Here is a 144,179-nt window from a genome sequence, read left to right on the forward strand (position 1 = left end):
TTGACCTTAATTTCGAAATTCCAAACTTAGATTTTCATATTTTCAATCATATCATATCATTTTGTGTCTGATTTATTCTCATTTAAATTTCAAAACTTGTATTTTACAAAATATCTTTCTGAAAAACCCTGACTTCAAGGCCATGGTCTTGCTATCAGGGTCATTTTAGTCATTTTGACCCCAAATTTGAATTTTTAAAACTAATTTTCATATTTCCAATTCAATTTCATCATTTATGTTTATATCAGGGAAGTATGAACTGGGTTTATATTTAGATAATATCCGATAATTTTCTAATATTTTTGGATAAATCCAAATAAACCTACATTTATGTGCTAACATATTTTCTAGTTTTGCATGATTGTTCAAGTGGAAGACTTAGCTTTTCATTTATTTTTCTTTTATTCAATTCAAATGTAATATCAAATGTAATATTTGGAATAAGATTTACATTTTCTGCTTAGAATAGGATTGCATTGCATATAGTTTAATTCTGCAAATTTCAATATCTGATGTATGCCAATTCATGCATTTTTCATAAATCCACCATGGTTGACACGAATGGCACGTGCACAAGCTCTTAAGGAGTTGACAAACTTGGCAAAATTTGTATTCATGGCCATAGTCAGAATACGAATGAGACCCAGATTTGTGATCTTTGTATTAGCCACATTCAGCCTACACTCTTAGGCTAACTTCAAAATGCACTGCATTTCTCAAAAATACAAAAAGATTTTCTCAATCCTTCAAAACAATGTCTTTCAAATCCACATTCATTTCATTCAATTTGCAAATTCCAATTCCAATTCCAATTCCAATTCAGAGAAATCGATTTTCGCAAAATTTTCTAAGTCTTACTCAGAAATTGATTTTCTCAAAATTCTGAGCTTTCAAGTGATATTTCAAGTCCAAATCACGATTTTCCAAGATATATCCTCAATTTCAAAGTCTGAATTCAAAGAAATCAAGTTTTTCCCAAAGTTACTTGAAATTTCTTAGAAATCGATTTTCACAAAATACTTATATTTCTTCGAAAATCAATTTTATTTTCTTCATAAACTCTCTCCCAATCATGATTCACGATTTTCAAAGTGTTATGTTTTCCAAGAACTTTCCAAGTATTTCAAATCTCAGAAGCATACATCATGTTTTCAATCTGCATTTTCTGAAAATTCATAGCACATGTCTGATTCTTTGTGCATTTAGGAAATAGAACACGATTTAGACAAGTTGAACAAAGATAAGCATACTTTTGATCCTTGGTTCAATTACCCCTAGTAAAGATGCCGGGAACAGTTGAATCATGTACCGACAGGCGAGTCCTATTCTACAGAATTTTCCCGCATTTTAAAAATAGAGGCGAGTTATTTTTAAAATCTTTTTCAAAGGTCAGTTTGACTTGCAAAAGTAAAATTTTGCAATGATAACAGGTTTGGCGAGCGAGATGGGACCTATCTTCGCCTGATCAATTGTGTGCTTGACTTAGTTCAAATTATCAAAATCGTGTTTTATGGAATGTCAACTTTTATTTGCTGATATCATGTGAACCTAGGAGCCTAGACTCGAACCTAGCTCACATGGATTGCATGTAGACTAGGCATGGTTTGGTAGGACTATATTGAGGAGAATTATTCATGCTCACATAGACTTAGGTCTGAAATACAACACTTTTCAATCTAGGATTTGTATGAAAACAATGTTTGCTTCTTCAAAATTTCCAAAATCCCTATCTCTCTAGGACTTAGAGCCCTCTGTTTGCTTGCATGTGCTCATGTTTTCAAAAACCACCCCACCTACTTTTACCCGGTCTTCACATTGCTAGGCTTTCTTCCAGAACCATAGTTCAGGACAAAGCCTCACAACTGAGCCACTTATTTGGGCTAACGCCTCTTGCCACGTACCAAGGGCCATAGTCCAAAGTATATCGGCAGGCACTCAAGGATATTGTAAAACATTAACCTAGAACTAGAGAAATTGATCTTATGCCACGTACATCGGGCTTTGGCTCGGGTATATTGGCATAGCATGATTGGACACAGATGATCTGAGCCTAGAGTCAGGATTAAGGTCCTACAAGCTCTTCCAAAACTGATGCATTTAGAGTCAGCTTCTTAGGGAATGTTGTATGTGCATAATTGTTTGTGCAGGATGTGATGTGTTCATTTTCATCTTATTTTATCATATTTTTCCAAAATATTGGGCGATTTTCCAAAACACCTCATTTTTCAATTTATGAAACCCTTCTTTGTATTTTCTCAAAACCCTGGATGATTTTTCCAAATTATCCACTTTTTCTTCAAAACTTGAGGTGATTTTCTATTCTTTTGTTCTTTTAGATCTCGAATTTCCAGCTTCATCTTATCTTGCCTGCAATTTTTCAAAATTCCTGTATTTTCCCAAGTCTAATTCTAAATTTTCCCCGTTTTCCAGTCTGATGGCATCCAGTCAGCTTGATTATGTCTTTCCTGAGGGTCATATCTCCTACGAGGTGCAGCAAGGTCTTCCCGAGCATCGAGTCCTTAGCACCGGATCCTTCATTTCCTAGTGGTATTATTCATGGATCAAAAATTTCTCTTATACGTTTTCGAACCATTTGAGCGATTGTGGGTTAGAACTGGCATCCGTAGTGGAAAAGTTGTCAGTCAACGACAATTTGATCTATGCCCTGGCAGAGCAGTGGAACCCGCACACTTGTACTTTCTGGTTCCCATGGGGAGAGATGACCCTATTGATAGATGAGTTTTCAGAGATTATGAAATTGCCTGAGCCAGCCGGTCAACCTGGAGATCCATTGGAGCAACAGTTCTTTATCAATGTCAAGGGTCTGGATCCCAAAGATGCTTTAGCTCGCATGACAAGACAAAAATCTTGGCCACTGATTGAACCAGATGGAAATGAATATGTAGATTTGCTTGAGATCTACCGACAATATGGGGCATTCGCAGAAGTCAGCTCGTTATTCAGAACAACTAGAGAGAGAATTCAACATGCGATGGTTTTATGCACTGTGGGACTGGCTTTCTTCTGAGATAGACAGAATTATATGGATATCAGGATAGTTCAACTCTTGCGAAGGTGGGGAAGTTGACAGACCAACCGCCTCTCCATAGCCATGGTTGCACTCACTTTTCTGTACCGAGGGTTGAATCGCTTCACACTCAGAGAATCAATTCTAGTTGAAGGGTGCACTTATGTCTTGTAGTCCTAGTTCCTCCGACATGTGTCAACCAGAGCTAGCTCATTTAGATACAATGGCGAAAAGCTTCTTTCAGTTGCACAATACCGGTTCTTAAACGATAATCTTCAGGAAGAAGAGGTCATGTGGGACTACTTTGATCGTCAGGAGTCACCTACCAGATATACTTATGCATACGACAAGCGGTTCAGGCTACTTGGCTTATTCTTTTGCGCTTACTACCATCCAGAGCGTTGTGTCAGACAATTTTCTCAGAGGCAGAAACGTGTAGAAGCTCATCTACTTTTAGGGATCATGCCAGAGTTCAATCTTGCATCAGCACAATGGTCCAGAGCATACCATTTCACCAGATATGGCTGAGATTCCTTTGTCAATCTTACTCTTTTTCTGGGTCCTCGGGTATCCAATGATTATCAGGAGTGGTGGAAAATTGTTTGTCCTCCTCCTCTCTATCAAGTTTATTATTAAATTATGTTTTCTTCAATAAAATTCCTTCCATTTCCATTCTATCATGGTTTGACGACCTCGCCTAGGTAACAAGATGCATTTCCAGTTGTTTATTTTGCAAAGAATAGCAGCGCAATTATCGTGACTCCAGCGACGACTCAGTTCCTAGTAATGGGACATCTTCCAAATTGTCTACTAGATCTCCAGCAAATATTTCCTATTCAAAACCATTTTCAGCAGCTAACCCTCAGTTTTGCTCTGCTGAGAGCACTTGCATCCTTACATGGTTCAGACAAGGTCCGACAGAAAAACCACACCAGTTCAGCATATCAGTTACTCTTCAGCCTCAGAGCAAGAAATGGCCTCTCCACGATCTGCCAGAAATGGAAGTCAGCGGGACAATGATGATATTGATCCTCAGATGTATGCTTTATTTCAAAAAATGATGAAGAAAATGCTGACTGAAGAAACAAAGACCAGTTTAGGAAAGATTTATAATAAGAAGAAGGGTAGGGGCCAAACAATAAAGAAGAATATAAAGATCACTAAAAGGCAGAGTCGTCACGAAAAAACATCTGATGAGGCAAAATCGATGGGTGATACTGACGAGGAATATAAATCCAGCAGACATTTAGAAAGTCGACTCAAGGACAGGGTTAGCTTACATGTCCAAGAATCAATCTGTCAATGATCCTACTCAACCACAACTCAGAGACGTGGTTAAGATGGTCAAGGACCTCCAAGCTCGCGACAAGGGCAAAAAGGTCTTTACAAGTGAAGTTTTTTATGACGGACTGGATGGGGATGACAGTCTCGACAACCTACCTAAAAAATTTATCAAGTTTGATAGTTCAGGTGATCCGAAAACGCATCTCACTCTTTTCTTCGCAGAGTGTTCCAAGTTTAGGAAAAACAATCGAGCTTTATTCCTCTGTTTCCCTCGCAATCTAGAGGGAATTGCAGTGAAATGATATTCAAAGCACATTAATCCCATAGAGCTGAAGGAGTTTGACAAAGTGGTCAACATGTTTGTTGAGCGCTTCTTATTCACCTCTGCAGTCTGAAGCAGAAGGAAAATGAGAAAGCCAGGGATTTTATTCACAAGTGGAGATCCGCTTGTAACAAGATGCAAGATCCAATATCAGAAGGACACACACTATCCTTGATCCTGAGTAACTTTGCACAACCCCTAAGGGGATTGATTTCCACCTCTCCATCAAAAACTTTCATTGAGCTGATAGAACGAGCCAAATGGCTCAAACTGAGTATAGAAAATGGATCTTACGAGGGTTTCACGTTCACCAAGAACAACAGTTAGCAGGAATCAAAGAAGAAAACCCAGTTCACCTACTCTACCGACAACAACAAAAATCAACATAAGGGGAATGTGAAAGATCACAGTTATGGGTCAAGAGGATCAAACCCTAATAAAAATGACCAGAAAGACAAGTCGATTCCTCAGTATGGCAAACAACCACAGCAGACTCTCGAGCAAGGGTCGAAACTTTAAGAAAAAACAAAGCGTGAAGGGTGGAGTTATAATCGCAAGTTTACTCCCTTGGATCAGTCTCTTGAAACAGTACTAGAGTAAATGCTCACTAGTGACATGATCAAACTCATGAGGATAGCCGATCCACTAGTGGTCATGGGGAAAATGAAATAAAGATTCTGCAAGTTCCACCGAACATTGGTACATGACACTGAGAATTGTTTCATTCTCAAAAACATCATACAAGACTATACTGATAAAAATCTGCTGGTAGAAGGTGTCGAAGATGAGAAAATAGGAATATTAAATCAGCCATTCCTTCAGCATTCAACCGTAATGATATTTGATCATTCATTTTAGCCACAAGATCACATCCAGCCATGTCCCAGTAGTGATATTGATATTCAACATCAGGTATTAGTATTACATAAAGCCCGGTCCAATACTCAGAAGATGAACCTCGTTTCAGCTTTCAGCAAGCTGAAAGTCTCAAAGGAGCTTGCTGGGATATCTCCTGAGGTGGCCAAAAGAATGCCATGGTTCCCCAAAAGCTTTAATAAATCAGTGTCTAAAAAGGGCAAAGCATCAGAGGAGAAGGTCTATACAGTGCAAAGACTGATTACAGCCCTCTCAAATATCTCGATCCTTTAATTGGTGCATGCTTCTCCCAAGCATCAGCAAGTCCTGGACGATTTACTGCAAAAAATCAAGGTTAAGCCAGGCACCACCCCTAAAGACATGGCCCAGATTGTTAATCAGGCCATGACCAATGCTCCCATAACATTCTCCAATGAAGATCTACCCAAGCTCCATGCATTTCATAACAATTCTCTATACATTATGGTTTGAACTAAGGGGATGGTTGTACCCCATGTGCTCGTAGATGGAGGCAATAGCCTTAACATTTGCCCCGAAATGACTACTAAGGCTTTGGGTATAAAAGAAGAATAATACGCACTAGATCCAATCACCATTTACAGATTTGATAATCATGGGCAGACAACAAAGGGCACGATTTTCCTGGAAATATTTATCAACTACTTTGTTCACACAGTGCTTTTCCACGTTGTCAATGTGTCACCGACGTATAATCTTCTATTGGAGCGAACGTGGATTCACAACGCCAATGCAGTGCCATCCACCCTACACCAGTGCATTAAGTGGTCTAAGGGCATCATGATTACTACTGTCCTGGGAGAAGACCCAAAAGAAAGGCTGCCTCAGCCTATGATTTTCGGCTGACCTATACTGCTGATATTCCTAGCATCAGAGAGAGTGAAGAAGTTATTCTCAGTGAAACCCTTGAGATGTTGAAGCTAGGGACAACACCAGAGACGAAGCATACCGCAACAATGGTCTGATGGCAAGGACCATATTTCTTTAAAATCAGAGGTCATCTTGATTATAGCACTTTCAGAGATCATCCTTTATTCCAAAAATTCATAAAAGTCAAGAAAGAATTTGATCTTCTACTGAAACATGGCTATCAACCTTTCAAAGGCTTAGGGAAGAATGGAGGTGGTCGGCTAGAGCCAGTAATCCCTAATCATCATCCGTATAGAGCAAAGTTGGGATTCATAGGCAACATATCTCATAAGAATACTGTCTTCATCAAGGGGACCCATTAAGAGCAGTTGTTAGCATTCTTTTTCCACTTCAGTTCTTTGATTTATGCATTTTGTAGGGACAATGTCATGTTTCCTTTCATTATATTTATGTCATCATTTCAATTTTCAATAAAGTTATCATTTTTTCTTATCCATTGGGATACCATCCTTCCTTTCCTCCTCTACAATTTGTCTTCGAAATTCATTGTCATTTATCCTTTCTGTTTCATGCGATTTGTTTCATGATAAGCCAACTTTTTCTAAAAATGTTGTTCCTTTTCAAAATTTCAGAATGTCTTCCCGATCAATAAGGAGACTAGTCGTCAATTCATCAATCGTGTCAAAGTCTGCGAAGATCTATCAAGTTAAGGCAAGAACTAGGAACAGTAAAGTCACAAAGCAGTCATAAGAAGCTGTAGAATTTGATTCTTCTCTTCAAGAATTGCTAGAGTTCGCAGCGATTCAGAAATAAGATGAGCCATCGACCCTAGTTCAGGACCCAATTGAAGACATCAATATTGGTTCAGAGGGTAGTCCGAAGGTTCTTAAAATCGGCATTGGCCTGAGCGCAAATGAGAAGGAAAAGCTCATTGATTTTCTCAAACAATACCAAAAAGTGTTCACATGGACTTACGAGGATATGCCCGCTTTAGATCCTAAATTGGTGGAACATCGCCTCATTCTGAAACCTGATGCAAAACCAGTTAAGCAGAAGTTGAGAAATATGGACCCTCGAATCGAGCAGCAGGTCAAGGAAGGACTTGAGGATTTGCTTAAAGCATGATTCATTCGAGCAATAGATTATCCAGATTGGTTGGCAAATATCGTAGCAGTTCCTAAGAAGAATGGCAAAGTTTGAATCTGTATCGACTTTTGTGATCTCAACAAAGCTACTCCAAAGGATGACTATCCGCTCCCAAACATCGACCTTCTGATCGATAGTACAGCGGGTCATGCCATGTTTTCCTTTATGGATGGATATTCCAGATATAATCAAATCAAATTGGCCGCTCGTGACCAATCCAAAACATCCTTCACCACGCCATGGGGTACTTTCTGTTATACGGTTGTCATTTGGACTTAAGAATGCTGGAGCAACCTATCAGCACGTGATGGCTGCCATCTTCCATGATCAGACGCACAAGACCATGGATGAATACGTTGATGATATCCTGGTCAAATCCAAGGAAGAAGAAGATCATATTGATGCTCTTAATCAAGTCTTCAAGCGACTCGTTCTTTACAAACTAAGACTCAACCCTTAGAAATGTGTTTTCGAAGTTAACTCAGGCAAATTGTTGGGCTTCTTGGTCAACAAGAAGGGGATAGAAGTGGATCCTGCTAAGGCAAAGACCATCATTGACATGCCACCCCCGACTGCTCTCAAAGAATTGCGTAGCCTTCAGGGATGTATGCAATCAATTCAGCGATTCATATCCAATCCTGCCATGAGTTATGAGCCTTTCAATCATTTACTCAGAAAAGGAGTGCAGTTTGAATGGGGGCCAGAATGTTAGCAATCATTCGAGCATATCAAAAAGTATCTTCTCAACCCTCTTGTCTTAAAACCACCAGAATTAGAGAAACCCCTTTTGCTATATGTTTTTGTTAATCAAGTCGCTTGCGGCGGATTCTTAGCGCAATATGAAGAAGTCAGTCTGATAGAACATGCCATTTATTATGTGAGTAAGACTTTTATTGACTACGAGAAGAAGTATTCTCAGATAGAAAAGACATGCCTAGCACTGGTTTGGATGTGTCAGAAGTTGAGACATTACTTGTTAGCATCAGAAGCCAAGATTCTTTCAAAACTCAATCCTCTCAAGTACATTATCGAGCAATTGTTTCTCAGTGGACGGATCACCAACTGGCAAGTTCTTTTAATGCAGTATGACTTGGAATATGTTTTTCAGCAGTCAATTAAAGGACAGGCTATCACCAACTAGTTAGTCGATTTTTCTTTGACAAAAGACGTAAAGACAAAGGATGATTTCCTTGATGAGCGCATCCATAATATTCAGCAATCTCTAGTTTGGAGTTTATTCTTTGACGGTTCCAAGAACATGGCCGACATAGGAATCAGAATCCTATTGATCACACTAGAGAAGGAGATGATCACTTTCTCTCTCAAACTTGATTTTCAGTGCACTCATAATATGGCCGAGTATGAAGCTTTAATACAAGATTTGAGAACGTTGCAAGACTTCAATCTTTAGAGAGTGTACGCTTTCGGCGATTCATTGCTCATCGTCAACCAAGTCAAAGCCGAACGGCAGGTAAAAGACCAGAAGTTGCTTCCTTATCAAAAGATTGTTCTAGCCCTCATCAAAAATTTCGATAAATTTTAACTTTTTCATATCAAAAGAGAGTTTAATCAAATAGCTTACAGTTTGGCCAACCTAGGCTCCATTATGTCTTTCAAAGACAAAGAATCCTGTCGTTCTTTTGAAATTGGCAAACTTGACCAACTTGCCTTCATTCCAGTAATGCAAGTCAATCAGGCAGAATAGAAGAAGAAGCATTGGTATCAAGATATCAGAAATTTCATTGAAACTGGTAAGACTCCATCAGAATTGTCGAAGAAAGAATAGAAAGCAATTGAATGCATGTCTGCTCATTATTTTATTCTCGCCAATGTTCTTTATCGTCGTGAGTTCAGTTCTGAGTATTCTAGGTGCCTAGACAAAGAAGAAGCCAAGGAAGTCATTCGAGAAGTGCATGAGGCATTTGTGGTGGCCACATCGGTTACCAAACTCTTGTTAAGCAGATCATTCAGGCAGGATATTATTAGAAGACCATGCAGAAAGACTGTTATCGTTTTGTGAAGAAATGTGTACAATGCCATATGCATGCACCTTCTATTCATGCGCCAACAATATATTTATAATCTGTCGTTTCTCCATGGCTATTCTCTATGTGGGCCTTTGACATCATAGGTCCCATCACCCCTTCTGCTTCAAATGGCCACAAATATTTTCTTGCCGCAACAGAATAGTTTACTAAATGGGTGGAAGCTGACACTCTACGCACGGTAGAAGGCTGACATGTGGTCTCATTTATTCACAGGAATATTCTTTGTCGTTTCGATATACCGCATGACATTGTTTCAGATAATGGTACTCATTTTAAGAATGAGAGAATGAAGACCTTTTGTTTGAAATTTAGAATTCATCATCAATTTTCAGCTCTATACTATCCCCAAGAGAATGGTCAGGTGGAAGCTACAAACAAAATTTTGATTCGCATCTTGGAAAGAACTGTTGAAACAGGACGTGATTGGCACAAGAAAATTCATGATGCACTCTGAGCATATCGAACCACCGTTCGAACTCCAACCAATGCAACTCCTTCAGAACTTGTTTACGGAACAAAGGTGGTATTGCTTCTTCATGTTCAGAAACCTGCCCTTAAATTCACATCCTTGCTAGAGTTACCACTCGATCAATATCAATAATAGAGATTGGTATAACTGGATTTACTCAATGAGAAAAGGCTCAAAGCAGCAGAGCATGCTCAATCTTATCGTCAAAGGATAGCGAGACAATATGCCAAGTCATTCATCGAAAGAAGATTCTGAGTTAATGATTTGGTCCTCAGATCAACGACTCATCTTAAGCACCGCCCACGTGGCAAATGGTCACCAAACTGGGAAGGGCCCTACGTGGTCAAAGAAGCGTTGCCACATAATTCATATCGTCTGATTAATGCAAACGGGGTAGAATTACCCGTTCCTATCAATGCCCGACACTTAAAGAAATTCTACACTTAGAAAACTTTTATGCTACCTTTTGTATCATTCGATAAATTTCCTTTAACAATGATGAATTAATCTTTTTTCCAAATGTTGTACTCCCAGACTACACTGGGGCATTTTTGTTATAAAACTTATCTTTTATTCAAAATACCTTGTATGCAAGCAGGCTCAAACAAAATCTTTCATCATCCATTTCTTTGCATCCATCTGCGTTCCTTTGCATACATTTACATGTGTTTGCATTCACTCGCATCCATTTTACATTTGTATCAAATTTCATTCGGGATAAAGGACAAAATCCTGAACTCCAGATAAACTGTTTGAATCCTCATGAGGGTGAAGACTGAGAATGTCCCATCACAGTTAAAGGGTAATCTTTTAAAACCCAGTGCTAGTACTGGTAATCTTTTAAAACCCAGTGTTCGTACTGGTAATCTTCTAAAACCCATTGCTTGTACTGGTAATCTTCTAAAATCCAGTGCTTGTACTGGTAATCTTTTAAAACCCGATGCTCGTACTGGTAATCTTTTAAAACCTGGTGCTCGTACTGGTAATCTTTTAAAAACCCAGTGCTCATACTGGCAATCTTTCAAAATCCAGTTTTGTACTGGTAATCTTTTAAAATCCAGTGCTCGTACTGGTAATCTTTTAAAAATTCAGTTCTCGTACTGGTAATCTTTTAAAATCCAGTGCTCGTACTAGTGATCTCTTGAAATCCAGTGCTCGTACTGGTACTTTGTCAAAATTTAGTCTTCATACTAGTCGCCATCCAAACACTAGACTCGCATTGGGGTTCAGACTCAATGTTAGTCTTCAAATCTGCGAACCAAACAATCTTTGTAGACCCTTGGGTCACTGTAAACACCCCATTTTTTTTTTTAAATTTTTATAAATATTCCCCTTTTTGCCCCTAACCCCCATTTTCTGAGAAAATTGAGCCAATCTCCATCAAAATTCTATTTATTTTCCAAATTTACGGGAATCAAATCCATTTTCTATGTCTGACTTAAATTCGGATCCAGATTCAAACCCATTTTCTAAAGAAACTTCCAAAAATAATCCTAAATTCTCAGAAAATCTTTTCTTTTGTAAATGTCTTTGATTTTTACAAAAATATTTTAAAATTCCCTTAGTTCTATAGTTTTTATCTCAAAAACACAAAACATACAGAAAATACAAAAAAAGAATAAAAAAAATATAGAAAATAAAATAAAAAAAATAGCTTCTAAAACCACCCTTTTTGAAAAAGAACTTATAGAGGAGCCCCTTTTGAAAATTTCAAAAAACATAGAAAGTCGTTGTTTTAAATTTTTTTCTGAATAAGAAGGACCCTATCGAAAGAGAGCCTAACAACCTCCTATTATAAAACAGGAGGCACAGGGTCTCTTCCGATCACCCATCTTCACCCCCATTGCCTCTATCATCCCATCGCCATCTCAGCGCATTACCTTCTCCTCCTTCTTTCTTCTTGGCCTTCCTCTGATCTTCTTCCCCATTGACCAAAGGGAATCAATCCTGCCGGAGGAACTCCAAATAACCCGGTAAGTAATTATCACCTTCTCTTTTATTTTGATTCTTTGTAAGAATTTTGTTTTATCGCATTCCTCTATCTATAGTTTTGTTCCCCTTCATTTCCTCTTCACCATAAAGCCTCAAAGGCATGATCGACCTGCATATAGCAGGATCGATCCACCTGTAGGCTACAACAATGGAATTTCATATTCCAACATGTTTCCTCTTTTAATCCCTTCAGTTTGGTTCTTCATTTCGTTTTATATATTGCATTGGATATAACTAACACCATGTCTCTCTTTTTCTATGTATATGTTCATGTATTATCTTTGATTGCCTCTTCTTATTACAATTTTTTGGTTGATGTCTGATGACCATTTTGTATCTTAATTTCTCTTCTATTTTGGTTTTCTATTTTTCACTTTTGATTTCTGAATCCCTATTTTGTTCACCCATTATAAGTCGAGTCTTAATTCCCTGGGTTCATGTTGATCTCCCAACTGCATCCATTGTGGCCAATTGATTAAGCACCAGATCTGCGAGCTTTCTAGTTTCAGGTTGGTGCCAATGATTCACTTCCGTCCCTGGCATATTTCATATTATGCATCTAGTAGTGTTTCTTTTTTCTTTTTACTTCATTTCTCGCGTTTATTCTGGTTTCCAAGTTACAGTGAACTCCCTGTTCTATTTTACGCATCAACACCACTTGTATGACGTTAGTAGTTTTACAGCATCATGTTAATCTCTACTAAAACCCTGTGATGTGTTTCATCCATGTGTTTTCAGGGGCATCTAGTTTTTAGCATTGTATGTGATCCAACATTCTATTCACCTTAGAATATAATTGGGATCCTTTTTTCTTTTTTTTTTCTTTTTTTTTTGTTGTTGGATTTCATCTCCGGAAGCATTTCCACTTTTGATAATGCCATTTGTGCGTGGTATGAGCATTTATCATTTAATGTCTACATTAATTTGATCCATCATATCTTTTTTGCACTGGGACCCTTGCTAATCTGACTGCCATTATTTTACTTGATGTGTTTTACTATGTTGTAATTATGGAAATATGCTAAGCTCCCTTTATTTTGTTATCAATACTTAATGGGTAACAAAAATTTCGTTAGGCTGGCACTTCGATGCTCTGTTCGAATGTTGGATGCATGGTTGATTTGTCTACCATATCCCTATCAGACGCATTTTTGCAGGAAAGATCTCTCTACCTTCAACTATTCTGATACAAACAGAATGAAGATCGGCTCCGGGCAAAATGCCTCAAGGGAAATGTCTTTTGTTGAAAACCAATCTAATAGGTCATGGGATCTGAGGGATTCCACCCTGGAAATTCCACCATGGATATTTTTTCCCACCTCTGTATCCCATCAAGACCCGCTTGGTGATATTGTTCGGATCCATCATTTCACTTTGCAGAATTCCAGGCTACTGACTATGCGAAAACCATTAAGTCCTTGTTGCATGTGAACATCCGTATGTCATTCACTCCTGTTATACATATATAAATTCTTCATACCCCATCACAATGCATTCATAAGATTTTTACTTGAGCCTTCGAACACATTCTGCAAGTTATTATGGCAGTTGTCGAGTATGTGGATGATTTGGTTGGAGCCATGATTGGTTGTCCCCATTTCTTGAGAACATCAATGAAAGATCACAAAGATACTTTCAAAATGAAGTGGTTAGATGTGGATTCCCAAGAGAGGTGATGTAGGTAGTAAAATTAGAAGGCATGGGAGAAGAAACTGAAAAGCACTGAAAGCGTATCGTCGCACAACAGCTTGCTGAGCAGAGATCAACTTGAATCTTTATTATTAACTGACAATCATCTGGAATATCGCCTTGCATTTGCCAAGATCAATTCACAGGTTATTGAATGTCTAACTTGCGGAAACTGATATCTAATGACTGTTTTGCATCTTTGATCATTGGACGCCTAACATCGGCATCCAGCAAATGATATTATCCCTTGCATCTGACTTGAATAACTTATTGGAATTTGATCCCATTTATTGCATCACTTAGTTGTAGCATATCTAGCTTGTGGTATTAATATGCTTGGCATCTCCCCCCCTGTTGCACCACACTGTATTTCCATCATACTACAATTCATCACATTGCTACAGCTACCACCGACAACCACATGTTAAATGCATTATGTTGCCTCTTCACTACATTTTCATACCTGTTATAATTACATTAACTTTATATTCAACTCTTCCCTGCTAAATTCACTATTCACATACCAATACACCACCTTCAACACGTTGTCACCATGTCACAATAAACATATTGCTTCCCCACCTATAAGCACTCACCTGCACTTAACATTGCTGCCACATCTGAGATCACCCACTGATCATACTTCACACCTGTCACCTCTTACACCCATTCAACATACACATCATCCATCCTCCACACAACATTCTCATTCACTGTCACCGCTTCACAACACTGCCAACACTCTCACAATAGCCGAAACACTTTCATTTGCCTATAGCTAACAACATCTCTCATCAATATTTATGCCTTTCACCCAATTACCATTTATTGTAGTCACTCTCTTCATTATCATTCATATTCAGCACTTTCATCTGCTGTTTTCATTTTACTGCATTTTACTTCATTATCATTCATATTCACCTGCTTTCATATTCACTCAATTAACCATTTACAAGTGTCATGCATGCATTTTTAGTTTATATGCAACACATAGGTGTTGATTACCTATGCATCTCTTATCAACTCATGCAAAATTCTCAAATGTTACCTATGCATTTTCCCATTAACTCATGTGTTGCATTTAGGCATTATAGGTGCATTTTCCCATTAGTTCATGTATTACACCCCATATATATTTTCTGATTTGGCATAAGAATAATGATTTGTATACACATCCTCCAGTGGAATAAGTATAGACATACGCATCTGCATTTTGATATGATCTCCTTCATTTACCTTATGCTAACTTGAAATTTTGCAGGAATTAGGCAGAAAAGGCTATTTCCTTATTAATTTAGGAATTTGAGTTTCAATTCCATTCAAAGCTTGTAATAGCTAGATATCAATAAGAATATTTTCTTTCTAGCTTAGATTAGAATGTATGAGCATGCATATCTTCTAGAATTACTTGTTTCATGTTATTTTTCTCTTTTACTTTAAAATTTCACGAATGAGAACACGAATGACACATGCACCATTCCAATAAAAGGTGATTAAATCCTAAGTTGACAAATTGCATCAATGGCCATAGTCAAGGTGTGGACAAAACTTACGGTTTTCATCTTTTATGGAATAATATTGGATCCACACTGGATCTTTTTCAAAAATCATCATATTTTTCTAAATATTTCCTTCTTTTATCTGAGTTTAACTTAAAATTAACTCAAAATATATATCAATGGCCATAGTCAGGGTATATTGAGAGTTAATTTCATTTTAAACTCTGTAAAGGCACCAAAGATGTGTTTTATTCTTTATTTGAATCTAAATACGATTATTATATAATACATTTTATGACCATAGTTAGAAATGTATTATATCTTCAATCTTATTTCAATTCATTTAAAGAATAAAATATGCTTTTCAAAACTCAATACAGATTCTTTTTAATTCATTTCATCATTTAGGATAATATTACATCATATTTTTTTTAAATTATTTTCAAGTTCTCTTCAAAATCCAAGTGATTTTGAAAATGCTTCTTCACATATCTTCTTTACCTCTCAAATCAATCTTCAATTCTTATCTATAAATTCAAATTCATCTTTTTATCCTCAATTCCATCTTATTTCAAATTTAAAACTCCAATTTCAAGGTCCAATTCGACTTTGAAATTTCAAATTCATTTCTAGATTCAAAAATTCAAATTTCAATTCAAATCATATTTCAAAGTTCAATTCAACTTTGAAATTCCTAGACTCATTTCCTGATTTCAAAAACCAAGTTCTATTCTCCTATTCTTCACTTTAAATTCTCAAAATCTCCAAGTTCTTTTGAAATCTTCTGAGTTTTTAATCTTCAAATCACTTTGAAATTAAGGATCAAAATTCTAAGATTAGTGCAAAAATCCAAATCCATCTTCAAAATCCCATTTGGATTTTCAAAATCCAATCCCACCTTGGATTCTAGATTTAGAATCCAATTTTCATTTAGGATTCTAGACTTCAGATCGAATTCCATTTAGGATTCCAGATTTCATATTCAACTCCATCTTGGATTTCAGACTTCGGATCCAATTTCATTTAGGATTCCAGATTTTGAATTCAACTCCATCTTGGATTCCAAAATTCAGATCTAATTCCATTTAGGATTCCAGATTTCGGATTCAACTTCGTCTTGGATTCCAGACTTCAAATCCAATTCCATTTCCAATTCCTATTTTCAAAACCATTTTTGAAACTATTTCTGAAAGTCTAAATCCAAATTCAATTTCTGCTTCAGGTTCTAAAATTAAGAATTTCTTTTTCAAAATCGATTCATTCAAATTCAAAGTCCAATTTTGACTTTGAAATTTTATTTCTCTCAAAATTCTATCTCAAATTCCAAAAACCTCCTTCTCCCCTTATTTCTTCAAATCAAAATCCATTTTCCAAACTTTGATTATTCCAAGACTTGGAATTTCAAGTCTCTTCTTCTAGATCTATTTCACATTCCAAGTTATATTTAAAAATCTAACTTTTTCAGACCAATTTCAAACCTTTGAATCATTTCTTCATTCCATTATCAAATTTATTTCAGAATCACTTGGAAAATCTCAAAATTTCTAAAATATTTTCTCAAAAGCATACATCTTTGCATTTACACTGCACAAACATGATTCTTTGTGCATTTAGACTTAGAATAAATTCTTAGATTATATTTTAGCAAAGCAAAAAGGCATAAATTTGATCCTTGGTTTGATTATCCCTGGTAAAGGTGCCAGGAATGGTCGAACCTCATACCGACGAGCAAATTCTGTCTCTCCATTTTCCCATGAATTTTCAAAACGGAGGTGAGTAATTTTAAAACATTTTCAAAATTTAAGTCAAGTGAGACCTTTGCAAAAGAGTTCCTTTATTTTCTTTCTTTCTCTCTTTTTCCCTTTAAAAGGAAAAAGATTAGGAAAGAGGAAAAAAAATTTGCAATGATCACTGAAGTGGCGACCAAGATGGGACTCGTCTTCGTCCGGTCAATTTTTTGCCTTTTGCTTTGCTTTGATATTATCTAAGTTTTTATTCTACAAATGTCAGTTTCATTTCCATGTAAACCTTAGGAGTCTAGATTTTGTCCTAGCCGACATAATGCATATAGGATTTAAGTATGGTTTGGTAGGACCATATTGAGGAGATTATTCCATGCTCACTTAGACTTAGGTCTGAAATACAACTCTCCTCAATTCTAGGGATTGAATGCAAACAATGTATGCAAGTGTATGCTTCTCTTCATTTAAATTCTATCTCTTTAGGACTTTGCATTAGAGCCATCTGGTTTTATTGTATGTTGAACATGTTTTCAAAAAACATCCCTACCTATATTGTCCTGGACTTCACGTTGCTGAACTGTCTCACTAAACCATAGTTCAGGAGAGAGCCTCACAACTGGACCACTTATTTGGGTTAACACCCCCCTACCACATACTTAAGGGTCATAGTCCAAAGTATATCGGTAGGTGCTCACGGATGTTGGGAAGCCATTACCTTAGAACCAGAGAATTATTTTTATGCCACGTACTTCGAGCTTCGACTTTAGTATTTCAGCACATCTTGATTGGAATCAGATGATCTGAAAGATAGAGTTAGGATTAAGGTCCTACACGCCATTTCAAATATTGCATTCAGAGTCAGCCTTTAGAGAGTGTTGTGTGTGTAAGACCCATAAATTTTTCTGAGGAATTCAATATTTGCATGATTTTGAGGTGTATACTTTAGTATGTTTATGAGGTTGTAGCACGCATAATTAGATATTATGTGAATTATGCTTTGAATTTCGGTTCATAATGAGCGAGATCCAAAAACATGTAAGTACAATATATGAGATAGAAGAGCACAATTCGGGATGAATTGAGTCTTGAAATTTTCAAGGTAGATTCATAATATATATGTATAGTTTGTCCCCGAATTTGGGTCCTATACGACGAAAAAACCTCGTCAATGCATGTGAATTACTGAAATTGCATATAAATAGTACGTGAGTCGTAACGAGAGCATTTCTCGCAAACGATGGAAAATGTTTCAAAGGAGCTTTGAACATTGCATGTCAATTAAGAGTTTGAAAATGAAAATAAAGTCAATTTTTATTTTAAAGCATTAAATGAGCATTTTATGTAATATTTAAATAATCGTTTTGGGTCTAGATCAACCAGAGGTGACCCAGACCCATATGGGGCCCCTCTAGTGGACGTTTGAGACCATGAGAACCAGCTGGTCAATGGTTGACCAGCTGGGCGGTGGCAGTATAGTAAGACTTTTTAAACTTTTTGAATCTAAGTCGTGGGTTGGCCAAGTGGGCGGCAGCCCATGGCATTTTTGCAAGATTTCTAGTGCAGCCAAAAGGGTGCACATGCATTGGTTGTAAGGGGCGGCAGCCTTGGGGCTCCCCCTATAATTTTGCATTAACTCTAATGGCTTTTACAAAACCTGCTGGATGGCATTTTTGAAAACCTTTCTAAAAGATTTGAAAAGAGGAATTCTGTTGGTGGAGTGGGCGGCTATGGGAGGGCATGAAGCCATTCTAGCCCTCCATCCTCTCTAAACAAATCATAGCCCTACGTTTTTAAAACCCTACCTACATAAACCTTCAAGAAAGAAAGAGAAAGGCATTTGGTGATTTTCCTTGGAGTCTCTCTCTCTCTCATTCCTCTCTTCTTCTCCAAAATCGTGTAAGTAGGTGTGTGGGTGCTAAGCACCATTTTTTTTTCGTGGAAGCTCCTAAGCTTCTCGCCCGGAGCTTCCTCTACATCGGTTGAAAGCCTTCGAGTGTGAGTTTCCTTTTCACATGCCTATGTTGTGGGTTTCGGTTGAGCAAGCTTCCATGTCTTTTTGCATTTTTTTTGAGCTTACCATTCCATTTTCTTATGTGCATGTAACCGTGTGGTGGCATGAAGCCACTTTCTTCGTTTCCTTGCCTTGCATGTTGATTTACTTTGTTCTCTCCCCCCCCTTCTTTTTGTATGATTTGTGGTAGCCTCGGTTCTGCCCTGCTATGGCAGTGAATCCAGGCTGCCATGGTGTAGTTTGGTTGACAAGGAGGCCATTGACTAGCCCTACGCCCAACAACCTTACCCAGTCGACCAGTCCTTTCTGGGTTTGGGTGTTGTTGGCCTGGGCTAACTGAGGCCGAGCCAAGATGGTCCAACACCATTTCTTCCTTCTCCTTTTGGTTCGGTCTGGTTAGAGATGTCTGGACCCCTTTCAGTTCGGTTGGGGCCAATCCAGATTTCTGGATGTGCCTAGTAAGGGGTGGCTCCAGGCCGACCACCCTCGGGTCAGCCTGGGCGCCCTCCTCCTTCCCTCTTTGGTTTGGCGTGACCCATGGCCGAACCCCCAACTCGGGTGGCTGTGGGTCTGGTTTCCTTTGGCTTGACACGGTATGGACTGAATCTGGTCCAGACCTGTCAGAGGCCTTTGGCCAAACCAGGTCCGGTTAAGGGCACTTCGCCCTCTCGCCAGCTAAGGCTGGCGCTCTTTGGGCCTGCTGCAACCACGTTGCATTAGATGGGTCTGCACCCCTCCCTTCAATGTTGGATGAGTCCAACTTGGGTCTAGACACTGGTCCAGACCGTGCTCAGATCTGAGCAAGCCCAGCGTGGGTCTGGACCAGTCAGTCCAGACCTGGGCTATTCCCTGGTGACCGCGACCCACTCCCGTGGTCTTCCCCTGGACCGAACCCACTTGGTCCAGGTGGTTCGGCCCTGCAACAAGCCGATAGCTGGCTCTTTGCAGTGTAGTCTGTTGAACCTTCGCGGTTCAGCAGTGCTGCCCAAACTGGGCCCTGCTGTGTGTTGCGTGAGATGCCCCATGGCACCGTGTGGCTAGTGAGCTGACGGGTCAGATCTGGCCAGACCCACGTTCAGCCCACTAGGTTTTCCCCCCTCTAGTAGGAACTCCCTTTTTGAGTTCTTTAGCATCGTTGGCAGGCCTACAGGCTGCAGCTTCTTGGACTACACGTGGATTAGGGAACATATTCTAACTGCCCCGATAAATTCTATAGTTATCAACTTGTTACATCATGGACAATGATAGCCATTTCCAATGCAAGTGTATATATATATATAAATGGAGCATAACAAGTATATGCGCATAGTAGGGGTGGCACACACTCGCATATACTCTCCACTTTTGCAAGAGAACGGTAGAAGATCATTGCATGTCATGTTGTCAAATCGTAACACCTTGCACGAACTGATGCAAATATAGAGTTAATCTTATCGCACTTCGCTTGCACCTTCGCACGCCATAATTTACATATCAAAGCATATTGTCATGTGCTTAAGTATCGAAATGTACGACGAAGCAACTAATCGCACACGTATTGTTGCACATTCTGGCGCGAGAGCAAGCATACGAATGAATGCTTTCCATTGGTACATCATGCCTCTAACTTAGAAGAATGAAACAAAATATTTAAGCGTCTCAGCATTTAATGAGTTTTTCCCCTTGCATATAATGAATGAATGATTTCAAACTTGTTCATTTTGGACACGCGATTCACTTTGACACACACTCAATGCGTCCCGTTTGTACAAGGGGACTAGAGGCACTTGGTATGGTTACGATGTTCTTATGAGACGTGGGGTATGGATGGAACTCCTTGGCGAGCTTTGTGTGGGCGATGGCCTTGCCTCGTGAGTCAAGCTCACTTATGTTAGAGATATATGGTATATATGTTGTCTACACATCTCGTAGAAATGCCTTTCCCTGGGCTAAATGTTTCTAACTGTATTAGTGTGATGCTCATTGTTTTGTATCGTCACATTGCTAGTCCTCGTACTTGTTGCACGATGCACATATATGCTTACTTACACCTATGCTTGGATTGCATATTCCTGACTGCTCCATTATGCTAGTCGTAGTTCTGCTTAATTGTCTCATCGCAATGCATGTAACCTTATATTGCTTGCGTGTATAATTCTTTTAATCACTTTTACTTATGAATCCTAAAAGCATGCTATTATTTGTTATTTGTTCAACTTTAATTCGCTTACTTGCTTACGTTATACCGTGACAATCATGGTGAATGGATGATAATGTTATGTGTTGCATGTTAGCTTTGCTTTCGATTTTCACAACTGGTATATTGTGAATGGTTTTGTCTCACCAGCTCACAAGAGTACTGACCCTGTTTTATGGGGCTATAGGTGTTTGCTTCTAGGTGTGCGATGGAACTCGATGTGCGGCGGAGGACTGAACCCACACTTCTAGATAGTCGAAGATCTTGGCAGTGTTTTTGTAAAGGGAATTGTTGTACTATTTGTAAAATATGGTAAATAAAAGATGTTTCATATCCTTGTTGTTCACCCTATGATCCGCCCTGAGCTTTCCACTTGTTTTTCCTTTCTGGTTTTTTTGCTTCGCATAATGTATTTCAAAAAAAAAAGAATCTTACCCTGAAAATCTAAAGGCATTTCCAAGTCAGAAATTCTGGGGCATCACAGTTTTGGTATCAGAGCAGTGTTTTAGAAGTGTGGTTCAAGTCTCAGCACGCATCGACCATCGCACTGTAAGTATGCTTAATTTAGTAGAATTGGGTTTTTGTTGCTTTATTGCTTTTTCATACATGTTTAGATAAATTTGTATGATATTACGGTTGTCGTCCGATGCGAGACACGATTTTATGTTTAAAGCCTTATATGTTTTGGCTCAAGGTACCGAATGTCAGAACCAAGGGGTTTGTTTACGCTTGTGGATATAGTTTTCCAAGCTAGTTCGAGTCAACTCCTGCGAGAGCTGAAATTCATGACTGTGACCTAGGGAACTAGTTGCGTAGTTCGCCTTTCTCGTTCCACATTGTGTTGGTGGAGACGATTGCAGAATTATAGCGACGATCGAAACTTTTATCCTAATCGTGTTAAAGACGGTGTGGTTTGGATGAGAATCATCGTGTGAGGCTCTAAGTGAGTGTTTTCCCTCTTTTCCAACTTGTTGGAATTGTTCGTGACCCTGTCTTTGATGAAGGGTATCTTTTCGGATATGACCTTTTTGGACAGAAGGCTAAAGCCTTGTCTGTGTCAGTTGAGCCTCTGTGTATCCCGTTGGAGGATGTTGTAGATCCCCGTTGTTCTTAGTGATGAGAACACATACGATGTTTTGCCCTTAGCAAGTTGCTTTTGTGTTGCCGGTGATGACATTTGACTCCTGAGAGGGTCGTATTTGGGGATAGCATAACACCAATCTTCTGGGGGTTGTTGCTCTTGAGAGAGCGTTGTAGGAACTCTTGTTTACCAACCACAGTCAAGAGGATTGTGGTGAGTTGGCTCAAGTGGTGATTCCTGGTAGTGCCAATTACGCCTTTAGAGTGGTGATTCTCTAACGATGCCGCTAGGGTGGTGATTCCCTAACGATGCCGCTAGGGTGGTGATTCCCTAACGATGCTACTGAAGTGGTGATTCTTCAGTAATGCTGTTAGAATGGTGATTCTCTAACGATGCCGCTAGGGTGGTGATTTTCTAACGATGCCATTAGGGTGGTGATGCTCTAATGATGCTACTGGAGTGATGATTCTTCAGTAATGTCGTTGGAGTGGTGACTCTTCAGCGATGCCATTAGAGTGGTGATTCTCTAATGAAGGTCATTGGAGTGGTGATTCTCCAGTGACATCGCTGGAGTGGTGACTCTTCAGTGATGCCGTTAGAGTGGTGATTCTCTAACGATGCCGCTAGGGTGGTGATTCCCTAACGATGCCATTGGAATGGTGATTTCCTAATGATGCTACTGAAGTGGTGATTCTTCAGTAATGCCGTTAGAGTGGTGATTCTCTAACGATGTCGTCAGGGTGGTGATTCTCTGATGATGCCATTAGAGTGGTGATGCTCTAATGATGCTGCTGGAGTGGTGATTCTCTAGTAATGCCGTTAGGGTGGTGATTCTCTGATGATGCCATTAGGGTGGTGATGATCTAATGATGCTGTTGGGGTGGTAATTCTCCAGTAATGTCGTCAGGGTGGTGATTCTCTGACGATGCCATTAGGGTGGTGATTCCTTAATGATGTTGTTGAAGTGGCGACTCTTCAATAATGCCGCTAGGGTGGTGATTCCCTAACGATGTTATGAGTAATGATTCTCTTTGTTTTGTTGTGTTAGAGTGGTGATTCTCTAACGTTAGTCGTCTAGAATGGTGACTTTCTAGCAATAGCGGCCTTGTATGGTGTCGCTTGAGGTTGTTCAAGGAACGTGTTTATATATCTGTTACGACAATGAAGCCATACATGATACTTTAAGTACAAGGTTTTGATGATGAGCAAGTGGAATCAACTGTATTTCAGCTAAGGCTATGAAGAAATTGAAGAATTCAGTGAAGAATCCTTGAAGACTAGTGTGCAAATGTTTAATTCATTAAAAGTCTTAGATTCTTGTAAGAGCCTTACTTAGAGTGCATATTTAGGTTGCATTTCACCTTAAAAGTCTTTAGAAAAACTTTTCTAAAAGAAACTCTTTTGAAAATCGTTTTAGAAAACTCTTTTCTTAAATTTTCATGTTTATTAGTCGACCAATAGACTTATCAGTCGACTAATCCTTTCGCGCCATATTTTCTAAAAAGTCATTTTTGTCAAATTAGTCGACCGAAGGTTTTATCAGTCGACTGGACAAAATGTATGTTTTCTGGAAAATTAGCAGCAGTCGACTAATGGTTTTATCAGTCGACTGAACAGAACATGTGTTTTCTGAAAATTTAGCAGCAGTCGACTAATGCTTTTTATCAGTCGACCGAACAAAATGTTTGTTTTTCAGAAGTTTTTAGCAGCAGTCGACTAAAAGGTTTTTCAGTCTACTGATGATATTATCAGTCGACTAACTTTTCTCAAGTCGACTAAGTTTCAAAAGTTCAGATTTTCAAACGGCTCGATTAACAGATCAGTCGATCGACGATAACTGTCAGTCTACTAATAACTAACTATTAGTCGACTAACTGATGTTTCAGTCGACTAATTTTGCCGTTTTCCTGAAACTTCAAAAAGGCGTGTCTTTTCATTTTTCAAACGTTTTGATCGTTCGAAATGGACCGTTTTGACACCCTTTCATACTCTCAACGTATGGAATCTTTTAACTATAAATATGAGTGCATTTTACACTCAAGAACAACAATTCAATCGATTTGAATCTTGCTTTTCACTCTTATTCAGTCAAGTATTGATTTTCTCACTCACGTGATATTTTCACTTCAGTTTTTCACTCAAATCACTTTGAGAGATAGTGAATTCGTGAGTAGAGTGTTTCAACAACCTCAAAAGCCAATTGCATCTCATTTGCATTCAAAAGGAAGGCTCATAGGTTGTATTGTAAGTTGTTATTTCTTTTGTGTAAAAAGAAGGACTCCTTGGTGTAAAGGAGTTGTTTGCTTTCAGTGGGATTGTTACTGAAAGTGGGACTGGTTATGGTCTGTGTGATCTTGTAGTTTACAAGGTTGATAGTGGAAAATCTCAAGCGGGTTTTGCTTGGGGACTGGATGTAGGTCGGATTTGACCGAACCAGGATAAAATCTTGTGTTCTTTGTGTGTTTGCTTTGAGATTTGCAAAATCCTTCAATATTCCGCAGAAAGTTTTAAAAGCACTATTCACCCCCCCTCTAGTGCTCGTTGTCTCGATCCTAGTGCACTTTCATTTGGTATCAGAGCGAGGTTTGCTATTACTTTGATTTGACCATCATCTAGCATGGCAACTACAACATCTCAGCACAAAGAAGGAAGCTCCTCCGTTCATCCTCCTCTCTTCGACGGAACAAACTATGGATACTGGAAAGTAAGAATGACAATATTCCTGCAATCCATGGATCTCGATATCTGGAGAGTTGTTTCAGAAAAGTACCAAACTCCATCAACTGATTTCAGCCGATGGACCGATGATGAAAAGAAGACTGCTTTACTTAATGCCAAGGCAATGAATGCCTTATATTGTGGCGTTGACAAGGTAGAGTTCAATCGCATCTCTCAATGCTCTACAGCTAATGAAATCTGGCATACTCTTCTCGTAACACATGAAGGTACGTCAAAGGTAAAGGAATCTAAAATTGCTTCTTTAGTTCATAAATTTGAATTGTTCAAAATGAAGCAAAATGAATCTATATCGGACATGGTAACTAGAATGACCGATATAACTAACACTTTGAAATCTTTTGGAAAAGAATATTCACAAGTGGATTTAGTCAGAAAGATTCTAAGGTGTTTAACTCCTGAATGGGAAAGAAAAACCACTGCTATTGAAGAAGCAAATGATCTCAATACTCTCACTCTTGAAGACTTAGTTGGTAACCTAATGGCATATGAGGTCCAACTTCAAGACAGACAAGAAGAAAAGCCTAAAAAGAAGTCTCTTGCTTTTAAGGCTACTTCTGACTCAGAAGATTGTGAAGAAGATAAAGATGAAGATGAAGATGAAGATATTTCCCTCATCACAAGGCAATTCAGAAGATTCATCAAAAATGGAAGATTTCAAAGAAAGGCAAAGAAAGCAGATTCTTCCATTCCCAATGAAGTAAAGTGCTTTAACTGCAAAAAAGCAGGACATATCAAGAAAGATTGTCCTCTTCTCAAATTCAAGCCCAAGGACCAATTCAAGAAAAAAAAGGCATTTCAAGCATGTTGGGATGATAGTGACTCCTCTTCCGATGAAGAATCAAATGAAGAAGTCGCCAACATGTGTTTTGTAGCACAAGAAGATTCGGTAAGTCAATTTGACTATGATGAGTTATTTGAAGCATTTAATGATTTATATGCTAAATTTAAGAGTCTTAGTTCTAAAAATAAAGAGTTAAAAACTGAAAATTTAACTCTTGACTCTCAAAATAAAGTGTTACTTTAAGAAATAGAAGATCTCAAGAAGGAAAATTCTTGCCAAGCACTTGAGATAAAAGAAATTGGAGTTAGAACCAATCTCTTACAAAATAAAATATTTAGTCTTAAAGAAAAGTCAAATGATCTTCTTTCTATAGTGACCAAATTCACAAATGGTCAAAAGAATCTAGAAAAACTTCTTGGTTCTCAAAGATGCTCGGTTAATAAAACCGGATTGGGATATAGCTTCTTTGATATTCAAAATAGACCAAACTATGTGGTGAAAAATCAAAGACATTATTCTCAACCTTTTGTTCATAAAACTAAATTTTCTAGTTCTAATAGAAATGCATCTAGAAATGATTATTCTAGAAATGTTTATTCTAAATTCTTTTATAGAAAGAATATTTATTATCAAAGGAAACCAAAATCCAAATGGATATGGGTTCCTAAGACTAACTCTCATGGACCCGAAAATAGAAAGGGGTCAAATGCTCTGTTTTCTGATTTTGTTGTAGGTACACAACATAAGGAGCAAATGGATATTGGACAGTGGCTGTTCCAAACATATGACTGGAAGGCCGGAGTTATTTTCCACCCTCCAAAATAAGGATGGAGGAACCGTCACTTTTGGTGACAATAACAAGGGAAAAGTGATAGGTATTGGTAATATTGGTAATCCAAAATTTCCCTTGATAGAAAATATTCTTTTAGTAGATGGTTTAATGCATAATTTAATATCTATTAGTCAATTATGTGATAAAGGTTTTCATGTTTCTTTTGAAAATGATTTATGCTTAATTTCTGATTTTCAATCTAAAAAGATCATTTTTAAAGGTAAAAGAAGAAACAATGTGTATGAACTATATCTAGATGAATTACCCTCTTTTAATGAAAAATGTTTTATTGTTTCAAATGAAATTCAATGGTTATGGCATAAGAGACTTGGACATGTTAACTTTAAAATTATTTCAAAATTGTCCAAGAATGATCTTGTAAGAGGCCTACCTAGAATACCATATAAAAAGGATCACTTATGTGATGCTTGTCAAAGGGGTAAACAAATCAAGAGTTCTTTTAAAGCTAAAGATATAGTTTCAACAAAACGTCCTCTTGAACTTTTACATTTAGATCTATTTGGACCATCTAGAATTCAAAGTTTGAATGGTAGCAAGTATGCTTTTGTTATAGTAGATGATTATTCTCGGTTTACATGGGTGATTTTTCTAAAAAGCAAAAATGATGCTTTTTCAGAATTTTCTAAACTTTGTAGAAGAATTACAAATGAAAAATCTACATCTATTATTAAAATTCGTAGTGATCATGGTGGTGAATTTGAAAATGAATCTTTTCTAAAGTTTTGTGATTTACATGGTATCTCTCACAACTTTGCTTTTCCTAGAGCGGCTCCACAAAATGGAGTTGTTGAAAGAAAGAATAGAACTTTGCAAGAATGTGCTAGAACCATGCTTCAAGATAAAAATTTACCAAAATATTTTTGGGCTGAAGCAATTAATACAGCATGTTATGTCTTAAATCGTGTTCTTATTCGACCAATTTTACATAAAACATGTTTTGAATTGTATTATGATCGTATACAAAAGATCTCATATTTCAAAATTTTTGGTAGTAAATGTTTCTTGTTAAATACCAAAGATAATCTTGATAAGTTTGATTCAAAATCAGATGAATCAATATTTCTTGGATATTCTTCTAGAAGTAAAGCATATCGTATTTTCAATAAAAGAACATCTTGTAACGAAGAATCTCTGCATGTTGCATTTGATGAGAATTGTGAGCAGGTTATACCTCTAAGCGAAGAAGAAGAAGCAATACTTCAAGAAGAACCCTTGATAGAGAGTACTTCTCAAGAAAATATTCCTCTTCAACCGGTTTGGAAAGAAGTTCCTAATCATCCACATGAACAAGTTATTGGTGAAATAAAGAGTGGTGTCCAAACTAGAAGGCAGTTAGAAAAATATATTGAAAATGTTACTTTCATATCTAAATTAGAACCAAAGAATATCAATGAGGCATGTGATGATGAATTTTGGCTTTTAGCCATGTCTGAAGAACTTAACCAATTTACTAGGAATGATGTTTGGGATTTTTATCATCGCAAATTTTTTTAACTTTTGCAAATCAAACTGACCTTTGAAATAGTTTTTGAAAATAACTCGCCTCCGTTTTTAAAATGCGAGGAAATTCCGTAGAATGGGACTCGCCTGTCGGTACGAGATTCAACCGTTCCTGCCACCTTTAACAGGGGTAATTGAACCAAGGATCAATCTTATGCTCTACTCTATTCAACTTGTCTAAATCATATTCTAATTTCTAAATGCACATAGAATCAGGCATGTGCTATGAATTTTCAGAAAAATGCACATTTGAAAACATGATATTTGCTTTGAATGATTGAAATATTTAGAAAATGTAAATCTTGGAAATGATATCACATGGAAAATCGTGAATTAGGACTTGAAAGATATTTCTGAGAGAAATAAAATCGATTTTGAGGAATCCTTGACATTTGGTGAAAATCGATTCTGAGAGACTTGGTTTCTCTGAATTCAAACTTTGAAATTGAAATTCTAACTTAGAAAATTTGAATTTGGAACTTGGAAAATACTTGAAATATTCTTTGAAATTCAATGCTTTTGGGAAAATCGATTTTGCTATAAGACTTAGGAGATTTTGAGGAATTCAATTTCCTTGACTTGGATTTTGAATTGGAGTTGACAAATGCATGAAATGAATGAATATGGATTTGAGGAATTGAGAAATACTTTTTGTATTTTTGAGAAATGCAGTGCATTTTGAAGTTAGCCTAAGAGTGTAGGCTGAATGTGGCTAATGTGAAGATCATAAATCTAAGTATCATTCATATTCTGACTATGGCCATAAATACAAATTCCACCAAGTTTATAAACTTCATAGAAGCTAGTGTATGTGCCATTCGTGTAGACCATAGTGAGTTTGAATATGCATGAATCATCATCCATCACACATTAACATTATTTAAAATAAATAAATAAACTATATGCAATGCAACCTAAGCTAAGCAGGAAATGCAAATTCTTATTCCAAAGTTTAATTACAAATTACATCACTATTAAAATTTAAATACATGAAAAATAAAGTCTTCAATGTACCTGCAAAACTAGAAAACTTGGTTAATGAAAATATGTTGGCTTTTCTAGATTTATCCAGCAATATCAGGAAATTGTTGGATTTTGCTAGATATAAGCCTTTTCCTTGATTCCCTTAAATCAAAATGATAAAGTATGAAATAAAATTGAATAAATATGAAAATGGAATTTGAAATTTCGAAATTGGGGTCAAAATGACCAAAATACCCCTAATAACAAGACTATGGCCTTGAAATTAGGGTTTTTAGAAAGATATTTTGATAAAATGCAAGTTTTGAAATTTGAATGTAATAAACTAAGCTAAATATGATGTGACATGCTTAAATATGTGAAAATTAGGGTTAGAGATTTCGAGTTTTAGGTCAAATGACCAAATTGCCCCTGATAGCAAGACTATGGCCTTGAAATCAGGGTTTTTAGAAATAGATTTTGGTAAAAACTTAGGTTTTATGCACTAAATGAAATCAAATGAGCACAAAATTAAACCTAAGGCATACTAATATGATTATGAACATGATTAAACCCTAAAAATATATGCTTATGCAAGAAAATCCAATAATATCACAAATTTTGTGATTTTTGCAGTGTTTTTGGATCTTTCAGGAACCCGGTTTTGCAATTTGCTTAATTCAGCCATCAAATGGATTCCAAAATCCATAAAAATTGGTACCTGCACTTGTTATAACCCTAATGTCGAATTGGAATTATAAAAATAATTTTTTGACATTAAGTTAATCCGAAAATTGCATTAAACCCTAAAATATGCTATTTTTGACCTAATTCACCAACCAGTTTCAATCCAAGACCTGAATCAGGGGTCAAATCTCCATGGAAATTTATGAAATTTTACAGAGACTAACTAGAAATAAAAATAGAGATTTCCCAATTTACAGATCGGAAAAATCATCTCCGGTTAGGGAGAAACCCTTCCGGCAATCTGAGCTAAAATATATCACTCTTAACAGGGATTAAAACAGCTATTCCAGATTGAAAATACAGACATAAATAGCAATTCTAAACAAAAATCTCTGAAATTTTAGTGGTGAACAGTAGACATAAAAATAAGAATACTCACTTTTTACAGATCTAAAATCGGATCTGTGGTTTGGGATTTATGACTAACACAAGTCTGATTAGGGTTTTGGTAAACCCTAACGAGTTTTAAATTTAAAAACAGATTCTCTGAAAAAGGAAAAATACTAAACAGTGATCAAAAAATCTGAAAATTTCACAGAAGACAGATCTACTCAATGTGAATCCATATCACTTTACATATCTAAAATCGGATATAAGATGAGATAAATATCATCACAGCAAGTTACCTTCTTGATTTTAACCACGATTTTAAAGCTTTAAAAACCTGATTTGATGTCTGATTTTTTTGACAAGGTTCCCGAGATCCAAAACCTCTGATTTTTCTACAGTAACTCAATAACTCATGCATGCATCACATATAAAAAAATCAGAAATAAAAAATGAGAACTTCAATCCGAAATAACATTATCTTTACTGTTCTAAACCTAAAACACACAGAAATTTAAGAAACTTGACAAACCATGCATTAACTAATGTAAATAAATACAATAAACCATAAAACAGTAAATAAAACTTATTTTTATGCTATAGAACGTAAAAAAAACATGAATAAACCATGAAAATAAATTAAAAACAGGGAATCAATGGCTGGAATTTGATATCACCTTTAAAACATAGATTTAACCCATTAAAAAGGGTAAATCATATATTTTATTGGTTAATAATGCAAAGAATCATATTAAAATCAATTCTAATGGATTAAAATCTCTGTAAATCATCCAAAACAGGGTTATATCACCTTCTTGGATCGTTCTTGCTGATTCGTGATGGTTCTTGAGGTCAAATCCATGGTTGATCTTCCATAAGGAGGGGTGTCCAAGCCTAAATCTAGGTTTAAAGCATTAAAAAGCATTAAATAAAATAAGAAAAGTGAAGAAGTTCATACCTTGGAGTTGCAGCAATGGAGGAAGGGCTGGAGAGGAGAGAGAAGCTCCAAGAATCCAATAAGAGAGAGATTGGAAAATTGACCCCCTATGGCCTTCTATTTATAAAAAAATTTTAGGTTAAAAATCAAATGTTTTAAAAAAATTGGACTCTTCTAAGGGGGGGCGATTTTTGGGTGGAAAGACCTAACTACCCCTAGCCTAAATTATCTAAACTAATGCCTAATTAACCCCTAGACTTTCCTAAAAAATCCCCAAATGTAATGCCACTTGGCATTTTCTACATTTGGCTTTTTTAAAACACCTTTAAAAACCTTTAAAAACACTAGTTTTAAAAACTAACTTTCAAAATGAGTTTTTCAAAATGGTTTTGACTCTTCTAAACCTCTAACACTAATCAAGACATCAACTAACCCTAGTCTAGCCCTGACTTACTCGAATATGGCGCCACCCCGAGTGGGCCCTACTTGAGTTTTTCAAAAAGCGATTTTAAAACTTGAAATTGAAGGAGTTTTCAAAAGATTTTCAAAAGTAAACTTAAAATTAGGATTTTTGAAATGACATAAGGTCCTAACTGAGTTAGAATTCCTATGGATATGGTGCCAACTGAGTGGGCCCACATCGAATTTTGAACATTTTTGAAATAAACACTGAAAATGGCTTTGAAAAGGGGTTAAAATCAGTATTTGAAATTCAAGATCTTTGAAAATAGGGTCTCAAGCGAACTGGAACTCCGGGTTAGAGTCCTGAACTCTTAGGACTCTGAGATTTTAGATTTTAAAAGCCAAATGAAAGAATTTTCAAAAGATTTTATCAAGAAATGATGAAATAAGTCAGAAAACACAGTCAGGGTTAGACTCCCAACTCGACCGAACTCTAAAATAGAGTCCTGAACTAACTGGACTCTGTGAAATGACCTAAATTTCGAAAACAAACAAAAAAGATTGAGAATGGAAGTAAAACAGACTTAAAAACCAAACTTCTGACCGGATTAGGACTCTGAGACAGAGTCCTGATCGGACTGAAACTTTCAAAAATTTGAGAAATTTGATGAATAGAGGCATTCAGAAGCGACACCATCTAAATGGGTCTCATCTGTGAATTGAAATCGATTAAAGTTTGAATTTGAAAGGAATCCAGATTGTTTTCTGAGAAAATATTTCGAAATACAAAGTCCTGGGGTTGGAAAATGACAGAGTATTGAATAAAAACCCAGGTTTTGAAATTGATTTTGAAATAAAGCTTTAAAATTCAAATCTGGATTGAATGTTTTGAAATAGGAGTGCTGGATCTCGAAAATGAGATGCAATGTCATACAATGCTATGCAGAATGCGTGCAATGACATGCAATGATCTGTGATGACTTATGAAATGGACAAACACTAGATGAAGGTAAAAATTTGGTGTGTTTACAGATGCCCTCTTTGCTGCTAAGCCGGTTGAAAGCCGAGCTTAGTGGCAAAGAAAACATACCAAATTTGGACTATAAAAATGCCCCAGTTAGATGAATCTGACTGGGTATGAAAGAATTAGTTCAAGGATGATGATAGATATGAAATGAAGAATAAGGAGAAAATTTTACTTCGAAAAGAAGTGAGATTCAGGTTTTGCCCTTAACCTGAATGGAACAGGAAATACCTCGTATGGAACGAGGCTCAGACTTAACCCTTAACCTGAAAGGGGACGATACCTCGTGGAAAAACGAGGCTCAGGCTTAACCCTTAACCTGAAAGGGGACGATACCTCGTGGAAAAACGAGGCTCAGGCTTAACCCTTAACCTGAAAGGGGACGATACCTCGTGGAAAAACGAGGCTCAGGCTTAACCCTTAACCTGAAAGGGGACGATACCTCATGGAAAAACGAGGCTCAGGCTTAACCCTTAACCTGAAAGGGGACGATATACAGAATCCTCAAATGAAGAAACCATGATGGGACCTTCGAATTCTGCACAATAAATCCGAGAGGGGTTTGCAAAAGGAAGAAAGGGGGTTCCCTAAAGCTTGAAAAGGGATTGATCTTGGACGTCTCATTGCTAAGACTGAATGGCTTTTAAGACAGATGACCTTTTGCGGAAAATTCAGGTTTAACCCTTAACCTGAACGGGAAATGTCTATGGTGGGACAGTGGGGAGCACAGGGAAGTGTGCGAATCTGAGAGCCCAGGCACTCAGATCAAAACAAGAAGGGAAGGATCTTGGAAAACTCCCATCATCCGATCCTAAAAGGGATAACAACAACGCCTGGATACATCAAAATAAACATCAAGTTCTCACTTCATGTCCGGATAACTTAAAAAGATTGCCAATAAGACAAAAAAATTGTAGTTAATTCAAGAATGATAAGCACATATATATATGAAAAATATTCTCTCTTTTCTACCTGAAGTATTACCTCCGACTGGGCTTAACTCCGTAGAATCAAGATTCGAATTCAAATTACTTGCAATTGACTTTCCTTCAAAGAGGCTATCAATTTCATTGATATGGACGGAAAAGAATGTATTCTTGATATTGCGAGAGCTATTAGCGAAAGGATATTGATAAAAGAATTTCACAAAATTAAAGAAGATTCTTGATAGATTCGGCAGTCTGATATCCTGGGATTCTTTTCTCATGATGATCTTTCTGCACTCTTTTTTTGACAGAATTGGAGCTCTCTTGGATTTTTCGGGAATTACATCATCCTTCATTTTGGAGATGTCCTAGCTTTTTCTCTCTTTATTTTTTTGGAAGGGTACGTCACAAACTCCTTCATCTCAGAGATGTTCCGATCCTTCTTTTCTCTCAGGGATTATATTGATGGTTATTGGCTCATTGGTTAGGAATCTCTTGATGATAACAAAAATTAAATACCTTTTAGGGATTGTCGGGAGGTCCATCACACTCGCCTTCATCTCGACGGTGATCTGGACTTTCCCTGGAAGGATCCGTCACAAATTCCGTCATCTTGGAGATGATCCAAATCTTCTTTGGCCCCGGGGGTCGACTCGTCTAATTCGCCTTCATCTTGACGACAGTTGAGAGATCCCTTTTGCAAATATTTAATTGCACCTTAGGTGATTGAGAGGACATGGAGATTGAGTGGATTTTTCTGTATCACCCAGGATATTTCGACTGTTTTATTTTCAAGAATGGTCTTTAAAAATGTGCCATTGACTGCGATCAATATCAATCACTTCTGTCTTTGCAACAACATTGAATTTTCTTTGCTGGCCATATCGCGGATTTATTCTTCATCCTTTTGGTTGGCCAATAGAAAGATTTTGAATTTTGAATCCTTTTTCGCAAAAGCTTTGTCCCTTCGGAAGTAATACTGAAGATATTCTGAGGTACAATTTTATGCGATAAAGATTTTGAAATCAACAACTATTTTTTTTTTTATGGCAAATTGGCAAAATATTCTTGGAATCCTTGGTGAAGGAAATCATTTGAGATCTATATGACACATCCGTGGCTAGATTCTCCTCTCCTTTCCCCAAAGGAGAGACTCAGGCTTGACCCTTACCTGAACGGGTAACAAAAGATACTCCTCTCTTCCCTGAAGAGGAGGTGTTTGCAAAACGAACTTTCGAAGAGAAATAGAGTTTTCGTCAAAACTCCCTATTTCTAGGCTTCTCTTATGGAAAGGGGGCCGCTAACAGAGATTGAAAGGATATCATAGAGGAACGAGTCCATCACACTCTCCCTGGAAAAAGGGGCCTCGACGACGGGGGTGGTCTAACAAAAGACATTTAGGGTTACAAGGAGGACGAGCTTCCGTCGAAACTCTCCCTAGAAAAAGGGTTCCTTGTGTGACAATAAAGATTATTTTGCAAACTGTTCGTGAATCACGAGTCCCTTCACACTCTCCCTAGAAAAAGGGGTTCAACGAACGAACAATAAAGACATGCGAAAAGAAACGAGCTCCCTTGAACTCTCCCTGGAAAAAGGGTCCCTCGCAAGAGAGATACTTGGCGATTGATTTTGATAGCTTTTGATAACTCAAAGAACTGCTTGATAACACGAATGACTAGAGGTCTTGACAAAATCGGCAACCCGAATGTCAGATTAACAGAATGGAACGACCCAAGAGTCTGATACAGATTGTTTGGTTCGCAGGTCTAAAGATTGAGCCTGAATCTCAATGTGAGAGTTATGTTGCGACCAGTATGAAGACCGAACTTTTGCAAAGTACCAATAAGAGCATTGTATTTTAAAAGATTACCAGTACGAGCACTGGATTTTTAAAGGATACCAGTACGAGCACTGGACTTTAAAAGGCTACCAGTACGAGCACTGGATTTTAAAAAGTTATCAGTACGAGCACTGAATTTTAAAAGACTACCAGTATGAGCACTGGATTTTTAAAGGATACCAGTACGAGCACTGGACTTTAAAAGGTTACCAGTACGAGCACTGGATTTTAAAAGGTTATCAGTACGAGCACTGGGTTTTTAAAAGATTACCAGTACGAGCACTGGGTTTTTTTAAAAGATTACCAGTACGAGCACTGGGTTTTAAAGATTACCAGTACGAGCATTGGGTTTTAAAGATTACCAGTACGAGCACTGGGTTTTGAAGATTACCAGTACGAGCACTGGGTTTTAAAGATTACCAGTACGAGCACTGGGTTTTAAAGATTACCAGTACGAGCACTGGGTTTTGAAGATTACCAGTACGAGCACTGGGTTTTAAAGATTACCAGTACGAGCACTGGGTTTTTAAAAGATTACCAGTACGAGCACTGGGTTTTTAAAAGATTACTAGTACGAGCACTGGGTTTTAAAGATTACCAGTACGAGCACTGGGTTTTGAAGATTACCAGTACGAGCACTGGGTTTTAAAGATTACCAGTACGAGCACTGGGTTTTGAAGGGTCATCAATTGGCGATGACTTGGACGACTTGCCGGGGTCTCAGGATTTATCCCTTATCCTGAATGGGAAATCCAATGCAAATTGATGCAGATGAATGCGTGCAAATGCAAATGGATGCAACTGAGTGCACATGGGTGCAAAATGAGAGATTTATTAGATCCTGCCTGCACACAAATTGTTTTGGATAAAAGGCAACTTTACCAAGAATGCCCCAGTATATTCTGGGGAAGAGGGGTATTTTGACCAAAAAATAATTGATCATTTATTAAGGAGAATTTTTGAAGAATACAAAAGATAGAATAGAGATTTTCTAGGTATAGAATTTCTTCAGATGTCGAGCATTAATGGGGTCGGATAGTTCTACCCCGTCTACATTAATCAGACGATATGAATTACGGGGCAACGCTTCTTTCACCACGTAGGGACCTTCCCAGTTTGGTGACCATTTGCCACATGGACGATGCTTGAGATGAGTCGTTGATCTAAGGACCAAGTCATTAACTTGGAATCTTCTTTCGATGACTGACTTGGCATATTGCCTTGCTATCCTCTGACGATAAGACTGAGCGTGTTCTGCTGCTTTGAGTCTTTTTTCATCGAGTAAATCTAACTGTACCAATCTCTGTTGCTGATACTGATCGAGTGGTAGCTCTAAAAGAGATGCGAACTTAAGGGCGGGTTTCTGAACATGAAGAGGTAACACCACCTCAGTCCCATAAACAAGTTCTGAAGGAGTCGCATTGGTTGGGGTTTGAATGGTAGTTCGATATGCCCAAAGTGCATCATGAATTTTCTCGTGCCAATCACGACCTGTCTCAACGGTTCTTTCCAAGATGCGGATCAAACTTTTGTTGGTTGCTTCTGCCTGACCATTTCCTTGTGGATAATAAGGAGCTGAAAAATGATGATGAATTCTGAATTTTGAACAAAAGATCTTCATTCTCTCATTCTTGAAATGAGTACCATTATCTGACACGATGTCGTGCGGTATACCGAAACGACAAAGAATGTTCTTATGAATGAACAAGACTACATGTCGACCCTCCACCGTACGCAGAGTGACGGTTTCAACCCATTTGGTGAAATACTCTGTTGCGGCAAGGAAATATTTATGACCATTAGAAGCTGAAGGAGAGATGGGTCCTACGACGTCGAAGGCCCACATAGAAAATGGCCATGGAGACACGACTGATTGCAAGTACGTGGCTGGCGCATGAATGGAAGGTGCGTGTATCTGACACTGAACGCACTTCTTCACAAAACAATAGCAGTCTTGCTGCATGGTTCTCCAATAGTATCCTGCCCGAATGATTTGTTTAACAAGGGTTTGGTAGCCGACATGACCACCGCAAATGCCTTCATGCGCTTCTTGTATGATTTCTTTAGCTTCTTCTTCGTCTAAGCACCTGGAATACTCAGAACTGAACCCACGACGATAAAGAACATTGGCAAGGATAAAATAGCGGGCGGACATATGCTGAATTGCTTTTTGCTCCTTCTTTGATAGTTCTGGTGGAAGCTCACCAGTTTCAATAAAGTTTTTGATATCTTGATACCAAGGCTTCTTTTTCTGTTCCGCCTGGTTGACTTGCATTACCGGAACAAAGGCAGGTTGGTCAAGTCTACCGATTTCAAAGGAGCGACAGGATTCTCCATTTCTGAAAGACATAATGGAGCCCAGGCTGGCCAAACCATCAGCTATTTGATTAAACTCTCTTTTGATATAGAAAAGCTGAAATTCATCGAAATTGCTGATAAGGGATAAAACGATCTTTTGGTAAGGGAGCAACTTCTGATCTTTTACCTGCCATTCAGCTTTGACTTGGCTGACGACGAGCAATGAATCGCCGAAAGCGTGTACCCTCTGAACATTGAAGTCTTGCAAAATTCTCATACCTTGTATTAAAGCTTCATACTCGGCCATATTATGGGTACACTGAAAATCCAATTTCAGAGAAAAGGGGATCATCTCTTTCTCTGGTGTGATCAGCAAGATTCCGACTCCTATGCCGGCCATGTTCTTGGATCCGTCGAAAAACAGATTCCAAACTGGGGATTGTTGAACATTACAGATCCGCTCATCGGGAAAGCTATCCTCGATTCTAACATCTTCTGCTAAAGGAAAATCTGCCAATTGGTCTGCAATTGCTTGACCTTTGATAGATTGCTGAGAAACATACCCCAGATCATACTGTATTAATAGGACTTGTCACTTAGCAATCCGTCCACTAAGAAATGGTTGTTCGAGAATATACTTGAGAGGATTAAGTTTTGAGAGAATCTTGACTTCTGATGCTAACAAGTAATGTCTCAGCTTCTGACACATCCATACCAGTGCTAGGCATGTCTTCTCTATTTGAGAATATTTCTTCTCGTAGTCAATGAAAGTCTTGCTTACATAGTAAATGGCATGTTCAACCAAACTGCCTTCTTCATATTGTGCCAAGAATCCGCCACAAGCGGCTTGGTTAACTGAAACGTATAGCAAGAGAGGCTTTCCCAATTCTGGTGGCTTTAGAACGGGCGGATTAAGAAGATATTTCTTGATACGCTCAAACGATTGCTGACACTCTGGTCCCCATTCAAATTTCACTCCTTTTCTGAGTAGATGATTGAAAGGTTCACATCTCATGGCAAGGTTGGATATGAATCTCCGAATTGATTACATACGTCCCTGAAGACTACGCAATTCCTTAAGAGTAGTTGGAGGTGGCATGTCAATGATGGCCTTTGCTTTGGCGGGATCCATTTCTATCCCCTTTTTGCTGACCAAGAAGCCTAGCAATTTGCCTGATTCAACTTCGAAGACACACTTCTGAGGGTTGAGTCTTAGCTTATAAAGAATAAGCCGCTTGAAGACTTGACTTAAGGCATCGATATGGTCTCCTTCCTCCTTGGATTTGACCAAGATGTCATCAACGTATGCATCCATGGTCTTGTGCATCTGATCATGGAAAATGGCGGCCATTGCACGCTGATAGGTTGCCCCAGCATTTTTGAGCCCAAACGGCATGACCGTATAACAAAAAGTGCCCCATGGCGTAGTGAAGGATGTTTTGGATTGGTCACGAGCGGCTAACTTGATCTGATTATATCCGGAGTATCCGTCCATGAAGGAAAACATGGCATGCCCAGCCGTGCTATCAACTAGGAGGTAAATATTTGGGAGGGGATAGTCATCCTTCGGAGTAGCTTTATTGAGATCGCGAAAGTCGATACAAATTCGCACTTTGCCATTTTTCTTGGGAACTGCAACGATATTCGCCAACCAGTCCGGATAATCTATTGCTCGAATGAATCCTGCTTTAAGCAAGTCCTCAAGTCCTTCCTTGACCTGTTGCTCAATTCGAGGATCCATTTTCCTTAACTTCTGTTTAATAGGTTTCGCATCAGGCTTCAGAACGAGTCGATGTTCCACCAATTTAGGATCTAAACCGGGCATATCTTCATAAGTCCATGCGAATACTTCTTGGTGCTGCTTGAGAAAGTCAATGAGCCTTTCCTTCTCATATGTACTTAGGCTGGTGCCGATCTTGAGAATTTTCGGACTATCTTCTGAACCAATATTGATGTCCTCAGTCGGATCCTGGACTAGGGTCGATGGTTCATCTTGTTTCTGAATCGCTGCAAATTCTGGCAACTCTGGAAGCGACGAATCGAATTCTGCCATTTCTTCTGACTGCTTTGTGACCTTACTGTCCCCTGCTCTTGCTCAGACCCGATATATCTTTGCCGGTTTCGATAGGATTGAAGGATTAATGACTAACCTTTTTATCGGTTGAGAAGACATTCTGAAATTTCGAAAAGGAATAGCTTTTAGAGAAAGCTCCTTTACTATGACATAAATTGCATGGGAATAAAAAAGATAAGAACAAATGAATTTTGAAGACAAATTGCAGAGGAATAAGAGAAAGATGACATCCAGATAGACGAGAAACTTGATAACTTTATTGAAGACTTGAAATGAAATAAGGACATTTAAAATGAACTGAAATGGGACATTGTCCCTACAAACTGCAAAAATCAAATGAATGAAATAGAAAAGACAGATGGTAGAAAATTTTTAATGGATCCCTTTAATGAAGACAGTATTTTTGTGGGATCTTTTGCCCATGAATCCTAGTCCTGCCCTAAGCGGATGATGATCAGGGATCACTGGCTCTAGCCGGCCATCTCCGTTCTTGCCCAATCCTTTGAAAGGCTGATAACCATGCTTCAGTAACAGGTCAAATCCTTTCTTGGTCCTAACAAACTGCGGGAAAAGAGGATGGTCCTTGAAAGTACTATAATCGAGACGACCCCCAATCTTAAAGAAATGTGGTCCTTGCCATTGGACCATCACTGCTGTGTGATTTGTCTCTGATGTTGCTCCTAACTTTAGCATTTCAAGGCTTTCACTGAGAACAATTTCTTCACTTTCCCTAATGCTAGGGATATCAGCAGTATAAGTTGGCCTAGGGATCATAGGCTGAGGTAGCCTCTCTTCAGGATCTTCCTCCAAAATAGTAGTTATCATGCCACCTTTAGACCACTTGATGCACTGATGCAGAGTGGATGGCACAGCGTTGGCATTATGAATCCATGTTCTTCCCAGTAGAAGATTATACGTTGGTGGCACGTTGACGACATGGAAAAGCACTGTATGAACAGAGTAGTTGATAAATATTTCCAAGAAGATCTTTCCCTTTGCTGTCTGTCCATGATTATCAAACCCATAAATGGTGATCGGATCCGGTGTATACTCTTCTTCTTTTATACCCAGAGCCTTGGCAGTCATTTCAGGACAAATGTTGAGGCTACTGCCTCCATCTACAAGCACGTGGGGTACAGTCATTCCCCGGGTTCGCACCACAATGTACAAGGCATTGTTATGAAATGCGTGAGGTTTTGGCAGATCCTCATCTGAGAAGGTTATGGGAGCATTGGTCATGGCCTGATTAACGATCTGAGCCATGTCTTCAGGTGTGGTGTCTGGCTTGACTTTGATCTTTCGCAGTAAATCATCCAGAACTTGCTGATGCTTAGGAGAGGCATGTGCCAACTCAAGGATAGGGATATTAGAGAGGGCAATGATTGGTCTTTGCACCGTGTCGACCTTTTCTTCTGGTTTTCTCCTTTTTTCCGAAGTAGATTTGACAAGGTTCTTGGGTAACCATGGCATTCTTTTGGCTACCTCTGGAGATATTCTAGCGGGTTCTCTCGAAACTTTCAGCTTACTGAATGCTGAAACGAGGTCCATCTTTTGAGAACTGGACTGAGCCTTATGCAATACTAATACCTGATGCTGCACATTGATATCACTGCTAGGGCATGGTCGGATATGATCTTGTGGCTGAAAGGGATGATCAGATATCATTGCTGTTGAGTGCTGCAAGAAAGGCTGTTTTAGAATCTCCATTTTCTCATCTTCAGCCCCTTCTACTAACAGATTTTTGTCAACATAATCTTGTATGATGTTTTTGAGAACGAAACAGTTCCTGGTATCATGTCCCACAGTTCGGTGGAACTTGCAGAATCTGTCCTTCATTTTTCCCATAACCACTGGCGGGTCAGCTACCCTTGGAAGCTTAATCATATCACTGCCGAGCATATATTATAATACTGTCTCGAGGGACTGGTCTAGAGGAGTAAACTTGCGGTTATAACTCCATCCTTCCCGCTTCGGCTTTTCTTGTGGTCTTGATCTTTGTTCGAGGGTTTGTTGTGGCTGCTTATCATATTGAATAATCGACTTGCCTTTCTGATCACTTTTGTTGGGATTTGACCCTCCTGAAGCATAACTATGATTTTTTCCATTTCCTTTGTTCTGATTCTTACTGTTATTGGCAGAGTAGGTAAAATGGGCTTTCTTCTTTGATTCTTGTTGACTGTTATTCTTTGTAAACATAAAACCTTCATAAGACCCGTTCTCCATACTCAACTCGAGCCATTCGGCTCGTTCTGTTAGTTCTATGAAGCTCTTCGATGGAGATGTAGAAATTAGTCCCCTCAGGGGTTGCGAGAAGTTGCTCAGGATCAAAGATAGTGCGTGTCTTTCTGCTATTGGCTCACACATCTTATTGCAAGCGGATCTCCATCTATGAATAAAATCCCTGGCCTTCTCGTTTTCCTTCTGCCTCAGACTGCAGAGATGACTGAGAGTCGGGAGTGCTTCAGCGTTGAATAGAAAGCACTCAATAAATAAATTGACCACTTTGTCGAATTCTTTCAGTTCTATCGGATTAATGTGCTCTGAGTACCACTTTGCTGCGACACCTTCCAAACTGCGAGGGAAGCAGAGAAATAAGGCACGATTGTTCCTCTTGAACCTGGAACATTCTGCGAAGAATAGAGCAAGATGTGCTTTTGGGTCACCCGAACCATCAAACTTGATAAATTTCTTGGGGAGATTATCAAGATCATCATCCCCATCCAGTCCATCATAGAAGTCTTCACTTGTAAAGACTCTTTTACCCTTGTCACGCGCTTGAAGATCTTTAACCATCTTCACCACATCTTTCAGTTGTGACTGCGTAGGGTCGTCAACAGACTGATTCTTGGATTTGTAGGCCGATCCCTGCCCCTGAGTCGACCTTTTGAATTCATACTTATTTTCACATTCCTTGTCAGCATCGTCAGCTGATTCTGACTCATCAGACATTTCCTCGTGACGACTCTGCTTTTTGCTGATCTTCACATTCTTGGTTGCATGACCCTTTTCTTTCTGTTTGGTCTGAATTTGCTCAGTACTGGCCTCAGCTTGCTCTGCCAGCATCTTGGTCATCATCTTTTTGAACATGGCGTACATTTGGGGATCGATGCCATCATCCGCCTGCTGACCCTGACTCTGGATTGATCGAGGTGAGTCCATCTCTTCTTCTGAAGCTACTGAGTACGCGACGCCTTCAACTGATGCGGCTTTCTTTCTGGATCTTGTATCAACCATCGGGTATCGCAAATGTTCTCTTGGATATTACTGATGCTCTCTGCAGAGCAGAACTGATGGTTAGGCTTCTGAAGGAAATTTGGTTTGGAGGAAAATATTTGTTGAGAATTTTGGTAGACAATTGAAATAATATCCCATTACTAGGGATTGAGTCGTCGCTGGGATTACGACAATTGCGTTGCTATTCTTTGCAAGATAAACAACTGAAAATATGCCTTGTTACCTAGGCGATGTCGTCAAACCAATGTAAAATAAAGGAATTTTTATTGAGAGGAAGAATATGATTTTATCAATAATACACTTGACAGAGGGGAGGGGGACAAACAATTTTCCACCACTCTAGATAATCAGAAGATACACGAGGACCAGAAAAAATAGTAAGACTGACAAAGGAATCCCAGCCATGTCTGGCAGAATGGTATGCTCCGGACCACTGATCTGATGTGAGATCGAATTCTGGCAGAACCCCGGCTAGTGGACGAATCTCTACGCACTTCTGCCTCTGAGAGAATTGCCTGACACACCGCTCTGGATGATAATATGCGCAGAAGAACGAGCCCAGTAGCCTGAATCGCTTGCCATAAGCATAAGTGTATCTGGGAGGTGATTTCTGACGATCAAAGTAATCCCATACGACCTCTTCCTCCTGAAGGTTGTCGATCAAGAACCGGTATCGTGCAACTGGAAGGAGCTTCTCACCATTGTATCTGAAGGAACTGGCTCAGACTGGCACATGCCGGAGGAACCAAGACTGCAAGGCATAGGTGCACCCTTCGACTAGAATCGATTCTCCGAGTGCGAAACGAGTCAACCCTCGGTATAGAAAAGCGAGTGCGGCCATGGCTATTGAGAGGTGGCTGGTCTGTCGACTTCCCCATCTCCTCATAAGCTGAACTATTCTGATATCCATGTAATTCCGTTCATCGGAAAAGAAAGCTAATGCCACCGTGCACAGAACCATCGCATGCTGAATTCTCTCTCGAGCTGTCCTAGACAGCGAACTGACTTCCACAAATATCCCATACTGTCTGTAGATTTCGAGCAAGTCCACATATTCATTTTCCATCTTCTTCAATCAGAGGCCAAGACTTGCGTCCCGTCATGCGAGCTAAAGCATCCTTAGGGTCCAGACCCTTAACATTAATCAGAAACTGTTTCTCCAATGGATCTCCAGGCTGACCGGCTGGCTCGGGCAATCCCATAATCTCTGAAAATTCATCCATCAGCACTGTCATCTCGCCCCACGAGAACCAGAAGGTAGAAGTGCTCGGATTCCACCGCTCTGCTAGTGCATGAATCAAGTTGCCATTGACTGTCTGCTTTCCCACTGCGGACGCCAGTTCCAATCCACACTCGTCCAGATGGTCCAGAAACATACAAGAAAAGTTCTTGAACCATGAATAATACCACCGGGGAAAGAAGGATCCGGTGCTGAGGACTCGATGTTCGGGAAGACTTTGTCGCACCTCGTAGGAGATGTGACCCTCAGGAAAGACTGAATCAAGCTGACTGGATGCCATCGGACTGGAAGACATGAAAATTGGAATAAGACTTGAGAAAAATACAGGAATTTTGAGAAAAATGCAGGCAGGATAAAAATAAAGCAGGAAATTCGAGATCCAGAAGACAGGAAAGATGGGAAATCACCTGGAGTTTTGAAGAAAATGGAGGAATTTTATGAAAATCGTCCAAGGTTTAATGAAATATAAGGAAGTACTTTATAAAATGAAGTGTTTTGAAAATCGTCCAGGATTTAAAACATAGACAGTACATGGACATGGACTGGGGAATTTTGAAAAATCGTCCAGTATTTTTAGAAAATATGACTATAACATATTCAATCACATTCTGCACAAACAAGTATGCACATACAGCATTCCCTAAAAGCTGACTCTAGATGCACAAATTTTGAAATGGCTGTGGGACCTTAATCCTAACTCTAAGGTTCAGATCATCTGTGTCCAATCCAGTTATGCCTATATACTCAAGCCAAGGCTCGATGTACGTGGCATAAAATCAATTTCTCCGGTTCTAGGTTCAAGTTTTCCAACATCCTTGAGCACCTGCTGATATACGTTGGACTATGGCCCTTAGTACGTGGCAGGGGGGTTTTCACCCAAATAAGTGGCCCAGTTGTGAGGCTCTGTCCCGAACTATGGTTCTAGAAGAGAGCCCAGCAACGTGAAGACCGGGACAATATAGGTGGGGTGATTTTTGAAAAACATGAGCACATGCAATCAAACAGAAGGCTCTAAGTCCTAAAGAGATAGAATTTTGAAATATTTGAAGAAGCAAACATTGTTTTCATACAATTCCTAAATTGAGGAGTGTTGTATTAGACCTAAGTCTATGTGAGCATGAATAATTCTCCTCAATATGGTCCTACCAAACCATACCTAGTCTATATGCATTCCATGTCAGCTGGGTTCAAGTCGAGGCTCCTAGATTCACATGATATCATAAAGCAAAGCTGACATTCCATGGAAATCGATTTTGACAATTCGAACTAAGTAGAGCATTAGATTGATCAGGCAAAGACAGGTCCCATCACAGTCGCCAAACCTGTTATCATCGCAAAATTTTTTAACTTTTGCAAATCAAACTGACCTTTGAAATAGTTTTTGAAAATAACTCGCCTCCGTTTTTAAAATGCGGGAAAATTCCGTAGAATGAGACTCGCCTGTCGGTACGAGATTCAACCGTTCCTGCCACCTTTAACAGGGGTAATTGAACCAAGGATCAATCTTATGCTCTACTCTATTCAACTTGTCTAAATCATATTCTAATTTCTAAATGCACATAGAATCAGGCATGTGCTATGAATTTTCAGAAAAATGCACATTTGAAAACATGATATTTGCTTTGAATGATTGAAATATTTAGAAAATGTAAATCTTGAAAATGATATCACATGAAAAATCGTGAATTAGGACTTGAAAGATATTTCTGAAAGAAATAAAATCGATTTTGAGGAATCCTTGACATTTGGTGAAAATCGATTCTGAGAGACTTGGTTTCTCTGAATTCAAACTTTGAAATTGAAATTCTAACTTAGAAAATTTGAATTTGGAACTTGGGAAATACTTGAAATATTCTTTGAAATTCAATGCTTTTGGGAAAATCGATTTTGCTATAAGACTTAGGAGATTTTGAGGAATTCAATTTCCTTGACTTGGATTTTGAATTGGAGTTGACAAATGCATGAAATGAATGAATATGGATTTGAGGAATTGAGAAATACTTTTTGTATTTTTGAGAAATGCAGTGCATTTTGAAGTTAGCCTAAGAGTGTAGGCTGAATGTGGCTAATGTGAAGATCATAAATCTAAGTATCATTCATATTCTGACTATGGCCATAAATACAAATTCCACCAAGTTTATAAACTTCATAGAAGCTAGTGTATGTGCCATTCGTGTAGACCATAGTGAGTTTGAATATGCATGAATCATCATCCATCACACATTAACATTATTTAAAAAAAATAAATAAACTATATGCAATGCAACCTAAGCTAAGCAGGAAATGTAAATTCTTATTCCAAAGTTTAATTACAAATTACATCACTATTGAAATTTAAATACATGAAAAATAAAGTCTTCAATGTACCTGCAAAACTAGAAAACTTGGTTAATGAAAATATGTTGGCTTTTCTAGATTTATCCAGCAATATCAGGAAATTGTTGGATTTTGCTAGATATAAGCCTTTTCCTTGATTCCCTTAAATCAAAATGATAAAGTATGAAATAAAATTGAATAAATATGAAAATGGAATTTGAAATTTCGAAATTGGGGTCAAAATGACCAAAATACCCCTAATAATAAGACTATGGCCTTGAAATTAGGGTTTTTAGAAAGATATTTTGATAAAATGCAAGTTTTGAAATTTGAATGTAATAAACTAAGCTAAATATGATGTGACATGCTTAAATATGTGAAAATTAGGGTTAGAGATTTCGAGTTTTAGGTCAAATGACCAAATTGCCCCTGATAGCAAGACTATGGCCTTGAAATCAGGGTTTTTAGAAATAGATTTTGGTAAAAACTTAGGTTTTATGCACTAAATGAAATCAAATGAGCACAAAATTAAACCTAAAGCATCCTAATATGATTATGAACATGATTAAACCCTAAAAATATATGCTTATGCAAGAAAATCCAATAATATCACAAATTTTGTGATTTTTGCAGTGTTTTTGGATCTTTCAGGAACCCGGTTTTGCAATTTGCTTAATTCAGCCATCAAATGGATTCCAAAATCCATAAAAATTGGTACCTGCACTTGTTATAACCCTAATGTAGAATTGGAATTATAAAAATAATTTTTTGACATTAAGTTAATCCGAAAATTGCATTAAACCCTAAAATATGCTATTTTTGACCTAATTCACCAACCAGTTCCAATCCAAGACCTGAATCAGGGGTCAAATCTCCATGGAAATTTATGAAATTTTACAGAGACTAACTATAAAAAAAAACAAAGATTTCCCAATTTACATATCGGAAAAATCATCTCCAGTTAGGGAGAAACTTTTCCGACAATCTGAGCTAAAATATATCACTCTTAACAGGGATTAAAACAGCTATTCCAGATTGAAAATACAGGCATAAATAGAAATCCTAAACAAAAATCTCTGAAATTTTAGTGGTGAACAGTAGACAGAAAAATAACAATACTCACTTTTTACAGATCTAAAATAGGATCTGTGGTTTGGGATTTATGACTAACACAAGTCTGATTAGGGTTTTGGTAAACCCTAACGAGTTTTAAATTTAAAAATAGATTCTCTGAAAGAGGAAAAATACTAAACAGTGATCAAAAAATCTGAAAATTTCACAGAAGACAGATCTACTCAATGTGAATCCATATCACTTTACATATCTAAAATCGGATATAAGATGAGATAAATATCATCACAGCAAGTTACCTTCTTGATTTTAACCACGATTTTAAAGCTTTAAAAACCCGATTTGATGTCTGATTTTTTTGACAGAGTTCCCGAGATTCAAAACCTCTGATTTTTCTACAGTAACTCAATAACTCATGCATGCATCACATATAAAAAAATCAGAAATAAACAATGAGAAATTCAATCCAAAATAACATTATCTTTACTGTTCTAAACCTAAAACACACAGAAATTTAAGAAACTTGACAAACTATGCATTAACTAATGTAAATAAAAACAATAAACCATAAAACAGTAAATAAAACTTAATTTTATGCTATATAACGTAAAAAAAACATGAATAAACCATGAAAATAAATTAAAAACAGGGAATCAATGGCTGGAATTTGATATCACCTTTAAAACATAGATTTAACCCATTAAAAAGGGTAAATCATATATTTTATTGGTTAATAATGCAAAGAATCATATTAAAATCAATTCTAATGGATTAAAATCTCTGTAAATCATCCAAAACAGGGTTATATCACCTTCTTGGATCGTTCTTGCTGATTCGTGATGGTTCTTGAGGTCAAATCCATGGTTGATCTTCCATAAGGAGGGGTGTCCAAGCCTAAATCTAGGTTTAAAGCATTAAAAAGCATTAAATAAAATAAGAAAAGTGAAGAAGTTCATACCTTGGAGTTGCAGCAATGGAGGAAGGGCTGGAGAGGAGAGAGAAGCTCCAAGAATCCAATAAGAGAGAGATTGGAAAATCGACCCCCTATGGCCTTCTATTTATAAAAAAATTTTAGGTTAAAAATCAAATGTTTTAAAAAAATTGGACTCTTCTAAGGGGGGGCGATTTTTGGGTGGAAAGACCTAACTACCCCTAGCCTAAATTATCTAAACTAATGCCTAATTAACCCCTAGACTTTCCTAAAAAATCCCCAAATGTAATGCCACTTGGCATTTTCTACATTTGGCTTTTTTAAAACACCTTTAAAAACCTTTAAAAACACTAGTTTTAAAAACTAACTTTCAAAATGAGTTTTTCAAAATGGTTTTGACTCTTCTAAACCTCTAACACTAATCAAGACATCAACTAACCCTAGTCTAGCCCTGACTTACTCGAATATGGCGCCACCCCGAGTGGGCCCTACTTGAGTTTTTCAAAAAGCGATTTTAAAACTTGAAATTGAAGGAGTTTTCAAAAGATTTTCAAAAGTAAACTTAAAATTAGGATTTTTGAAATGACATAAGGTCCTAACTAAGTTAGAATTCCTCTGGATATGGTGCCAACTGAGTGGGCCCACATCGAATTTTGAACATTTTTGAAATAAACACTGAAAATGGCTTTGAAAAGGGGTTAAAATCAGTATTTGAAATTCAAGATCTTTGAAAATAGGGTCTCAAGCGAACTGGAACTCCGGGTTAGAGTCCTGAACTCTTAGGACTCTGAGATTTTAGATTTTAAAAGCCAAATGAAAGAATTTTCAAAAGATTTTATCAAGAAATGATGAAATAAGTCAGAAAACACAGTCAGGGTTAGACTCCCAACTCGACCGAACTCTAAAATAGAGTCCTGAACTAACTGGACTCTGTGAAATGACCTAAATTTCGAAAACAAACAAAAAAGATTGAGAATGGAAGTAAAACAGACTTAAAAACCAAACTTCTGACCGGATTAGGACTCTGAGACAGAGTCCTGATCGGACTGAAACTTTCAAAAATTTGAGAAATTTGATGAATAGAGGCATTCAGAAGCGACACCATCTAAATGGGTCTCATCTGTGAATTGAAATCGATTAAAGTTTGAATTTGAAAGGAATCCAGATTGTTTTCTGAGAAAATATTTCGAAATACAAAGTCCTGGGGTTGGAAAATGACAGAGTATTGAATAAAAACCCAGGTTTTGAAATTGATTTTGAAATAAAGCTTTAAAATTCAAATCTGGATTGAATGTTTTGAAATAGGAGTGCTGGATCTCGAAAATGAGATGCAATGTCATACAATGCTATGCAGAATGTGTGCAATGACATGCAATGATCTGTGATGACTTATGAAATGGACAAACACTAGATGAAGGTAAAAATTTGGTGTGTTTACAGATGCCCTCTTTGCTGCTAAGCCGGTTGAAAGCCGAGCTTAGTGGCAAAGAAAACATACCAAATTTGGACTATAAAAATGCCCCAGTTAGATGAATCTGACTGGGTATGAAAGAATTAGTTCAAGGATGATGATAGATATGAAATGAAGAATAAGGAGAAAATTTTACTTCTAAAAGAAGTGAGATTCAGGTTTTGCCCTTAACCTGAATGGGACAGGAAATACCTCGTATGGAACGAGGCTCAGACTTAACCCTTAACCTGAAAGGGGACGATACCTCGTGGAAAAACGAGGCTCACACTTAACCCTTAACCTGAAAGGGGACGATACCTCGTGGAAAAACGAGGCTCAGGCTTAACCCTTAACCTGAAAGGGGACGATACCTCGTGGAAAAACGAGGCTCAGGCTTAACCCTTAACCTGAAAGGGGACGATACCTCATGGAAAAACGAGGCTCAGGCTTAACCCTTAACCTGAAAGGGGACGATATACGGAATCCTCAAATGAAGAAACCATGATGGGACCTTCGAATTCTGCACAATAAATCCGAGAGGGGTTTGCAAAAGGAAGAAAGGGGGTTCCCTAAAGCTTGAAAAGGGATTGATCTTGGACGTCTCATTGCTAAGACTGAATGGCTTTTAAGACAGATGACCTTTTGCGGAAAATTCAGGTTTAACCCTTAACCTGAACGGGAAATGTCTATGGTGGGACAGTGGGGAGCACAGGGAAGTGTGCGAATCTGAGAGCCCAGGCACTCAGATCAAAACAAGAAGGGAAGGATCTTGGAAAACTCCCATCATCCGATCCTAAAAGGGATAACAACAACGCCTGGATACATCCAAATCAAGAAGGAATCCTATGAGTACAAGTACTTCTCTTGATAAAGATGAAAATGGTAAAAGTGTAGATACTAAGCTCTACAGAGGTATGATCGGATCTCTATTATACTTAACTGCTAGTCGACCTGATATTATGTTTAGTGTTTGTATGTGTGCAAGATTTCAAGCTAATCCAAAGGAATCTCATTTAACTGCAGTAAAACAAATTCTTCGTTATTTGAAAGATACTTCAGATTTCGGTTTGTTTTACCCAAAATCATCATATAGTGATGCAGATTTTGCAGGAAGTAAATCTGATCGCAAGAGTACTAGTGGAACTTGTCATTTCTTGGGAAATTCCTTAGTCTCTTGGTTTAGTAAAAAGCAAAATTCAGTATCACTCTCAACAACTAAAGCTGAATATATAGCGGCTAGTTTAGCATGTTCACAAGTACTTTGGATGAAACAGACCTTAAAAGATTTTGGTTTGAATTACTCCACAACTACTATTTATTGTGATAACACTAGTGCTATAAATCTTTCAAAAAATCCTATTCAACACTCAAGAACTAAGCATATTGAAGTTAGACATCATTTTTTAAGAGATCATGTGTTAAAAGGAGATATTTCGTTAAATTTTATTTCCACTAAAGAACAACATGCCGATATCTTCACTAAACCTCTTAAAAATGAAGATTTTATGAGAATTAGGAGAGAACTAGGTATTTGCTCGTTGTTGGATTTATAAAAATGCTGATTTTTTAACAAAATCTCAAAATCGCACTATATTAGTCGACCGATAAAATTTTAGTCGACTGGTGTTTTATATTTTGGAATGTATCGCACCATATTAGTCGACCGATATATTTCTAGTCGACTGATGATATTTTTAGAATAAGTCGCACTTTTTAGTCGACCGATAAAGTTTTAGTCGACTAATTTTTTTTAAAAAAAAAAATTAAGTGAAGGGACCCGACACCCCTTGGATTTGTTTTAAAGCCCATTTTTTTTTTAAAACAAAAGAGGCATCGTTTCACTTCGTACCTCTTCGTTTTTTTTAAAAAAAAAAAAATGAAACCCTTAAACCAAAAACCCCTCCTTCTCTTTTGCCTCTCTCTCTCTTCTGAAAACCCCCCGGAGTGCCGTTCGACTCCATCATCGCCGGGATTTTCTTACCGTAACAGGGAGACGCCGGAATCTTCTGGCTGTGATCTTGAAACGCCGGAACTCTCTTGCCGTGACAGTGCTTTGCCGGAATCCCCTTTTGGCCGACTTCTCCTCATCGTTAGCCACCACATTGTCCTTCGTTTTTGATCGCCGGAAAGCGTTTTCCCCTTGCCGGACGTTATTTGGAAGCCGACATTTTGGTAACCATGCCTCGCACGAAGTCTGCATCTGCAAAAGGTTTAGGTTCTCCTCCTCCTACACCTACTTCAAGACATGGTTTTTCACTAAGATTACTTTGCAACCCTCTTCTCTATGACACTTTTGGATCAATTTCTGCACTACCTATTTTACCAGGCCGAAATGTTCTATTTCACTTATTTTCTCGTTACAAAATAAGAGAATTATTTCCTGGTATTTCACATCTTTTTGATGCTTGTGCAGATACCCTTCACTATCCTTTTCTTATTCACTTGTTTTACACAAATTTACAAATGAATCATGAAACTGGAGTTTTGTCTTCTCTTGTTCGTGATGTTGAAATCGAGTTTGATTCGAAATTGCTTGGAGAAATTCTTGAAATTCCACCTTCAGACACTCTTTTCAACACTATTGAATTGAATGATGAAAGAGTTTTTGAACAAATTCTTCTTCCAGAAGCACCTCACTGCCCTCCTTTCAAAAATACTAATCTTCAAACTCGTGCACGCATTGCTGGACGAATCCTTGCCCACAATGTTCTACCCAAAACTGGTTCTTTTGATTATTATTCCACAGATCTATCTACGGCTCCTTATGTTTTATTTGGAAATATTTCTGTCAACTGGGCCAATGTGTATTTTACAAACTTGTGGAAACAAAAACCATTTCTTCCTTATGGTTGTCTTTTAACCCGTATTTTTAGACATTTTAAAGTTCCTTTAACAAATGAAAAATACATTGAGCAAAAAGAGTTCTTTGATTAAACAATTTTTAAAAGAATGAAAATTAAATATCTGCCTCCCTTAAATGTTGATCAAACTGAACCATCTGATCCTAATGAACCATCTATTTCTGAACCTTCACCTTCTGCAACACCTTCATCTCATGCAAAAAGAAAGAAATTTTCGACAAATCAAGACCATGATGAAGTTATGCAGAGACTGGAAGCTTTGGAGCTGCATCAACACACCTTTCGTGAAGATGTGACTCAACAACTTGCTTCAATTCAGAAGGATGTAACTGCCATTAAGGATTTACTAAACTCTCTTTTCTGATCTTTGATCTTTGAAAAACATACTTTATGGGTTGTAATATTTTAAACTTATCTGCTTATGCTATTTTTGCCCTTACTCTTTTTGATTCTGACAAAGGGGGAGAAAAAGATAAAGATAGCATTACTTTGAAATTGCAAGGAGATCTTGAGAAAAAGATGATAGCAATTACATTACAGGAGATCTTGCATGAGAAATGCAAAATTAAGAGAAAAAGAAAGCTTTGAATGAATGTATTTCTAAATGCATGATGAATGGAATTGCAAACCAATCAATATGTATTATATGTGCTTTAAATGTGCTAACTTTTAATGTTTTGCAGCATATTGATAGGGGGAGTAAAATCTCCATCTATGCATCTAAATGCTTCATCTTTGATTAAGTTTGTCATCATCAAAAAGGGGGAGATTGTTACGACAATGAAGCCATACATGATACTTCAAGTACAAGGTTTTGATGATGAGCAAGTGGAATCAACTGTATTTCAGCTAAGGCTATAAAGAAATTGAAGAATTCAGTGAAGAATCCTTGAAGACTAGTGTGCAAATGTTTAATTCATTAAAAGTCTTAGATTCTTGTAAGAGCCTTACTTAGAGTGCATATTTAGGTTGCATTTCACCTTAAAAGTCTTTAGAAAAACTTTTCTAAAAGAAACTCTTTTGAAACTCTTTTTAGAAAACTCTTTTCTTAAATTTTCATGTTTATTAGTCGACCAATAGACTTATCAGTCGACTAATCCTTTCGCGCCATATTTTCTAAAAAGTCATTTTTGTCAAATTAGTCGACCGAAGGTTTTATCAGTCGACTGGACAGAATGTATGTTTTCTGGAAAATTAGCAGCAGTCGACTAATGGTTTTATCAGTCGACTGAACAGAACATGTGTTTTCTGAAAATTTAGCAGCAGTCGACTAATGCTTTTTATCAGTCGACCGAACAAAATGTTTGTTTTTCAGAAGTCGACTAAAAGGTTTTTCAGTCTACTGATGATATTATCAGTCGACTAACTTTTCTCAAGTCGACTAAGTTTCAAAAGTTTAGATTTTCAAATGGCTCGATTAACAGATCAGTCGACCGACGATAACTGTCAGTCTACTAATAACTAACTATTAGTCGACTAATTGATGTTTCAGTCAACTAATTTTGCCGTTTTCCTGAAACTTTAAAAAGGCGTGTCTTTTCATTTTTCAAACGTTTCGATCATTCGAAATGGACCATTTTGACACCCTTTCATACTCTCAACGTATGGAATCTTTTAACTATAAATATGAGTGCATTTTACACTCAAGAACAACAATTCAATCGATTTGAATCTTGCTTTTCACTCTTATTCAGTCAAGTATTGATTTTCTCACTCACGTGATATTTTCACTTTAGTTTTTCACTCAAATCACTTTGAGAGATAGTGAATTCGTGAGTAGAGTGTTTCAACAACCTCAAAAGCCAATTGCATCTCATTTGCATTCAAAAGGAAGGCTCATAGGTTGTATTGTAAGTTGTTATTTCTTTTGTGTAAAAAGAAGGACTCCTTGGTGTAAAGGAGTTGTTTGCTTTCAGTGGGATTGTTACTGAAAGTGGGACCGGTTATGGTCTGTGTGATCTTGTAGTTTACAAGGTTGATAGTGAAAAATCTCAAGCGGGTTTTGCTTGGGGACTGGATGTAGGTCGGGTTTGACCGAACCAGGATAAAATCTTGTGTTCTTTGTGTGTTTGCTTTGAGATTTGCAAAATCCTTCAATATTCCGCAGAAAGTTTTAAAAGCACTATTCACCCCCCCTCTAGTGCTTGTTGCCTCGATCCTAGTGCACTTTCAATATCGTGTTACTCCACGATTAAGTTGTGGTGTATTTTGCTTGAATTATGTGTAGTGCTTCCAATGATTTTTGAATGATTACTGCGATTATCGTTTAGCGAGCATGGTTATCAGACCTATCGATTAATTATTATGTCTTTTTGTCATGATAGATGACTTGGAAGACCAGATGCAACAATATTATGGGCACTGTGAGCAACCTTGCGGAGGTTGTGCAACAGCAAGTGGTTGCAATGCAACAGATGGGTGTGAACCTTCAACACGTAGCCCAAAGTGAGCAAAACATAAGTACGATTATCTATAAGCGTTTCATGAAATTGGATCCTCCTGCTTTTGAGGGTAAGACGGACCCTAAAGCTGCGGAGTCATGGATACGTGAGATAGAGTGTATTTTTCATGTTTTGGATGTCCCTGAGGAACTGAAGATGAACTTTGGTACCTATCGTTTGAAAGTCCATGCTGAGAAGTGGTGGGACACGATCTATTTAGTTAAATTCAAAGACAAGAATGTTACGTGAGATGAATTTGTTGAAGTTTTTAACTCGGCATATTTTCCTAAGCACGAACAAAGTAAGAAGATGCAAGAATTTTTGGACCTGCAACAGAGGATCATGATCCTGTTCGATTATATCACTAAGTTTCATTGTTTGGAGCGATATTGTCCAAACATTAACATTGCGGAAAAGGAACAAGCAATGAAGTTCGCTCGTGGTTTGAGGCCTACTCTGAGAACCAAAGTGTTCACTAGCAAGCCAAAGTCGCTCGAGGAGGCTATTGAGGTAGCTACTCTATTGGAAGAAGACCAAGCCGAGTAGCAGACCAAGGTTTTTGCAATTGTGAGTGAGAAGAATCCTAGTAGGAGGGAGTCTGTGCCACCTACTAGAAAGCGAAAGCGTCAGAAAGGACATAAGAACCGCCAGCAAAGAAAATCCCAGAGACTAAATGTCCAGCGGAGGTGTCGACGATGCGATAAAGATCATCCTTTTGGAGCTTGCCCTCTCTATGATGGCAAGTGTTTCAAGTGTGGACAACCGGGTCATATTGCCAAGTTTTGTCCAAGGAAGTCTACTAGAGACTTAGTTGTTGCCGATTAGACACCGTCAGAGAAGATCTGACCATTTTGTCATTGTTTGGTGTTTTGTGATTTCACGGACGAAATCCTTTTTAAGGAGGGTAGGATGTAAGACTCACAATTTTTTCTGAGGAATTCAATGTTTGCATGATTTTGAGGTGTATACTTTAGTATGTTTATGAGGTTGTAGCACGCATAATTAGATATTATGTGAATTATGCTTTGAATTTCGGTTTATAATGAGCGAGATCCGAAAATGTGTAAGTACAATATATGAGATAGAAGAGCACAATTCGAGACGAATTGAGTCTTGAAATTTTCAAGGTAGATTCATAATATATATGTATAGTTTGTCCTCGAATTTGGGACCTATACGACGAAAAAACCTCATCAGTGCATGTGAATTACTGAAATTGCATATCGATAGTACGTGAGTCGTAACGAGAGCATTTCTCGCAAACGATGAAAAATGTTTCAAAGGAGCTTTGAACATTGCATGTCAATTAAGAGTATGAAAATGAAAATAAAGTCAATTTTTATTTCAAAGCATTAAATAAGCATTTTATGTAATATTTAAATAATTGTTTTGGGTCTGGATCAACCAGAGGTGACCCAGACCCATATGGCACCCCTCTAGTGGAAGTTTGTGGCCATGAGGACCAGCTGGTCAATGGTTGACCAGCTGGGCGGTGGCAGTATGGTAAGACTTTTTAAACTTTTTGAATCTAAGTCGTGGGTTGGCCAAGTGGGAGGCAGCCCATGGCATTTTTGCAAGATTTCGAGTGCAGTCAAAAGGGTGCACATGCATTGGTTGTAAGGGGCGGCAGCCTTGGGGATCCCCCTGTAATTTTGCATTAACTCTAATGGCTTTTACAAAACCTGTTGGATGGCATTTTTGAAAACCTTTCTAAAAGATTTGAAAAGAGGAATTTGGTAGGTGGAGTGGGCCGCTATGGGAGGGCGTGAAGCCATCCTAGCCCTCCATCCTCTCTAAACAAATCATAGCCCTACCTTCATAAACCTTCAAGAAAGAAAGAGAAAGGCATTTGGTGATTTTCCTTGGAGTCTCTCTCTCTCATTCCCCTCTTCTTCTCCAAAATCGTGTAAGTAGGTGTGTGGGTGCTATGCACCATTTTTTTTTCGTGGAAGCTCCTAAGCTTCTCGCCCGGAGCTTCCTCTACACCTGTTGAAAGCCTTCGAGTGTGAGTTTCCTTTTCACATGCCTATGTGGTTGAAAGCCTTCGAGTGTGAGTTTCTGATCATGCATAATATTTGCATTTTATTAATCATTATTTATGCATGATCCGTGTTAAAAATCGCTCTAAAAACCCATTTTTATTGTTAGTTCTGAGAAATCGCATCGAATCAAATTTTATCAGAAAATCGAGTTTTCAACGCTTTCTCTACGGTTTTAGTATTTTTATTAGATTTATATTTTATTAATGGTAGTTTAGTTAGCTTAGGTTTGTATTAGCTAATTTGTAATTTTTAATTAGTTTAGGAAGTTTTCTTTGTAGTCAATAAAATATGTTTTGCTAAAAGTGAGTCTTTTGAAAACTATTGAAAAGTGTGGGACTGGTTTTGAAAAATTTGCTTTACCCTAATTTAATATTATAAGTAGTCTTCTACAGCAGAAAAAAGGGACGTCTCTCTCTCTTTGGAATTGATGCCTCTCATCTCTCTCTCTCTCTCTGTCTCTCTACCATCCAGTTCTTCTTCCTTCCTTCTCCTCCTCTCTTCTTCTTCTTCTTCTTTTTTTTTTTTCCCTTTTATCTCGCCGGCGGTTTTGCCTTCTTGCTGTACTCTCTTCATCGCCGATTATATCTTCATCTTCATCGGAGAAGTGCAGTTGCAGCCAGGGATCAACCACTCTTCTCGCAACCAGTCCAGCAGAATATTCGGCAACATTTTATCCTTCTTCTCCTCTTTTCTTTTTATGTGTTTCAGATTAGTTTATTATTTTTTGCTGAAAAGAATAAAGAATAAAAAAAAAATGCATCTTGAATTCTGTGTTAGATTGTATTCTGTTCTTTAGGCTTAACGTGTGTGTGATAGATAGGTCTCTTGTGTTGGCTGGCGTATTCATGTTCTCGTCGGTCATGTCCAGCAAATAGTCGTCATCCTCTAATTTTTAGTCGGTTTAAATCTCATCGTTCTATTTTGATTCAGTAGGTTTTTGCATAAGACGTTAACATCATTGATAAATTTTTTTTAGTTAATTGCTCCAGTCATCAGTTACTCGTTAGCTACCTGTTTTCATTAGCCGTGTAGGGTTTAGTTATTGATTGAATCAATGTCGTTGGTTATTTATTCAATGCTAGACATGTATAGCATTAGTTATAAGCTATTTCATTAGTCATCTTAGATTTGAAATATATTTCTTTAGTTGTGATTACGTAACCTTGCTAGTAACATGTATTAATGCATCTTGCATCTATGGTTAGTTTAATATTGCATGACTCAAGTGAGTTGGGAGGATTGTTTTCAATTTACGTAAGTTAAATACATGTTATATGCTGTGTTGACTTAATAGGCTAGATTTATTTAGAATATCATTGGGTCACTTCTTAGCATTGAAGTAGTTGTTTTAAGTATTTCTTTTGTAGTTAACCATTACCGTGCACACTAATTAGTCTAGGTTTGTGCCATTTTTTTTGCATTGATTAAGTTTTGGATTCTGATTATATTCTAGTTTAGGTTTAAAACAGTTGCATAAAGTCCAGATTACTTATTGAATTAGATGGTGTTAGGTTACCACTTAAACTTTGGTAGGTTAAGTGATGTTTTCTGTTAGGCAGTATTTAGTTTTTTTTTTAGTATTAGTATAGGGGAGTATTGCTATTTATAAGTGGATTCTAGTTGTTTAGTTAAATTCATTTCACGTGTTCACACTTAGTTTGTCATTTGAATATTTTATGTTCTTAGATTGTTACTTTACTTAATATTGTCCAGGTTTCCCTTGTTTCAAAAAAATAAAAATAAAAATAAAAATAAAAATAAAAATCAATCATTCGTTTTATAGGGTTATATTTGTTACAAGTGTTTAGCTGTTATTTAGTTTGTTACCATTTAGTTCTTGCGTGTTAGTTAGTAGATTTTGTCTTCTATAGTAGTTAGTGTGTAGTCTAATTTCAATTCTTTTGCTGATTTTTTTTTGTGAATCAATTTTAGATTTCGTTTAGTTTTGTATTGTTTCTGCTGTGTTTGTGTTTTGGAGGAAAGCATTTGGACGTGCGAGAGAAGTGATCTCAAGCCTCTGAAGATCCCTCAGTCCCTCAGGAAGGGTCCCTCAGGAAAGCCAAAGTTCAAGAAAACATACATTACCTCAAGAAGAAATAGAAAGCCTCAAGCACTGAAGACTTGCTTTTCTTTTTAGATTAGGATTTTATTTCATTTAATTCAATTCATTTGGGTTTGTAATAAGGCACTTTAATTATTTGTTTACGTCCTCTGCGTAGGATAGTACTCTTTAGATATTCATTCATTTATTTTTTTTTATTTTGGCAATAAAGAGTAGTGTAGTTGTGTTTGAATAAGAGTATTTCCCGTTCCCTGAGTTCGACCCGGACTCCACTCGTGCGAGCCGGTTTTTATATTTTTGGTGTCTGGCTTTCACTGAATTTTAATTAAAAATATTGTTTTAAAAAGGGTTTTCATAAAACTCACATCAAAATTTTGGCGCCGTTGCCGGGGAACGGCGAAATACTAGTATTCACTTTATTGCCTTGTGTTTGTTCTCGTATTTATAGGTTGTTAGTTTAATTCAGTTCTTTAATTAGGATTGTTTAGTTTGCTTTTCGCATTTAGGCTTAGAACCACGTGTGTGCATACCGTAGAGACAAGCTTACTTTTCTGCACAACTCACCCATTAGGATCCCTTTAGAAGTGACTGTGTACGATTGGTACCGTGCACATAGATTTCATTTTTGTAAATTCTCTACTGAGTGCAACTGCGTGGTGCTTGTTTATTTCTTGTTTTCAGTAATTGTTTTTGTTACTCGCTTTGTGGTTTGTGTGGTTTGGCCGCTAGCGCGTTAGTTAGGTAGAAAAACCCAATTTAGGACGGTTGCTGCACCGGTCTACCCTTTGGTGCATGCACGGGCGACGTTCGCTTGAACCTGAGCTTGCCGAATTTGTTGAGGATCCCGAATCTTTCTTTAGGAGAGCCCATCAATCCAGCCCCATGGCTGAAGATCAGCAGTTGATCCGTCCTCTTAGGGAGTAGTTCATGCCCAACACATACACTTCTGCCTCCTGCATCACAAGACCTGATGTGGGAGCGAACCATTTTGAAATCAAGGCCAGTGTCATCCAGATGTTACCCTCCTTTTATGGCCTTAGCAACGAAGACTCATACCGTCATCTCGACGAATTTCTCGAGATCTGCTCTACGGTGCAGATCAACAATTTTGGAGATGACGCATTAAGGTTGACGTTATTCCCCTTCTCCCTTAAGGATAAAGCCAAGCATTGGCTGAAAGCCCTCGATACTGTTCAAATTACCACTTGGGAACATATGCAAAGGGAGTTTTTAAAGAAATACTTCCCAATTGGTAAGACGAACCAGTATCGAAAAGCCATCACCAGCTTTTCTCAGATCGAGGGAGAAATGTTTCATGAAACGTGAGAGAGGATGAAAGATCTTCTCCGCAAGTGTCCCCACCACCAGGTGCCCCGCTGGCAGCTGGTGCAATATTTTTATGATGGTCTCACTGAGAAGAACCGTCAAATGGTTGACGCTGCCTGTGGGGGCACTTTTATGCTTAAAAGTGAAGATGAAGCATGGTCCCTTTTTGAGACCTTGAGCGAGAACTCCATGCACCATGCTTCTGCTTCACGATCTGAGAGGGCCACACATGTGCAAGATGGCGCGAAGAAGGCTGGTATATTCGAGATAGGGATGCACCTTGAGTTGCAAAACAAGGTCGACCAACTGTCTCAAAAATTGGATCAGTTGTTGTCGGGTCCCTCTCCAGTCCTACAGGTGTGTGCGTTGTGTGCTAGCCCTGCACACCATGTTGCTGATTGCCCCATTGCGCCACAGTACCCTGAGTTTGTCCAGGAGCAAGCTCAGATGGCGCAGAGTTTCGCTAGGCCCGCACCCAATCCATATTCCAGTACATATAACCCGGGCTGGCGAAATCATCCCAATTTTTCATGGAGAAATCCACAAGCCCAACCTCCCAACCCGTCCCAAAGCCAACCCAGGCAAGGCAGTTATGCACCTGGATTTCAGAGAACCAGCTACCCTTCAGCTCAGCCTACTTATAGTCAGCCTCAATCCCAGGAGCCTTCGTCCAGCCAGTCTTTTGAGGACAAGATGTTGCAAGCCTTCTCGGATATCAAGGCCAATCTGAGCTCCCATACACATTCTATTGCGAAGCTTGAGACACAAATGGGACAACTCGCTGAGGCGCTTAGCAGGCGGAGTGAGGGAGCTTTACCTAGCCAACCGGTGGTGAACCCTAGGGGTAAGGAGTCAATGCATGGCCTGCATATGACAGATGCCCATCAAGAGCAGGCTCAAGCGGTAATCACCCTTAGGAATGGGAAGCAATACCAAGCGAGGGAGGCTGCAGAAGAAAGAGAGAGAACGAGTGAGAAGCAGCCTGTCCCTACCGTCTCACCTCAGGAAAGCGAGAGGGCTCTACCAACTGAGCCTTCAAAGTCCTATACTCCCAAAGCCCCCTTTCCTGAGGCGCTAGAGAGACCGAAGTCATTAGGCAAGCATGGAGTGAACATGCAGGAGATGCTTGAGATATTCAAGCACGTCCAGATAAACCTCCCCTTGCTTGATGCCATTCAGCAAGTCCCTGCATACGCAAAGTTTCTAAAGGAGCTTTGTACGCAGAAAAGAAAGTTAAAGTCACAAGTGCCGAAGAAGATATACTTGACTGAGCAGGTGAGTGCGGTGTTGCAGCATCAAACCCCACCAAAGCTTAAGGACCCAGGGACTCCAATTATTTCATGTGTCATAGGAGACATCACTGTCGAGCGTGCATTGCTCGACCTTGGGGCAAGTGTCAATATCTTGCAGGGTTTTTTTTATGACAAATTTGGATTAAAGGAGATGAAGCCAACACCTATGACCCTGCAGCTTGCAGATAGATCAATCAAGGTCCCGCGAGGGATTCTGAAAGATGTTCTAGTCAAGGTAGAGGACTTCTACTTCCCTGTCGACTTCATCATTTTAGATATGGAGGGAGTTAATGATATGCGACAGACCCCCATCATCCTTAGACGCCCCTTTCTGGCCACTGCCAATGCGTGCATTAATTGTCGCACAGGCGCAATGGATGTCTCATTTGGCAACAGGAAGATGAGGCTGAACATTTTTCATGCGGCGATGGGACCTGCCGGCGATGAGGCTTCTTTCGAGGTCGACTTCATTCAGGACCTGGTAGAAGCAGAGCATACCTGGTTATTGAGTGATCCACCTCAAGAGGAGGTTGATGAATCACTCGAAGAAGATTGCCATGGGTCAATAGAGAGTCGGACGGGTGATCTGAGTTGGACCTGACACTTCGAGCCGCTTCCTGAATTGGCAGAAAAGCCGGCCCGACCATCCATAGAGAGTCCGCCTGAGCTTGAGTTGAAGCCCTTACCGGCCTCACTCAAGTATGCCTTCCTAGGCAAGGATCAGACTCTCTCCGTCATTATTTTCGCAGACCTGACTGACACACAGGAGTGTCAGCTGTTACAAGTCTTGCACGAGCATAAAGAGGCGATTGGATGGTCGGTGGCAGATCTGAAGGAGATAGACCCCTCCTTTTGCATGCATCGGATTATCATGGATGAGGGGGCTAAACCCTCAAGAGAGGCGCAAAGGAGACTAAATCCCCATATGAAGGAGGTGGTAAAGAAGGAGGTAGTCAAATGGTTGGATGCGGGGATCATTTATCCCATCTCCGACAGTCAGTGGGTGAGCCCTACCCAGGTTGTCCCCAAGAAGTCTGAGCTCACTGTAGAGACGAATGAAAAAGGAGAAAGTGTCCCCATGAGGACTACCACGGGATGGCGAGTATGCATAGATTATAGAAAGTTGAACAGTGCAACTAGGAAGGATCACTTCCCTCTGCCGTTCATCGACCAGATCTTGGAGAAACTCGCGGGCCAGCAGTATTTTTGTTTCTTGGATAGTTATTCAGGATACAACCAGGTGGCCGTTCATCCCGAGGACCAGGAGAAAACGACGTTCACCTGTCCATATGGCACTTTTGCTTATAGGAGGATGCCGTTCGGGCTCTGTAATGCCCCAGCTACATTTCAGCGGTGCATGATGGCAATCTTCTCACATATGATGGATGATGTCCTGGAGATTTTCATGGACGATTTCTCGGTCTATGGCTCTTCATTTGACGATTGTCTCCAAAAGTTATCTCGTGTGCTTCAACATTGTAGGGAGACAAATCTGATTCTTAGTTGGGAAAAGAGTCATTTCATGGTGAGACAGGGGATTGTTCTTGGACATATTTTGTCTGAGAAAGGAATCGAGGTTGATAAGGCCAAAGTGGAGACCATTGCTAGATTAGCTCCACCGACCTATGTGCGGCAGGTGCGATCATTTCTAGGGCACGCAGGTTTTTATAGAAGGTTCATTAAGGACTTTAGCCAGATTTCTCGACCGTTGTGCAACCTGCTAACGAAAGATCAGTCGTTTGTGTTTGATGATGCCTGTCTGAAGGCATTCTTGGCCCTGAAGGAAGCTCTGACTACTGCTCCTATTCTTCGATCTCCTGAGTGGTCAGTGCCATTTGAGATTATGTGTGACGCGTCAGATTACGCGGTTGGAGCGATTCTCGGTCAGAAGATTGAGCGACGATCTCATGTGATATATTATGCTAGTAGGACCCTCTCTGATGCGCAAATGCATTATACCACCACAGAGAAGGAATTACTAGCCGTGGTTTTTGCTCTTGATAAGTTTCGATCATATTTGTTAGGCTCCAAGGTCATCATTTACTCAGATCATGCAGCATTGCGATATTTGATGAGTAAAAAGGATGCCAAACCGCGTCTCATTCGATGGATCATTCTGTTACAAGAATTTGATCTCGAGATTCGAGATAAGAGTGGATGTGAGAATCTTGTAGCAGATCATTTATCCAGACTAACAGTGGAGACATCCACTGATCAGGGGCAGATTGATGATTCATTTCCGGATGAGCAGCTCTTTCATGTCAAGCATTTGCCTTGGTTCGCGCATATCATCAACTTTTTGGTGACTGAAAAGTACCCTTCGCACTGGAACCGCAATGAGAGAGATCGATTTTTCTCGCAGGTAAAGCACTATTTTTGGGAGGAACCAGAGTTGTTTCGATTATGCCCAGATCAGATGATTCGGAGGTGCGTTCCTGAGGAGGAGTATGACTCCATTCTATCATTTTGTCATTCCTTGGCTTGTGGAGGCCATTTTTCTAGTCGAAAGACCGCCGCGAAGGTCCTCCAGTCAGGATTTTGGTGGCCGACACAGCATAGAGATGCCCATGATTTTTGTAGGAGGTGCTTGCGCTGTCAGCAGACAGAACGCATCGCCAAGCGTGATATGATGCCCCTCTTTCCTATTTTGATTGTTGAGATTTTTGATGTGTGGGGCATTGATTTTATGGGTCCTTTCCCGCCTTCGTTCAGATTTATTTATATTCTAGTGGCGGTTGATTATGTCTCCAAATGGGTCGAGGCCGTGGCCACCCGAACCAATGATCATAAGGAGGTGCTCCGATTTATCAAGCACAACATTTTTAGTCGGTTCAGAGTCCCTAGAGCGATCATTAGTGATGGTGGTACGCACTTTCGTAATGTACAAGTAGCTTCTTTACTTAGGAAATACTCGGTACATCATCGGATTGCCACACCGTACCACCCACAGACTAGTGGCCAAATCGAGGTCTCCAATAGGGAGATCAAGTGAATTCTAGAAAAAACAGTCCGGCCAGACCGCAAGGACTGGTCTCAGCGCCTTGATGATGCCCTTTGGGCCTATAGGACTGCTTTCAAGACTCCGATTGGCATGTCCCCATACCGATTGGTTTTTGGGAAACCATGCCACCTTCCTGTTGAATTGGAGCATAGGGTAGGGCTATCAAGAAGTTCAATTTTGATATGGTCCAAGCTGGAGCTGAGAGGAAGTTGCAGTTGAGTGAGCTTGAGGAGTTGCGCAACGAAGCCTACGAGAGTGCCAAAATATACAAGGCTCGAACCAAGCATTTCCATGATCAACATATTGTGAGGAAGCAGTTCGAGCCTGGTCAAAAGGTGTGGCTTTATCATTCACGTCTCCATCTTTTTCCAGGGAAGCTGAAGTCCAGATGGGATGGACCATTCATAGTCCATAGAGTTTTTCCACATGGAGCGGTAGATCTTTTGGACCCTCGAACGGGTAGCATTTTCAAAGTTAATGGGCAGCGACTGAAGCCCTACATTTCTGATATAGCGGTGCAGCAAGACATTGAGGCTATTAACCTCATGGATGCATGAGGGGGAGCACAGGTTTGTATGTTGTATGTTTAGTAGGATCTAGTAAATATCATAGATGGTTTTTTGTTATTTTGCTTTGCTTTCTTGTATCTCATGAGTGTTTTGTTAGATCAGGTATGCACTCTTGTGTAATCGTAGGACATGCATTCATATGTCATCTCAGGTGACTTCTGCTCTTTTCTCCCAATTATTTTGTTCTCAAGTGCAGCCTCTTAGTTTCATACAAGCATGGGGGAGTGCCACTGAAGACAGTGTCATTCAAGCATGGGGGAGAGTGTAGTTTGCACACCTAAACTTTTCATGTCTTTATACTTGCAATTTTTTATGTCAACTCATTAAAATTAGGCTTTTAGGGAATGAGTTTGAACTTATATGACTGCTTTGCAACATCTAACGTTTTTAGAGAATTTTTAAGCCCCACGAAAAACTTTTTCTAACACGAATCTAGAAAATTGTGGTTGTTTATGTGGATTTCAAAGAAATGATTATAGATGCATGTTAGAGTTTATTTTGAAACACAAGTATGGATATGCACAGCTTTATTTTTTTTGAAAAACTAAGCAAATGAACAATATTGCGTTTATGAGCTCAAAAAGTGAAACGAGCATACGTTTAGTTGTTTGATATCTTTGTACTCCCTAGTAGCTGAGCTTAGACACAAGTTGAAGTGTTTGAGTCCATGTTGAAAAGGATAACGAAGGAAGTCAATTCTTTGTCTACGTTGATATATGTGGCCTATTTTGTTCGAGCAAGTAGAGCCTGAGGGGTGTTTACACCTGGTGCCCTAAAGCCATATGGTTTCGGAGTCATCGGCCCGAAAGCTCGTTACATGGACTTTATAGAGAGCCTAACAGATATTGACATTGCACATGACAGAGAAGTAGACTATACGTAAACTATAGAAAATTGAAGGTCTAGTGACTCGAGCAATTAAGTCTGAGGGATACTTTGTATCTGGTGCCCTAAGGTCGTCTGGCCTGGGAGTCACTGACCCAAAGCTCGCTACACGGGTCACAAAAACTGGAAATTGGGTATAGTGCTCAGAAAAAAAAAATTTATTGAAAAATATGGAAAATTGAAAATTAAGAAAGAGAAAAGAGCGTAAAAGAGAAAAGTTCATTGCTTAAAAGCAAATATTGAGAAAACCTGTGCAGAACACATATGAGTGAGGATAAGTAAATAATGATATGTATGTATTTGAATTTCTAAGGATGAAACATAAATGATTATACTATTTAGAAAAGTGAAAGAAAATATTTTATTCTGTGGTGGCAAGTAGAAGACTCTAATCCTGTTTTGATGATGCAATGGCATGAAATATTTGTGGAAACGAACTCCTTAACTGCCTAATGCTTTGTGTTTTAAAATTCTTATGCATACTTGACACAAATGTTTGTGGGTAGCATCACTGCAAACCCTCACGAGACCTTACTCGTCCACTGGGGTAACTCAGGGGTTGAAAGGGATTGTTGCATATGCTAAATGCAACCGTGATTCCTACGAAAGTGAGTTAGGTTTTTATTGTGTCTAGTTTAGTATTTTTGCTTTTGCTTCAGTTTGCTTGAGGACTAGCAAACAATAAGCATGGGGGTATTTGATCATGCATAATATTTGCATTTTATTAATCATTATTTATGCATGATCCGTGTTAAAAATCGCTCTAAAAACCCATTTTTATTGTTAGTTCTGAGAAATCGCATCGAATCAAATTTTATCAGAAAATCGAGTTTTCAATGCTTTCTCTACGGTTTTAGTATTTTTATTAGATTTAGATTTTATTAATGGTAGTTTAGTTAGCTTAGGTTTGTATTAGCTAATTTGTAATTTTTAATTAGTTTAGGAAGTTTTCTTTGTAGTCAATAAAATATGTTTTGCTAAAAGTGAGTCTTTTGAAAACTATTGAAAAGTGTGGGACTGGTTTTGAAAAATTTGCTTTACCCTAATTTAATATTATAAGTAGTCTTCTACAGCAGAAAAAAGGGACGTCTCTCTCTCTTTGGAATTGACGCCTCTCATCTCTCTCTCTCACTCTCTCTCTACCATCCGGTTCTTCTTCCTTCATTCTCCTCTTCTCTTCTTCTTCTTCTTCTTCTTCTTTTTTTTTTTCCCTTTTATCTCGCCGGCGGTTTCGCCTTCTTGCTGTACTCTCTTCATCGCCGATTATATCTTCATCTTCATCGGAGAAGTGCAGTTGCAACCCGGGATCAACCACTCTTCTCGCAACCAGTCCAGCAGAATATTCGGCAACATTTTATCCTTCTTCTCCCCTTTTCTTTTTATGTATTTCAGATTAGTTTATTATTTTTTGCTGAAAAGAATAAAGAAAAAAAAAAAAAAAAAAAACGCATCTTGAATTCTGTGTTAGATTGTATTCTGTTCTTTAGGCTTAACGTGTGTGTGATAGATAGGTCTCTTGTGTTGGCTGGCGTATTCATGTTCTCGTCGGTCATGTCCAGCAAATAGTCGTCATCCTCTAATTTTTAGTCGGTTTAAATCTCATCGTTCTATTTTGATTCAGTAGGTTTTTGCATAAGGCGTTAACATCATTGATAATTTTTTTTTTAGTTAATTGCTCCAGTCATCAGTTATTCATTAGCTACCTGTTTTCATTAGCCGTGTAGGGTTTAGTTATTGATTGAATCAATGTCGTTGGTTATTTATTCAATGCTAGACATGTATAGCATTAGTTATAAGCTATTTCATTAGTCATCTTAGATTTGAAATATATTTCTTTAGTTGTGATTACGTAACCTTGCTAGTAACATGTATTAATGCATCTTGCATCTATGGTTAGTTTAATATTGCATGACTCAAGTGAGTTGGGAGGATTGTTTTCAATTTACGTAAGTTAAATACATGTTATATGCTGTGTTGACTTAATAGGCTAGATTTATTTAGAATATCATTGGGTCACTTCTTAGCATTGAAGTAGTTGTTTTAAGTATTTCTTTTGTAGTTAACCATTACCGTGCACACTAATTAGTCTAGGTTTGTGCCATTTTTTTTGCATTGATTAAGTTTTGGATTCTGATTATATTCTAGTTTAGGTTTAAAACAGTTGCATAAAGTCCAGATTACTTATTGAATTAGATGGTGTTAGGTTACCACTTAAACTTTGGTAGGTTAAGTGATGTTTTCTGTTAGGCAGTATTTAGTTTTTTTTTTAGTATTAGTATAGGGGAGTATTGCTATTTATAAGTGGATTCTAGTTGTTTAGTTAAATTCATTTCACGTGTTCACACTTAGTTTGTCATTTGAATATTTTATGTTCTTAGATTGTTACTTTACTTAATATTGTCCAGGTTTCCCTTGTTTCAAAAAAATAAAAATAAAAATAAAAATCAATCATTCGTTTTATAGGGTTATATTTGTTACAAGTGTTTAGCTGTTATTTAGTTTGTTACCATTTAGTTCTTGAGTGTTAGTTAGTAGATTTTGTCTTCTATAGTAGTTAGTGTGTAGTCTAATTTCAATTCTTTTGTTGATTTTTTTTTGTGAATCAATTTTAGATTTCGTTTAGTTTTGTATTGTTTCTGCTGTGTTTGTGTTTTGCAGGAAAGCGTTTGGACGTGCGAGAGAAGTGATCTCAAGCCTCTGAAGATCCCTCAGTCCCTCAGGAAGGGTCCCTCAGGAAAGCCAAAGTTCAAGAAAACATACATTACCTCAAGAAGAAATAGAAAGCCTCAAGCACTGAAGACTTGCTTTTCTTTTTAGATTAGGATTTTATTTCATTTAATTCAATTCATTTGGGTTTGTAATAAGGCACTTTAATTATTTGTTTAAGTCCTCTGCGTAGGATAGTACTCTTTAGATATTCATTCATTTGTTTTTTTTTATTTTGGCAATAAAGAGTAGTGTAGTTGTGTTTGAATAAGAGTATTTCCCGTTCCCTGAGTTCGACCCGGACTCCGCCACTCGTGCGAGCCGGTTTTTATATTTTTGGTGTCTGGCTTTCACTGAATTTTAATTAAAAATATTGTTTTAAAAAGGGTTTTCATAAAACTCACACCAGTTTCCTTTTCACATGCCTATGTTGTGGGTTTCGGTTGAGCAAGCTTCCATGTCTTCTTGCATTTTTTTTGAGCTTACCATTCCATTTTCTTATGTGCATGTAACCGTGTGGTGGCATGAAGCCACTTTCTTCGTTTCTTTGCCTTGCATGTTGATTTACTTTGTTCTCCCCCCCCCCCCCCCTTCTTTTTGTATGATTCGTGGTAGCCTCGGTTCTGCCCTGCTATGGCAGTGAATCCAGACTGCCATGGTGTAGTTTGGTTGGCAAGGAGGCCAGAGACTAGCCCTACGCCCAACAACCTTACCCAGTCGACCAGTCCTTCCTGGGTTTAGGTGCTACTGGCCTGGGCTAGCCGAGGCCGAGCCAAGATGGTCCAGCACCATCTTCTTCCTTCTCCTTTCGGTTCGGTCTGGTTAGAGATGTCTGGGCCCCTTTCAGTTCGGTTGGGGCCAGTCCAGATTTCTGGACGTGCCTAGTAAGGGGTGGCTCCAGGCCGACCACCCTCGGGTATGCCTGGGCGCCCTCCTCCTTCCCTCTTTGGTTTGGCGTGACCCATGGCCGAACCCCCAACTTGGGTGGCTGTGGGTCTGGTTTCCTTTGGTCTGACACGGTCTGGACCTGTCAGAGGCCTTTGGCCGAACCAGGTTTGGTTAAGGGCACTTCGCCCTCTCGCCAGCTAAGGCTGGCGCTCTTTGGGTCTGCTGCAACCACGTTGTAGCAGATGGGCCTGCACCCCTCCCTTCGGTGTTGGCTGAGTCCAACTTGGGTCTGGACACTGGCCCAGACCGTGCTCAGGTCTGAGCAAGCCCAGCGTGGGTCTGGACCAGTCGGTCCAGACCTGGGCTATTCCCTGGTGTCCGCGACCCACTTCTGTGGTCTTCCCCTAGACCGAACCCACTTGGTCCAGGTGGTTCGGCCCTGCAGCAAGCCGGTAGCTGACTCTTTACAGCGTAGTGTGCTGCACCTTTGCGCTTCAGCAGTGCCGCACAAACTGGGCCCTGCTGTGTGTTATGTGAGGTGCCCCATGGAACTGTGTGGCTAGTGAGCTGACGGGTCAGATTTGGCCAGACCCACGTTCAACCCACTAGGTTTTCCCCCCTCTAGTAGGAATTCCTTTTCGAGTTCTTTAGCATCGTTGGCAGGCCTACGGGCTGCAGCTTCTTGGACTACACGTGGATTAGGGCACATATTTCTAACTGCCTCGATAAATTCTATAGTTATCAACTTGTCACATCATGGATGATGATAGCAATTTCCAATGCAATATATATATATATATATATGCACATAGTAGGGGTGGCACACACTCGCATATACTCTCCACTTTTGCAAGAGAACGGTAGAAGATCATAGCATGAATAAGAGGCTAATCATGTTGGCAAATCGTAACACCTTGCATGAACTGATGCAAATATAGAGTTAATCTTATCGCACTTCGCTTGCACCTTGGCATGCCATAATTTACTTATCAAAGCATATCGTCATGTGCTTAAGTATTGTAATGTACGATGAAGCAACTAATAGCACGCGCACTGTTACACATTCTGGCGCGAGAGCAAGCATACAAATGAATGCTTTCCATTGGTACATCATGCCTCTAACTTAAAAGAATGAAACAAATTATTTAAGCGTCTCAACATTTAATGAGTTTTTCCCCTTGCATACAATGAATGAATGATTTCAAACTTGTTCATTTTGGACACGTGATTCACATTGACACACACTCAATGTGTCCCGTTTGTACAAGGGGACTAGAGGCACTTGGTATGGTTACGGTGTTCTTATGAGACATGGGGTATGGATGGAACTCCTTGGCGATCTTTGTGTGGGCGATGGACTCGCCTCGTGAGTCGAGCTCACTTATGTTAGAGATATATGGTATATATGTTGTCTACACATCTCGTAGAAATGCCTTACCTGGGCTAAATGTTTCTAACTGTCTCAGCGTGATGCTCATTGTTTTGTATCATCACATTGCTAGTCCTCGTACTTGTTGCACGATGCACATATATGCTCACTAACACCTATGCTTGGATTGCATATTCCTGACTGCTCCATTATGCTAGTTGTAGTTCTGCTTAATTGTCTCATCACAATGCATGTAACCTTATATTGCTTGCTTGCATAATTCTTTTAATCGCTTTTACTTATGAATCCTAAAAGCATGCTATTATCTGTTATTTGTTCAGCTTTAATTCACTTACTTGCTTACGTTATACTGTGACAATCATGGTGAATGAATGATAATGTTATGTGTTGCATGATAGCTTTGCTTCCGATTTTCACAAGTGGTATATTGTGAATGGTTTTGTCTCACCAGCTCGCAAGAGTACTGACCCCGTTTTATAGCGCTACAGGTGTTTGCTTCTAGGTGTGCGATGGAACTCGATGTGCGGCGGAGGACTAAACCCACACTTCTAGAACGTCGAAGATCTTGACAATGTTTTTGTAAAGGAAATTGTTGTACTATTTGTAAAATATGGTAAATAAAAGATGTTTTATATCCTTGTTGTTCACCCTGTGATCCACCTAGAGCTTTCCACTTGTTTCCCCTTTCTGGTTTTTCCGCTTCACATAATGTATTTCAAAAAGAAAAGAAGAATCTTACCCTGAAAATCTAAAGGGTTTTCCAAGTCTGAAATTCTAGGGCGTCACAGTGTGCACATCCTTGTTTGTGCAGCTGTGATTATGCGATGTTTCCTTGTATTCTCCTATATATATATATATATATATACCAACCTTTTTAAAACCCTGGGTATATTATTCAAAGTTTTCCCTTATTTTCAAAAACCTAGGTGTATATTTTTTCTCTATCTACATTCTTTTCTCTTTTATATCAAATTTTCTTCAAAACCCTGGAAATTCTTTTTCTAAATTCCCTTGATCTTTCATAATTTTCAGAGTCTATCCATAAGTCCTGCATTCTATCTGATTTTCATCATTCTTCTTTGCGCCAGTATTATTTCGATGGCGTCCAATTCCCTCGATGATGTCTTTCCTAGAGATCATGCCTTTCATCAGATAAGCGATGGATCCTCAAATCATCGGGTTATCCAGACTCATTCATTTTTCCCTCGGTGGTATTATTCTTGGTTCGCCATCTTCTCACGTATGTTTCCAGACCACTTGGATAATTGTGAATTGGAGATGGCATCAGCAGTTGGCAAGCAGACCATCAACGGAAGTCTGATTCAGGCTATAGCAGAATGGTGGAATCCACATACCTACACATTTTGGTTTCCATGGGGAGAGATGACTCTACTGATGGACGAATTCAATGATATCATAGGATTGCCAGAACCAGCGGGTCAGCCATATGATCCTGTTGAGTAGCAGTTCCTAATCAACATCAAAGGGGTAGATGCTCGAGAAGCTTTGGCTAGAACAACAGGGAGCAAATCTTGGCCTCTCATTGAGATCAGCGAAGATAAATTCATTGATCTATTTGGACTCTATCACAAGTATGGAGCATACGAGGAGGTTAACACTTTGTCCCAAGCATCCAAAAACAAAATTCAGAATGCCATGGTCCTTTGCATCGATGTCAGAGTTGCCCAACTCTTTCGAAGATGGGGAAACAAGCAGACCCGTCAACTTTCAGTTTCCATGGCAGCCTTAGCTTTTCTTTACCGAGGCTTTACTTGTTTTGCTCTTGGAGAGACCATCTTGGTGGAAGGATGTACCTATGCCCTATAATCGTGGTTCCTGCGACATGTGTCATCAAAGGACAGTTCCTTCAGGTTCAACAGTAAGACGCCAAAGTCAGTCATTCAGTGTCGAGCCTTGATCGAGAGACTGCATCTGTTAACACCCCAAATTTTCACCTTCATCTAGTGTTTACACTTCATATATCATTGCATGTTTTTGACATGTCATGTCATTTCATTGCATTGCGTGTCATTGCATCTCATTATCGAGATCCAGAACTCTTGTTTTCAGAATATTAATCCAGATTCGAGTTTTAAAACTCTTTTTTCGAAATCAATTTCAAAACCTATATTTTAAGTCAATATTCTTACCATTTGCCAAACCCCAGAATCTTATATTTCGAAATGTTTTCCTTAGAAAATAATCTGGATTCATTTTAAACTCAATTTCAATTGATTTCAATTCTCAGATGAGGCCCATTTAGGTGGTGTTACTTCTAGATCCCTTTATTTATCAAAAATCTAAAAAAATTTAGAGTCCTAGTCGGATCAGAACTTTGTATTTTCATCTTTTTGAATCTTTTTAAAACCCCATTATGATTTTAAACTAGTTGTGGTCATATCCTTGCCCATTCTCATCGTTTTTAACCAAAATTTTAGAATCCCAGTCCAATCAGAACTCTTTTTCTAGAATTCTAGTTGGATCAAGACTCTTTTTCCAGAGTCCTAGTTGGATCAGAACCCTATTTTTTACTACCCTTTCTACTTGTTTTTTAGAAAACCTATCAAAATCCTTTATTTTTGGCCAAAAGTCTAGAGTCCCAGTCAAATTAGGACTCTTTCTCAAAGTCTTAATTGAATCAGGACTCTATCTTTCATCGTTATTCTTACCTATTTTTAATCAAATCTTTCAAAGAGAAGTCAAAAACTCAGAGTTTTAGTTTAACCAGGACTCTGTTTGAAGAGCCCTAGTTGGATCAGGACTCTGACCCTGATTTCAATTTTGAGAGAATCTTTCAAAAAATCCTTCTATTTATCTCTTCAGGAATCAAAATTGTTATACCTTTATCATGGAATTTCAAAATTATGGGATTTTATCCCAGAGACCTGATCGAATCAGGACTCTATCCAAAGTTTGTTTTCTCACTTTATTTTTTACTGGTTTTCAAAAGCTTGGTTTAAATCTCACCATTTACTTCTTAGAAAACAAAAAAATTTCAGATTCCTAGTCAAATTAGGACTCCTCTTTAGAGTCCTAATCAGATTAGGACTCTGAACCAAACTTTAATTCTATCTTGTTTTCACTTGTTTTTCAAAATTCCCTCAGTTGTTTCTTAGAAAATCCAAAAATCTAAGAGTCCTAGTTCAATTAGGACTCTGTCCCCAGAGTCCCAGTTGGATCAGGACACTGTTTTGATTTCAATATTTGTTATTGTTTTCACTGTTTTCACAAGTTCTTTCATTTGTTTTTTTTAGAAAATACCAAAAAAATCTAGAGTTTTAGTCCGATCAGGACTCTATCCCAGAGTCCTAATCCAGTCAGGAGTCTGTTTTTACTTTCATTTTCATTCTTTTTCATTTATTTTTCAAAAATTAGGTTATTTTACAGAGTCCACTTAATTCAGGACTTTATTTCGGAGTTTCAGTTGAGTTAGGACTCTAACCTTGACTGTATTTTTTAACTTGTTTTTACCAGTTCTCATAAAATCTTTTAAAAACTCCTTCATTTGGCTTTTAAAATCTAAAATTTCAGAGTCCTATTGATTCAGGACTCTGGCCAGACTTCCAGTTCGCTTTGAACTCTATTTTTAAAACTTTGAATCTTATCTGTTGATTTTAACCCCTTTTTAAAGCTATTTTCAGTCTTTATTTCAAAATTTTCAGAACTCTGATGTGGGGCCCACTCAGTTGGTGCCATATCTGGAGGAGTTCTGACCTAGTCCAAGCTCTGTGCTATTTCAAAATTTTCAATCTCAAAATCTACTTTTGAATATCTTTTGAAAAACCTCTCATTTTCAAGTTTTAAAATCGTTTTTTGAAAATTCAAGTGGGGCCCACTCTGGGTGGTGCCACATTTGCAAAACTCAGGGTTAGATTAGGGTTAGTCAGTGTTCTAGTTAGGTGTAAACACCCTAAAATTTCCACATCCATTCTCAAACAACCCTCCTCGAGCAGTGCCAACCATGTTAGGTCAGTGTAGGAGTCAAACCTCGAGTCAGTTTCAGAAAATCACCATTTTACCCATTTTTATTAGGAAAATTACCATTTTACCCCTAGGTCATCCCGGACCCCAGTCAGTCAGAGTCAACCAAGCTCATTGGTCAGTTCAGGACAGTTAGAATATCAGTCAATTCAAGCTCATCTGAGCTCACAATGAACAAACCATTTTCATTTCTGACCATTCCTGCCAAAATGGGATCATTTCTTCAAAAATTAGCTCATTTCTCACTCAAATTCAAGCCAATTGTCTCCGAGTCAGTCATTCATAGTTAGTCATATTCCCCAAAGTCTAACTTGAGCTCACCAGAAGTTTGAGTGCTCCAGTTTCAGTTCAAAACCATTTCTAAATGTCCATAAGCCCATTTTAGTCCAGTTCAGCTCTTTCAGCTGAAATTGAGCTGAGTTCAGTCAATTGAGCTAGTGTTCAAGCTTTGATTTTAGTTCATGTCAGTATTGCTAACCTTTGTTTTAGCTCAAAGTTAGCTTAAATTTGTAATTTACTTCACTCAAGTGACCATTCCGTACCATTTCTCTAAAAATGATAGTTTTTCTTAAAAATTCAGTCGAAGAGGTCAGTTGAGTTAGTGTCTGGTTAATTCACTTGAGTTCTGAAACTCTAAAACCCAGCTCATTTCAGTTTAATTCAGTTCGAACCCCAATTTTCACTGTCACTCTGACCCAGTAGAGTCCCGAAAACCATTTCTTGAGCTATTTTGAAAATTTTATCAATTTTAATGCTTTTTAAACTGGTACAACTGCCAATCAGGGTTTAAAATCCAAAATTCTTCATTCAGGGTCTGCATTTCACATATCATTTCTCATCATTTCATATCATTTCTCAATATTTCATAACATTTCATCACATTTCATTTCATTTTTGAAGTCCAGAACTCCAGAACTCCAGTTTTATAAATTTCAATCCAGATCAAGTTTCAAAAGCTTCCAGAAATCAATTTCAAACCCCGGGTTTTTTAAAATTGACATTTTTACCCTTGGGATTCTAAATTTGGAAATATTTTCTCGAGAAAAATAATTTGGATTTCTTTCAAAATTTAATTTTCAAATTCTACACTGGATTTGCTTCGCAACAAGGTATTGGACTTCAAAATCCGAGCTCGTTTCAAAAGTTGCCAAAAACAGCTCGTTTCATTTGAAAAAAAAAATTGGAAATATTTTCTCGAGAAAAACAATTTGGATTTCTTTCAAATTTAAATTTTTAAATTCTACATTGGATTTGCTTCGCAACGAGGTATTGAACTTCAAAATCCGAGCTCGTTTCAAAAACTGCCAAAAACAGCTTGTTTCGTCTAGAAATTTTCTGAAAAGACTATTTTACCTCTTTAATCATCAAAATGAATTTCAAAAGTGGAATTCGAACCCGCTCTGAGATGGCCCATCGATTTGCATTTTCTTGTTTTAATTTATAAGAAAAGAAAAAAGATTATCTTTTTCTTTATTTTTTGTTTGTTTTATTTTATTTTTTTAAATTATTTTATTCTTCCTAAGGTGGGACCCACAAGGGGGTCGACCACCCTAGCCCACCTTCCAGCCCACTTCCTTTCTTCTTTTTCCTCCATTTTCTTTTTTTTTTTTTCTTTTCTTTCCTTCTTTCTTTCTTTTCTTTCTTTCTTCTTCCTTTTTCCTTCTTTCTTTCTTTCCTCCTTTCTTTCCTCTCCCTCCAACTCACGTATGGTAGTCCAGCCCCCCTTCTCTCTTCCTCTTTCCCCCTCCTTTCTTTCTTTCTTTCCTTTTCCTTCTTCCCCTCTTCTTTCCTTTTCCTTCCCTTCCTTCTTTCCTTCTTCCCTTCCTTTCCCTCTTGCCCAGCCATTCACGTAAACTCCTTTGGTTTTCTTTTCATTAAGCCCATCAAGACCTAACTATTGAAGGCAATAAAATCCTAAGTTTCCATTGGGTTAAAAAAAAAAGAAGCCATACGGCTGCCAAGGACTCCCATCTCACGCCTCTCTTTTTCTCTCTCTCTCTCTCTCTCCCTTCAGCTCTCTCTCTCCTTCTCTCTTTTGCTGCTACAGCCACAACAATTTTTTTTTTCCATTACACAACTCTTCAACCTCTTAACAGCAGCCTTGGCTGCAACTTCCAGCAAAAAGGGACACAACCCATCAGCCCTTGGCTCCAGCCCATCAACAAGGTGCAGCCCCATCGTTGCAGCCACTCCATCGGTTCAGCAGCCTCCATGCCCAGCTCAGCCATGTCTTCAAGCTTCAGCCTCCACCTTGCTTCAGCCGGCCTTCACTTTGAAGCAACCTCCACCCTCAATACGCCATCCCCAGCCAGTTTACCTCCTTCCACCTTCTTTGGAGCAGCATCTTCAACCTCAACAAACCATCATTCCAGCCCTCCAAGTAGCAGGCCTCCTCTCAGCCAACGCCTAGCCATCGCTCTAGCTTTCAATGTTGCATCCATCAACTACAGCATAGCAGGCACCTACTGTAGTCCCTCCAAGACCTCCAGCCATCGGTGCGAAATCACCTATTGCGGCAGCAACAACTGTCTCCAATCCTTTCCCTTGTTCGATTCCAAGGTAATCTCTTCTTCTTGTTATGATTTTCCTCTCTAAAATGTTTATGATGGTTCTCTTTAGAAAAGTCAGTTTAGGATAAGAATCCTGATAAAAACCTTGGATTTATATTGCTGAAGCATTCATTTGATGGGCTTTATCTTTTGATGCTACGTAGATGAGAGAGATCCATTCAATCTATGGATCGGATCTTCCATCTTCATAGCTAAAAAATATATATATATAAATATGATTCATATCTCCCTGTTATTGATGCATTTGTTGTTTTTTTTTATGTTAAACATGCATTTTAGACATTTCATTAGGTTAGTTTTATCGTTTTATAGACAATTTGTTTAATGTCATTAAGAGTCAAATTGAGATTTGTAGGTGTTAATTTTAGCATAAATTACAATTGTTATTTTATGTAAAATTTTGTTTCAATAAATATTACAATTTTTATATTAAGTAGATTTATATGCTATTGATCTTCTGCCAAAAATTTAGATTAATTTGATGCATATAACTTCACTTTGAAAATCAAATCCTAAGTTGGATTTTCAACCCACTGGAATTTCCAGATCTTCATTTAGCAGATTTGAAGACCCGAGATATCCCATATGGAAGGTTCAAATCATCCTTCAAAAATCACAGTGGATTTGTAATTAAATCTACTAATGATTTGAAAATTTTGAGATTTTTTCAATTAGTTTGGATCTCTGTCAAAAATCAGTTTTCCCAGACCTCTGGGAAAGTCTCGATTTTCCTTTGTCAGGGTATAGACATACCATAATGCATCAATCACATTCAATACTTAGCCCGTATAAAAAAACTTTCAACATGAAAGTTGTTTCCAACATATTTTCCTATCATTTACAAAAATTTGGGAATTTTTGGAACTGTTTCAGTATTTTTCCCAAAAAATTCTTTTCTGTCTGACAGATTTCGATATCCCAAAATTTCAGATATTTGGGTCTCTGACAACAGTGTGCCCTTTTCCAAACCATAACCCGAATCCCAATGATGCAAAAAAAAAAAATTTTATCCTGTTTGTCAGGGACATTTTCCCACAATTTCATCCTTTTTTCCATCTGTTTACTATTTTTCCCACAGTTTCTACTGAAACCTGTATGTTTCCCCCAAATCCTAGAGTCGTCGGATTCCAATCCGACTTGCCGGAGTAGTACAACTCCGACCATAAGTCAAAACCAGAAAGTCTAAAAGGAAAAATCCTTGCCTTACTGTCCTATATCACCCCATAAAATTTAGAATTTTTTTATGGAAGTTTGATATCCGAAATCCCCTTTAGAATAAACATTTTAGGCAAAAATCACAAAATTTAGGGTTTTTATTTGAATCTCTATATTTAAAAATACAAAAAAATTATATTTTCGAGCTCCATTCTGTTTTTAGGGTTATTTTAGGTGTCCATGCCAAATTTGGCTTAATCCCAAGTTCATTGTCTCTATGTGTTAGTTTATCTTTAAATTCAGAAGCGAAAATCAGGCGAAAATCAGGTTAAATTTGATATTTTATGATATTTTCGCATTTTAGGGCTTTTATCATGTACATAAGCATGTAGAATCATATTAGGGTTAATTTAAATGTCATTTGCATTTCATATTTTCAATTTTGCAAAATTTATTTCAGAAAACCCTGGTTTCAAGGCCAGTCTTGTTATCGGGGGTATTTTGGTCATTTTGACCTAAATTTTGAAATTTCAATCTTTAATTTCATAAATTTTCATGCATATCATCATATTTCATTATATTGTATTTGATTTATTTCATTTAATTTTCAAAATTCCAAAATTTAGAAAATTTCTTTCAGAAAACCCTGATTTCAAGATCATCAGGGGTATTTTGGTCATTTTGACCCCAATTTCGAATTTTCAAATTTATTTTCGAAATTTATTCATTATTTATCATGTTTATATCAAAGTGGGTATGAATTTGGGTTTATATCTGAATAATATCCGATAATTTCTCATATTTTCGGATAAATTCAGAAAAACCTACTTTTTTGTGCTAACCTTGTTTTCTAGTTTTGCAAGAATATTCAAGAAGAAGACTTAGTTATTTTATTTCTTTTCTTTATTCAATTCAATGTAAAAATCAATGCAATATTTGGAATAAGAGTTACTTTTCTGCTTAGAATAGGACTGCATTGCATATAGTTTAATTTCAGCAAAAGTTCAATATCTGAATGTATCATTCATGCATATTTTTTTTCCAATTCACTATGGTTGACACGAATGGCACGTGCACAAGCTCTTATGGAGTTTATAAACTCGGTGGGATTCGTATTTATGGACATAGTCAGAATACGAAGAAAACCAAGATTTATGATCTTCATATTAGCCACATTCAACCTACACTCTTAGGCCAACTTCAAAAAAATGCACTGCATTTCTCCAAGTTTCAAAATGATTTCCCAATTCCTCAATTAAAATTCCCTTTCAAATTCATATTCATTCATTCATTGCATTCAAATTGCATTGTTTTCAAATTCATTTTCCAATTTCAATTTCAGAAAAAGCAATTTTCTCAAGGATTTCCAAGTTTTTCTCAGGATTAGATTTTCTCATAATTCTAAGTTTTCAAATGACATTTCAAAGCATTTCTCAAGTTCAAATCAAGATTTTCCAATGCTTTTAAAATTCTCAAATTTCAAAATCCCAAGTTTTCAGAAATCAATTTCCTCAGATTTCCCCTTTTCCTGAGAATCCATTTTCCATTTCAAAAGTCATTTTCCAATGAATTTATTAGATTTTCTCAAAATTCTCAAATTCATTTTCTTAGAAAAGTAAATTCCAAATCTCAAAAATCCATTTTCCTAAGATTCAAGCTTTTTCTGAGAATTCATTTTCCAATGCAAATTTCTGATTTCCAATGAAGTTCCAGGAATTCCATTTTCATGCACTTTCCCAACTATTTTTCCAGCATATTTCAATTTTCCAAAGCAAACATCATCCTTTCAAAACTTGCATTATTTTCAAAATTTCATAGCACAAGCCTGATTCTTTGTGCATTCTAGGAAAAATAGAGCATAATTTAGATATTTGATTCAAGTTAAAGCACATAATTGATCCTTGGTTCAATTACCTCTGGTAAAGGCGCCAGAAATGGTTGAACCTCGTACCGACAGGCGGATCCCATTCCACGGAATTTTCCCGCAAATTTTCAAAACGGAGGCGAGTAATTTTCAAAATCATTTTCAAAACTTTGGTCGAGTTTGACTCGCGAAATTCGTTTCTCTCTCGCAAGAGAGGGGAAAATTTTTGCGATGATAACAGGTTTGGCGACCGTGATGGGACATGTCTTTGTCTGATCAATTATGTGCTTTGACTTAGCTCAATTATCAAAATCATGTTCTACAAAATGTCAACTTTATTTTATGATTTCATGTGAACCTAGAAGCCTAGACTTGAACCCAGCTGACATGGATTGCATGTAGACTAGGCATGGTTTGGTAGGACCATATTGAAGAGAATTATGCATGCTCACATAGACTTAGGTCTGAAATACAACACTCCTCAATCTAGGATTTGTATGAAAACAATGTTTGCTTCTTCAAAAAATTTCAAAATTCTATCTCTTTAGGACTTAGAGCCCTTTGTTTGCCTGCATGTGATCATATTTCAAAAACCACCCCACCTATGTCTACCCGGTCTTCACGTTGCTGGGCTCTCTTCCAGAACCATAGTTCGAAACAGAGCCTCACAACTGGGCCACTTATTTGGGCTAACGCCCCCCTGCCACGTACCAAGGGCCATAGTCCAACGTATATCGACAGGCGCTCAAGGATGTTGGGAAACCACAAGCCTAGAACATGAGATGAGTTTTACGTCACGTACATCGAGCCTCGGCTCAAGTATATTGGCATAGCATGATTGGACACAGTTGATCTGAGCCTAGAGTCAGGATTAGGATCCTAAAGCTCTTTCAAAATCAATGCATTTAGAGTCGGCTTCTTAGGGATTGTTGTATGTGCATAATTGTTTGTGATCGAATGTATGATATTCATTTTCGTCTTATTTTCCCATATTTTTCCCAATTTTTCCAAAATACTGGACAATTTTCCAAAATACCTCATTTTCTATCTTTTGTGAAATATCTCATTTTTCTCAAAAAACCCTGGATGATTTTTTCAAATTATCCACCTTTTCTTCAAAACTTCAGGTGATTTTCCATTCTTCTGTCCCTCTGGACTTCGAATTTTCAGCTTTTTATCCTGCCTGCAATTTTTAAAATTCTCGTATTTTTTCAAAGTCTAATTCTGATCTTCCTATCTTTCAGTCCAATGGCATCCAGTCAGCTCGATTCTATTTTTCCTGAGGGTCACATCTCCTACGAGGTGCGACAAAGTGTTTCCGAGCATCAAGCTCTCAGCACCGGACCCTTCTTCCCCCGTGTTGAGAAACTATATTTTGATGACACACAATATGATACACTGTCATATATGATTTAATATGATATGATAATATGCCTTCATGAATAATGTTATATTATGACTGGATATGATTTGTCATGTATTTAACGAGTATTTGATGCAAGGATATTTCACCCAAAAAGGATGGAGACCTCCTGATCAAGTACAACCTTTGGTGCAATCATTCTCTCTGAAGAAAAAGCTTGATGGACCATTCATTCTTAAAGATCATCTAAAGAGACCGGCTACTTCAAGATGAAGATTTTTTTCTTCTTTAGAGTCATATGTAACAGAACCTTCAGAAGCATGCATATTGCATATTGCATATTACATGCTTTATCATACAAGTCACTCATTCACAAAAGCTATGATTCATAAAAGCATACGATATTTCAAAAAGCACCTTTTTGAAAACTAATCATTGTACCTTCTTACAAACTTTTATGAAAAAGGTATTTTGACAATATATAATAGCTCATGATTTCAAAAGCATTAATTGTACCTTCTAACATGCATTTATGAATAAGACAACTTGAAAAGAAATAAAAAGTAATGATTTCAAGTATGTAAGAAAAAGACAAAAATACAAAATCGTCTAGTTGAACTAACAAAGAAAACTAATATTATTATAATATGTTTAGAAAAGACTTTAGTTACTTTATACAACTCAAGAATGTCGACTTACTTAAAGTCATCATTTTTTCTGTAAAACATTAAATACCACCTCAAAAGCTTTTTAGAAAAGACTATTTAAACTCCACTCAAGAATGTCAACTTGCTTAAAGTCTTCATTCTTTCTGTAGGTATTAAATAACACATCATAAAGTATTTTGAGATATGACCATTTACAAATAAAGAACTCAACAAAGCATTTATTGTACTTACATACATTTAAGTCAAGAAGTGATGATTTCTAATAAGAATACTAATGTACTACAAATCATTAAATTGAATAAAGACAAAACTGCATGATGATTTACAAACCAACGTTCAATGTACTACAAATCATTTAATAGACCTTGTACAAAATATATCACACCTAAAATGCTACTACGAATAGTCTACTTCAAAGTATTACACTTATGGAAAGAAGACCTTTTTGAAAAAGCACTATAGTACACAAAGGTGTTTTTGAAATGACTTGACATCTCAAAAGGACAATCATTCCAAAAAGCAATGACTATTTTTCTAAGGCTATATATACACTAACAAAATAATAATTCACAAAGGACATGTGAGCATACAACGAGAAAAATTCCTATTTGATATTTTTGAAAAAGAGCCTAGAAAAAGAAAGAGAAAAAGTCAAGAATAGCTCTTTGACAAAGAGTATTATCTGAGTGAAAAGAACAGAAGATTCTGAGAATCCTTCATTCGTGCATTCATATCATTCTGAAGGTTCTATAAGAAGTATTGTAACTTTCTGTTATTCACTGTATCCCTTCTTTGTTGAAAGAAGAAGACCTCTGTGAAAGAGGATGTTGTCCTTCTTTGTTGAAAGAAGACCTCTGTGAAAGAGGGTGTTGTCATTCTTTGTTGAAAGAAGAAGACCTCTGTGAAAGAGGGTGTGTTCCTTCTTTGTTGAAAGAAGAAGACCTCTGTGAAAGAGGGTGTGTTCCTTCTTTGTTGAGAGAATAAGACCTCTGAGGAAGAGGGTGTTGTACTATTTATCCGGTAACTCGGATGTTATAGTAAAAGGCTCAAGTGTTTTGCTTGGGGACTGGATGTAGGTCAGTGACTTGACCGAACCAGTATAAATCTTGTGTTTTATGTGTTGTGCCTTATTGCACTTAATTTTTAAATTATCGATCTATTTCATATTTCACTATTCACCCCCCCCTCTAGTGGAATTTCATTTGGTATCAGAGCAGGTTTGCTGGTTTCAACATAACAAGTCTTCCAGCACTTATGGCATCAACCTCTTATGCTCGTGATATTGAAGGTCAACACGCATCTCGTGCTCCTTTCTTCAACGGCTCCAACTATGGATACTGGAAATGCAGAATGGCTATATTTCTAAAGTCCATAGATTTTGCAGTATGAAAAAATGTTGAACATCCATACACATCTTCATCCTCAGACTATAGCTTATGGTCTGATGAAGAAAAGAAGATGGCCAATCTAAATGCAAAGGCTATGAATGCTCTATATTGTGCCATTGATCAAAATGAATTCAACAAAATATCTATTTGTGAATCTGCTTATGATATTTGGCATTCTCTGGAGGTTATTCATGAAGGAACCAACAAAGTGAAAGAAGCCAAAATCTCATCTCTAGTTCGAAAATATGAGTTGTTCAAAATGAACAAAGATGAACCCATCACAGAGATGTTTACAAGATTCACCAACGACCTGAAATCTCTAAGAGAAACCTATTCCCAGACAGATAAGGTGAAGAAAATCTTGAGATCTCTCACAACTGATTAGGAGAAAAAGACAACAGCAATTGAAGAAGCTCAAGATTTATCCAAGCTTACCCTGGATGACTTAATAGGCAATCTTATGGCCTATGAAGTCCACATGAAGGAAAGAAGGGAAGAGGAACAACCTACAAAGAAAACTCTAGCCTTCCCAGTCCTTTCTGAGAATGAGGACTCAGAAAAAGAATCTGAAATTGCGCTACTCACTAGAAAATTCCAGCGCTTCATGAGAAAGAACCGGCTTCCAAATAAGCACAAGGAAAGAAAAGACTAAGGAAGATTCCATGTGTTATCAGTGTAATAAGCCAGGTCACATGAGACGTGACTGTCCTCTTCTAAAAAGAAAATCCAAAATTGAGGAACCAAAGAAAAGGTTCTTCAAGAAAAAGGCTCTCCATGCTCAATGGGATGATTCAGAACCATCCACAAGTGAAGAGTCAAGTGATGATGAAGCTGAAACCGCCACCATGTGCTTCATGGCAGAAAGCTCTGTAAGTGAATCTCTCAATTTTTCCTTCGAAGATCTTTAAAATGCTTTTCAAGAACTTTTTGAAGAATCAAGAAAAACGATTCTCAAAAATAAAAATTTGAAATCTGAAAATCTAGAGCTTGTGCAGAAAAATGAAAAACTCAGTATTGAAATTTCCGAGTTGAAAAAGAAAATTTTTATGATTACTTCTGAAATCTCCTCTATTAGCTCCAAGACTAAAAATCTTCAAGTAGAAATTTCAGAATTAAAAAGTAAAACTGAAAACCTTATGAAAACGGTTTTCAAGTTTACCAAAAGTAAAGAGAACCTGGATAAACTCCTATCCTCTCAAAAATTCTCTTTTTACAAGAATGGTATTGGTTATTCTCACATGAATAAACCTTCTTGTATAAATAAAAATACTGTTTTCATCAAAGGTTCTGCTGAACCTAAGTAGGAGCATTACAACTTTCATACTTTGTACTCCTCTAAAGTTATAGACAAACCCAAATCAAAATGGATATGGGTTCCTAAGTCTAACAAAAAATGACCCGATTGGGTACCACAAAGAATTTTTACTTAATATTTTGCAGGCTCCAAAGAAGAAGAACAGATGGATACTAGACAGTGGATGTTCAAAACATATGACAGGACATCCAGATCTTTTTGTTGTTCTTCATCATAAAGAAGGAGAAACTGTCACCTTTGGAGATAACAACAAAGGTTTGATAATTGGTATTGGTAATATTGGTAATATTGATAAACCTCTTATCAAAGATGTTCTCCTTGTTAAAGGCTTAAAACATAACCTCTTAAGTATAAGTCAAATGTGTGACACAGGTAATAATGTTAGCTTTAAACATGATGCATGCCTTATAGCAGACACCAACGAAAATATCATTTTAAAAGGTATAAGAAGAAATAATATATATGAATTATACCTAGAAAACATTACTGAACATTGTCTTATAGCTAATAGTGACACTCAAAATTTATGGCACATGAGAATGGGTCATGTCAACTCAAAATATATGTCTAAATTAGCTAAAAATAATTTAGTACGTGGGTTACCTAAAATGACATTTAAAAAGGACTATTTTTGTGATGCATGTCAACTAGGAAAATTGTCAAAATCATCTTTCAAGTCAAAAAATATTGTTTCAAGTAAAAGACCTTTAGAGTTTCTCCACCTGGATCTTTTTGGTCCTTCTAGAGTAGCTAGTCTTAATCATAATAAATATGCTTTTGTCATTGTAGATGATTACTCAAGATTTACTTGGGTAATATTTTTAAAAAACAAAAGTGATACGTTTTGTGAATTTGAAATTTTATGTAAAAAGTTACAAAATGAAAAATCTTGTTCTATTATAAAAATTCGTAGTGACCATGGAGAAGAATTTGATAATGATTTTTTTGTAAATTTTTGTAACTTGCATTGTATTTCTCATAACTTTGCCTTTCCTAGAGTTGCACCTCAAAATAGTGTAGTAGAAAGAAAGAATAGGACCCTTTAGGAATCTGCTAGAACTATGCTCCAACATAATAACCTTGCTAAATATTTTTGGGCAAAAGCTGTTAATACTGCATGCTATATATCAAATAGAGTTCTTATTAGGCCCTTATTAAATAAAACTCCTTATGAATTATTCTATGACAGAACTCCAAGGATAGACTACTTTAAAGTCTTTGGGTGTAAATGCTTTATCCTTAACACAAAAGATAGCCTTGATAAATTTGATGCTAAATCTGTTGAAGGCATATTCTTAGGATATTCAAGTCATAATAAAGCATATAGATTATTTAATAAGAGTTCAAATACTATTGAAGAATCTATGCATGTCAGTTTTTGTGAATCTATTGATCAATCTGTTCATGAGCAGACTAACGATGATGATGTTGAAAGTACAAATTTATTCTTAGATAACACAGCTAAACCCAATGAAGATGATCTTCAAAGAACATTTGTCGAAATCAGAGATCATCCTCAAAAGCAGATTTTGGGAGACCTGACCAAGGGGGTTCAAACTAGAGCTCAGCTGAAACGGATTGCAAACATGGCATTCATTTCTCAACTTGAACCAAAGAAGATTGATGAAGCCATCATCGATGAGTTCTGGATGCTAGCCATGACTGAAGAACTTAATCAATTCTAAAGAAATAATGTTTGGGATCTTGTACCAAGACCAAAAGATCATCAGATCACTGGGACAAGATGGATCTTCAGAAACAAGCTAGATGAAACAGGTAATGTTATAAGAAACAAGGCAAGACTAGTAGCTCAAGGATACAACCAGGAGCAAGGTATTGATTTCGATGAAACATTTGCTCATGTTGCTAGACTTGAATCTATTAGAATGTTTTTAGCATATGCAAGCTATATGGATTTCAAACTATATCAAATGGATGTTAAAAGTGCATTTCTAAATGGTTTTATAAATCAAGAAGTATATGTAAAACAACCTCCAGGCTTTGAAAATGAACAATTTCCAGATCATGTTTTCAAACTAAAACGTGTCTTATATGGATTAAAACAAGCACCTCGTGCTTGGTATGACAGACTTAAAACCTTTTTATTATAAACTGTTTTTTCTGTAGTCAAAGCAGATTCTACTCTATTTGTGAAAATAGTGAATAATCATACCCTAATCGTTCAAATTTATGTGGACGATATCATCTTTGGATCTACTAACAACACTCTCTGTGAAGATTTTTCTAAGTCCATGCAGAAAGAATTCAAAATGAGTATGATGGGAGAACTCACCTACTTTCTTGTATTGCATATTAAGCAAACCAAGGATGGAGTCTTCATCAACCAATCTAAATATGCTCATGAACTTCTGAAGAGGTTTAACATGAGCTCAACTGCTTCAAAAACTACTCCTATGAGCACAACTACTGTATTGGACAAAGATGAAGATGGTAAGACTGTGGATACAAAGTTATACAGAGGTATAATAGGATCACTACTTTATTTAACTGCTAGCCGTCCAGATATCATGTTCAGTGTTTGCTTGTGTGCTAGATTTCAGTCAAATCCAAAAGAATCACATTTTAAAGCTGTGAAAAGAATAATGAGATATCTAAAAGACACAATTGATTTTGGGTTATTTTATTCAAAATCATCTATATTTGATTTAATCTCATACAGTGATGCTGACTTTGCTGGAAGTAAATCTGACAGAAAAAGCACAAGTGGAACATGTCATATGCTAGGGAACTCACTAGTTTCATGGTTCAGTAAGAAACAAAACTGTGTATCATTATCAACTACTGAAGTTGAATACATAGCTGCTAGCCTAGCATGTACACATGTCATCTGGATGAAACAAACTTTGAAAGACTTTGGTTTAAAATTCGAAAATACAACTATTTTATGTGATAACACAAGTGCTATAAATTTATCTAAAAATCCTATTTTACACTCTCGAACTAAACACATTCAAATTAGACACCACTTTCTAAGAGAACAAGTCCTAAACAATATAATCAAACTAGAATTTATATCCACTAATAAACAACTAGCAGACATTTTTACTAAACCTATAAAAAATGAAGACTTTATAAGAATTGGAAGAAAATTAGGAATATGTAAATTAAGTGATTTATAAAATTAAAATATAGAAAAATTAGTCCACTCGAATTCACAATATTAAAATATAATCTTCACTTAACAAAATTCATCTTAACCAAAAATTAACAAGTAAGAATAGTAAAAATACTTTATGTGAAATCTCGTCTTCTTTTACAAATTATTTTTTATCATAATCGAGTGTTTGTATTTCTTATTATTTTTTATTCATTCCTTATACCACCTTTTTCAAAGAAGTCCTCTCTAAGAGTCTCGTACATCACAAGTTGCCTTGAAATCAAAGACTTTATGTCAAAGTACAATCTATTTTTTGTCCTATCATCTTTCACACTTTTCTATAAAAAAATATTATATATATTCCATAAAAAGACTCCTTGACAACTTGTCTTTCATTTTTTTTTTAACTATTATATGTTCTTTTCTTTAGTACCATTAGTACCATCCTTTTCTCTCTCTCCTTCATACAAATTGAGCCTCCATCCATGACTTTGACTCATTTACATGTTTTGAAATAATTAATCTTTTTAAAAAACTATAAACTCCCTCCAATCGAGTTTCTCTAAAAACCATGTCCTTTAAACAAACATCAATTCATGTCAATCATGACATTGCTTTATGTCATTCATCTCATATCAAGCATCAATTGTTTTTTGTCCTTTTTGTCCACTCTTATCTCACTCTAAATTCGTATATGGCATCACCCTTTCTTTATGTCTACTCTTACTCCTTCCACGCATATCCATAAAAATACTTCTTATGTAAGAAATCATTACTCCTCACTCATGTATTTCTTTTGTCTTCTTCTAAATTCATCTTTCACGAATTTAGAATACATTCTCATAAAGTAAAAAAATTATTTAAAGTTGTTTGTTTTATTAGGCCATGGTTCATCTCACATGATATGGCTCTATGACACTCTTACACCTTCCTTTCACGGATCACTTTTACTCCTCACATCTCATCACATCTTCACATAAAAATCTTTAAAAACCATGGATCATAATTCACATCGTAAAACACACATCTTTGACTCTATTTTTCTAATCTTTATCACACTTCACAATTCGATGGATTCTCCTCTATCAAAAATCACCTTATATAGATTTTTTTTTTTAACTATGTTATTGTCATATACTCTCATCAACACTATCCTCCAAAGAATGATTTGATCTATCATTCACAAGAGCCCTTAAGTTACAACTCACACATTCTCCTTTCAACTAAAATCTAAAATTCAAGTGTCACTCACATCTTATCATAATAATTTTCTTCTCTCTATTTAATGAATTGATTCATCCCTCACCAATTCACTCGAAAATCTCTATCATTCTTCAAGCCTTTACTCTCTCCAAGTACTCACTTTTTTTTTCTCAAAGTTTCCATTATCTCAAGACCTTTGAAAATGGTATCCTCTTCACCATCATCCGATATCAACATGATTGAAGTATGGGATTTGAGATATCCAGATCTCATTCACCTTTTTCATTCCATCAACTCCATGCCCATCCAAACCGGTAAGTTAGTACACCTTGAAGCTTTCCCATCATTCGACCTACAAACTTCCCTTTCAGATTTTATTCATGTTCTAGCATCATCTCAATCTATGACTATTTATCCACATCTTATCAAAAAATTTTACACAAATCTTTCAGTCGACCAAGACCATTTCACTATCAATTCCATGGTTCATGGAAAAATAAGCTCTTTCAACATTTCTCAGTTAGGTTGCATTCTCAATATCTCTTCTTACAGCATTGAGCTCTCCAACATAGTTCCTATAGATCGGATTGTGTTTAAGAAAATCCTCTCCACACGTTCAACTCATTTCCCATGACATACAAGCAACTTGAAGCCTCATGCTCTATTATTGTCACATATCCTCTCTTCCAACATAGTCCCTAAATCGCCATCCAAGGGATTCATTGCTAATAAAATCTCTCTCCTTCTCTATGCAATCTTCTGTGCTTTTCCTATAAACTGGTCCAGTATCATCTTTAACAACATAATTAACTTTCATACTTTTCGCTCCCTTTCTTTCAGGTATTTCATCTCCCTGATTCTTCAATACTTCCAAGTGCTCCTTCAAACCAATGTCGTCTACTACTCCAACCACACTTTTGATGACTCCTCCCTCCCTGAGGAAGAGTCCCCTCAACTCAACTCTGACGACGAAGGCCATGAAGAAGCAAATCCAGCAACAACTTCTGAACTAGACATCTTCTCAGCAATTGTCGATGTCCAGAACACCCAGGATCTTCTTCTGAAGAGTCAAGCCTCTCTGCATCAAGCCTTTGAATCCTTGAAAATCGGCCAAGATGCTTTGCTTCGAATGATTTTTTTTTATTCGACTCAGAATGATTTTTTTTATTCATTGGTCTGTAATAACTTTTTATACTCTAATCCCCTCCTTTTTGTCCATGACAAAGGGGGAGAAAAACCTGTCTCCAATATTGGAGAAAAATACTCTGACACTTTCTGTAATACCCAAATTTTTTAATAATTTATAAATTCTGAAGAAAATTCAAGTTTTAATTTTTATTTATTCTGAATGTGAATTATAGTGTTAAAACCCTGATTTTTTTGTTAGTATTGTTCAAAGTAAAGATCTGAATCTATATTTGAAATCATGATAAAATTTTGTTGAGGCTTGTTCGAAAATCAGAATTCAGGGACATTCTAGTCATTAGTCAAATTGTCAAAGGGTAGCTTAGTAATTTGCCAATTCAGTGGCATTTTTTGGTAAAATGCCCAACTATATAAGGTCAAAATGGTAATTTTTCTTTTAGGGATATTTTCAAGGAATTAATAAAATTGTCAGGGATGAAAACGATAATTTACCATTTTCAATGGCAAGCTATGTAATTTATTGAACTGCAGAAGGACAATCAAGTAATTCTAAATCCCCTTATGGCAATCCTGAAAGATGGGATTGAGCCAAGGTTAAATTGGGTATTAAAAAGTAGTAAATTGAATAAAATATATTAATTTATAATATTTTAATCTAAGACCATGGTTTTAGAAAAACCACTGGCCCAAAACCATGGACAGGCCATGGTTTCCCAAAACCATGGGAGGACAAGTGTCACTCCTCAGTGAGGAGGTGACACTAATCCTCTCTCTCCATTCGACACTTGTCAGAAGAATGACAAGTGTCATTTTTAAAATATTAATTTATTTACTTTGGTGACAAATGTCACCAAAGTGGGTCTCACAAGGGGGGGGGGGCGACATCCCCTTTCTCTCCTATAAATACACCTCACCCCCTCTGTAACGCCCCAAGTTTTTATAGTAAAAATTTTGGAGTAAATTTTTTTTTTTGAAATAGCGAAAGTGCGGAAAACACAAGTCGGGTGCATTACAGGGTAAAACAGAGATGTACCAAAAAAGATACCATTCAAATATTAAAACATTAATGCCATTAACTACATCTCATAAATGAAATTACAAATCTAACTATTCAGAGTTAAACAGGAAACACTGAAAACTGAGATCTTTTGACTACTTCCAAATGCTGCTTCATTTATTTACTACCTGAAAAATTTTAAAGCAGAAGGGTCAGACTCCCCTGTCTACGTAAGAAGCATTATATCTATATGTGGTGCTCAGTGTCCTATGTACAAATATGTGCAAACATCTAAAGTTATAACCAGCAGGTAATTTGCATTATTCTAATAAAATAAACATACTTTTTACTTTATGATACAGTACGAGAGATAACTGGACTAAAGGTACATTTCTTTATACTAGCATAAGTTGTAGTTCTACAAGTTCTACAAATGCCATATCAACAATTCACAATCTTTCAAGAATTAGTTTCCAGTCAACTTAAATTATTTAATGTTTATCTTACTCTTACTCTTACCCTGTGGGTACGCACAGGCATAGACATCGTAGTAAACTGAGACCCTACGGTGATACGCCTAGCTCTCACAAAAACATGAACGTTTATGAAGCTTGTACCACATACCCTCTCCAAGGTAGATCAATGGGTCCAGTAACATATACCGTCTTTCAGGTATACTCAGAGCCCAGAGAATCCGGTAACATATACCGCCTTTCAGGTATACCCAGAATCTCAAAAGTTTTATGTTTTATATTTCATTTTATATTTTCTTTATAACTAGGTGCGAGCTATCGCACTACGAGGGGTCCGGTAACATATACCTTCTTTCAGGTATACCCAAAGCCTCATAAATCTCATATTTTGACTTCTCAATAATTTTCCTGTGTGAGTCATTGCACCACTGAGGATTCTCAAAATCCCAAAACCGACTTGTTGTTCACACACATAGTATTCCATTTTGAGTCAGGGTGCCATAAGCACCAACAAGGTAGTATTTCTCAAAACATGGCTCGTCTTGGAACTCATATCTTCCAACATTTATTTTCAGCTATGGAGTATGTGTCCATGTCCACGAAACTAGGCGCTATACGTGGCACAAAGACTATTTCTTTCTTTTCAAGACATCGTGCTTACTCAATAGTTATTCATGCATCAATACAACTCGCATAGCCATCGTCCCAGCATATACCAACCAACTGATCAGTGGTTTTGTGGCCATAAAATGACCCAAACCGGATTATCACCTCAATACCCACCTCCGGTTGGGAGTGGCTGATGCACCCAAACGAGTAAGCATGGTGTCTAGCTTAATTAAAAAAATTATGTTTCTTGCTTATTCATATAGACACTTTCAATACACATGAATGTGTTCCCTTATAACTAGAAAATGGAATAACGTGCTTCTTATACAACCCTAATATTAACTTTATGGTCAAGGTACATGTAACAAATTTAACATACTAACTTCCTTAATAATGGTGTAACCATCAAGGCTCACGATAACACATACCATTGTAACGTCAATCTGTAACTCCAACAAGAAAAAGAATTGGGCAATGATACATTTGATAATATGTTGGGCGTCAAATCTTGATGCTAATGTATAAATTCATTTTCTTTTTTTTTTGTTTGTTTTCAGATTGTTTATCTAACCATTTTAGAACCCAACCCATTGTTCCAACCGAACAAGCATCAAATCAAGGCTGTATATTCTTTTCCAATTTACAAAAAAATTATACAAATGAAACCACCATATGTGTGCACACATTCCTGTAGAACTAAAACACTTCCAAAACCTACTTGAACAGATTATATGGGACAATTGGGTAATTAACTCAAAACTATATATATATACATATATATATATATTTATATGTGCACACCTTGATGTAATAGAAAAAGTATATGAGCAACCCAATCGTGCGTTGTGATTGAGTCTGTTTCAAAAGGTTTGTGTCCACCGTGACATTCATAAGTGTATTATACACTATTGAACTATGGTATTGGTTATCTATTGTAATAGTTCACAGTTCATTAGGTAATGATTCAAACTAAAAATTTCAGCCTAACGTCATACAACAATGAATCAAATGTTAGGTCATGTTGTTCACATTCAAAACGTTAATTCCAGCCAAGACATAGTGCAGTAGAGCATAAATCAGTAGCTTATTTGGCCCATGTCTAACCGACTATCAAGCAACCTTTAGTAGATGTTCAAAGCAAAAATCATTAGGTCAAGGCAATCTTAAACCTAAAGGGAGTGAACAAACATGGTCTCAACAGTAGTCTTTGTAAACAACCAGATTTACGTGACCTCCAATGAAACCCTTGGACTGTAGATCTGTGAATAACATATACCTATATATATATATATATATATATCATGTGACATGGTCTGTGTATATTTTGCTGAACATATACCTTAAAAAAATTTTGACAGCTATTGAAAGTTGAAATGATCGTCTCATGTGGTTTCAATATACATATACCCGTCTGTAGAGTCATCCACTCTAACCGTGTATTACAAATACCCATCAATCATTTGGGATGAGTTCACATCCAGTCCACCATCACTCAGGCCATCCAAAACCCAAAGTGTTTTTTTTTTCTATCAGTTCAGAGCTTGAACACCTATATACCCATTCATGGCTAGCATGGTTTAGTACAGATTTTTGGGCAGCATCAAGCCCCATACATACTACAAGGCAATGAGTACAACACATAAGTATATTGCCCCTTACCGCTTCAGAGCTTCTTGCTGGCAATAATGGTGGTTCTCTGTCCTTCACGTTGGAGCCCACTTAGTCACAAGGGAAAAGCCTTCCCATTCCACAATGGAGGTCGAGTATGAGAGAGAGAGAGAGAGAGAGAGAGAGAGAGAGAGAGAGAGAGAGAGAGAGAGAGAGAGAGAGAGAGAGAGACGTCTATAGTGGTTGCATGTTTTTTTTTTTTTTATTCTTGAGCCCCTCATATGACTCCTCTTAATTAGGGGAGTTACAATTTTTTTCAAACTTTCAAACCCCACCAACATCCACGATTTTTTTTGTGGGTGGTCATGCTTCCACATTTGCCCTCTTTCTCCCATGACTAGAATCTCTCTAACTTCCATTTTGAGTTTACTTATGGGTACCCCTCTTCCATGTCACATGGGATTCCCCTTATTTTTTGGAAAAGGGAAAAAAAGTAGCCAAAAATGTAGGCTTAACCCACTCCCACGTTTTTACCATTCCTATATATATTATTTATTTATTATTATTATTATTTTTTAAATACCCATTATCCTCTTCTTGTGCAAAAAGGAAAAAATCAATGCACAGGGGGTTTTGAACCGGGGTCTTCAACCTAAGGGGTAATAAGCCCCACCACTTGTGCCATGTTGTTTTTCATTGCAAAGGGTGTGAATTAAATTGTATATAACCCTTTCAGTTTTGTTCCAGATTTCATAAAAAAAATAATGTTTTTCGCTTCTACGTGGGCGCACCGTGAGTTTTGAACTTGGGTTGTGGCTCCAAACAATCGTGTGCCCTACCACTACACCACACCATCACTTGGTGTTTACTTTTGCAAGAAAATTTCTTTTATGTCATATTTGGACGTTTTTCCTTTTTGATAGATTTCTTCCATTTTCAAGTAGATTTTTCACCCGTTGGTTCTAAACTTGCACTCTCTCGCAATAAATGTGCTTCGGATTTCACTCTATTATCTCGAAACCATCGTATTTCTCCACTTGGCCTCGTGAATCGGGTTGGATCATCGAATCTCGCTAAAGTTCGGATCCAAGTACCCTTTCTTGTATTCGTTACCGGGTTCGCTCTACTGGCCCGCAAGCCTTAAAATCACATTGAATATTTCATAAACCATATTATTTCACATAAACACATGTTTTTATTTCATTGAAAAATCCTTAAAGTTCATGGATTTTACATCCTACCCTCCTTAAAAAAGGATTTCGTCTGCGAAATCACAAATATCAATCGACAAAAAGGTTATGGTATTTCTTAGTTAATGGCACGTCTTTTCTTTCAATGGAGTCGAATCAGATTAAACTAAATTTTCAGTACACTTCCTCGGGCAAAACTTAGCAATATGCCCTGGCTGCTCACACTTGAAACACTTGCCAGTATAAAGAGGGCAAACTCCGAAGGGATGATCCTTATTGCACCGTCGACAAATTTGTTGAACCTTTGACTGTTGCGATTTCCTTTGTTATTGGCGGTTCGGGTGGCCTTCTTGTCGCATTTTCTTTTTTGTAGGTGGTGTGAACTCCCTTTCACTAGGATTTTTCTCATTAGTACTCACCTTGATCTGTTGCTTGGGTTTATTCCATTGATTCTTTTGCTCTTTGACCCAGTCTTCTTCCAATAGGGTCGCTACTTCGATGGCCTCATCGAGTGATTTTGGCCCCCGGGTGAACACCTTGGTCCTCAAAGCTGGCTTCAATCCACGAGCAAACTTCATTGCTCGATCCTCTTCCACGGTGTATACATTTGGGCAATATCGTTCTAGACAGCGAAACTTAGTGATATAATCCACCAGTGTTGTTGCCCCTTGTTGTAGGTCTAAAAATTCTTGCATCTTCATACTACGTTCATGCTTAGGGAAATATGCAGAGTTGAAAACCCCAACAAACTCATCCCAAGTAACCTTTTCATTCTGAAACTTGACCGCAGAGATCGTGTCCCACCACTTCTCAGCGTGGTCATTCAAACGATAAGTACCGAAGTTCACCTTGTGTTCCTCTAGAACATTCAGAACACGAAAAATACGTTCTATCTCGCGTATCCACGTCTCTGCAGCTTCAGGGTCCGTCTTGCCCTTAAAAGCAAGAGGATCCATTTCCATAAAGCGCTTGTAAGTGACTGTACCTATGTTCTGCCTATCTTGGGCCACCTGTTGGAGGTTTGCACCCACTTGTTGCATTGCAACCACCTGCTGTTGCACAACCTCAGCAAGATTGTTCACAGTGTCCATGATATCGTTGCACCTGGCCTTCCATGCCATCTATCAGGACAGAAAAACATAATAATCATTAATCAATAAGTTTCACAACCATACTAGCTAAGTAATAATCGTAGCAATCTTTTGAAAGTCATTGAGCGCACTACGCTCAATTCAGGCAAAGGTCACACCATAACCTAATGGTGCAGTAACACAATCTATATACATGTTTTTTTTTTAATAAACCCAAGCGACACCACATAAGGCCGCTATTGTCAGACAATCACTATTCTAGACAACCATTGTTAGAGAATCACCACTCTAACACACCATACAGAGAATCACCACTCCAATATTGAAATAAAGAGTCATTACTCTAATGACATCGTTAGAAGATCATCATTCTAACGGCATTGTTGAAGAATCATCACTTCATTAAAGAATCATCATTCTAATGACATCGTTAGAGAATCACCACTCTAACGACATTGTTGAAGAATCACCACTTCAACAACATCATTAAGGAATCACCACCTTAATGGCATTGCTGAAGAATCATCACTCCAGCAACATTATTAGAGCATCACCACCCTAATGACATCATTAGAGAATCACCACCCTAACGACATTGTTGAAGAATCACCACTTCAACAACATCATTAGAGAATCACCACCCTAATGGCATCGTTAGAGAATCACCACCCTAACGGCATTGCTGAAGAATCATCACTCCAGCAGCATCATTAGAGCATCACCACCCTAATGACATCGTTAGAGAATCACCACCCTAACGGAATTATTGAAGAGTCACCAATTCAACTATTTCATTAGAGAATCACCACTCTAATGACATTGTTAGAGAATCACTACTCTAACAACCTTCATTAGAGAACCACCACTCTAATAGCATCGTTAGGGAAACACCACCTTAGCGGCATCATTAGAGAATCACCACTCTAACGGCATTGCTGGAGAATCACCACTCCAACAACCTTCATTAGAGTATCACCACTCTAATGACACCATTAGAGCATCACCACCCTAATGACAACGTTGGCATTATCAGGAATCACCACCTGAGCTAACTCGACTCACCATAATCCCTTTCGACTGTGGTTGGGAAACAAGAATTCCCACAACGCTCTCTCAAAAACCATAACACCCAGAAGTATGGTGTTATGTAGTCCCCAACTATGACCCTCTCAGGAGTCGATTGCCATCATCGGCAACCCAAGAGCCATTTGCTAAGCATATAACATCATTTACGTTCTCATCACCAAAAACAACTGGGGATCTACAACATCCTCCAACGAGGAACTCAAAGGTTCAACGGGCACATACAAGGCTTTTGCTTTCTGTCCAAAAGATTATTCGGGAAGGTTCCCTTCATCAATGATAGGGTCACTAACATCTCCAACAAAGTTGGAAAAGGAAAAACATTAACTTAGAGCCTTGTGATCATCGCAAAATTTTCCTCTCGTAATATTCTCTCTTTTCCCTCTCTTTTCCTTTCCAACCTCTTATTTTCCTCCTTTTTGAAGGGAGAAAAGATAAAAGAACGGAAAAAGAAAGAGAGGAGAGAAAAAAAGAGAAGGGAAGAGGAAATCTTTTGCGGCTCTCACTTGACCTTAATTTTGAAAATATTTTGAAATAACTCGCCTCCGTTTTTGAAATATTTGCGGGAAAATCGGGAGACGGGATCCGCTCGTCGGTACGAGGTTCGACCGTTCCTGGCGCCTTTACCAGGGGTAATCGAACCAAGGGTCGAATTTTATGCCTTTTGCTTTGCAAAGATTTTATCTAAGTTTTTATCCTAAGCCTAAATGCACAATGAATCATGCATGTGCAAATGCAAAGATGTATGCTCTTTTTTTGAAAATGTTTTTGAAGAATTTCCAAGTGAGTCTGATAAAGTGAAGAAATGATTTCTATCTTAGAACTTGAGATTGAAGTTCTAAGTTTTTTAGAATAGTCAAGAGCTTGGGAAAATAAATCTGGAATTTGGAAATTGATTTTGAAGTTTTGAGATAAAAGAAAATGAAGGAAATTTTTCAAAGTCATAAATGGACTTTGAATTTAGAATTTTGAACTTGGACGAATATCTGAAATGGAATTGAATTCCACTTTTGAATATGGGAAATCTAAAGAAATTGAGAAACGAGGTTTGTAAAAGTTGGATTTTCAAGATGGAATCCAAATCCAAGTTCTGGATAGAGTTTTGAATTGATTTTTAGGATTTGAAATAGGGACTTGGTTTGAAATCTGGAATGAAGAGGAATTGGTTTTAAGAATTGGAATTACAGTGAATTTGGATCTGGAATTTTGAATGAATTGGATTCAGGATTTGGAATCCAAGATGGTATTTGGATCTGAAATCTGAGATCCGAGATAGGGTTGGATTCTGGATCCTAAAGTCTGAGATCCAAAGTAGAATTGGATTCTGGACCCTAAAGAAATGGATTTTGGATCTGAAGTCTGAGATCCAAAGTAGGGTTGGATTCTAGATTTTAAGAATTGGATTTTGGATCTGAATCTGAGACCCAAAGGTAGAGTGAGGATCTGGATCCTAAAATGAAATTTGGATCTGTGATGGGAGATCCAGAGTAGGATAAGGATTTGAATCCTAAGAATTGGATTTTGGATCTAAATCCGAGATCTGATGGTAGAATGAGGATATGGATCCTAAATGAAATTTGAATCTGTGTTTGGAGATCCAAAGTGAAATAAGGGTTTTGACCCTAAATGGAATTTGGATCTGTGATGGGAGATCCAGAATAGAATAGGGATTTGAATCCTAAATGGAATTTGGATCCGTAGTTGGAGATCCAAAGTGGAATGGAGTCCTATACTTGGAAATCTGGATCCAAGTTGAGATTAGGATTTATCTTTGGATTTGGGTTTTGAAAATCCAAATGGGACTTTTTAGGAAAGTTTGGATTTTGAGATTCAGAATCAATCTCAACTTAGATTTAAAACTTGAAGAAAATTTGATTTTGAATCAGAAGATGGATCAGAAACTTCAAAGTTTAAATTGAGCTTTGAAATTGGATGTTGAATTGAGTTGGAATTTTGGAATTTCAAAATTGATTTGAGAATTTAAATTTATAAATGAACTTCAAAGTTTAATTTGGGCTTTGAATTTGGAGCTTGAATTTGGAATGAGTCAAGAATATAAAGATGGAATTTTGAAATTTCAAAGTCACATTGGACTTTGAACTTGGAATTTAAATCTTTGAGATAAGATAGAAGAATGAATTAAACTATAGACTTGAGAAAGATATTTGAGATCACTTAGATTTTGGAAAAGAATTTTGAAAAAAATATGATGTAATTCTATCCTATATGATGAATGAATTTGAATAAGTTTGAAATTGAAATTTGAAAATCATATCTCATTCTTCAAGTGAATTTAAACAAGACTAATGATATAATACATTCCTGACTATGGTCATTGAATGTATTATATAATAGTCATATCTAAATTCAAGTGAAGGATAAAATACCCTTTTGGTGCTTTTATAGAATTTAAAATGAAATTAACCCTCAATATACCCTGACTATGGCCATTGGTATATATTTTGAGTTAATCCTAAGTTAAATTCTGATAAAAGAAAAAAATTATTTTGAGAAAGTATGATGGATCTTGAAAGTGGATCCAGTGTGGATCCAATGTTATTTCGTAAAAGATAAGAATTCTAAGTTTTGTTCACACCCCGACTATGGCCGTTGATGTAAATCGTCAACTTGGAATTAACTTACCTCTTACGAAATGGTGCACGTGCCATCCGTGTTTCACCATTGTGGGGATTTTGAGAAAATAAAGGAAAAATGCATGGAACAAACAATTCATGGCATTCTATAATGCTCATTCATTCTACCTAAAACAGGAAATATAACTTCTCATTCAAATCTAACTATTACAATATGTGAAATTAAAATTAATTTTACAACTTCAAATGATAACTTTATCCACATTTTTCCTGCAAAACAGGGTTAGCACTTGAAAAGTATAAGTGTTAATCATGTTTATGAAAGACATTTGGAAATGAGGAGGAGGTTACAATGCATATGAACCTACTATCTAAAAATAATACAAGGTTACATTACCAATCAAGACCCAACACATATAATTATGATATCCCCTGCGTGTGTTATGACATGTCGAACTTTGAAAAAAATGAGATAACTGGAAACGGGCTATAATGGCATTTATAGTGAATGGTAACCATCTAAGCTGGAAGTCTAAAGGTGGTGAGGTAGTGCAGAGGGAGGTTGTATGTTTGTCATGGTGGTTGTTTGCTGTGAAAGGCTGCAGTGAATGCAGGAGGTGTGGGCTGAAGGTGGGATGTGGTTGAAGCCCAAAAATGTTACTGTAGATGAATGGGATGAAGTACAAAAATGCTGAAAAATGGATAGGATATGGTGAAAGTTTTTGTACACAGGAGAATATAGGTGCTACTGGGGTGCTACAGCAGATGAGTGGATTCTTAGTGGAGGGTGACAGCATATGGATGTTGAAAGTTATGTACCGATGGTAATGTAGGTGCAGCCTCACACAGCTCAAGAAGCTTCATCTTCGGTGCATTTTTCTCAAAGATAGCCTGGTTTTCCTGATGAGAGTCCTTGGCATTCAGACCCCTCATTCTTAGTAAAGGTAGGTATTGACTAGACAGTTACAAACACATGACCACAAAGCTATGGCATAAGGGTCATTAACGCATAAGACTCATCAGTATTTTCACAACAACAAAATTCCTTAGCTACAGTCTAATGATGAAATTTTACAGGGCTCCAGCAGCGTTTCTTCATAGCCACAAGCGACATCAGATTGTATTGAATTCATCAACTCTCTCAATACTTTTCTTGACTTCTACAGGTGTAACTTCTGTAACATTGTAAGAATACTGATATAGATACTATAAGGAGGCTTCAACAGACATAAGCAAAGGATGCAATGACCTATTATGAGTTCTTATGACAAGATACAAGATATAACAAGACAGAAAGTAACATAAAGAAAACAATATATGGTGCAGCAACAAGGGAATCATGAATGTTATGAAGATATATAGGGACTATGGTGAAGGATTTGGTACATGATAACGGACTATGGGTGTATTGCTGCACAATGATGTCACTGTAATGGCAGCTGTATGACAGGGGTTAGACTGATGGAATACTGCTGCACATATGTATGTGCTGCAGTTGCAAGGTTATGAGTGCTGGGGGGGGGTATACTGGCTATAATAAGAATCCACGTAATGATAGACGGTTATATTGCAGGGGTGGCCATGGGTGTTCAAATGAAAGATTCTATTGTTTTTTTTTTTTTAGCATAGGCTTCTTTCCAATGTGGATTCAATATCTACTTCAGCATCCTGCTCCAAGAAGCCCGAACTGTGAAAGAATGTATCTGTGGTTAGATGAACAAATTTCATATCAGAATGTTCTTTGAGAGACTTCACTGACTGTATGTGCTGGCTAGATGGAAAACTGGAGCTGAATCTGGACAACCCCCTTTCCCCCTTTTTTTTTTTGAAACAAAGGCATTCTTCTGAGAAGATGCAGAAAACTGTGTGACCCCATGATCATGGATGGAAGAAAAACTTGTCCGTTAGATCAAAAGTAAAAACAAAAAAAAAAAAATAAAGAATTTAGAAGCCTCTTCCTTGGACTTAGTCGAATAACTGCTGTCGTAGCCATCAAAATTTTCACTGAGAGTCATTACAGAAAAGGGACTTCAATATGAAACAGGACTAGCATCATTACGCTTTCAAACAGTATAATTGTTATAATAAACTATGAAAGCAATTGTTCCCCTAATGTGCAGGTATTTCTTGTGGCAAAGCTTCTTATAAAACAAAATTAAATGTACTAGCTCCTAAGTTATCAATATCCACAAGCTGAAATTTGCTTTAAACATTCGATATACCAGCCAAGATATGGAATCAAAATCGATCTTGCCTCATTGTCAAGGCATGATTACATGCCTTCCATGAACAAAGTCACCCTGCAAAAACTGTTGGTTTCAAAAACTATCAACCGCAGAAATCACCAACTATGATACGAACCTACTACCAAAACTTATCCTCCAAGATGAAATTAACAGGAATGGCATGCACTCAGCTGGTATTATTGAAACTAATATGAAGGTTCTATATGAATGGTCCTATTGGAAAAGGGGCTATCAAATTGAGCGAGCATCGGTTCCTCTCATGGAAATCCCAGAGGCTCGAGGTGGTTTATGGGGACTAACAAAAAATATTTTGCAACAAAGGAGTCTCTGATAGATAAGGTGGTGATTATGTTGTGATGAAATGAGGGAATCAGCCACAGGTAATATAACGAATCTCTTATAGAAATGCCTTGCATAGCTAATATTGTTTTGGTGAGATTAGGGATTTGATTACAACTAACATGATAAAACAGAGGATGATTACACACTAATGAGATTACTAGGATAACACTAATGCCAATATTAATTCAGGCGCGGAATGACATATGATAATGCAAGACAATGGGAAACATGGCAATATCGGGACAATGATAATAAGTAAATGAGCTAACTGATGAGAATACAGGATACAGGATGATCCTGTAGGGGGGGTTGAATGGGACCATCCAGGTACGCTGAATCACATGAAAAGAGATGCCATGGGATGCAATGATAAAGCCGGAGATGCCGCTCAAAGAACATCAAAATGATGTCGCCAGAATGTAAACATATCAATGGAAAAGAAGAAAGAAAGAAAAAAAAAAAAAAGTAAAGGAAACTGATACGATAAATAACCAAAGGAACTTGACATAGCAGAAACAAGCATCCACCGTGATATAAACTAGGAAATTTTGGTAAAACAGATCATAGAAAAGAAAAATGTTGAAATTAGAAAATTTCCTTTGATATTGCACAGGGATGTGTTGAAATTGCTATAGGCAATTCAACGTCAACCAGGGTGCTTTAATGGGGCGAGAATCAGAAACAGGAGAAATCAAAAGGAGATTAAAGGAAAGAAGAGAAGAGGCTCTTACCTTGTGTGCAGAGAATTGAATCTCTTACAGACGACTGCAGAGGAGGTGCTTTCGTAGGGAAACCCTGCTTCTGCTCTTACAGGGGACGCCTCAGGGGAGGAAGGGTAATCTTCCTTCAGCGATGCCAAGAAGAGGAAGAAATTGATGTGAGGCAAAGGAAATGGATGGTAAGGGATGCTACTCGATGAATGAAGAAAAGATGGATCCTCTTCTGAAGAAAAACCGATCGTCGATGATGTGTTCCTTGGAGAAGGTTGATGAATGAGGAAGAAAAAAATAATGGGCCTCCCCCGTTCTTCCCCGAGTGCTGCTCTTAAAGGGGAAGAACGAAGGTTCGAGAGGAAGGTCCGTTGAGGATCGAGGGCGGAGATGAGAGGGATTTGTTGAGGATGGAAGGTGGAGAGAGGATGAGCGTGGAGATCACACATGGGGGGGGGGAACGACCGGCCATGGAGGGAGACGAGAGGCGTGCGGCTGGAGGCAGTTTCGGGAGGGGGCGGTTGCGCCTCCTTCCCCCTCTTCTTCCTTACGAAGGGTAAAAGGAAAAAAACCCTAAAAGTGTTTTCCAAAGACCCCCCCTTTTTCAACTCTCAAATTTTTACAAAAGAGGGCTTCGGAGGTCTTTAGCGAAAAAAAATTATTTTTCAAAAAGGCTCGAAATCATTTTGTTTTTCTCAAAATCTTTCCAATTTTTTTTTGGTTTTTGGTGTTATTTTTCTATTTTTTTTTTGTATTTTTTTTTAGAATAAAATCCTAAAGCTTTACAAGAAATCAAAAGATTGAAACTAATTTTTTTTTTGATGTTTTTGTAAAATATTTACAACAGAGAATTTTTCTGAGAGTTTTAAAGCTATTTTGAGAAAGTTTCTTCAGAAATGGGTTTGGATCCGGGATTTGAGGAAATTTGGATTTAAAACGCTGGATTCGGATCCGGAATTGATTTTGAATACATTAATATGGACTTTAATTCAGAAAATCTGAAGAATGACTGAAACTTAGCTTTGAAATTGTTTTGATTTTCTCAGAAAATGGAATCAGGGGCAAAAGGGTTATTATTTTTTTTTTAAATTTTTAAAAAATTTGGGGTGTTCACAGATGCCCCTCTTTGCTACTAAGCCGGTTTGAAAGCCGAGCTTAGTGGCAAAGACAACACTCCAAATTTTGAAAATGCCCCAGTCAGCAGGTATGAACTGGGTATGGAAGAATTTTTTTAAAGATATGGTTTTTCAGGCTTTGAAACCTTATCCTGGATGGTTTTGGGGAGACGAAATCCTCGAAGATGATATGATTGAGTAAAAAAATGAGGAAATCGTGATGGGATTTTAGATGGAAATTCTGAAATGGTAGGAAATGAAAATTTTGATCAGGTCTCATGGATGAGACAAGATACTCTTTTTGGAATGATTCAGGTTTAGCCCTTAACCTGGATGGGACGAAGATATATCAAAAATGAATTTGGATGAGGAAAAGAATACATGAGAACCTTGATGGGACATTTTTTGGAAAACGCTTTGTGAGATGCGGCTCAAGTAAAATCCTTTCCTGGATGGATATACAAAGCATGGATTCCTTAATGAGAAGAGCCATGATGGGACTGGAAGAAATCATCTTGTCCAAACGAGGAATCTCGTTGGAACGAGACTCAGGTTTAACCCAAATCTGTAAGGAAGATACCTCGCGAAGCGAGGTTCCGGGTTAACTTTTAATCTGGATGGGAAATCTACCATACGAGTTTCTCAAAAAATGGAGAAAGCACGATGGGACCTTCAGAATTTGGACGAACAAATCCGAGAGGGGTTTTTGCGAAAGGAGGAAATATAGAGTCCCTAAAGCTTTGAAAAGGGGAAGAAATTGGGCGTCTCATTGCTGAGACTGAAATAACTTTTGAAATTAATGATCTTTCGCAAATGGTTCAGGTTTGACCCTTATCCTGAGTGGGTTGTCCATACGGAATTCTTCAATGAGAAAACCGTGATGGGACAGGAAGAGATACTTCCTTCAGAGGCAACTCTTTTGAGAAATATAAACAACGCTAGGTTGCATCAAAATGGATATTGAATGTTTATTTTATTTTTGGAATAGCTAGAAAATTTTGCCAATAAGATAAAATCATAGTAGGTTCAAACACTTGGAAATGTGCATGTATGTGCAAAAGATATTCTCTCTTTTACCTAGAGTATTTCCCCCAAATGAGGTTAACTCCTCAGTTCTAAGAGTCAAATTCAAAATTTTAGCACTGATGATTTTCTTTAAGGAAGCTATCCATTTCCCTGATATGAGAATAAAAGAAATATTCTTAATTTTATAAAAGCAGAAAATGAAGAGATATTGATAAAAGAATTTTGCATGAGAAAAGATGACTTCTAGCAACTTCGGCATTTTGATATCTGGGTGTTTTCCCACGATGATCTTTTTGCACTCTTTTGAGTCATTGGGCTTTCTCGGTTTTTCACATCATCCTTCATTTGGATGTCCTGACTTTTCTCTCTTTTTCAGGGAAGGGTACGTCACAAGCTCCTTCATCTTGGAGATGCTCCGATCCTTCTTTCTCTCAGGGATTATATATGATATTAGCTCAAAAAGGTCTGAAATCAAATATCTTTTAGGGTTTGTCGGTAGGTTCATCGCATCTGCCTTCATCTCGACAGCGATCCGAACTTTCCCTGGAAGGATCCGTCACAAACTCCGTCATCTTGGAGATGTTTCAAATCTTCTTTGGCCCCGGGGATCTACTCGCTTAATTCGCCTTCATCTTGACGACAATTGAGAGATCCCTTTTGCGGATATTTGATTGCAACTTTTAAACGAAAATGAGAAGGGTTGAGTGGATTTTTTTTATAGCTCAAGATATTTCCACTGCCTGATTGTCAGAAAGTCATTTTAAAACATACACCATAGCCAGGATCAAATATCAATTCGCTTCTGGCTTTTCTACGTCATTGAAGATTTCTTTCAGTGATCATATCGAGGACATTTCTTACATCCTTTTGGTTGATCAACAGGAAAAGATTTTAAATTTTACCTCTTTTCACAAAAAGTTTCACCTTTTGGAAGGAAGTACTGGAGGTAATATGAGAAGATTCTCTTTGTGCAGTAAGAATATTTAGAATCAACAAATGCTTTTAGCAAATTGGCAAAGTTTTCACGAATTCTTTGTGAAATAATCAATCAATATAGATTTTGATGAGACCTTGAGTTGTAATTTAAAGAAATGGTGCAAGAAATCATACTTTAGAAAACTGGACTGATGAAATATATTAGGCTTTGGAAATCCCTACCAGTTTATGAGAAAGTAGATTTTGATAATCCCGACCAGTGAAAACACTGGATTTCAAATCCTGACCAGTTATGAAAACTGGATTTCAAATCTCGACCAGTGAAAAATACTGGATTTCAAATCCCGACCAGTAAAAAAAAAAATACTGGATTTCAAATCCCGACCAGTTATGAAAACTGGATTTTTAAATCCCGACCAGTGAAAAATACTGGATTTCAAATCCCGACCAGTTATGAAAACTGGATTTCAAATCCCGACCAGTTATGACAACTGGATTTCAAATCCCGACCAGTGAAAAATACTGGATTTTGAAAATGAAGGATTTAATCTGATGGTTTGAAAGTGATTGAATTTGGGAGATTATAACCCGAGGGTTGAGAAAATGATAAGATTTTGAGGATATTACAACCAAAGGTTGGGAAACTGATAGAATTTTAAAAGATTGAAGATCTTGAAGGTTTGAGAATGATAGAATTGAGGAGTCACACCCTAAGGGTTTGATCTTTTGGAATACACGGCCAGCGAGAGCTGGATCTTTTGGAATACAGGACCAACGAGATGCTGGATCCTCTGAAAATACATGACCAGCGAGATGCTGGATCTTTTGGAAATACATGAAATTTTGAGAGATTTAAGTCAGAACTTGAATTTTTAGAAGGAGAAAGGTCTTCGGTCAGAAGACTGATTTTAAAAGGTTACCGGTGTGAGAACCGGGTTTTTCAAATGTGCTCTATATATGATTGAAAAGTTTAAAAAAACAACCAGTGCGAGAACTGGGTTTTGAAGATGAGCTTAGATTTTCAAAATGAGTTTTTAGAAGATAATTCAGGATTTATCCCCTTATTCTGAACAGGGGAAATAATAAAAAGAATACCTCATTGAAAGGAGGCATCAGGTTTATCCCTTATCCTGAAAGGGTATTTTGAAGATAAAAGTAGAGGAAATTTTAATAAGATTGGAAAATTTGACATAAACGAGCATTAGCTTGATGTAAATCTGATCAAAGCAAAATGAATCAAATGAAAATAAAGATCACAAGATCAATTAAGAATTAACAAAATTTTGAGGAAAAGAACTTTCGTCAAATCCTACCTGCATATGATGAGAAAGATTTTTAAAAATAAAATGCCCCAGTATCATGGAGAAGAATGTAAGAATTGATAGAAGATCATTATTTTTATTAAAATGGCTCTTTGAATAGTACAAGAGATTTTTGAATGAAAATTCTAAGTATAAAATTTCTTCAAATGCAGAGCATTGATGGGATCTGGCATCTCTACTCTATCTGCGTTGATTAGACGATACGAATTGCGAGGCAAAGCTTCCTTAACCACATAAGGGCCTTCCCAATTGGGTGACCACTTGCCCTGTGGTCGATGCTTGAGATGAGCTGTCGATCTGAGCACCAAATCGTTAACTCGAAATTTTCTCTCAATGACAGACTTGGCATAGTGTCGAGCTATCCTCTGTCGATAAGCTTGAGCATGCTCTGCTGCCTTGAGCCTTTTTTCATCTAGCAGATCCAGCTGCACCAATCTCTGCTGCTGATACTGATCAAGTGGCAATTCTATGAGAGAAACGAATTTGAGAGCGGGCTTTTGGACATGGAGAGGCAATACTACTTTAGTCCCGTAAACAAGTTCTGAAGGAGTGGCATTGGTCGGAGTCCGAATGGTGGTCCGATATGCCCAAAGCGCGTCATGAATTTTCTCATGCCAATCTCGACCTGTCTTCACAGTCCTTTCCAAAATACGGATCAAAATTTTATTGGTGGCCTCTGCTTGGCCATTCCCTTGAGGGTAATAAGGAGCTGAGAAATGATGGGAAATTCTGAATTTAGAACAGAAGGTTTTCATCCTCTCATTTTTGAAATGGGTTCCATTATCTGAGACAATATCATGTGGAATGCCAAAGCGGCAAAGAATGTTCTTGTGAATGAAAGAAACCATATGGCGGCCTTCTACTATGCGTAGAGTAACAGCTTCAACCCATTTCGTGAAGTACTCTGTCGCAGTCAGAAAGTATTTGTGGCCGTTGGAAGCAGAAGGAGTAATCGGGCCGACGACGTCGAATGCCCACATAGAAAATGGCCAAGGAGAAACAACTGATTGTAGATATGCGGCCGGAGCATGAATGTAAGGCGAGTGCAACTGGCACTTGACGCACTTCTTCACAAATCTATGACAATCCTGCTGCATGGTATTCCAATAGTACCCTGCTCGAACGATCTGTTTGACGAGAGTCTGATAGCCGACATGGCCACCACAAATCCCTTCATGTGCCTCTTGGATAACTTCCATAGCTTCTTCTTTGTCTAGACATCTGGCATATTCAGAACTGAACCCACGGCGGTAAAGGACATTGGCAAGAATGAAATATTTGGTAGACATGCGTTGAATCACACGTTGCTCCCTTTTAGGCATTTCTGGCGGAAAATTACCAGTCTCGATAAAATTTTTGATGTTTTGGTACCAAGGCTTCTCCTTCTGATTGACCTGGTTTACTTGCATATTTGAATCAAACGCGGGGTGTTCAAGTCTGCCAATTTCAAAAGACCGACATGATTCACCACTTTTGAAGGACAGAATGGAGCCCAGACTGGCTAAACCATCAGCTATCTGATTATGCTCTCTTCTGATGTGACTGAGCTGAAATTCTTCGAAGCTGTCCACAAGAGCTAAGACGATCTTCTGATACGGAATCAATTTTGGATCTTTTACTTGCCATTCAGTGTTAACTTGACTGACAACAAGTAGGGAATCACCAAAGGCATGTACTCTCTTGACAGCAAAATTTTGCAAGATTTTGAGGCCTTGTATTAAAGCTTCATACTCGGCCATATTATGAGTACATTGGAAACCAAGCTTGAGAGAATAAGGGATCATTTCTTTTTCTGGAGTGATCAACAGGACTCCAATCCCGATGCCAGACATATTTTTAGAGCCATCGAAGAACATATTCCAAACTGGGGGCTGTTGGATATTACAGATGTGCTCGTCAGGAAAATCATCCTCTGCTTTAATTTCTTCTGTCAAAGGGAAATCTGCCAACTGATCTGCGGTCGCTTGGCCCTTAATCGACTTTTGAGAAACATACTCTAAGTCATATTGCATCAGAAGGACTTGCCACTTCGCAATCCGTCCAGTGAGAAACGGTTGCTCAAGAATATATCTGAGCGGATTAAGTTTTGACAGAAATTTGATTTCAGAAGCCAGTAGATAATGTCTCAATTTCTGGCACATCCAAACCAGAGCTAGACAAGTCTTCTCCATCTGAGAATACTTCTTTTCATAATCAATGAATGTTTTGCTCACGTAGTAGATGGCGTGCTCTATCAGGCTGCCTTCTTCATACTGAGCGAGGAATCCACCACAAGCATTCTGATTGACAGAAATGTATAGTAAGAGAGGCTTTCCCAGCTTTGGCGGCTTCAAAACTGGTGGATTAAGGAGATACTGCTTGATGCGCTCAAACGAGAGCTGACATTCCGATCCCCATTCAAATTTAACTCCTTTTCTTAGCAAATGGTTAAAAGGCTCACATCTCATAGCCAAATTGGAGATGAACCTGCGAATAGACTGAATACGCCCTTGAAGGCTTCGCAGTTCTCTCAGATTAGTTGGAGGCGACATGTCAATAATGGCTTTTGCTTTGGCCGGATCCACCTCGATCCCTTTCTTGCTGATGATGAAGCCGAGTAGCTTGCCGGACTCCACTCCAAAAACACATTTCTGAGGGTTAAGTCTTAATTTGTAAAGAATAAGTCTTTCAAAAACTTGACTAAGAGCATCGAGGTGATCCTCTTCTTCTTTAGACTTAACCAAAATGTCATCCACATACGCATCCATATTCTTGTACATTTGATCATGGAAAATAACGGCCATTGCCCTTTGATAAGTTGCCCCGGCATTTTTGAGTCCGAATGGCATGACTGTATAGCAAAAAGTTCCCCACGGGGTAGTAAATGAAGTCTTCGACTGATCACGCACGGCCAGCTTGATCTGATTATAACCTGAATATCCGTCCATGAAGGAAAACATGGCATGACCTGCTGTGCTATCGATCAACAGGTCAATATTGGGAAGCGGATAATCATCTTTCGGGGTGGCCTTATTGAGATCCCTGAAATCAATGCAAATCCGAACTTTTCCGTTCTTTTTAGGGACTGCTACGATATTTGCCAACCAATCTGGATAATCAATGGCTCGGATGAAGCCTGCTTTCAATAAATCTTCAAGTCCTTCCTTGACTTGTTGCTCAATTCGGGGGTCTAATTTCCTCAGTTTCTGCTTGATTGGTCTGGCCTCTGGTTTCAACTTGAGTTGATGCTCAACCAGCTTGATATCCAATCCTGGCATATCTTCGTAAGTCCATGCGAATACTTCTTGATGCTTTTTGAGGAATTGGATGAGTCTAGCTTTTTCAATTTCGCTTAGACTCGACCCGATTTTGAGAATTTTTGGATTATCTTCCGACCCAATGTTAATATCCTCAGTTGGATCTTGAACCAAAGATGATGGTTCATCCTGCTTCTGAATGTGAGCAAATTCTGGCAAATCCTGAATAGTGGAATCAAATTCAGCTGGCTCTTCAGTCTGTTCCGCTGTCTGACTGACCTCTGCTCGGTTTTTCATCTCAGGAAACCTTGCCAATTTTAGATACTTGGGATTGATAACAAATCTTGTCATTGATTCAGGGGTTAAAAGGTCCTGAAAATGCCAAAAAGAGGTTGTTTTGAGAGAAAAATACGAGCCAAATCAATTTTTTTGTATAAAGCAAAGAAGAATGACACAGACAAAGCATAAGAAGGAAATGATAGATGCTCGAAGAGAAGATTTGATCTTTCATTGATTGAAGTAAAGTATTTACAAGACTCTGACAAAAGATGGGACTGTATTATCCCTACAAGATTTAAAAAAAAAGAGAAGAAAAGAAGGCAGGAGAACTAAGGCATCATCTTCACTTGTTTCCCCTGACAAAAACTGTCTTTTTGCTGGAATCCTGGCCGGTGAACCCCAACCCTGAACTGTCCGCATGCCGAAATGGAATGATGGGCTCTATCATGCCGTCTTCATCTTTTCCCATGCCTCGGAATGGCTGGTATCCGTGTTTTATCAGTTGATCAAATCCCTTTCTTGCTTTAGAAAACTGAGGAAATAAGGGATGATCTTTGAAGGAGGCGTAATCAATGCGTCCTCCTAGCTTGAAGAAACAAGGTCCCTGCCATTGGACCGTGGCTGCAACATTTTCCTCTCCCATGACATCTTTTAGCTTCAGCATCTCTAGACTGTCACTGAGATTGATCTCATCCGCTTCTCGGATGCTTGGAATATCAGCTGTGAATGTCGGACGAGGAATCATAGGCTGTGGCAGCCTCTCTTCAGGATTTTCACCCAAAATGGTGGTGATCATTCCACCTTTGGACCACTTTATGCATTGGTGGAGAGTTGATGGAACTGCATTGGCGTTGTGGATCCATGTTCGTCCCAATAATAGATTGTAAGTTGGCGGCACATTGACAACATGGAATAGCACCGTGTGCACTGAGTAGTTGATAAAAATTTCCAGGAAGATCTTGCCCTTGGCAGTCTGCCCGTGATTATCAAAGCCGTAGATGGTGATGGGATCAGGCACATATTCTTCCTCTTTCAATCCCAATGCTTTCGCTGTCATCTCTGGACAAATATTGAGGCTGCTGCCTCCATCAACCAGTACATGCGGGACAGTCATGCCCCTGGTCCTTACCACAATGTATAGTGCATTGTTGTGGAATGAATGAGGCTTAGGCAAGTCCTGATGAATGAGGCTTAGGCAAGTCCTCATCAGAGAAAGTAATAGGCGCATTAGTCATTGCTTGATTTACAATCTGCGCCATGTCTTCGGGCGTGGTGCCCGGCTTTACTTTGATCTTCCTCAATAAATCATCTAGTTTTTCTTTATGCTGGGGAGAGTCGTGAGTCAACTCAAAAATGGAGATGTTGGAGAGCGCTGTAATCGGCTTCTGAAGGCTTCTGGCCCGCTCTTCTGCTGCTTCTGAGGTTTCTGCTTCCTCTGTGCAGATCTCCTTCTTTACGAATCTTTTTGGAAAAACTTGGATTTTTTCACTCTCAACTGACATGTTTCTAATATTTAAAAATGAGAGGATATCCCCTCTCTGAAATGCAGGTTGATTCTGATGTAGAACCATCACCTGATGCTGTAAACTTATTTCTTCGCTGGAACAAGGATGTATGTGACTTTGTGGGAGAAAAGAATCTTCTGAAATGGTTGACGCTGAATGTTTTGGGAATGGGGCGGACAGAATATCCATTTTGCCCTCTTCTTCATCCTCGATGAGGATGCTTTTATCAATACAATCCTGAATCAGATGCTTCAGGACAAAGCAATACTCAGTGTCGTGGCCCATTGCTCTATGGAACTTGCAGTACTGTTCCTTAAATCTTCCCATGAGCATTGGCGGATCTGCAACTTTGGGAAGTTTTACCATCTCGTGAGACAGCAAATACTCCAAAATTTTCTCCAGTGGCTGGTCGAGGGGAGTAAACTTCCGATCCCTGCTCCAGTTTATATGTTTAGGTTTTTTTTGAAGGTCCCCCTTTTGTTGAGGACCGGTCGGGAGAGGCTTATCATTGTTCTTGAAGAATTTTCCTTTCTTTCCTCTGTTCTGCTTGGGCTTTGTGCCACTGCCACTGCCCTGTTTACTGCTACTACCCTGATCATCCCCTGGAACCTCGGCAGAGTAGGTGAAGTGTGCCTTCTTCTTTGGGTCTGGGATATTCTTGGCCAAGGCGACACCTTCATACATTCCGTTCTCCACCCCCATCTCGAGCCATTCTGCTCGCTCTGTTAGTTCGATGAAGGATTTGGAGGGGTATGGGAAGAGGAGGCTTTTTAGGGGCTGAGAGAAATTATTGAGGATGACTTGGAGAGCATGCTCCTCAGAAATAGGGTTTCTCATTTTGTTGCACAGGCTTCTCCATTTGTGAATGAAGTCCCTGGCCTTTTCATTGGGCTCCTGCTTCAGGTTGCATAGGTGGTTCAGAGTGGGCAGAGCTTCCGTGTTGAATAGGAAGCGTTCAACAAACATGTTGACCACCTTGTCAAAATCCCTTAGTTCGATGGGATTGACGTGCTCAGCATACCACTTGGCAGCTATCCCCTCCAGACTGCTGGGAAAACAAAGAAATAGGGCACGGTTGTCTTCGCTGAACCGGGCGCATTCCGCGAAGAACATGGCAAGGTGGGCCTTGGGATCTCCAGATCCATCGAATTTAATGAATTTTCGGGGGAGATTCTCTAAATTGATGTCTCCTTCCAAACCAAGGTAGAAATCCTGCCTAGTGTATGACCTCTTTCCCTTATCCCGGACTTGCAGGTCTTTGACGATTTTGGTCAGTGCCTGGATCGAGTCTTCTGCGGGGGCCCCATGCTTGGGCTTGTTCACTGATACTGGCTCTTCTACCGGCCTCTTGGACTGCCGCAGATGTTTCGGGATGTAAATCAACTGCTCTTCTTCAGAATTCTCTTCCGCTGACTCAGAATCTTCAGAGGTACTGTCACGCTGTACCTTTTGCTTGCTGATCTTGACTGGCTTTTTCATGGGCTTCTTCTTAGCCTTGGTCTTAGAAGCCGCTTTCTTTGGAGCCGCCTTAGTCTGCTCGGCCATCATCTTGGTCATCATTTTCTGAAAAACCCGATACATGGCTGGATCAACATCACTTTCATCTCCGGAGTCATGCTTTTTGGATAATCGGGGAGAATTCATCTCCTCTAACTCGCTGTCACTATGCTGTTGAGCGGCCCTCTTATCAGCCCTTGTTTGAACCATTTTTTAGATGCCAAAGCTTTCCTGCAGAATATGGGAATGGTTAGAGTATGGAGAAGCTTTTTTTGAAAATCATAATTTCTTTGAGAGAAAACAAGAAATGTAGGGATTTGGTAGACAATTTCAAGAGATTATCCCATTACCCGGGATTGGGTCATCACACAATTGATGATAACAGAGAAATGTGCCTTGTTACCTAGGCGAGGTCGTCAACCATGATAAGATTTGAAGAAATGCGGAAGGAATATCCCTTTTACCCGGGATTAGGTCGTCACTCAAGTTTTTGTGACTTTTATTTGCGCTACAAACAAAATAGAGAAAGCAACTTTTTTGGCCAAAAAGTAAAATTTTATTGATATTTTTAACTTTCAAAGACAAAAAGAGGGTGGGCAGACAGTTTGCCACCACTCTTGATATTCAGATGATACATTTGGCCCAGGAAAAATAGACAGAGAAATAAAGAAGTTCCAGGTATATTTAGCGACATGATATGCCCCAGACCACTGATCCGACTGCAGGTTGAATTCTGACACGTTGCCTGTCGGGAAACGGGTGTTGGCACGGACCTGTCGCTGCGAAAACTGTCTCAGACATCGCTCCGGCTGATAATCAACACAAAAGAAGGGTCCCATCAATTTGTAGCGCTTGTCACGAGCATAAGTGTATCGAGGAACAGTCTCTCTTCTGTCAAAGAAATCCCAGGTGATCTGCTCCTGATGCAGCTTCTCGATCAGAGCTCGGCATTGGATGACTGTCTTTGGCTGCTTACTGTTGAATCTGAAAGAACTGGCCTTCGAAGGAACGTGTCGCAAGAACCACGACTGTAAGGCGTAAGTGCATCCTTCTACCAGAATGGTCTCCCCAAGGGCAAATCGAGCCAAGCCTCTGTAAAGAAAGGCTAATGCGGCCATGGAGACTGAAAGTTGGCGGGTCTGCTTGCTTCCCCATCTTCGAAAGAGCTGAGCGACTCTGATATCTATGAAATTCTGACCATCTTGGAAGAAGGCTAACCCCACTGTGAACAGGATCATGGCGTGCTGAATTCTGTCCTTCGCTGCTCGGGACAAAGTGTCAACCTCTTTGTAGGCTCCGTACTTTTGATATAATTCGAACAGGTCGATGAACTGATTCCCACCAATCTCGGTGAGAGGCCAGGATCTGCTCCCCGTTGCTCTTGCTAAGGCTTCTCGAACATCTACCCCTTTGATGTTGATCAAAAATTGCTGCTCGACAGGATCATCTGGCTGACCAGCTGGTTCGGGCAATCCCATAATGTCGTTGAACTCGTCCATCAGTAGAGTCATCTCTCCCCATGGAAACCAGAATATGCAGGTACGTGGATTCCATCGTTCTGCCATGGCCTGAATCAATGCTCCATTGATGACTCGCTTGCCTACCGCTGATGCCATCTCCAACCCGCAGTCATCCAAGTGATCTGGGAACATACGTGAGAAGGTGGCGAACCAAGAATAATACCACCGTGGGAAGAAAGTACGAGACTGGATGACCCGCAGATCTGGGGTTCCATCCCTTATTTGATAGAAGACATGATCCCAAGGAAAGATAGTATCGGGAGATTCAGATGCCATCGGAGTGATACTGAGGCAAAAGGAGGAAGCGAGTCAGATAGAATGCAGAACTTACGGATAGACTTTTTAAAGAATCAAACCTGGACATTTTGAAAGATTGAGGGGATTTTTAAAAGAGTTTTCCAGGGTTTTGAAGAAAATTTGACCTAAAAAGAGGAAAAAGAAGATGTAGGTAAATAGAAAATATACACCTGGGGTTTTTGAAAATAAAGGTAAGTTTTGAATAATACACCCAGGGTTTTTTTTTGAAAAAGGTTTGATACATATATGAGGAAATAAGAGAAATATCACACAATCAAAGCTGCACAAACAAGGATGCGCATACAGCACTCCCTAAAGGCTGACTCTAAATGCAATATTTGAAATGGCTTGTAGGACCTTAATCCTAACTCTAAGGTTCAAATTATCTGATTCCGATCAAGATACGCCGATATACCCAAGCCGAAGCTCGAAGTACGTGGCATAGAAATATTTCTCCGGTTCTAAGGTAATGGCTTCCCAACATCCTTGAGCACCTACCGATATACCTCGGACTATGGCCCTTAGGTACGTGGTAGGGGGGCGCAAACCCAAATAGGTGGTCCAGTTGTGAGGCTCTCTCCCGAACTATGGTTCAGTGAGACAGCCCAGCAACGTGAAGACCGGGACAATATAGGTAAGGGATGTTTTTGAAAACATGTTCAACATGCAAAAGTCAGATGGCTCTAATGCAAGTCCTAAAGAGATAGATCTAAATGAAAGGAAGCATACACTTGCATACATTGTTTACATTCAATCCCTAAAATTGAGGAGAGTTGTATTCAAGACCTAAGTCTAATGTGAGCATGGAATAATCTCCTCAATATGGTCCTACCAAACCATACTTAAATCCTATATGCAATGATGTCAGCTTAGGACAAGATCTAGGCTCCTAAGGTTTGCATGGAAATGAAGCTGACATATGAAGAATAAAGACTTAGATAATGTCAAAGCAAAAGAAAAAGGCATAATTCGACCGGACGGAGACGGGTCTCATCTCGGTCGCCAAACCTGTGATCATCGCAAAATTTTCCTCTCGTAATATTCTCTCTTTTCCCTCTCTTTTCCTTTCCAACCTCTTATTTTCCTCCTTTTTGAAGGGAGAAAAGATAAAAGAACGGAAAAAGAAAGAGAGGAGAGAAAAGAAGAGAAGGGAAGAGGAAATCTTTTGCGGCTCTCACTTGACCTTAATTTTGAAAATATTTTGAAATAACTCGCCTCCGTTTTTGAAATATTTGCGGGAAAATCGGGAGACGGGATCCGCTCGTCGGTACGAGGTTCGACCGTTCCTGGCGCCTTTACCAGGGGTAATCGAACCAAGGGTCGAATTTTATGCCTTTTGCTTTGCAAAGATTTTATCTAAGTTTTTATCCTAAGCCTAAATGCACAATGAATCATGCATGTGCAAATGCAAAGATGTATGCTCTTTTTTTGAAAATGTTTTTGAAGAATTTCCAAGTGAGTCTGATAAAGTGAAGAAATGATTTCTATCTTAGAACTTGAGATTGAAGTTCTAAGTTTTTTAGAATAGTCAAGAGCTTGGGAAAATAAATCTGGAATTTGGAAATTGATTTTGAAGTTTTGAGATAAAAGAAAATGAAGGAAATTTTTCAAAGTCATAAATGGACTTTGAATTTAGAATTTTGAACTTGGACGAATATCTGAAATGGAATTGAATTCCACTTTTGAATATGGGAAATCTAAAGAAATTGAGAAACGAGGTTTGTAAAAGTTGGATTTTCAAGATGGAATCCAAATCCAAGTTCTGGATAGAGTTTTGAATTGATTTTTAGGATTTGAAATAAGGACTTGGTTTGAAATCTGGAATGAAGAGGAATTGGTTTTAAGAATTGGAATTACAGTGAATTTGGATCTGGAATTTTGAATGAATTGGATTCAGGATTTGGAATCCAAGATGGTATTTGGATCTGAAATCTGAGATCCAAGATAGGGTTGGATTCTGGATCCTAAAGTCTGAGATCCAAAGTAGAATTGGATTCTGGACCCTAAAGAAATGGATTTTGGATCTGAAGTCTGAGATCCAAAGTAGGGTTGGATTCTAGATCCTAAGAATTGGATTTTGGATCTGAATCTGAGACCCAAAGGTAGAGTGAGGATCTGGATCCTAAAATGAAATTTGGATCTGTGATGGAAGATCCAGAGTAGGATAAGGATTTGAATCCTAAGAATTGGATTTTGGATCTAAATCTGAGATCTGATGGTAGAATGAGGATATGGATCCTAAATGAAATTTGAATCTGTGTTCGGAGATCCAAAGTGAAATAAGGGTTTTGACCCTAAATGGAATTTGGATCTGTGATGGGAGATCCAGAATAGAATAGGGATTTGAATCCTAAATGGAATTTGGATCCGTAGTTGGAGATCCAAAGTGGAATGGAGTCCTATACTTGGAAATCTGGATCCAAGTTGAGATTAGGATTTATCTTTGGATTTGGGTTTTGAAAATCCAAATGGGACTTTTTAGGAAAGTTTGGATTTTGAGATTCAGAATCAATCTCAACTTAGATTTAAAACTTGAAGAAAATTTGATTTTGAATCAGAAGATGGATCAGAAACTTCAAAGTTTAAATTGAGCTTTGAAATTGGATGTTGAATTGAGTTGGAATTTTGGAATTTCAAAATTGATTTGAGAATTTAAATTTATAAATGAACTTCAAAGTTTAATTTGGGCTTTGAATTTGGAGCTTGAATTTGGAATGAGTCAAGAATATAAAGATGGAATTTTGAAATTTCAAAGTCACATTGGACTTTGAACTTGGAATTTAAATCTTTGAGATAAGATAGAAGAATGAATTAAACTATAGACTTGAGAAAGATATTTGAGATCACTTGGATTTTGGAAAAGAATTTTGAAAAAAATATGATGTAATTCTATCCTATATGATGAATGAATTTGAATAAGTTTGAAATTGAAATTTGAAAATCATATCTCATTCTTCAAGTGAATTTAAACAAGACTAATGATATAATACATTCCTGACTATGGTCATTGAATGTATTATATAATAGTCATATCTAAATTCAAGTGAAGGATAAAATACCCTTTTGGTGCTTTTATAGAATTTAAAATGAAATTAACCCTCAATATACCCTGACTATGGCCATTGGTATATATTTTGAGTTAATCCTAAGTTAAATTCTGATAAAAGAAAAAAATTATTTTGAGAAAGTATGATGGATCTTGAAAGTGGATCCAGTGTGGATCCAATGTTATTTCGTAAAAGATAAGAATTCTAAGTTTTGTTCACACCCCGACTATGGCCGTTGATGTAAATCGTCAACTTGGAATTAACTTACCTCTTACGAAATGGTGCACGTGCCATCCGTGTTTCACCATTGTGGGGATTTTGAGAAAATAAAGGAAAAATGCATGGAACAAACAATTCATGGCATTCTATAATGCTCATTCATTCTACCTAAAACAGGAAATATAACTTCTCATTCAAATCTAACTATTACAATATGTGAAATTAAAATTAATTTTACAACTTCAAATGATAACTTTATCCACATTTTTCCTGCAAAACAGGGTTAGCACTTGAAAAGTATAAGTGTTAATCATGTTTATGAAAGACATTTGGAAATGAGGAGGAGGTTACAATGCATATGAACCTACTATCTAAAAATAATACAAGGTTACATTACCAATCAAGACCCAACACATATAATTATGATATCCCCTGCGTGTGTTATGACATGTCGAACTTTGAAAAAAATGAGATAACTGGAAACAGGCTATAATGGCATTTATAGTGAATGGTAACCATCTAAGCTGGAAGTCTAAAGGTGGTGAGGTAATGCAGAGGGAGGTTGTATGTTTGTCATGGTGGTTGTTTGCTGTGAAAGGCTGCAGTGAATGCAGGAGGTGTGGGCTGAAGGTGGGATGTGGTTGAAGCCCAGAAATGTTACTGTAGATGAATGGGATGAAGTACAAAAATGCTGAAAATGGATAGGATATGGTGAAAGTTTTTGTACACAGGAGAATATAGGTGCTACTGGGGTGCTACAGCAGATGAGTGGATTCTTAGTGGAGGGTGACAGCATATGGATGTTGAAAGTTATGTACCGATGGTAATGTAGGTGCAGCCTCACACAGCTCAAGAAGCTTCATCTTCGGTGCATTTTTCTCAAAGATAGCCTGGTTTTCCTGATGAGAGTCCTTGGCATTCAGACCCCTCATTCTTAGTAAAGGTAGGTATTGACTAGACAGTTACAAACACATGACCACAAAGCTATGGCATAAGGGTCATTAACGCATAAGACTCATCAGTATTTTCACAATAACAAAATTCCTTAGCTACAGTCTAATGATGAAATTTTACAGGGCTCCAGCAGCGTTTCTTCATAGCCACAGGCGACATCAGATTGTATTGAATTCATCAACTCTCTCAATACTTTTCTTGACTTCTACAGGTGTAACTTCTGTAACATTGTAAGAATACTGATATAGATACTATAAGGAGGCTTCAACAGACATAAGCAAAGGATGCAATGACCTATTATGAGTTCTTATGACAAGATACAAGATATAACAAGACAGAAAGTAACATAAAGAAAACAATATATGGTGCAGCAACAAGGGAATCATGAATGTTATGAAGATATATAGGGACTATGGTGAAGGATTTGGTACATGATAACGGACTATGGGTGTATTGTTGCACAATGATGTCACTGTAATGGCAGCTGTATGACAGGGGTTAGACTGATGAAATACTGCTGCACATATGTATGTGCTGCAGTTGCAGGGTTATGAGTGCTGGGGGGGGGGTATACTGGCTATAATAAGAATCCATGTAATGATAGACGGTTATATTGCAGGGGTGGCCATGGGTGTTCAAATGAAAGATTCTATTGTTTTTTTTTTTTAGCATAGGCTTCTTTCCAATGTGGATTCAATATCTACTTCAGCATCCTGCTCCAAGAAGCCCGAACTGTGAAAGAATGTATCTGTGGTTAGATGAACAAATTTCATATCAGAATGTTCTTTGAGAGACTTCACTGACTGTATGTGCTGGCCAGATGGAAAACTGGAGCTGAATCTGGACAACCCCCTTTCCCCTTTTTTTTTTTTTGAAACAAAGGCATTCTTCTGAGAAGATGCAGAAAACTGTGTGACCCCATGATCATGGATGGAAGAAAAACTTGTCCGTTAGATCAAAAGTAAAAACAAAAAAATAAATAAATAAAAAATTTAGAAGCCTCTTCCTTGGACTTAGTCCAATAACTGCTGCCGTAGCCATCAAAATTTTCACTGAGAGTCATTACAGAAAAGGGACTTCAATATGAAACAGGACTAGCATCATTACGCTTTCAAACAGTATAATTGTTACAATAAACTATGAAAGCAATTGTTCCCCTAATGTGCAGGTATTTCTTGTGGCAAAGCTTCTTATAAAACAAAATTAAATGTACTAGCTCCTAAGTTATCAATATCCACAAGCTGAAATTTGCTTTAAACATTCGATATACCAGCCAAGATATGGAATCAAAATCGATCTTGCCTCATTGTCAAGGCATGATTACATGCCTTCCATGAACAAAGTCACCCTGCAAAAACTGTTGGTTTCAAAAACTATCAACCGCAGAAATCACCAAGTATGATACGAACCTACTACCAAAACTTATCCTCCAAGATGAAATTAACAGGAATGGCATGCACTCAGCTGGTATTATTGAAACTAATATGAAGGTTCTATATGAATGGTCCTATTGGAAAAGGGGCTATCAAATTGAGCGAGCATCGGTTCCTCTCATGGAAATCCCAGAGGCTCGAGGTGGTTTATGGGGACTAACAAAAAATATTTTGCAACAAAGGAGTCTCTGATAGATAAGGTGGTGATTATGTTGTGATGAAATGAGGGAATCAGCCACAGGTAATATAACGAATCTCTTATAGAAATGCCTTGCATAGCTAATATTGTTTTGGTGAGATTAGGGATTTGATTACAACTAACACGATAAAACAGAGGATGATTACACACTAATGAGATTACTAGGATAACACTAATGCCAATATTAATTCAGGCGCGGAATGACATATGATAATGCAAGACAATGGGAAACATGGCAATATCGGGACAATGATAATAAGTAAATGAGCTAACTGATGAGAATACAGGATACGGGATGATCCTGTAGGGGGGGTTGAATGGGACCATCCAGGTACGCTGAATCACATGAAAAGAGATGCCATGGGATGCAATGATAAAGCCGGAGATGCCGCTCAAAGAACATCAAAATGATGTCGCCAGAATGTAAACATATCAATGGAAAAGAAGAAAGAAAGAAAAAGAAAAAAAAAAAAGTAAAGGAAACTGATACGATAAATAACCAAAGGAACTTGACATAGCAGAAACAAGCATCCACCGTGATATAAACTAGGAAATTTTGGTAAAACAGATCATAGAAAAGAAAAATGTTGAAATTAGAAAATTTCCTTTGATATTGCACAGGGATGTGTTGAAATTGCTATAGGCAATTCAACGTCAACCAGGGTGCTTTAATGGGGCGAGAATCAGAAACAGGAGAAATCAAAAGGAGATTAAAGGAAAGAAGAGAAGAGGCTCTTACCTTGTGTGCAGAGAATTGAATCTCTTACAGACGACTGCAGAGGAGGTGCTTTCGTAGGGAAACCCTGCTTCTGCTCTTACAGGGGACGCCTCAGGGGAGGAAGGGTAATCTTCCTTCAACGATGCCAAGAAGAGGAAGAAATTGATGTGAGGCAAAGGAAATGGATGGTAAGGGATGCTACTCGATGAATGAAGAAAAGATGGATCCTCTTCTGAAGAAAAACCGATCGTCGATGATGTGTTCCTTGGAGAAGGTTGATGAATGAGGAAGAAAAAAATAATGGGCCTCCCCCGTTCTTCCCTGAGTGCTGCTCTTAAAGGGGAAGAACGAAGGTTCGAGAGGAAGGTCCGTTGAGGATCGAGGACGGAGATGAGAGGGATTTGTTGAGGATGGAAGGTGGAGAGAGGATGAGCGTGGAGATCGCACATGGGGGGGGGGAACGGCCGGCCATGGAGGGAGACGAGAGGCGTGCGGCTGGATGCAGTTTCGGGAGGGGGCGGTTGCGCCTCCTTCCCCCTCTTCTTCCTTACGAAGGGTAAAAGGAAAAAAACCCTAAAAGTGTTTTCCAAAGACCCCCCCCTTTTCAACTCTCAAATTTTTACAAAAGAGGGCTTCGGAGGTCTTTAGCGAAAAAAAATTATTTTTCAAAAAGGCTCGAAATCATTTTGTTTTTCTCAAAATCTTTCCAAAATTTTTTTGGTTTTTGGTGTTATTTTTCTATTTTTTTTTTGTATTTTCTTTTAGAATAAAATCCTAAAGCTTTACAAGAAATCAAAAGATTGAAACTAATTTTTTTTTTGATGTTTTTGTAAAATATTTACAACAGAGAATTTTTCTGAGAGTTTTAAAGCTATTTTGAGAAAGTTTCTTCAGAAATGGGTTTGGATCCGGGATTTGAGGAAATTTGGATTTAAAACGCTGGATTCGGATCCGGAATTGATTTTGAATACATTAATATGGACTTTAATTCAGAAAATCTGAAGAATGACTGAAACTTAGCTTTGAAATTGTTTTGATTTTCTCAGAAAATGGAATCAGGGGCAAAAGGGTTATTATTTTTTTTTTAAATTTTTGAAAAATTTGGGGTGTTCACAAGCCTCATCCGATGACTCTTTATCAAAACAATCATCATTTCCAATACGATTGAGATAATAATTTTGAGACTCATTACGATTCACCAATCATTTTCAAGAAGGTAAAATACACAAGCAGTCTCTGAGTTTCTGTCCAGAACTTCAACTCTCGCAGGAGTTGACACAAAACTAGTTTGGGAAGCTACGCCCTCCAGCGCATCCATATTTCCCATCCAGAAAAAAAATTATCTATACCGTACTTTAAGTGGCACTCATCTTCTATGTATCCTCTAATGGGTCACATGATGTAAATTGTCGCCCACCAGCTGCATTGCAGCAGCCTGCCGGCCTACCACTTCGGCTAGGTTATGTAGCATCTCCATAATATCATTGCAATGGTTTACCCAAGCCATTTGTTTGGGCAATAAAAAGGCTGTTACAACCTTAGTTATAAATTCATGAAAATATAATATGCAATTATATGTTTTTATCTCTACATTAAGAAAACAACATTTCTACATACAGAGCCATCGCGGTCGCTGGAATAGCCAAGATCTCAGATTTTTCAGTCCTGCACTGATACCAAAGTTGTAATACCCCAAGTTTTTATAGTAAAAATTTTGGAGTAAATTTTTTTTTGGAAATAGCGGAAGTGCGAAAAACACAAGTCGGGTGCATTACAGGGTAAATCAAAGAAGTACCAAAATACATATCATTCAAATATTAAAACATTAATGTCATTAACTACATCTCATAAATGAAATTACAAATCTAACTATTCAGAGTTAAACAGGAAACACTGAAAACTGAGATCTCTTGACTACTTCCAAATGCGACACCACGATGCTCCATTTATTTACTACCTGAAAAATTTTAAAGCAGAAGGGTCAGACTCCCCTGTCTGCGTAAGAAGCATTATATCTATATGTGGTGCTCAGTGTTCTGTGTACAAATATGTGCAAACATCTAAAGTTATAACCAACAGGTAATTTGCATTATTCTAATAAAATAAACATGCTTTTTACTTCATGATACAGTACGAGAGATAATTAGACTAAAGGTACATTTCTTTATACTAGCATAAGTTGTAGTTCTACAAGTTCTACAAATGCCATATCAATAGTTCACAATCTTTCAAGAATTAGTTTCCAGTCAACTTAAATTATTTAATATTTATCTTACTATTACTCTTACCCTGTGGGTACGCACAGGCATAGACATCGTAGTAAACTGAGACCCTACGGTGATACGCCTAGCTCTCACAAAAACATGAACGTTTATGAAGCTTGTACCACATACCCTCTCCAAGGTAGATCAAGGGGTCTAGTAACATATACCGTCTTTCAGGTATACCCAGAGCCCAGAGAATCCGGTAACATATACCGCCTTTCAGGTATACCCAGAATCTCAAAAGTTTTATGTCTTATATTTCATTTTACATTTTCTTTATAACCAGGTGCGAGCTATCGTACTACGAGGGGTCCAGTAACATATACCTTCTTTCAGGTATACCCAAAGCCTCATAAATCTCATATTTTGACTTCTCAATTATTTTCCTGTGTGAGTCATTGCACCACAAAGGATTCTCAAAATCCCGAAACCGACTTGCGATTCACACACATAGTATTCCATTTTGAGTCTGGGTGCCATAAGCACCAACAAGGTAGTATTTCTCAGAACATGGCTCGACTTGGAACTCATATCTTCCAACATTTATTTTCGTCTATGGAGTATGTGTCCACGTCCACGAAACTAGGCACTATACGTGGCACAAAGACTATTTCTTTCTTTTTAAGACATCGTGCTTACTCAATAGTTATTCATGCATCAATACAAGTCACTTAGCCATCGTCCCAGCATATACCGACCAACTGATCAGTGGTTTTGTTGCCATAAAATGACCCAAACCGGATTATCACCTCAATACCCACCTCCGGTTGGGAGTGGCTGATGCACCCAAACGAGTAAGCATGGTGTCTAGCTTAATTAAAAAAATTATGTTTCTTGCTTATTCATATAGACACTTTCAATACACATGAATGTGTTCCCTTATAACCAGAAATGGAATAATGTGCTTCTTATACAGCCCTAATATTAACTTTATGGTCAAGGTACATGTAACAAATTTAACATACTAACTTCCTTAATAATGGTGTAACCATCAAGGCTCACGATAACACATACCATTGTAACGTCAAACTGTAACTCTAACAAGAAAAAGAATTGGGCAATGATATATTTGATAATATGTTGGGCATCAAATCTTGATGCTAATGTATAAATTCATTTCTTTTCTTTTCTTTTTTTTTTTTCAGATTGTTTATCTAACCATTTTAGAACCCGACCCATTGTTCCAACTGAACAAGCATCAAATCAAGGCTGTATATTCTTTTCCAATTTACAAAAAAAAATTATACAAATGAAACCACCATATGTGTGCACACATTTCTGTAGAACTAAAACACTTCCAAAACCTACTTGAACTGGGACAATTGGGTAATTAACTCAAAACTATATATATATATATATATACATATATATTTTTTTTATATGTGCACACCTTGATGTAATAGAAAAAGTATATGAGCAACCAAATCGTGCGTTGTGATTGAGTCTGTTTCAAAAGGTTTGTGTCCACCGTGACATTCATAAGTGTATTATACACTATTGAACTATGGTATTGGTTATCTATTGTAATAGTTCACAGTTCATTAGGTAATGATTCAAACTAAAAATTTCAGCCTAACGTCATACAACAATGAATCAAATGTTAGGTCATGTTGTTCACATTCAAAACGTTAATTCCAGCCAAGACATAGTGCAGTAGAGCATAAATCAGTAGCTTATTTGGCCCATGTCTAACCAACTATCAAGCAACCTTTAGTAGATGTTCAAAGCAAAAATCATTATGTCAAGGCAATCTTAAACCTAAAGGGAGTGAACAAACATGGTCTCAACAGTAGTCTTTGTAAATAACCAGATTTACGTGACCTCCAATGAAACCCTTGGACTGTAGATCTGGGAATAACATATACCTATATATATATATTTATATCATGTGACATGGTCTGTGTATATTTTGTTGAACATATACCTTAAAAAAAATTTGACAGCTATGGAAAGTTGAAATGATCGTCTCATGTGGTTTAAATATACATATACCCTCCTGTAGAGTCATCCACTCTATGTAATATCCGAAAATTTCTAAGTTCTTTTCTATAGCATTGTGAAATGTCTTGAATTTTGTGCCAATATAGAACCCTAGTTTCTTTAAAAATTAATGTTCGAGTATATTTGTAAGGCTTAGGGGGTTTAATAAGGTTGAATTGTAGTAAATATAAACCCTACACGGTTTGAATAATTGAGAAAACCCTAAGTGATGCCTAATTGAAAATGTCTCTCTTAAAAAGAAAATGTTGAATTTTCTTTAAGTTAATTAAATAATGTGAATTAACAAAAGTAGGTTGTGAACATATACATTAATATGCTTAATAAGTTGTAATTAGTGGATAATTAATGTCTTTACATTTTATATGATTTGTGGTTGTATAAAACAAAAACGATTTTTGTTGGAATTCTATGGTTATTTAATTATAGTTTAATAAAATAGATTTTTGTTATAAATTAAACCCATTTTATTAGTTTAGTAGGAGCCAATAGGTGGGCCGTCCCATCCTATGTGGCATCTTACTTTAAATTTATTTTGGAAATTTTAAAGTCTAGTAAATTTTAAGTTTATTTAAAACTTGAAAATCAAAGTAGAGATCAAGGGCTCCAAATTGAGTTTCATTAAAGTGATCAAGGACTGGAATTAATTCCAGCAAATAACCTAACTTAGAGAGGGTTATAAAACCCTCCCATAGCCCATGCCCCCTCATTTTGGGATGGAAAAATTTGAGAGCTTCTCTCTCCCCCAAAAACCCTCTTCTCTCTCTTCTCTCTTTCCCTTCCCTATTCTCTTCTTTTTAGGGTTTCTTTTGGTTCTTGAGTGCAAGATCCAGACCTCAAAGGGTGTGGAGAGGGATCTAAGGTCCTCACCTTGCTGGAAGGAGGAGCTGATCGGTGGATCGAGCAAAAAGAGCCGTTCATCCATCAAGAAATACATTTTTTTCAACAAAAGGTAGGGTTTCTATGCTTTTCTTGCAAGAACGGAGTTCTTGGCATGGATTTTGATGTTTTTTCATGAGTTTAGATCATGATCAAACCCTCATAACCGTGGGTTTGACTCAGATCTAATGATCCATGGCAAAAACACGTTTTCCTATAAAGAAAACCATTTTTGAAATCGGGTTTATCATAAAAATCGGTTTCTTAGAAATAGATTTGTAAAATATATTTGTATTTGATTTATTCCATGATTTTTATGCAAATATTAGTTTGGATTGATAGATTATGAATTGTTCCATCTACTGTGAATATTTTAGAATTTTCAGAATTTTATTTCATGCGTATTTCCTATTTCTTTTAATTTTTCTTGGGATTCGGGTGACTCGGTTTGATTCACCCAAATGCAAATCTCAAAATTCCAGGTTTTCCACTTGACCTCCGTTCAGTAAAATAGTTGTTTCTCCCTCGTCCGGATGAGTTTTGACAAACGGATTATTGCATTAAAAAGCTAACTCTATTGTTCATCTATTGTAGAAATTTGGGCTCTGTTTATGTACCGAGCACATCTCTGTGACAGTCGAAACAAAAACTGATATGTCTGTAGTAAAACATGCATAACTCCCTCATACGAATAAGTTTTTATAAACGGTTTGCGGATATGGATAGCTGACAACAATTACTATATACTGTAAAAATTTCAGCTCTGTTCATGGAGCCAAAAATTTTTTGTGAGCTCTATACCAGTCGGACAGAGTTAAGAAATTAGAAAAAAATTAGGGCAAACTCATAAATAAAGGCTCAAAGGGTGCATAATATATATGTTTTTATTCAATTTCTTTATAGAATTAGTATGCATTATGTGAATGATTATGCAGGTCTGATTTTATGCAATCTTATATGATTATGGCATGAATTGTAAATGGAAAGTTACACATTAAAGATTTAGGATCAAAAGGTCCAATGAATACAAGTTTATGTTTTAAATTCTAAAAATGTGTTGACTACATGTATGTTCATGATATCGTGATGATATGATTGTTTCATTGATATGGATGTTCATATATATTCTCTTTGTTCCATTGGCCATATACATGCATATGCCTTATGATGTGTGAAAATGAATAAGATATTTATGCTACGCATGTATTCAAGTGTCTGTTACAAGTTTAATTAAGTGATTTTGTCCAATGCTTTCTAAGAATGCATCCATGACCATAAAGTGGTTTAAGTTTAATGTTGCATAAAAAGTATGACTGTAATCAAGTAATCATGTGACATTAAAACCCAAGATATTTGCTGGGAGAGTAGCAAATGATACAAAACTTCATAGGGCAAGTCTGTTGTGGGCACGGAAGGTTGCTCCTCCCCTCCCACGATTTTAGGGGGAAAACCTCTGCATTAGACTGCAGCATAGAGGTTATTGTACTCATGAGGAAAAAACTGATGCATCGGGTTGAAAGGTGTTGAGAATCTCTTTCGTATTAACGTCTCTCATCCCGTCTTAGTGAATGGACCTGACTAGGCTAAAGCCACCCCTGTATGTAAAACACGTCCTGTGTCATGGTCCTGATCTGAGAATGTCTGCTTGTGTCGTATCAGCAGGGCTAAAAAGTGATAACTTAAATGGTGTGTGCATTAATTTGGCATTGCATACATCATCTAATTAAGAAAACGTAACCAAAGATAAGAAAATATGCATGCATTGAAAGAGCTTCTGCATATGGTAAGTCATTCATATTATCTGTTCATGCATGGTGTATTTTAAATGTATGGATTTATGTTTTTGTGTTATATATGAAAATTCTAAACATGCAGAAGTTGTTGTATGATTGTTTAAGTTAAATTAAATGTTAAACCATGAAATTTCTATTGAAATCTTTGTCTTGTTATTCTGTCTTACAAGTTCAGTATATTTACTCTACTGAGACATGTTGTTTGACCCTATATGGTTTTATATTTTCAGGTAATGAGTAGGTACTTACGAGCGAAGGCAGAAGGTTGCGACGGGGACTGAGCCTACCTTTCCTCTGCTTTATGAATTCTGAACTCTGATTTTTACTTTAATTCAATTCAAGGACAAATGTGATTAATTTGGATATTTGTGAAACCTAAATATTATTTCATGCATAGTTAATTAGTTGTTAAAGTTTAAATTCTATAATTGTATGGTTGCAAGCATTCATCTGAAGTAGCACGCCAAGTTTTATGCCCAATGTGTTTTTCTGCTGTTAACTGCTAAAAGATTTAAATGTATTTCAAAAAAAAAAAAAATCACCAATTTTGGGTTATAAAAATTGGGGTGTTACAAACATGGTATCAGATCATAAGGAAATTATGGCTCAAAGCTCGTCCAACCGACCACCATCGTTGTAAGTATGCTTCCATTTTATTTGTTTTGATGACTTATGAAAATTGTATGTCTGTAATTATTTCTGTTGATATATGCGGCAAGAATCAGAACATAGATCTAATAGGGTCACATGAATGAGAATTTTTGGATTTATGTCCAACTTATAAGTAATCTGAATCCATGTGTGTGTTTGTAGATGGCTGAAAAACAACCCCCAGGTTGGACTGCTCAGAGGAACTTCATTTTTGAAGCCCTCGCGAATCTGACGACCTATTGTCAGAACCAGGCCGACAACGGGGGTAATGGCAATGGTGCAGGCCATCAGCATGATGGTCACATAGCGGCACCAGTTTTCGCAACCAATGGAGCATCATACAAGCGCTTCATGGAGTTGAGCCCTCCTACTTTCACTGGTAAGGAAGATCCGGATGCAGCAGAGGAATGGGTTCGCGCCATAAACGAGATTTTTGAGATTCTTGAGGTTTCCGCTGAGAGGCAGGTTTCTTTTGCCACTTATCAGCTCCAAGGGGATGCCAAGAGCTGGTGGGAGACGACACGCAAAGTACGCTATACGACTGATGAGCGACGCGCCCTCACATGGGAGGAGTTTACAGCAGTATTCATGGACACCTACTTTCCCCAGTACGCGCACGATTGTAAGAAACAAGAGTTTTTAGATCTTCGACAGGGGTCCATGAAGGTGGCAAAGTACACTACATGTTTCTGACATTTAGAGAAGTATTGCCCGCATACTTATACCATTGACGAGAAGTGGGCTAAGAAGTATGTGCAGGGTTTACGTGATGGCCTGTGGACGAGAGTGCTGACCAGCCGTCCTCAAAACCTCAACCAGGACATCGAGATGGATACAGTACTTCAGGTGGGGAAAACTAGAACCAACTTTTTGGTTTTTTCCAAAAACAATCTCGATAGATCGTAACAATGTCTTTGTGACGCAGGTTGACTGGGAGTCTTCTAAGAAGACTCAGCCTAGCCGTTTCGACAAGTTGAAGGGCAATGCGAATAAGGCCCCTCGACCAACAACAGAAAGTAGTAAGGCGCCACCCGCAAAGAAGGCCAAGGGACAACAGGGAGGCACTCAAGCACCGCAGTCTTATATAGTATGTAAGCACTGCAATAAGAGGCACCCTGGAGTCTGCTACAGAGTCTCAGGTGCATGTCTGAGATGTGAAAAATAGGGTCACTTCATCAAAGACTGCCCTATGAGGCCAACTCAGGAGGGAACTGCCCTTGTTCCTAGAGGACCACAGCAGCAGCGACCCCAGCAGTCCCAGCCGCAAGGTCAGAAGAAAGCTACTAAACGCGTGTATGCGACTTCTGCAGAGGAGTTGTAAGAAGATGCCAACGTCATTGAAGGTACAATCCCTATTGCAAAGTTCGATGCTAAAGTTCTTTTTGACACTGGTGCTACGCATTCCTTCGTATCTGTACGTTTTGCGAATTTGATTGGTGTCACGCCGACTTCGTTGGGATATATTCTGGAAGTTATCACACCTTCGAGCGGTAGCTCTATCACTTGTACCTATCTATCTAGAGTAGAGGTTATGATTGAAGGGCAGAACCTCCCTACTAATCTTATCCTGTTGGATATGGTCAGTTATGATGTAATTCTTGGCATAGATTGGATGTATGAGCATTACGCTTGTATGCTTTGTCGTGAGCGATGCATTCAATTTGCTCGCCCTGATTAGCCTGTACTCGAGTACAAGGCATGTAAAAAGGAGAGCAAAGGACGACTTATCTTGGCATTAAAGGCACATCGTTGTGTAGAAAAGGGGTGTGAGGCCTTTTTGGCCAGTGTTTCTTTGATAGACCCCAATACTACACCACTGGAAGACTTGGACGTAGTTCGAGATTTTTCAGACGTTTTTCCAGATGACCTGTCAGGCATACCGCCTACTAGAGAGGTGGATTTTGTGATAAAGTTGGTGCCTAGAACGGCCCCAATATCTAAAGCACCCTATCGTATGACCCCAGCAGAGTTAAAGGAGCTAAAGAAGCAGCTGCAAGAATTGATGAATAAAGGCTTTATTCGGCCTAGTGTTTCACCTTGAGGAGCTCCAGTATTGTTCGTCAAAAAGAAGGATGGGTCAATGCGTATGTGCATTGACTATAGGACGCTGAATCAGGTAACAATAAAAAACAAATATCCTCTTCCCAGGATCGATGATTTGTTTGATCAACTCCGAGAGGCCAAGGTCTTCTCCAAGATTGATCTTTGATCAGGGTACTATCAACTGAAGATCAAAGAATCCAACGTGCAGAAGACAACATTCAGGACGCAATACGGCCATTACGAGTTTTTGGTGATGCCCTTCGGGTTAACAAATGCCCCTGCGACATTTATGGACCTGATGAATCGGATCTTTCGGCCTTACCTAGACCTTTTCGTGATCGTATTTATAGACGATATCCTAATTTACTCCGAGAGCAAGGAAGATCATAAGGAGCATCTAAGGATTGTCCTCGAGGCACTTCGACAACATCAGCTCTATGCTAAGTTCTCGAAGTGCAAGTTTTGGTTGAATCAAGTTATGTTCTTGGGTCACGTGATCTCTAAAGATGGGGTGTCAGTCGACCCTGCCAAGGTGGAAGCAGTCATAGATTGGAGACAGCCTAAGAGCATATCAGATATACGCAGTTTTTTCGGGCTTGCAGGCTATTATTGTCGTTTCATTCAGGATTTTTCGAAGATTGCTTCACCTATGACAAAGCTACTTCGTAAAGGAATTAAGTTTATCTAGACTCAGCAATGCGAAGAAAGCTTTCAAGAGCTGAAGAAGAGGCTTACTACAGCCCCTATACTCACATTGCCTTCTGGGCAAGGAGGCTTTGTGATTTATAGTGATGCATTGGGTACTGGTTTGTGATGCGTTTTGATGCAGCATGGCAAGGTAATCGCATATGCATCACGTCAGCTGAAGGTGCATGAGCAAAACTACCCCACTCACGACTTGGATCTTGCTGCAATAGTTTTTGCACTAAAGGTATAGCAACATTATTTGTACGGTGAGCAATTTGAGGTCTTCTCAGATCATAAGAGCCTCAAATATATCTTCTCATAGAAGGATTTGAACATGAGGCAGAGACGATGGTTAGAATTTCTAAAAGATTACGACTTCTCCATTTCTTATCATCCAGGCAAAGCCAATGTAGTGGCTGATGCTTTGAGTAGAAAGGCTGAGAGCTTTGCGAGTTTTATCAGCAGTGAGTGGAGATTACTCGAAGACCTGATAGATTGGAAGCCTTTTGAAGCAGAATCAGGTCAGATTCAGATCACTAGTACAACATTGAGGACAGAACTCATGGACCGGATCATCATCCAACAAAAGGATAATCCCGAATTCAATAAGATGATTGCAGCATGCAAGCAAGATCAGTCAGCATTGCACTTAGAGGAGGATGGAAGCATCTGGTATGGCCAGAGGCTCTAGGTGCCCGTAGAGCCCCAGTTAAGGAAAGAGTTATTGGATGAGGCGCATCGTACCAGATTCACTATATATCCCGGGAGCACCAAGATGTATAAGGATCTTCAGAGGAATTACTGGTGGCCTGGCATGAAGAGAGACGTCGCTGAGTACGTGTCGAAATGCTTAATCTGCCAGCAGGTCAAGATAGAGCACCAGAAACCAGGCAGTATGATGCAGTCGATTGAGATTCCGCAGTGGAAGTGGGAAGACATTACCATGGACTTTGTGGTAGGTCTACCCAAGACACACCAACCTTGGAGAGTTTGGCGGATTTATATGTCGACGAGATTGTCAGATTACATGGGATACCTGTTTCGATTATCTCAGACAGGGATCCTAGATTCACGTCAAAGTTTTGGGAACAACTTCAGAAAGCTTTGGGGATAGAGCTTAAGTTTAGCACAACTTTTCACCCCCAGACGGATAGTCAGTCAGAGAGGACTATTCAGACACTCAAGGATATGTTGCGAGCGTGTGCATTGGAGTGGAAAGGTGACTGAAGTAAGCACCTAAAGTTAGCTGAGTTTGCCTACAATAACAGTTATCATTCGAGTATCGGCATGGCTCCATATGAGGCATTGTACGGGCAACCCTGTAGGTCTCCTGTTTGTTGGAGCGAGGTAGGTAATCGAATTGTCGAATCACCTATAGTTTTGCAGCATTATACGGATCAAGTACAGTTGATTCGTAAGAGGCTTTTGACAGCGTAGAGCCGTCAGAAGAGTTATGCAAATCCAAAGAGGCGAGATGTTTCTTTTGAGGTTGGTAATCATGTGTTTGTCAAAGTATCGCCAACCAAGAGCGTATTTCAGTTCGGCAAGAAAGGGAAATTGAGTCCGAGGTATGTAGGACCATTCCTTATCCTTGAGAGGATAGGAGGCATCGCGTATAGATTGGCACTTCCCCTTCAGTTTTCCAACATCCACGATATTTTTCATGTGTCAATGTTGAGGAAATATGTACCAGATCCTACTCATGTTATTCAGTATGACGAGGTCGAGGTTCAGAGAGATCTCACGTTTGAGGAACCACCGGTAGAGATAGTAGATCCACAAGAACAAGTGTTGCGACATAAGTCAATTCCACTTGTTAAAGTACGATGGCAGCACCATGGGCTTGAGGAGTGTTCTTGGGAGCCCGAGGCCAATATGAGAGCTAAATATCCACACTTGTTCGGTACGTAATGTTAACCGAATTTCGAGGACGAATTTTTTTTTAAGGGGGATTGGATGTAATATCCAAAAATTTCTAAGTTCTTTTCTATAGCATTGTGAAATGTCTTGAATTTTGTGCCAATATAGAACCCTCATTTCTCTAAAAATTAATGTTCGAGTATATTTGTAAGGCTTAGGGGGTTTAATAAGGTTGAATTGTAGTAAATATAAACCCTACACGGTTTGAATAATTGAGAAAACCCTAAATGATGCCTAATTGAAAATGTCTCTCTTAAAAAGAAAATGTTAGATTTCTTTAAGTAAAGTTAATTAAATAATGTGAATTAACAAAAGTAGGTTGTGAACATATACATATTAATATGCTTAATAAGTTGTAATTAGTGGATAATTAATGTCTTTACATTTTATATGATTTGTGGTTGTATAAAACAAAAACGATTTTTGTTGGAATTCTATAGTTATTTAATTATAGTTTAATAAAATAGATTTTTGTTATAAATTAAACCCATTTTATTAGTTTAGTAGGAGCCAATAGGTGGGCCGTCCCATCCTATGTGGCATCTTACTTTAAATTTATTTTGGAAATTTTAAAGTCTAGTGAATTTTAAGTTTATTTAAAACTTAAAAATCAAAGTGGAGATCAAGGGCTCCAAATTGAGTTTCGTTAAAGTGATCAAGAGCTGGAATTAATTCCAGCAAATAACCTAACTTAGAGAGGGTTATAAAACCCTCCCATAGCCCATGCCCCCCTCATTTTGGGATGGAAAAATTTGAGAGCTTCTCTTCCCCAAAAACCCTCTTCTCTCTTTCCCTTCCCTATTCTCTTCTTTTTAGGGTTTCTTTTGGTTCTTGAGTGCAAGATCCAGACCTCAAGGGGTGTGGAGAGGGATCTAAGGTCCTCACCTTGCTGGAAGGAGGAGCTGATCGGTGGATCGAGCAAAAAAAGTCGTTCATCCATCAAGAAATACATTTTTTTCAACAAAAGGTACGGTTTCTATGCTTTTCTTGCAAGAACGGAGTTCTTGGCATGAATTTTGATGCTTTTTCATGAGTTTAGATCATGATCAAACCCTCATAACCGTGGGTTTGACTCAGATCTAATGATTCATGGCAAAAACACGTTTTCTCCTAAAGAAAACCATTTTTGAAATCGGGTTTATCATAAAAATCGGTTTCTTAGAAATAGATTTATAAAATATATTTGTATTTGATTTATTCCATGATTTTTATGCAAATATTAGTTTGGATTGATAGATTATGAATTGTTCCATCTACTGTAAATATTTTAGAATTTTTAAAATTTTATTTCATGTGTATTTCCTATTTCTTTTAATTTTTCTTGGGATTCGGGTGACTCGGTTTGATTCACCCAAATGCAAATCTCAAAATTCCAGGTTTTCCACTTGACCTCCGTTCAGTAAAATAGTTGTTTCTCCCTCGTCCGGATGAGTTTTGACAAACGGATTATTCCCTCTTCAGAGCTTCTTGTTGGCAACGAGTACAACACATAAGTATAGTGTCCCTTACCTCTTCAGAGCTTCTTGTTGGCGATAATGGTGGTTCTCTATCCTTCACGTTGGAGCCCACTTAGTCACAAGGGAGAAGCCTTCCCATTCCACAATGGAGGTCGAGTATGAGAGAGAGAGAGAGAGAGAGAGAGAGAGAGAGAGAGAGAGAGAGAGAGACGTCTATAGTGGTTGCATGTTTTTTTTTTTATTCTTGAGCCCCTCATATGACTCCTCTTAATTAGGGGAGTTACAATTTTTTTCAAACTTTCAAACCCCACCAACATCCACGATTTTTTTTGTGGGTGGTCATGCTTCCACATTTGCCCTCTTTCTCCCATGACTAGAATCTCTCTAACTTCCATTTTGAGTTTACTTTATGGGTACCCCTCTTCCATGTCACATGGGATTCCCCTTATTTTTTGGAAAAGGAAAAAAAAGTAGCCAAAAATGTAGGCTTAACCCACTCTCATGTTTTTACCATTCCTATATATATTATTTATTTATTATTATTATTATTAATATTTTTTTTTAAAATCCCCATCATCCTCTTCTTGTGCAAAAAGGAAAAAATCAATGCACAAGGGGTTTTGAACCGAGGTCTTCAACCTAAGGGGTAATGAGCCCCACCACTTGTGCTATGTTGCTTTTCATTGCAAAGGGTGTGAATTAAATTGTATATAACCCTTTCAGTTTTGTTCCAGATTTCATAAAAAAAATAATGTTTTTCGCTTCTACGTGGGCGCACCGTGAGTTTTGAACTTGGGTTGTGGCTTCAAACAACCGTGTACCCTACCACTACACCCCACCATCACTTGGTGTTTACTTTTGCAAGAAAATTTCTTTTATGTCATATTTGGACGTTTTTTCTTTTTGATGGATTTCTTCCATTTTCAAGTGGATTTTTCACCTGTTGGTTCTAAACTTGCACTCTCTCGCCATAAATGTGCTTCGGATTTCACGCTATTATCTCGAAACCATCGGATTTCTCCACTTGGCCTCGTGAACCAGGTTGGATCATCGGATCTCGCTAAAGTCCGGATCCAAGTACCCATTCTAGTATTTGTTACTGGGTTCGCTCTACTGGCCCGCAAGCCTCAAAATCACATTGAATATTTCATAAACCATATTATTTCACATAAACACATGTTTTTATTTCATTGAAAATTCCTTAAAATTCATGGGTTTTACACCCTCTCTCTCTACCCAAGTTCTGCGTTCTCTCTCTCTCTTACTTTATCTCTCTAACTTGAGTTTCTCTCTCTAGCTTTTAAACCTAAACCTCTATAGAATCTCAGATTTTTTCTGAGAAACCTCTTTTAGCCCTTTTCCTCTTTCCATAAGCGAAGTCCGTTCTTCTGCAAGAAGCTCCGTCGAATCAGAAAAAGCCTCGGGAGCGCTGCCTGCAGGAGTTCTGCTAAACTTAGCAGAAAAGTCGGATTTGGATAGCGGAAGCACTGCACGAATCAACCGAGTAAGGTTAGTATTCAAGAACCATCTTCTGAATTCAAATTCTCCTTTTAAACCCCAATTCTACTTTGTGTGGATTTAAATTTTGGCAAATTTGCCAAAATTTAATCCAACCCAGCCTCTACGCGGGGGAAGCTATGTTCAAATTTTTCTAAATGTTTTTAAGTATTCAGAACTACTTTAGCAGTAGTTCTGGCAAAATTTTCTAAAAGACTTTTGAAAAATTGAGTTTTTATAGCAGGATTTCTGCCAAAATAATTTAAAGACTTTTGAAAAAAAAAAGTAGAATTAGTATAGCAGTAATTCTGACCAAATTTTTAAATGATTTCTAAAAAAATTAGTTATTTTAATTAGAATTCTGGCAAAAGTTTTTCAGATATTTTAGAAATTTCGAGTTTATTTAGTAGAAGTTATATCGAATATTTTATAACTATTTAAAAAAAAATCGATTTTTATAAAGGAAATTATGTTAAAATTTTCAAAATCATTTTTAATATTTGAGTCAATTTTTTTGAAAAACCTTTATAAAAATATTTGTGACGCAAACTCATGTTCGAAATTTTACAACTCGAATTCAAGTTCAAACCCCTTTTCAAACATTTGAGTTATTACAGAGGAAACTCTGTGAAAATTTTTAAAGTCAATTACAAATAAATTTTTAGATTTTTAATAATTTCTTCAAAAGATACTTCTTTAAATTTATAGGGCAAATACTACCCAAAATACGATTTAAAAATATTAACTAATATAATGAATTCTATCAGATTAAATCAAAGCACAAGCGGTTTATCCTGTTCTCCTTAGTTCTCTCGAAATCCAAGTAAGTTATTCTATCAAAATCTTATAATTTTATATTAGACATGTTTTTTATTCATGTTTTTGATTTGTGCATAATTATTTAAATTTGATTCATAATCAAATGCATATTTCAATATCTGCAAAAATTAAGTACATGTTTTGATTTCAAATCTTGTGATTTTAAACCAAATACTATGGTTAAGACATTTATGAAAAGAAGAATTTTGTATAGCATGTTGATTTTCAAAAGATTTTATTGCTGCAGGAGTCATGTCTATGCAAACTTAATTCTAGCCTTTATAGGCGAATGCTCGTTGTGATAGAGCAAAATTCTGGATGGGCTGGATACATATGACCCGTGTTTATTTGAAAGAAATAATTTGGCTATTGAGCCTAGTTTTGAAAAGATGAAAAGTCCTATAAAAGAATCCTTCAAGCCCATCTAGGTTTAGCTTACCCTGGAAGGGGTAGTGGTACAACCAGAAGTGACATTGTGAAGATGATGATTGTTGGGAGCAATAGATTCTCTAGGCCTCCTGTCACTCGGGTTGAGGAGGTCGAGACAACGGGTCTCAAGGTTGTCGCATGTCAGTGGATGCATCCAACTCTCCTTGTTTGCTCGCCATTACCAAGAATCTTTCCGGTCGTTGACCGCTCTCTTGGGAGCCCGTTTCACTCAGGTATCCGGGTAATCCAGAATAGAATAATACACCCCCAGAATACTTAGTTTGAGATCGGAGTGCCCTCTACCGTACCATGAGGACATTAATATCGAAACAATGACTTTTCTTTCACAGAATTTGATCTGAAATTATGCATTGTTGATATAACACATAATCATGTTTTAGATTATTTTAAATTGTCGTATTTTTAATTGCATAATTGTTCTTGAATGTATGTAATTTGATTTGTAAATTATTGAAATCATGCTTAATATTTAATTTGTATGATTCTGATTAATAACTTACTTGGCTATCATAAGTCTAACCCCGTTTTATGGGGATTTCAGGTTCAGATATGGAATAGGTGCTATTACAGTAGATGTTTGACAAGTGCGGCATCGAAGAATCCAGATTCCCAAGATCTTGAGATCAATTTAGGATTTATTTTAAATTTAATCCTAAATGTTTTAATTTTTGAACCTTGTAAAAAGACTATGTATATAGTGTTAATATAAATTATTTTTGCTCTTGTTATAAATTGTGAAATTTGCTGTTTAAAATATATATATATATATATATATATATATATATATATATATATATATTGCATTTTTAAAGGTTTTAAAACCACGGGGCGTTACAGTTGGTATCAGAGCGGAGTTTTGGGAGATCTGGTTCGAGATCCACCTTGTCCATACATTACACTGTAAGTATTTACTTTAGATTTTTATTTTATTATTATTGTTAAATCATTTTTTTTCTTATAGATGACTCCTCAAGATTTGGTCAATATCATTAAAGAACTTGTCAAGGATGTTCAAAAGCTAGAAGAATCACATATAATACAAAAAAGGGTTGTGGATAATTTAGAAAATCAAGTTCGAAGTCTTAGAAAAGAAAAGGAAAAATTAGAAAAATGTCATAGGTGTTTACAGACCCATTTATCACAACCTTGCCCACTGGAGTTGGAAGAATGTTTATTCTGTGGAGAAGTTGGGCATATAGAAAAAGAATGTCAAGTGAAGATTGGTTGTATTAAAAGACAACGAGCCGCTGAAAACCTACCAGATCAACAGTCTCGTGTGATTGTTCTTGCTCCTCCTCCTCCAATAGAACCTATTATCATTTCATCTAACTCACCCATAGTACCTGCTCTCGCACCCACCTTAACTCCCTTGGACTTTGTATTTTCCATCCAACCCCCTAAACCCCTATATACCCCAAGGGAACCTACAGATGACCTTAGCTTATATTTAGGAAATCCAGATAAGCAAGTTTATAATATAGATCCAAATGTTGCAGGGCCTTCTCATCCACCAGGGCGGATTAGGAACAAGAGGAATTATATGAAAAAATTCCTCAAGCTTCTATAGGGTATCTTTTGTTAACTTTTTGTTAAATATGCAAATTCTTGTAAATATGGGTTTTGATGTATATATGTTCATATGAATAAATGTTTTTTCTACCTTAATCTAAGTCTGATTATTATTAATCAAGGATGCCTCATCAAGCACCAAAGAAGCAATCCAAGGAGCAGAATGGTCAACAAGAATTCATCATGGAAACATTAAATAATTTAGCAGCTGCTATAAGAGATCAGAATCAGAATAGGCAAGACTCAGCTGCATCTTCAAAATCCTGTCAAAGCCATAATGAAGTCTCTTATGAGAAGTTTCTAAAATTAGATCCACCTACATTCTCAGGAAAGATGGATCCAGAAGCTGCAGAGGTCTGGATCCGAGAAATAGAAAAGATTTTTCGTGTTATGACCGTACTTGAAGATCGTAAGGTAAACTATGCAGCATACAGATTAAAGGGAGATGCAGAAAGGTGGTGGGCATCCACCTTAGAAATTAAATTTAGCAATGGATCCGTTACTTGGGAGCAATTTATTGAAGTTTTCTATGCTGCATATTTCCCTAAGCATGAAAGAAGCCGTAAGATGAGGGAATTCCTTGAATTACAACAAGGAGGACTCTCTTTATCTGAATACATTAATAAATTCAGAAATTTAGAGAAGTATTGCCCAAATGTCTATAATATGGAAGACAAAAGGGCAATGAAATTTACTAGAGGATTGAAGCTAGTTCTGCGAACCAAAGTCCCCACTAGTAGGCCAGAAACCTTAGACAAGGCGGTGGAAATAACTACATTAATACAAGAAGATTTAGAAGAAATACAGAATAATCAATCTGACAGAACAATTTCTCAATTCAGAGGCCAAATGAGTTGGCCTAAAAGAAATTTTGAAGGAAGAAGGTTCATCCCTCCAGCTAAGAGGCTGCGACAGCAGTTTCAAGCCAAGCAACCACAACTACCAGCTAGATTTTGTCAGAATTGCTATTGATCCCATTCAGGACAACCCTGCCCCCGAACGACTGGTGGTTGTTTATATTGTGGTAAGTCAGGCCATTTTATTAAAGACTGCTATAAAAAAGAAATGGATGAACATGCTTGAGGCCTTATTAGACCTTGCCCTCAACAACAACCCCAGTATCCATACCAACAACAACAACAACAACCGCAGAATAAAAAGGTACCAGTCGCGTTTATGCCGCCAATATTGATCAACTATATAAAGGTGACCTGATTCAAGGTACTTTATCTATAGCTGGACATGCTGCTTTTACTCTATTTGATTGTGGTTCAACTCATTCTTTTATTTCTAAGAAGTTTACTACTTTACTTAATATACCTATCAAGTCATTGAACTGTGCTCTGGAAGTGGTCAACCCAGTAGGATGTAAATCTTTTTGTGGGTTATACCTGCCAAATTTAGAAGTATATATTGAAGGACAAAATTTACCGGCCAACCCAATTCTATTAGACATGTCAGATTTTGATATTATATTGGGTATGGATTGGCTACATCAACATCATGCAAGAATATTTTGTTAGGAAGGAAAAGTTACTTTTTCTCAACCAGGTATTCCTAAGGTAGAATTTAGATTATCCAATTCTACTCCTAAAAATTGAGTTATTTCTTCTTTAAAGGCTCAAAGATATTTGAGGAATGGATGTACGACCTTTTTAGTCAGCATTACTCTTGCCAAGCCAGCAGAAATTTCCCTTGAAAGTCTGGATATTGTTCGTGAATTTTCAGATGTTTTTCCTGATGAATTACCAGGACCTCCTCCACATAGAGAGATAGAGTTCGATATTGAGTTAATACCAGGAACTGCACCAATTTCTAAAGCTCCTTATAGGATGGCTCCAGCAGAACTCACAGAATTAAAAAAGCAATTATTGGAATTAATGGAGCTGGGATTTATTAGACCAAGTATGTCTCCTTGGGGAGCACCAGTATTATTTGTAAAGAAGAAAGATGGGTCATTAAGATTATGTATAGATTACAGACTTCTTAATCAAGTTACCATAAAGAATAAATATCCGTTGCCACGAATTGAAGATTTATTAGATCAATTACAGATGGCTAAGGTATTCTCAAAGATTGATCTTAGGTCTGGATATCATCAACTTAGAATCAAGGAAGAAGACATTTCTAAGACATCCTTTCGGACAAGGTATGGACACTATGAATTCACTGTCATGCCTTTTGGACTTACAAATGCACCAGCAGCCTTTATGGATCTTATGAACCGTATGTTCAGACCATTTGTAGATACATTTATGATTATTTTTATTGATGATATTCTAATTTATTCCGAAAATAAGAAACAACACTGGAAACATTTAAGGATTATTCTGGATACTCCGAGGAAGAATCAGTTATATGCCAAATTTTCTAAGTGCGAATTTTGGCTAGAAAAAGTTATGTTTTTTGGTCATGTGATTTCAAAAGATGGAATCTCAGTGGATCTTGCTAAAGTGGAAGCAGTATTAGAATGAAAACAACCTAAGAATATTACAGATATTTGAAGTTTTCTTAGACTTGCAGGATACTACCGAAAATTCATTCAAGATTGCTCCTGTATAGCATCACCGATGACTAGACTTTTGAAGAAGGGTGTTAAATTTGATTGGGACACTAAATGTGAAGAAAGTTTCCAAATTCTGAAAGAAAAGCTCTCTACATCTCCAGTGCTTACTTTACCCTTAGAACATGGTGGATTTGAGGTTTATGCAGATGCTTCCAGTACCGGTATAGGTTGTGTATTGATGCAACACGGAAAAGTTATTGCTTAT

The sequence above is a fragment of the Nuphar pumila genome, chromosome 3 (assembly GCF_984573655.1).
Source record: "Nuphar pumila chromosome 3, dmNupPumi1.hap1.1, whole genome shotgun sequence".
Lineage (NCBI taxonomy): Eukaryota > Viridiplantae > Streptophyta > Magnoliopsida > Nymphaeales > Nymphaeaceae > Nuphar > Nuphar pumila.